The 144,179-nt window shown below is 44.4% G+C and overlaps 3 protein-coding genes and 1 non-coding gene across 11 annotated transcripts in view; 2 read left to right on the forward strand and 2 right to left on the reverse strand.

The window, feature by feature from the left end:
* The window catches only part of UBE2A (ubiquitin conjugating enzyme E2 A), an 11,674-nt gene extending 1,202 nt beyond the window's left edge, over positions 1-10,472 (forward strand). The window contains exons 4-6 of the mRNA XM_070784569.1: positions 7,734-7,823; positions 8,813-8,901; positions 9,193-10,472. Of these exons, the coding sequence (XP_070640670.1) occupies positions 7,734-7,823; positions 8,813-8,901; positions 9,193-9,321 (308 nt within the window). The 3' untranslated portion in view covers positions 9,322-10,472. The remainder of the gene's footprint in view (positions 1-7,733; positions 7,824-8,812; positions 8,902-9,192) is intronic.
* Positions 10,473-13,208: 2,736 nt separating this feature from the next.
* Positions 13,209-29,797, reverse strand: NKRF (NFKB repressing factor). 2 transcript variants are annotated; one of them, XM_070784567.1, is made up of 4 exons: positions 29,069-29,797; positions 27,515-27,613; positions 17,331-17,461; positions 13,209-16,286 (listed from the first exon to the last, which is right to left on the reverse strand). In XM_070784567.1, the coding sequence occupies exons 1-4, from the start codon at positions 29,332-29,334 to the stop codon at positions 14,329-14,331; spliced, it is 2,454 nt and encodes an 817-aa protein (XP_070640668.1). In that variant the 5' UTR covers positions 29,335-29,797; the 3' UTR covers positions 13,209-14,328. The 2 variants fall into 2 exon arrangements, with proteins under 2 accessions (XP_070640668.1, XP_070640669.1); XM_070784568.1 differs by lacking the exon at positions 27,515-27,613 and having other exon boundaries at positions 29,069-29,794.
* Positions 29,798-37,139: 7,342 nt separating this feature from the next.
* On the reverse strand, positions 37,140-110,929 carry SEPTIN6 (septin 6). 7 transcript variants are annotated; one of them, XM_070784211.1, is made up of 11 exons: positions 104,287-104,557; positions 94,065-94,179; positions 84,634-84,829; positions 66,916-67,102; positions 63,977-64,138; positions 54,998-55,094; positions 52,787-52,955; positions 49,499-49,631; positions 46,853-47,043; positions 44,607-44,651; positions 37,140-38,165 (listed from the first exon to the last, which is right to left on the reverse strand). In XM_070784211.1, the coding sequence occupies exons 1-10, from the start codon at positions 104,344-104,346 to the stop codon at positions 44,648-44,650; spliced, it is 1,314 nt and encodes a 437-aa protein (XP_070640312.1). In that variant the 5' UTR covers positions 104,347-104,557; the 3' UTR covers positions 37,140-38,165; positions 44,607-44,647. The 7 variants fall into 7 exon arrangements, with proteins under 7 accessions (XP_070640312.1, XP_070640310.1, XP_070640313.1 ...); XM_070784212.1 differs by lacking the exon at positions 37,140-38,165 and adding an exon at positions 38,360-40,203; XM_070784210.1 differs by lacking the exon at positions 37,140-38,165 and adding an exon at positions 38,360-41,425 and having other exon boundaries at positions 104,287-104,548.
* A 5,781-nt stretch (positions 110,930-116,710) lies between these two features.
* Positions 116,711-116,837, forward strand: LOC139181807 (small nucleolar RNA SNORA40). Its single transcript, XR_011565546.1, has one exon. It is a non-coding gene; the product is annotated as a small nucleolar RNA SNORA40 (small nucleolar RNA).
* Positions 116,838-144,179: the final 27,342 nt, after the last annotated feature.

Below are 144,179 nucleotides of genomic sequence, written 5' to 3' on the forward strand. Positions count from 1 at the left end.
GTTCAGAATTCTGTCCCAAGGGTGGGAACTGTGTTCAGCAGGTGCTTCATGTGTGTTGTTGGATGTTGAATGGATGCAGGCATCCCTTGCACACAACTGTCTGGTTTCTACAATCTGACATTGAGTGCTTTTCAGCCTCGCTGCTTTAAGATGGTCTTTAATGGCACCTTCAATAGCCAGTTTATTGTTTCTTATTTTTAAATGAGTTTTCAGCATGTGCTTTTATCAAGACTTTATGATCGGTCATCTCAAGGCAGTTTCACAATCGAGGGGAGCGTTAATGTACTCTCTTACCAGTGTCCAACCTACTTCAAGATACTACACATACTTATAGGTACATGATTTTTAGGTTTAGGTTTGACTTTTAAAAACACACTAAGTTGCTTTTTAAGGACTTTTTAAAGCTTCTTGTTTTGATATAGATTTGTGTGGAGTTGTAATTAATAATACAGAGAGACCTTGTGTACCCTTCACCTGTTCCCCCCTCTCCCTTGGTAACATCTTGAATGACTATGCACAACCAGGAAATTGACATTGATATAGTTTTATGTGCACTCAATTGTGTGTGTATGTGTGTGTGTAGTTAATTGCTTTTGAAAGCTTAATGCATTTAAAAAGATGATTAAAAGTATTTGAACTACTGATTGACATCTTTAATATTTGAGGTATTTTTAAACAGAAAAGGGCCTTTCTGTTATTTATTTTCTTCTCAATGCCTTATATTCCTTTGGTCATATAGCATTTGAGGGAGATCTGTACACATATGCACACACATATGCATACACCTCCATTTGAAGGTGGCAACAGAAGCATTTCTACAAACTACTCAGTACAAGCAAAGTTGTCAAGTCAGATTGCCTTTGGATGTTACCAACCACAGCATGTTGTGAGGTAAATGAATACAAAGCAATTCTAGGATTTGTCTCAAACACTCAGATTTCCCTAGCAGATTGGAAACAGTAACCTAGATACTTTGTTTCTTCTCTGCCTTCACCTCCTGGGTAAATATCACTGTTCTTCAGTGCTTTGATAAAAAGAAGTGACAGCAAGGGAGTGTGATCCTGAAGGCATACTACTTTGGTGCTCGAGGTAAATCATTTGAACTGATCCTGATCCATACAAAAGCTAGCTAGGCTTAGTTTTCCTCCATTAGATTGGTTGCTGGTTCTTCATACTTAAGCTTTATGTGCAGATTAGCTGTGTATTTGCTTTAGCTCCAGCAGCTTTATTTTCATTGGCTTCCTTTCTCCTCCTGATTTTATTCAGACTGCTTTATGCTGGGCACAACTTTATTAATAGTACATCGCTTTGCTAGGGGTTGGCAACGTAAATATTTCAAGGGTGCTTCTCTCGCTTTAAGTGGTATGAATTGGAAAAGTACTTATGGAATCCATTATCTACCTGGACCTTCCCCCTTGACATTACTGGTTCTATTTTTGATGATGTGTCTCTCCAACCTGACATTACTGAAAGGAATTACTCAGGCTGAATGACAGTACCCTTTACTGATTCATTCTTTTGAGCAGTCTGCTATCCATGAATGCTTCCTCAGGTGTCTCGAACACTAACCAAGGTTACAAGAATTTTTTTGACCATTTAAAAATACCTCTTATTTACACCTAGGAAATTTACTGGAAAGGCCCAATTAGGAACAAGTGGCATAGTTGATTTTGCTGTTGCCAATGTATGATATAAATCAACAGCTTCAGAACTACTTTTGCTGATTCCTCGTAACCATCTGGAGCAGACGTTTCCAGAACAGTAGCTGCTGCTGCTGCTGCTGTCACTTCAGTCGTGTCCGACTCTGTGCAACCCCATAGACGGCAGCCCACCAGGCTCCCCCATCCCTGGGATTCTCCAGGCAAGAGTACCAGAGTGGGGTGCCATTGCCTTCTCCGTCCATAACAGCTAGGTCCTAGTTAAAGAGCTGAACTTTTAAAAATAGGAACTCTTCAAGGTATTTCGATTTAACTTCACACAATTGAAGTAAGAGAGCTATGTTCCCAAGAGCTTACACTACCAAACAAAACACTGGGGGTAAATGCATCCTCATAAAATATCTTAGCATGTATGCTGAATATGAAGGTTAAGAAACAATGTATTCTCCAGCACATCATCTGAAAATTGTTAATAGAAACAGTAAGATACTAGTATTTGATTTTTACAGTGGATGTATTCTTAAGAATTTGGTGTCCTTTTTTAAATGAATCACTTAAAAGTCCACAAGGGGTGTTCTTAAGGTACATAAATCCTGTAATGAAGGTTGGTTATTATCTTAAAAGTCAGACTTTTTCAATCATCAAAAAAATTTAAGTATATGTACTTTGCTTCCTCCTCAGGGGTCACAAACTGGTGGCTAAATGGCAGAAAACACCTACAGAGGTGCTTTCTTTGGCCAGTACAATATTTTCAAAAGTTGAATTTGTGACTGTTTTTAGGCAGAACATACACTAACCAAATCACTCCCTATTGCTATACACCAGCCATTTAACACATTTATATAATTGTCCAGGTCCCTAGGTATAGATGGATTAATTCCTACTTTCCTTACAATGTTGTGGCCTCCTCAGGAAGATAAAAAATCAGTACAGATTGTGTACAACAATGGTGAGGCTCAAGTTTTCAATTATTTTAAAGCCTAGCCTTCTAAATATTCAGAGGATAAGCTTAGGCTCAATTGCATAACATTAATTCTAGGATTTTAAATATCCTTAATGTTCGTTTTGGATCTCATTGCATTGAAAGTTGTACTGAAGAGGTTCTCATTGTTTAATGCAGCTAAAAGTATGAAGAAAGAAAGAAAGAAAAAGTAGCTCAGTTGTGTCCGACTCTTTGCAACCCCGTGGACTGTAGCCCACCAGGCTCCTCCATCCATGGGATTCTCCAGGCAGGAATCCTGGAGTGGGTTGCCATTTCCTTCTCCAGGGGATCTTCCCGACCCAGGGATCGAACCCTGGTCTCCCGCGTTGCAGGCAGATGCTTTAACCTCTGAGCCACCAGGGAAGCCCTAAGAGTATGAAACATCCCTTTAAATGTGTACTTTGAGTAAGATGTGGGTAAGTCCTACTAATTTATATTAATATTGACATAAACAGGTGGTTTCATTTCTCAAGACATTAAGTAAGCTGTTCTAAAAGACTTGATTAACTTCTTTGGTAGCTAGCTAACCACCTTGTTGAACTTTTCAGCAAGCAGTAGGCAGAAAGCTCAAGTCAAGGGTTTTGTGAACCACCAGCATATGTTCTCTACTTGCATTTCACTGTGCATGTTTGATGTAGGTCAGAAAGAAAGTACTATCTAGTATTTGAATTCATTAATTGTATTTTTCTTACTGATAATGGTTTGGATTTTGGGGTTTTGCCTCCTGGGTCTAGAGATGTGAAACTGTAGAATTATTGTAACTAAAGTATTTATGAGGCACTTGTTTTATATCACTATGCATCTTTTTCTCTTTTAAACCTCATAACAATGTTACGTAGTGGGTATTATTATTAACCCATTTTACAGATGAGGAACTTGAGGTATAGTCAAGTTAAGCACGGAGAAGGCAGTGGGCACCCCACTCCAGTACTCTTGCCTGGAAAATCCCATGGATGGAGGAGCCTGGTGGGCTGCAGTCCATGGGGTCGCAAAGAGTTGGACACGACTGAGCAACTTCACTTTCACTTTTCACTTTCATACATTGGAGAAGGAAATGGCAACCCACTCCAGTGTTCTTGCCTGGAGAATCCCAGGGGCGTCGGAGCCTGGTGGGCTGATGTCTTTGGGGTCGCACAGAGTTGAACACGACTGAAGCAACTTAGTAGCAGAAGCAGCAAGTTAAGCAGCTTCCCCCAAGGTTTCATAACGAGCAAGTAGCAAAGCAAGGATTTGAACCCAGATCTGACTGCAAAGCTTCTGCTTTGCCCCACTTTTTGACAGCAGAGCCTGGTGGGCTGCTGTCTTTGGGGTCGCACAGAGTTGAACACGGCTGAAGCAACTTAGTAGCAGAAGTAGCAAGTTAAGCAGCTTCCCCCAAGGTTTCATAATGAGCAAGTAGCAAAGCAAGGATTTGAACCCAGATCTGACTGCAAAGCTTCTGCTTTGCCCCACTGTTTATACTTATGCTTGCCTTCTGTGTGGCTTTACCACCTTTAAGAACCATATTTAATGATCGTTTTAATTTAAAGTACCTGGGAGCTCTGCATACTATTAAATCTGCCCAATTTTAGAGCAATTTCTTGATGATAAATCTCTAAGCTATAATTTAAGTGTATATCAACACTGAGCCAAATGTGTTTATACTTGAGATACATAAGGAAGCTCAAAGTTTTGAACTAACTCTCATTCCCACTTTTTCTTGCATATTATAATATTCAGTTCAGTTCAGTTGCTCAGTCGTGTCCGATTCTTTGTGACCCCATGAATCGCAGTACACCAGGCCTCCCTGTCTATCACCAACTCCCGGAGTTAACTCAGACTCACGTGCATCAAGTCGGTGATGCCATCCAGCCATCTCACCCTCTGTCGTCCCCTTCTCCTCCTGCCCCCAATCCCTCCTAGCATCAGAGTCTTTTCCAATGAGTCAACTCTTCACATGAGGTGGCCAGAGTACTGGAGTTTCAGCTTTAGCATCATTCCTTCCAAAGAACACCCAGGGCTGATCTCCTTCAGAATGACTGGTTGGATTTCCTTGCAGTCCAAGGGACTCTCAAGAGTCTTCTCCAACACCACAGTTCAAAAGCATCAATTCTTCGGAGCTCAGCTCTCTTCACAGTCCAACTCTCACATCCATACATGACCAATGGAAAAACCATAGCCTTGACTAGACAGACCTTTGTTGGCAAAGTAATGTCTCTGCTTTTCAATATGCTATCTAGATTGGTCATAACTTTTCTTCCAAGGAGTAAGCGTCTTTTAATTTCATGGCTGCAGTCACCATCTGCAAATGATTTTGGAGCCCCCCAAAATAAAGTCTGATACCATTTCCACTGTTTCCCCATCTATTTCCCATGAATTGATGGGACCAGATGCCATGATCTTAGTTTTCTGAATATTGAGCTTTAAGCCAGCTTTTTCATGCTCCACTTTCACTTTCATCATGAGGCTTTTTAGTTCCTCTTCACTTTCTGCCATAAGGGTGGTGTCATCTGCATATCTGAGGTGATTGATATTTCTCCCGGCAATCTTGATTCCAGCTTGTGCTTCTTCCAGCCCAGCATTTCTCATGATGTACTCTGCATATAAGTTAAATAAGCAGGGTGACACTATACAGCCTTGATGTACTCCTTTTCCTATTTGGAACCAGTCTGTTTTTCCATGTCCAGTTCTAACTGTTGCTTCCTGACCTGCATATAGATTTCTCAAGAGGCAGGTCAGGTGGTCTGGTATTCCCATCTCTTGAAGAATTTTCCACAGTTTATTGTGATCCACACAGTCAAAGGCTTTGGCATAGTCAATAAAGCAGAAGTAGATGTTTTTATGGAACTCTCTTGCTTTTTCCATGATCTAGCAGATGTTGGCAATTTGATCTCCGGTTCCTCTACCTTTTCTAAAACCAGCTTGAACATCTGGAAGTTCACGGTTCACGTATTGCTTAAGCCTGGCTTGTTGAGCATTACTTTACTAGCATGTGAGATAAGTGCAATTGTGTGGTAGTTTGAGCATTCTTTGGCATTGTCTTTCTTTGGGATTGGAATGAAAACTGACCTTTTCCAGTACTGTGGCCACTGCTGAGTTTTCCAAATTTGCTGGCATATTGAGTGCAGCACTTTCACAGCATCATCTTTCAGGATTTGAAATAGCTCAACTGGAATTCCATCACTTCCACTAGCTTTGTTCGTAGTGATGCTTTCTAAGGCCCACTTGACTTCACATTCCAGGATGTCTGGCTCTAGGTGAGTGATCACACCATCATGATTATATTAGTAGGACTGAAAAAGAAGAACTATGCTTTCTCCCTCAAAAATAGGAAGAGTTATGGCCAGGTGGTGATAAAGGTGAGGTGTGTTCTGATGGACTGTAGCATGTTTATCCATTTCAAAATACTATACCGTTTGTCCTTAGTTATAATTCATAGTATCTTTAGATCTGACTTTAAATTTTAGGGAGTAAAAATAGTTTGAAGAATACGTCTCCATATGTTGCATTTTACATTATTCTGAAACTTTGGGACGCATGTTCATACCAAGGGCACCTTTGTTAGCAAATTGTACTGTCAGTTTGCTGGTAGAAAACACATTTTGGTATTGTTATATGTAACATCTAGGAGTAAAATGATTGTGATCTTTTTTCTTAAGTGGAAAGGCAGAATGGAAGCAAGGAAGAAATAAATTGCTAACTCTGAAGGAACCAGTAACAGATTATAATCTTATCTGAAGTGTGGTCTATTGTATTAGAATAAGTAATGTATTAAATGGACCAGAGTAATATAGTGGAACATGTATCACCTTATACCAGATAGTAACTGATTCCTTAAGATTACTTGAAGAAATTTCAGTCAGGAAAAAACAGTTGCCCAGTTGTTTTCTTGAATTTATTAAAACCAACTAAAAATAACATCTTGAAGGAAATAATCTCCCCAAAATCACAACTTCCAACAATTCTTTTTTTTTTTTTTTTGGCTGTGCCTCATGGCATGTGAAACGGCAACCCACTCCAGTGTTCTTTGCCTGGAGAATCCCAGGGACAGGGGAGCCTGGTGGGCTGCCATCTATGGGGTCGCACAGAGTCGGACACAACTGAAGCGACTTAGCAGCAGCATGTGGGATCTTAGTTCCCCAGCCAGGGAATGAACCCACATCCCCTGCTCCCCTGCAGTGGAAGCATGGAGTCTTACCCACTGGACCGCCAGGGAAGTCCCACAACAATTCTTGAATTAGATCCAGCTTGTCCATTTCTTATAAGTTTCTAACCTAGTATGTTTTAGGGCCTCCCGCGACCTTAGTTGACACATATTCAAGAAAAATAATTTGTTTCAGTGGTAGCGTAAACAAACATCATTAGAAAGAAATTTACTGGAGACATGAATGCAATCTAATGTGATTTTTAAATTATTTCTGCCATTAATTCCCTCCATTAGTGTGAATTATTGAGTTGGTTTTATAGTTAAGTACCTTGTGAGTCATACTTAAGGGTTTTTAAGAGAGACTGTGAAGTTTTTTCTGGCTTACATTCAATTATGTTTTCATCATAGAGTTGCTATTACATGAAAAGGAGCCAGGGAACACTTTTATACTTTTTCCCTGCTGTTTTAAAAATAATTAGATTGTTGATTTGTATTTCTAGCATTGGTTTTTGAACCTTTGTGCTCATTCTTTCTAGTCCATTTAAAAATCACTGGAGAGTTTAAGATGACAGCTGATGAAAATTGGACTTTATTAAGGTCTTTCAGTCTTCTAAAGGAGGAAGGCCAAACTTTGGCTGTAGTTGCTTGTCATTTTAAGGATGTCTTCAAAATGTACAGGGGCTAAAGTTATCCCGCAGGCAGTAGTTTTGAGTTTAAGATAGCTGTATTTAAGTTTGGGGGAGAATAATGGAAAAACAAAAAATGAATCACTTTTGAGTGGTGGTTCTCACACTGTTCATTTTTAGGGCAGTTCCTAGAGCTGTACCTCTTACCTGGTCTCTTTCCTACTCTGTATCTTTGTATTATTTCATATAATACTTGAAAAACAAGTCATGTAGCATTAAAAGCAAAGTACTACTGAACAAAATGATAAATGTCTTCTTAACCCTTGCTCTTCTAATTACAGGAACCTTTAAGCTTACAATAGAATTCACTGAGGAATATCCAAATAAGCCACCAACGGTTAGATTTGTCTCTAAGATGTTCCATCCAAATGGCAAGTATCACTTTTTAATAGAGTATTCTAAACTGCTGTACTGTTTATTCCACATTTCCTATTTATTTGTCTGTAGTACATGAGTATTTGTGTAGGAATCTTGCTGTTTTCTGAAAGCTGGTCTTGCTCATGGTGGCCTATTGCTGTCTTGGTTTAGGTCCTAGAATGAAGCCAGGAAGGGACACTGCATTTGTTTGGAATCTGAGAGCCTTCTGGTTTTGATGATTTTATAATTTACTTAATAAACAAAAATAAAGGTGTCCTTGAGGTTTCCTTTTAATGTAAGGCCAGATTTGGGTAGTTTTGTGTTGTAATTATATTCACTAGCATTTAAAACAACCGTTCTCAGCTTTGGTTGCATATCAGAATTAGCATGGAACATTTAAAAGCTATGGATGCCCTGGCCTCACTCCAGACCTGCTGAATATCAGATTCTGGTTGAGGTTCAGGTATACAGTGTATTAGAAAGTACCACAGGTGAGTCTAACCTAGTACTTCACTTTTCTCCCTTCCTAGTAGCAAGCCTAGAACAACTTGCCTTTTATTCAGGTTAATATTTCCAGGGCATCAGATATTTTTATCTTCATGCCAAAACGAAACTTTGTGAACTCTGAGCTATCTTTTGTTATTTCAGAGAAGAGGTAGTGTTTAGAAATTTGGTGGAATGAATTTCCCATACATCTGTGGATGACTAGGAACCCTGTTTAAAAAATATGTGTGGTTTCCTGGGTAACAGGACAGTCTTTTCAGAATAACAAGCACTAAGTATCTTCCAGTTTTACACAAATTATATTTGACATTCTCTGATCATCCCAGTTGTTTCACTAGTAGTGATTATGACACTTCTTTTAGGAATATAATTGAGAAGCAGCTTAGGAATCTTTTTAAACCTCCAAAGCAAAGTATTCTTGACTCTATTTGTCTTGACTATGATGTTAAAACCTTAATGGTTTTATTATGTTTAACATAACCTACTTCTATGCTTTTAGTCTATGCAGATGGTAGCATATGTCTGGACATACTTCAGAACCGTTGGAGTCCAACCTATGATGTGTCTTCCATTTTAACATCCATACAGGTGAATTTTCCTTAATGTGACTATCCTTTGATACATTTATATTAGCAATTGTTTTTTGAAAGTCATAAGTAAAAAGTAGGTCATTAAGACCTAAGCCACCAGAAAACATATTTGCCTAGCTATAGCAGACTAATGTAACTGAAGATTATTATGCTGAGAGCAAATTTAGCTGCTACCTAGGATAATTCAAGTGATTATATCTAGGCTTGTTACAAATTGTCTCTATAGTCTCTACTGGATGAACCCAGTAGAGGAACTGAGGAACTGACTTGTTACAAATTGTCTCTATAGTCTCTACTGGATGAACCCAATCCCAATAGTCCAGCAAATAGCCAGGCTGCTCAGCTGTACCAGGAGAACAAGCGGGAGTATGAAAAACGTGTTTCTGCGATAGTAGAACAGAGCTGGCGTGACTGTTGACCTGGGTGGAAGAAAAGCAGCAGCAGTCATAAGGAAAATATGTATTGATGTGTCTGTTCTTCAGTGTCATTACATTTACTTTATTAAAAGCAAAATAGCTGTTGTGCTGTTTCCATTGTCCTTTGCCAAGCTTTTCCTATCCCTTCTACCTTCTCCTTAAACATCAGAGAACACCCTCTATGAGATCAAATGTACTGTACCTGGGTTACGTGCAAAAATTACTAATGCTTACTTTCCCTTCTCTTGTATCTTATTTCCAGTTTTAGGGCAGTTTTGTGTTATTCTACTTTACACTAAGCTTTTAAAATTGTTTTACAAGTGGTGCTTATGCATAGCTTGATGACCGGAATGTTTTTAACAAAATGATTGCTGAAGCCTTCACCCTGGCTGGTCCTTCACTTGTGTTAGATTTAGAAATGAATTTTTGGAATATGGCATGTAGAAAACAGGGAAACAAATCCTTGTAAACATCCACTTTGAAAGAGCAGTGGAAGCTTAAAAGGCTATGATACTAAGATTTAATCAATATGAACTATTTTTTACTGTAGGAAGGAGAATTTAAAAGACTTGGCCAAAGGAGTGCCACAATTATGATAACTCACACATTCTCTCCTTGCAAGATACTCACTGGACACACCCAAAGTAAGTTTCAGAATACTGCAGTCTTCTGGATTTTCACTTTTTAAAGAGGTGTGGGAGCAGAGGAATGGAAACAATCATTAGTTTTTAATTAAGCTAGGAAGGTTGGAGAAACTTTAATCTTTTTAAAGGAGCTGTTCTGCCCTATGTAAACAAATTTATAATCCCACATTGTTTTTCTTTTAATTAACCCAAGGAAGGGAACATATCTGTGGCAAACTATTTTCCACTCAAATCCTCAGTTAATGCTGCATGCTTTAGTTTCTTCTTCCCTTTCAGTATTATAAGAACATTAAAATCAATGTTTGCAGTCTTTTCTTTGAATATTTATACTTTTAGACAGACAGTACCCTTACGTAGCAGTGTGGGACAAGGCTTGTAAATGTTTGGTCTGATGCTCCATTGACACCTTTTGTGCATTTATCACTCTTTTAAATCTAACTTTGCATAAGTAACCCATGTAAAAAATGTACATTTTTCAAAACTTGTAAATAAAAATAACCTTAAAATTTTGTAGTCAACGTATAATTACGTTTTAGCTGAGTATGAATACAGATCCTGGGAGAGGGAAAAGAGAAGATATTGCTGGAGAGGACCTTTATTCTTTTCAGTCTTAAGTATTTCATGCTTTTTAAAACATTCTAACAGAATGTAAAACTATTCAGAGTTGTTTCAGCATATATTATAGGCAGTTAAGGGAGTGAAACTGCTACGTGGGGAGAATTAACCTGGAGATTTACCATCATCCTAAGAGACCAAGGTCTAACATTGATCCTGACATTCCACCTCTTAAAAAAAGCCTTAGCTTAAAAAAAAAACTACTATAAAATGGTATTTTAAGTCTCAAGTAAAGTTTGGGAATACAGGTATCATCAGTGTTAACCTTGTTTAAACAAAAACTTTCTTCTGAGGAGCAACCTAGTTCATTTTATAGAGACGAGGACAATGACTGGAAATTCACTTCTTCACTTGGTGGGAGGTGGTGATAAATGAAATCTAAGTCCTTCTGGTGTATTTAAAGGAGCTTCAACATGAGGGAGCTCATCCTGCACTGAACACACCAACTGGTTCGATTCACCTGGGAACAACATCCTTAGTAAGTTCATTTCTGCTTCTTAGTAGAATGACATTAAATCAGTCTTTATTTGGCAGAGTAGTTTTACATAAATTTCTTCATCCTACTGTGGCTGGGTTGTTTTTTTTTTTGGGCTGTGCCACATGGCTTATGGGAGCTTAGATCCGTAACCAGGGACTGATCATGGGCCATGGCAGTGAAAGTGCCCAAGTCTTAATCGCTGGACCACCAGGGAATTCCTGTGGTTGGGTATCTTGAACATTGACACTGTTACTCATACTTGAAAAAATTAAGGTGAGATTAGGAATATGCATGTTTATTTTTTTTTCTTTCGTATACCTCCTGAGAAACACTATTCCAGTATCTTTCATGGGATAATCCTTTTAAAATCTTACAACAGCATCAACAAACTGACTTCCCCAAAGCATCATATCCATGGTCAAAAGCACCACAAATCATTCAAAATTTAATACAGATTTGCCTTTTTTCTTTACAGTTTTTTTTAAACAAATGCCACAGGCTAACAACACCATACACTAATTTATAACAATCATAAATTTAAAACATATATGTGAGGTCCCCTTTCAAATGGCAGATTGAACTTGAATCTTCAATTCTGCACCTGCATGTATGGCAAAGGGGGTATGATGAAGAGCTAGAGTTGTAATTAAGAGTCCCTTATTTAGAACCCATCTCCAGCTTCAAGAGTTACTCATAGCACAGTGAATAATGTACTGTATACTACTTTTAAAAGAATCCCAACAATGCATGAAATTTCCATTCATTTTGTAATCAAAGGGGAGGGAAAAAAATCTAAAAAGTAGATCTGTGAGCCTTAATGCTATAAATATATATGTAACTGAAAACAGAGTTAGTTCCTCAGTATAATTTATTCAAACAAAACTTAGAGCTGCTCATGTACCTGTGCAGGTTTTATAGCAAGGTTACAGTACTGGGTTAAAAATGCCTGCTGTCTCATGTCTCAAAGAAAGGGAAAATATAAGAACCAACAAAAAGGGGACACAATAGAACAGCAAGGTTGTCAGCAGCTCATTCTTGCCAACCCCATTTCTCAACATATTCTCAAGCAGAGTTAGATGATTTAAATTTCATTTATCACCACCCCTCCCACCAAGTTAAGAAGTGAATTTCCAGTTAGATGAATTTCCACATTAATACCAAGGCTGATCCTAAGAAGTTAGGAAATCTGGACCCTCAAACTGAGAACCAAATATATACTTGGCCCCATTGTTTCAGAGCTTAACTAACTACACTGATATTCTATTCGTTTTAACTTATACAAATAAACCAGATTTATATAACATTACCCTACTCCTCTGGGCCCTGAATCATTTTGGGAAGAGGAAAGAAACGTAAAGCGAGGAGTTTTTACACTCAATCTCCAAAGCCACCCTTACCCAAGAGAGGTGAAGGTGGGCTTTTCTAATACACTAATTGAACCATAGCTTCTCAAAGTTGGCATGAGACTAGGAGGTAAAAAACATAATCCTAAAAAATCTATGAACATTTTAGGTTAGTTCCCTTTGCCACTGTTAAAAGATTAAGGGCCAAAATAAAACGCACACCTCATTCCTCATCCTACTAACATGAAAGGCCAGACACTGTAGGACAAAAGTTGGTGGAAAGCAAACATCATACACTGTGTTATCATTGTAGGTGACTGAAAGCCATAGAGATCCAGGCATAAAAGAAAATCCCCTTCTATTTTTAACATATTGATTTAAGTACAGTGGACAGCTTCTTAATGCAAAATATACCTAAGAAGGGAAAGGAAGTTGTTCATTGTGGGCCAATGTCAAGTTTGGTGCTAAATGTTTTAAGTCACTGTAAGCACCCTAACTGTTCTAAATATGAAGTCACTGGAGGTGTTTATCAATATTCACCTCTGAATATTAATAGTTGATTTACCTGAGATACAAAAAACAAAATCATGTAAAAGGAAACAGCCTAAGGTTTGGCTGCAGCCAGCATGTTGGTCCCCGGGGAAAACACGATGGGTCGCTGACTGGCTGTTCCTATCTGCTAAGGCATCATGTTCATCCACATGTGTTCTAGTGTTGAAATGTTTTGTGCAAACACCACTTCTCTTCTCCAAAGACTCAAAGTGTTGCTACCAGGCTGCTTCCCAGAAATGAGCACACCACCACATTGATCAACTTTGCCTCCTTTTTATTCAGGAAGCATACGCTAATTCTTTTTATACATTTTTTTTACATTCCAGAAATAAGCGAAAATAGCAGTTTTAAATATGTTACAAAGTTGGCTTTGGGGGCTAAATAAGCTTTTCGAGAGAGAACCAGCCAACTGACCTTTTCATCAAAGCACCAATGTATCTTCAGTCTTTCACCAAGCTCTGCTACAGCTGTGGCCACCCTGGATGTGTTATACATCCAAGCCACATGAAAGCTGTAACGGAGAGTTGCTTTGAGTCTCTCTGCAAGGCACCAAGAACAGACAGTTCCAGCTTCCTTTCTTCAGACTGAATCAAAATTTTGGAAACTTTTCAATTGCTCTCTCAAGTAGTGCTCTCTCAGCGTGAAGACTAGAATTTGTTAAAACCCCTATCACAAGATACAGTAAATCACTTCCAATATTCTGGAAAACACATGGAAGAGTTATAAATAAATGGACACTAAAATTACTTTAAGAAAGTTTTACATCATTTAGTTGGTAAGGACATTTACACATACAGCACAATTTACTGTTAAACATTCTATAACTGGCTTCACATAAAGATGAAAATAGATAATACAAAATGATCTGACATTTTCAGTTAAGTTGGAATTAAGACTCTAGGCAACCCACTCCAGTACTCTTGCCTGGGAAATCCCATGGACGGAGGAGCCTGGTGGGCTGCCGTCTATGGGGTCTCACAGAGTCGGACACGACTGACGCGACTTAGCAGTTTTATTGTAGTCAACATCAATTTTACATATTGTTGCAGATTGCTGTGCTATGCCCTTTAAAATGGGAATTTCTTTCTTGGAGTGAAATTCCATTTGGATATGTGTTCTTGCTTTGTACAAACCACTAAAATCTGAGGGACACAGCAATATCAAAGACATAAACAGTAACTGCACAATATTATCTGCTGGATTAAGCTAATACAAGTGGACAGTATTCTTCAAATTGCAATATCTAATAAAGCACTATATGAAATGAACAAGGTGAAACATCGTAAGAATGAATATACTCTGCAACCAGTACATGTAGCATCACTTCTTTAATTCACAAATCTGCCTCAGGCATCTGCACAATAAATTAGCAAGATCTCAATTTGCTTGAGGCATCACCAGCTCATAATGCCCTACTTGGCCTTCCTGTTTGAGCTGGTCAAGTAAGTCCTCCTTCCGTCTTTTTCTTCCTACCACCAGGTACCTGTCGTGGCCCACCCCATGAGACTTACTCTTAAGACCATACTTCTGGGCGATCTGATGTATTTGCTTCCTCTCATCATTAGTCAGCTCTGTAGAGAAAGTTAAATCCGTGTGGCTCTCGGAGCGGGCATAGTTTCTGATGATCTGTTCAATATCTCTCTTGGCAATTTTATTTACCCTCTCTACATCAAGGCCAAGCCCTTCCCGCTTATGCTGCTCTTTGACGGAGATTGGCTCCCGAATGCCCTCGCCAGATTTACCTAAACCACCACCTGTCCAACCCATCTTTCTCAGCAGCTGATTCCCAATGTTATCTTCTTTGATTTGTTGTTTATAAGCCTCCTCTGCTGAGCGGCCCTGAATTTCATTTCTGGAAATCACATCTTCAATAGCTCCTTTCTTCAAGTTGTTAATAACAGTCGGTTGGGTCTTTTTGAGGGTTTTCACAGCTTCCCCCGCAGCTTCATATTTGACAGTTTTCTTCACTCCAACTGCTTCTGCAATTACTTCACTCTCGAGAATCACCTTGCATTTCCATCGGAGGCCTGTCATTCTTTCATAGACGTATTCAACTGTCATTCGGTTAAACTGAGCTGTGTCATTCAGTGTGCACACAGGATTGGAAGAATTCTCATAAACTACAAGATCCTTTATGTCTTTCTTCTTTCCAGATCCCCTGGGTGAAGAGCCTGCTTGGCATTGTGAACTTTTGACAGATGGATAAGTGGGCTGTGTTTTTTGAAGGATTTTCAAAGCCTCATCAGCAGCTGCATGTTTACTTGTTTTTTTGGTTCCATAACCTTCAGCTAAGCAGTGATCTTGCAAAAACACTCGACAACGCCATGTACGATTTGGCATCATCTCATATTTGTATTCAACAGACATTTTGTTGTATGAGGCAGAATTGTTAAGGATACCAATTGCATCGTTTGCATTTTCTGTAAGGATAAAATTGGTCCAGTGTTTGGCGGAAGCATTAAAAATCGGCTGCCCAGAAGCATCTTTAGCCAGCACCACCAGCTCTTCTGGTGGTTTCAGAGCTGGAGGAAAGTCATATGAAGGCATGCCAATCTGACACACCACAAGGTCCTCTCCAAATGTGTGCTTGAATTTCCGTCGGATAACCCTAACTTCAATACGTTTCTGCAAGAGTTTTACAGCTAGCTCAGTAGCTCGATCCCTGGACCCATTCTTGCTGCCAGCATAGCCTGTAGTTAAGTAGATGTTCTGGCATCTAACTTCACAGGCATAACCATCTGTTAGAAGTTTTTTATTTTTGGGGATGTCAGCAGGAGGGATTTCTTTTAAAGGAGCGTATATATATTCAGGATTTGTCTTACATGCCTGAATACAACGAGTTAACATATAGGTGTAATTAATTTTATCAGATCCAGAAGTCATCTCTGGATTAGAAAGGTTCTTCCAGATAGTTGCTGTTAATTTTTCAATAAAATACTGCTTCTCAGCTACCACTGACTCAGGAAATGTCTGTGATGGTGAAGGCTCAGGAGGTGACTGAGAGTCTGCCTGCTGTGATGTGCTGCTGGGGGCAGGGTTCCCACTGTCAAAATACATGTTGGCTGTGACAGGCTTGTCTTTTGTGAAAATAAATCCTGATGAATCACAATACTGAGAGTTCCCATCTTGTATACTGAAAGAGTCTTGAGTATAATCTTGGTAGATGTCTCTTGGCATGTTAGCAAAATGTGTTTGTTCATTTCTCTCTTTTGCTTGAGGGCCATAAGGATCTTCCTGTCTTTCGTCTTTTGAACTACTAGCTACAAAATGTACAGGCTCAAAACGAGGTCTCACATGGAATTTGGAACCGGCTTGCTTTTTAGGAGGATTTTGACCTATAGAATGAGTGAAATTTACAATTCATTAAAAAGGGATATTTCAAAAGAACCAAGCAGGAAAACAGTACCAACCACTTTTTTTTGCAAGCTGAACTGCTGGTAAAAGTTATGTCCCATCACAAAAACTTCAGCTCATTTAGGTGAAGGGACTCAAATATCAATGTAAGATTCCAGCATAAGGAGAGATGCTCCCTGTCCTTCCACGTGTAAGGGAGGAGACTTGACAGAAAATATGCCATTGACTCAACTATGCAGGTCACCACCATGCACGACGGGTAGATGCTTCTGCATCTAATGAGTTAAAGCACAGGTGAAGTGTACTGAGTAAGAGGATGTTCCACTATGATCTCATACCACCTGTGCTGAAAAGCTCCTTCTTAAGGACTGCAAATGGAACAGATGGCTCTAATGCAACAGAGATGATGACCAGAGGCGTTTACAAAGCCTCTCTTTTGTACCAGAAGTGACCGACTCTGTGATGGTGCTTTACATAGTTGCGACTAAAAAAAAAATCAAATAAAAAATATTTGTCAAAAGATCCCAAAGATTTTCAACTTCAAAATTTTAGTTCTGACTTATTCTGCACAAAAAGATGTTTGCTATATTTTATTTCTAGAACAAACTTTAGCTGGAAACTAATGATTTATAGAGGATATCAAATTTAAAGCTATGGAAGAACTCTGCTGAGGCTATACCAGACACTAGAGCTTTCTCCCTATAACACTGTTTAGTAGAAAATTGGTCTACCACAGACCCATCCAGGAGGATTTAGTTACTTAGGTGCTTAAGGGAGGTTCCATGGCATGGAAGCATTACCCTTCAAGGACAGCATTATAGCATGAATTCAGTATTCTTAGCTTTCAGTTCTATTTAGCATCCTCAAAAAAAAAAAAAAAATGTACAAACTGAAAGTTAAAACTTTTACAGTGTGTAAGATCTGATGTTACCAATGTTATTTAAAATCATATACCACACTCATATCATTAAAAAAGAAGCTACACTGTTTCTTCAAATCCCACCTTCCGGAAACAGTATACTCACCATCACATGTTGACAGGTGACGTTTTTGACCTTTGGAGGCCTTGGATAGCATCAGATCATATGAAGGCATCTCCCCAATATCAATACCTTCAGCCATTTGGAGAATTTTTTCCATCAAGCGTGGGCTGTACCTATTTAAACGAATATAATCTACAGTTAAAACAGCAAGAATGCAGTTTTTTAAAAAGCTTCTAGATGACCCATCTTATAATTGCTCCCACAGGACTTTACTAACAGAGTGTCTTGGCTATAAAACTGAAGAATCTGCCCTAAAATAGTTATGTATCAAATGAGCAATTATGTTACTGTCATTAGAAGACACACAAACACAAACATTAAGAAATTTAGGTGAAGACCATATCTTTAATTTGAATTAAAAGTATCCATATAAACTCATAATTTATTTTTCTCTACATATATACATATATGATGTATATCGTGTATACATATATGATAACAATAATGTAAAAGTACTAAGAATGTTAATAAGAGATGGATTGTTAACATCCAGATTGTGGTTTCTATCATTTCCCACCAAATGGAATCAGAGTCCTGAAAGAAGTGGCTGGATCCAAGTCTGGGCCAAGAAATGTAGAATCTGGGAGATATTTTCATGCCTGGAAACAAGGATGCTGTCAAAGACCTCAGGGGTTGTTGTCAAATAGACTCAGAAGTGAGCCAACTTGAATATCAAGAATAACCACAGTGGATTGAAACACATCAAACACGTTAAAAATCCATTAGTTCACAGTAATACTTACAAATTCATTATTGGTCACCTTTGGAGAATGGTGGGGAATCAAGTCATTATTCCCAAAACAAGCAACATTAAAAGAAGAAAGCAAGCATTTATCCAGCATTTCCCTGTACAAATTGTACCTCAGAGAAAACTAAAGAGTCGATGAAGAAAATCTCCTTTACAGAAGCATTCCAGCTAATAAACGAAGGAATGATAGATTCCTACCATTTTGCAACCCATAATGCAACAATAAATGATCATCAATGGCTGCTAAGTTTAACAAGGAGAGATAAGAACACCTTCCTAAATGAACAATGCAAAGAAATAGAGGAAAACAATAAGATGGGAGAGACAGAGATCTCTTCAAGAAAATTAAAGATACTAAGGGAACATTTCGGAGAAGGCAATGGCACCCCACTCCAGTGTTCTTGCCTGGAGAATCCCAGGGACAGGGGAGCCTGGTGGGCTGCCGTCTATGGGGTCGCACAGAGTCGGACACGACTGAAGCGACTTAGCAGCAGCAGCAGCAGCAGCAAGGGAACATTTCACGCAAAGATGGGCTCAATAAAGGACAGAAATGTTATGGACCTAACAGAAGCAGAAGATATTAAGAAGAGGTGGCAAGAATACACAGAAGAACTATACAGAAAAGATCTTAATGACCCAGATAACCACAATGGTGTGATCACTCACTTAGAGCCAGACATCCTGGAGTGAAAAGTCAAGTGGGCCTCAGGAAGCATCACTATGAACAAAGCTAGTGGAGGTGATGGAATTCCAGTTGAGCTACTTCAAATCCTGAAAGATGATGCTGTGAAAGTGCCGCACTCAATATGCCAGCAAATTTGGAAAACTCAGCAGTGGCCACAGGACTGGAAAAGGTCAGTTTTCATTCCAATCCCAAAGAAAGGCAATGCCAAAGAATGCTCAAACTACTGCACAATTGCACTCATCTCACACGCTAGTAAAGTAATGCTCAAAATTCTCCAAGCTAGTCTTCAACAGTATGAGAACTTCCAGATGTTCAAGCTGGATTTAGAAAAGGCAGAGGAACCAGAGATCAAATTGCCAACATCCATTGGATCACAGAAAAAGAATTCCAGAAAAACATCTACTTCTGCTTCATTGACTATGCTAAAACCTTTGACTGTGTGGATCACAACACACTGTGGAAAATTCTTAAAGTGATGGGGATACCAGACCACCTTACCTGCCTCCTGCAAAACCTGTACACAGGTCAAAAAGCAACAATGGATTGGTTCAAAATTGGTAAAGGACTAGGTCAAAGCTGTATACTGTCACCCTGCTTATTTATCTTATATGCCAAGTACATCATGTGAAATGCCAGGCTGGATGAAGCATGAGGTGGAATCAAGATTACTGGGAGAAATATCAATAACCTCAGATACGCAGATGACACCACCCTTATGGCAGAAAGTGAAGAAGAACTAAAGAGCCTCTTGATGAAGGTAAAAGAGGAGAGTGAAAAAGCTGGCTTAAAACTCAACATTCAAAAAATGAAGATCATGGCATCCAATCCCATCACTTCATGGCAAAGATGGGGAAACAGTGACAGATTTTATTTTCTTGGGCTCCAAAATCACTGCAGATGGTAACTGCAGCCATGAAATTAAAAGATGCTTGCTCCTTGGAAGAAAAGCTATGACCAACATAGACAGCATATTAAAAAGCAGAGACATTACTTTGCCAACAAAGTCTGTCTAGTCAAAGCTATGGTTTTGCCAGTAGTCATGTATGGATGTGAGAGCTGGACCATAAAGAAGGCTGAGCACCAAAGAATTGATGCTTTTGAACTGTGGTGTTGGAAAAGACTCTTGAGAGGCCCTTGGACTAAAAGGAGATCCAACCAGTCAATCCTAAAGGAAATCAGTCCTGAATATTCATTGGAAGGACTGATGCTGAAGCTGAAACTCCAATACTTTGGCCACCTGATGTGAAGAACTGACTCACTGGAAAAGACTCTGATGCTGGGAAAGACTGAAGGCAGGAGGAAAAGGGGACAACAGAGGATGAGATGGTTGGATGGCATCACTGACTCAATGGACATGAGTTTGAACAAGCTCCAGGAGATGCTGAAGGACAGAGAAGCCTGGCATGCTGCAGTTAATGGGGTCACGAAGAGTCAGACACAACTGAGCAAGTGAACAACAGTAAAAGCTTATCAGGTGAAAGTTGATGGGGAAGAACCTAGAAATAGACCCACACAGACATGCTCAATTGTTGATAAAACTAAAAGCAATCCAATGGTGGCAGGACAGTCTTTTTGTCAAATGGTGCTGGACAAAGTAGGCATCCAACCTAAACACACCACCTCAACCTAAACCTCACATCATATACAAGAGTTAACTCAAAATGCATCATAAACTTAAATGTGAAACTACAAAGTTTTTACAAAAAATACAGAAGAAAATTTTCAAGATCTCCAGCTAGGCAAAGAATTCTTATACTTAACACCAAAAGTATGATCCATAAAAGAAAAAGTTAATAAAATGGACTTCATGAAAATTAAAAAATTTTGCTCTCAAAAGATCCTGTGAAGAGGATGAAAAGACAAGCTACAGAGAGCAAGAAAATATTTACAAACCATATACTTGACAAAAGACTGCTCTGCTGCTGCTGCTAAGTCGCTTCAGTCATGTCTGACTCTGTGCGACCCCATAGACGGTAGCCCACCAGGCTTCCAGTCCCTGGGATTCTCCAGGCAAGAACACTGGAGTGGGTTGCCATTTCCTTCTCCAATGCATGAAAGTGAAAAGTGAAAGTGAAGTCGCTCAGTCATGTCCGACTCTTAGCGACCCCATGGACTGCAGCCTACCAGGCTCCTCCGTCCATGGGATTTTCTAGGCAAAAGTACTGGAGTGGGGTGCCATTGCCTTCTCCGGACAAAAGACTAGTATCTAGTATAAAGACCTCAAGACCTCTCAAGTCCAACAGTAAAATATATACACATATATTATGTGTATATATGTGTATATAGTATACACAGATATAAATGAACAAAAGATATGAATAGAACATTTCACCAGAGAGGATATACAGATTGCAAATAAGCAGATAAAAAGAAATGTTCAACATCATCAGCCACCAAGGAAATGCAACTTAAACCACAATGAGATATTATTCCATATCTATCAGAGTGGCTAAAGTGAAAAATGATGACAACACTAAATGCTGACAAGGATGCAGAAAACCTGGATCACTTGTATACTACTTGTGGGAATATAAAATGATATGGCCACTCTGGAACACAACTTGGAAGTTTTTTATAAAATTAAACATGCAATCACCTCATGACCTTGCAACTGCACTTTTGGGCATTTATCTCAGAGAAATAAAAGTGTACATTCACACAAAAAAACCGTACACAAATGTTCATAACAGCTTTATTTGTAACAGCCCCAAACTACAACCAGCCCAGATGTCTTTACCACACACCATGGAACACTGCTCAGCAAAAAAATGAATAAACTATTGATACACGCAGTATTGGGTATGAGTGGGAGGGAAATGGATGTGGTTATAAAAGGGCAATGTAAGGGATCCTTGTGGTACTGGAACTGTTCAATATCTTGATTATGGTTGTGGACATGCAAACCTACATCTGTGATAAACTGTATAGAATCACACACACAAGTATTAGTAAAACTGGAGGAATCTGTGTAGACTGCAGACTGTAACAATGTCATTATCCTGATTATGATATATTAACTTTGCAAAATGTTGTCATTGCGGGAATTGGGTAAAGAGCACAGGGCATTATATTATTTCCTACAATTACAGGTGAATCAATAATTATGTCAATAAAAATTTCAATTGAAAAAAGTTGGTGGAGAACTTTATAATCTTAATCTAACTAAAAATGGGACAACCAGACATGTGTCCCCGATGTGATATGACAGGGCAAAGATCTACAAAGTGTTCTTGACCACCAAATAATTGCACGCAAACCTAATCAAGCCCCTAACTCCTAGAAACATGTTAAGCACCACCACAATAATACAGTCAGTCAAATCCATGATGAAGGAAACACTATGTGACAGTCCATTTCTACATCCAATAAACAGCATAAAAATAAAAGGAGAGGGAATGGTTATAGGTTAAAGGTGACAGATCAATCAGATATGTGTGGACCTTGTTTGGACCGTGGGTCAAACAAACCATTCTGAGACAAATGGAGAAAATATTATTGGATCATTTTGAGAAATTATTAATTTTTCTGAGTATGAATAATGGTATTATGATTCTGTTTTTTTAAATTATCTGGTACAGATACACACTAAAATATTTGCAAGAGAAATGATGTCAAGGTTTTCTTTAATATATTCTGCCTTGCACAAAATACTGGGGGCAAGACGAAATGAGAAGGGTAGCATGACAGACTGTTGATAATTGCTGAAGTTGAATGATGCATGCATGAGTGTCCACTGAACTCTTCTACTTTTTGTGTTTGATTTTCCTTAATAAAAAGCTTTAAAACATACAATACAATATTGTAACGTAATTAGACTCCAATTAAAATAAATAAATTTATATTAAAAAAATAAAAAGGACTCCTTATGAAGTACATTTGCCCTTGACAGAATATCAATTTCCTGCAGAGAAACAAAACTATGGGCTCAGTGAAGTTTTGGTTATCATGGGATCTACTCACTCTTCTCACCTTCGGAGCCTTTCTAAGCCTAAGACCAAAAAAGACTTCTGGTGGTGTGTGAGAAGAAAGTTCTTCTTTGGGCAGGGGCAGGGGGCATGCTGTGCAGCTTAGTTCCCCAACCAGGGACCACTGGACCACTAGGAAATTCCCCAAGAAAGCTGTGAAAATGAGAAACGAGCACACCTCTACATGAGTAGGCTCTGAACTTGAAAGAGGATAACATTTTCCATTTTCAACACAACAGGTCCTGCACCCATCAGACGGCTTTCCTTGCAAAGCAGAGAAGTGACATGGTGGCCATCTCTGACAGATGACCTGGAAGCTAGCCCAGATGTAACCCACATTTCCCACTGATAACTGCTGCTGCTAACACCAGCATTTAAATGCCGTGATTTATTTTTATTTACTCTTATCTAAACATCAAAATGAGAAGGCAATGGCACCCCACTCCAGTACTCTTGCCTGGAAAATCCTACAGACGGAGGAGCCTGGTAGGCTGCAGTCCATGGGGTCGCTAAGAGTCGGACACGACTGAGCCACTTCACTTTCACTTTTCACTTTCATGCACTGGAGGAGGAAATGGCAACCCACTCCAGTGTTCTTGCCTGGAGAATCCCAGGGACGGGGGAGCCTGGTGGGCTGACGTCTATGGGGTCGCATAGAGTCAGACACGACTGAAGCGACTTAGCAGCAGCAGCAAACATCAAAAAGCATAGCCTAAAATGTCATACATTACATATATCACTTTCATTAAGATTTGGGAGTGGGGACTTCTCTGGTGGTATAGAAGATAAGATCCTCCTGCCAATGCAGGGAACACAGGTTCGAATCCCTAGCCGGGGAGTTCCTACATGCCATGGAACAACTAAGCCAGTGCACCACAACTACTGAGCCCACATGCTGCAACTCCAGAAGCCTGCGTGCCCTAGAGCCCGTGCTCTGCAACAAGAGAAGCCACCACAATGAGAAGCCCACACACCACAACTACAGAGTAGCCCCTGCTGGGCGCAGCTAGAGTAAGCCAGCACACAGCAGCAAAGACCCAGTGCGGCCAAAAGAAAATAATTTAAAAAAGATTTGTGAGCACAATTTCTAAGGTATGAGATGAAAACAAAAGATGATGAAAATGAGATGAAGTCTACAAATCTTAAACTGGTACTGCCAATTTTGCTACCAAAACTGGTACTACAACCAAACCACTCACCTTGAATTCCAGTTAAAATTCTCCAAACCTTATAGACTGATTCCAAACATGGTATCCAAGTGTAATGGCATGTATGCCATTCAGTGTGCAGGAATGATGCATTTGGGGCCCACTCCATTCACATTCACTTTTTCTCTCCGGTTTCTTCCAGCATTAGTAATGATTATACCTACTTACTGTTCCCTATTCATTACATCTGCCACAAAATTTAACATCACCCATAGGCTATAAAAGTAAGCCAGAAGGAAAAACACCAATACAGTATACTAACGCATATATATGGAATTTAGAAAGATGCTAACAATAACCCTGTGTACGAGACAGCAAAAGAGACACTGATGTACAGAACAGTCTTATGGACTCTGTGGGAGAGGGAGAGGGTGGGAAGATTTGGGAGAATGGCATTGAAACATGTAAAATATCATGTAAGAAACGAGTCGCCAGTCCAGGTTTGATGCACGATACTGGATGCTTGGGGCTAGTGCACTGGGACGACCCAGAGGGATGGTATGGGGAGGGAGGAGGGAGGAGGGTTCAGGATGGGGAACACATGTATACCTGTGGGGGATTCATTTTGATATTTGGCAAAACTAATACAATTATGTAAAGTTTAAAAATAAAATAAAATTTTAAAAAAAAATAATAAAATAAACCTTTGTGTTGGTTGCCAATACAGTCATCTTCTCAGCCCTTTATTAGGAAGTCATAATACTGAAGAATCCGAACTAGCTGGAACAATAATGGAACAGACTGTGTAGTACCTGCTGCTGCTGCTGCTGCTGCTAAGTCACGTCAGTTGTGTCCGACTCTGTGCGACCCCATAGACGGCAGCCCACCAGGCTCCCCCGTCCCTGGGATTCTCCAGGCAAGAACACTGGAGTGGGTTGCCATTTCCTTCTCCAATGCATGAAAGTGAAAAGTTAAAGTGAAGTCGCTTAGTCGTGTCCGACCCTCAGCAACCCCATGGACTGCAGCCTTCCAGGCTCCTCCGTCCATGGGATTTTCCAGGCAAGAGGACTGGAGTGGGGTGCCGTTGCCTTCTCCAGTGTAGTGCCTAACACTTGACTATTCAAAGAACAAATACTAATCTTTACATTAATCTTTAATTAATCTTTACTATGAAGACCACTAGGATTTCAGTCTTATTTCTAAAAATTCTCCAAAGAGTACCTACCCAGGGATAAAGTGGTTCCACAAATCTGAAATAAGCCAAGGCAGTAAATAAAGCTTTCATGACTCAGTTTTCCATAGTGCATTTTTTTAGTGGATTTAAAAAGTAACACTTTTACTCCAGAAATTTTAGAGAATCCATCAAGAAAACACCTACAAACCCAACCACTGATAATTTCATTAACATTTTGGGGTTTATTTTTTATTCCTTTTTCTATGCTTCCCATACCACCTTCTCCCCAGCCCTGCAAAAAAAAAAATTCACTATCAGATCATCTATGTTGATTTGTAATCTGCTGGGATTCTTTTTTGATGTTTTTCTTAATTTATTATGTCATAAGCTTTTTCTCCATGTCATTAGCACATGACTTTTAATGGCTATACAGTATTTTATCTCATGGAAGGATCATGATGTAAAGTACCATTAAGGCAAGTCCAACAAAGTAATTTTAAGATGTATGCATACTATGCATTTACAACCCATTTGGTTGTAAATGCTTAAAAAAGAAAACCAAAAAGCCCCAGCTGGTCTTTAAGGTTTTCCAAGGTAGTTTATCATGTATCAAGCTTTTTGGAAATCACAACTGTGCCACCATACCTACCATACAAAAAGATGATTTCTAATGGACAAAGACATCTGACTTCATGAATCTTACATTCTTGAAAAAAGACACGTGCTTATAGGTGTATACTTATGATATACAATGGCACCTGAAATTTATTAAATATTCAGGAATAGATGCTTTCTTTCAAATTAAAAAAATTATCAAACTGCTCTACTAGGTCCAAATTTAAAAGGTGAGGTTTGAAAACTAAGCAAAGGTTAGGATTTCCAAATATAAAATTATTTATGCAAACCTATTCAAAAGACTCCTACATAGTGAATAACATACAACTAAGATTACTGATACAGCTTTTAAAAGCTCCCACTCATATTTCATCAGCTGGTGATTGATGCACTCTACCTACTATGTGCAAAGTTAGTTTCACAACATGAGCCCAGTCAGCATCTTCCTTCCAAACGTCAGTCTCACATCAACAGGAAGAGACAAATAATCAAGGTGGCAAACTGGATTCATTTTAGGATATATTTTCTCTATTGATTAATATCTCACCAAAAGTCAATAGATCAGGATTCTGTTTCTTTTTTTTGGATTCTGTTTCCAATACTACTGATGAAGAATGATTGGAAAGCTGAATGCCCCACTTAACCAAACATTCTGCTTTATTAAAGATACACGCACTATCAAAAATTTTAAGTAAAAATTGCACAGGTCCCTTGGAATTCATATGAACAATTATGTCTGTGCTGTACATGAAGTTGATAAGACTGCACTAAATTTTCATTAGCCACAAGATATATGTTAGAAATGGCCTACAGAAAAAAAAAAAAAAAAACCTTGACACGTTGTTTATTTTTATGAAACAGAGAAGAAAAGTTGAAGAGAAATAATTTCAGCTGTTTGGGCTTCCTGATTGCCTGCTGCTGCTGCTGCTAAGTCGCTTCAGTCGTGTCCGACTCTGTGCGACCCCATAGATGGCAGCCCACCAGGCTCCCCCATCCCTGGGATTCTCCAGGCAAGAATACTGGAGTGGGTTGCCATTTCCTTCTCCAATGCATGAAAGTAAAAAGTCAAAGTGAAGTCGCTCTGTCGTGTCTGACCCTTAGAGACCCCATGGACTGCAGCCTACCAGGCTCCTCTGTCCATGGGATTTTGTAGACTGAGGGAAAAAAATGATCAAAAAGCAGATTAGAAAACATTGTTTTATTTATCCTGTAAGACAACGGTTCTCATAGTGTAGTCCCTGGATGAGCATCATCCATTACCTGGGAAGTTGTTAGAAACACAAATTCTAGGGTCCCACCTCATACCCACTGAATCAGAAACCCTGGCAGTAGAGCCCAGCAATCTGTGTTTTAAGAAGCCTAAGATTCTGATGCTGCTTAAGTCTGAGAAACATGTTACAGATGGTCAAGAAGATATTAAAACTTGTTCTCTGAGAATCGCCACTATCACCAAAAGGGATTGAAACATGATTTGCTCCCCTGCTCATGTGAGCTCCTCCTGGCTTGGTCTTATGATCAAGGATTTTTCAAAGCTATCCCTGACCTAGGAGTTCTTTCAGTCCCAGCTAAATTAGAACACACAAAGTCCTGCGAGTGGGAAACAAAATGCAAAGAGTTCTCTTCTGGCTACTGTTTATAATCTGTTCTAAAAGTCAGGGGATGGGCCTTCAAAGACAAATTAATGATTTCAGTTTAGAGTGGGCTGTGTCACCATGCATTCTGCAGTCCCCCTGGGAGAAAAGATGAGTCTTCTGTCACAGAAAAATAGACCAGAAAAGAGAGCTCTGCCAACACCGACGTTAACAAGTACTGGAATACAGATTTTACTCACCTGAAGATGACAGCTGACATAAAGCCTGCCTCAAGTGGAAGATTACACTTGGTTCCTAGTTTCCATGATTCTTTATTGCCCCTTCCCTTTCTCCTATATCTAAGTTAACAGATAGAATGTAAACATTACTCTTCAGTTAAACTATTGGTTAACATTATAGCAATTCTTTAAGTTTTTTTCTTAAAGGATTCAGATTTCCCATGGCTTCTGTGATATTAAGGACATCTATGATTATGGGATAAAGGTACCATTCCAATTGCCAGAACAATATTGTTAAGTGCAGGTCAGTTAGATTTATCTGACTTGATTAATTACTGAGGCTTCCCCAGTCACAACCAGTTCCTCCAGTGAAATAGTCATTATCTCTGGAGGCAGAAAAGTACACTAATCTAGAGAAGACAGAAAAAATATTTTTGTGTTATGGAAGCAAAACAAGTATCACACTGGATGCTATCTATGTTCAATAATTAAGCATTAACCACAGACAATCTTATTTATCTGTATGTTACAATCATTCCTGGAACTGAACTGGTTGAATTTGATCTGATCATTTTTCATAATTTCTCATCCTTCCTAAAAAATTTGCCCTGAAGCAAGTGTCAAAAAAAAAACAAAACCCTATCAGTCTATCAAAGGAATGATTAGTCTAGTATAGGGCCGATTTGAAGGTTCTGAAGGACAGTGGCCAAGTAGTCTGTTTAAAAAAAAAAAATGCGTTGGAACCATACTGCAGTCTCCATTGAATGCAAAGAGCTTTCAAAGAGGCCTGTTCAGAACAGGCACTAGGTTCTAAGAAAGGGGAGCGGGGCGGGGGCGGGGTGGGGAGGTGGCGACAAACACACACCTAAAACCTTACTCAGAGGCCAAATGTTAATCCCACTGATCACATTTAAGGTGAAATGAGGGCAATCCGCTTTTACAGTAGATATAACCATTTCTTTGTTTGCGTCCAGACACATTATGCGCAAATCTACAAGCAAGGCGGACCCTGCGGCTGAGACCTCATACAAACCGCCTCCCCAGGAGAAGACAGCAAAACCCAGCTAGGGGGCTGCTATTTAATCTAACGGGAATGGAAAGAGAGAACGCTCAGGAGACTAGGATTAGAACCGCAGAGCCCCTCTCTTCTCCCCCCATAGACCCCGGAACCCCGACTGTCGAATATTCTCTGCGGATACCGCATCCCTGGAAGGTCCTACGCAGGTCCGAGGTTCTGCTATTCGTCATTTCCCACGCCCTCCAATACACCATCACAATGACCACCTCTCGGCAATCCTCTCCCAGGCGCTATTTCATCTCCATCCCTGGTCCTGGACAGCCTCTCCCGCGATCCCCGCACCTTTCTAGCTGTTATGTCATCTGCAGCCACCTCGCTCAGCCAACCGCCCCCGTCCCCGCCCGCCCGCCCTGGGCCAACAGTGGAGTCCTCGAGCACCTCCAAATCTCCAGTCTCTAAGCACTCATCCATACTCGCCCCCTCCTTCCCTATCCCGACCCTCTTCACCGATCCCCACCCCACCCGGGTCCCCAGCCCGACCCTCACACCTTACTCACCTGCAGCCCAAGAAAACGTGGTTGGTCCAGGCAGCGGAGAGCGCGAGGAGCTGGTCTAGGGCAGCCCCGGGATAACTGTGCAGGTGCCGACAGATGAAGCTGCGCCGCAGAGCCCACTGCCAGTCACTTTCGTGGCTATAGCGCCACTGCTCCAGCACTGGCTCGGGCGGGGGCGGCGGGAGGGGCGGCGGCGGCGGCGGCGGGAGGGGGGGTAGCGGCGGCGGCGACAGGAAGTCGCCCCCCAACAGCAGACGTCCGCCAGCCATCTTCTCCGCCCCCAAGCAGGGACCCCAGGGATGAAGCCGACTCCTGATCAGGAGCAAGCGGGAACTGGAGGTTGGTGGGAGGGACCGGGTGAGCAGGGGCGCGCCGGGGGCACGAAGACCAACTCTCAGGGGACTGGAGTGTGTACGTGAGGGGCGACCGTTAAAAAGGGGAAGGCGACCACAAGCTCCTGTCCCGGCAACCCGGGTACACGCCCGCTGCACTCCTGCAACTCGTGGAGGAGCACGAGGGCACCCGGCACAGTCACTCGCGCGCCGGGGAGACCAAGCCAGGCCCAGCGCTCCGCACCTCCGGCGACCCTCAGATTCACGCACTGCGCTGGGAAAGAAAAAAAAAGACACCTGCACGCTCTGCTCCCCCTTCTCTGAGTTCTAGTCTACCTACCCGCGTGCCGCCCTGAGGTTGTGAGGCCAGTACGCGTGCGCTGCGGCTGTTCCCTAACTTCAAAATCCCGTCGCTGAGTCTCGCGCGACCTACGTTTTTTTCCCTTCTTATGACGACTAGGGGTCTTTGACGTACTGTGGTCGCAAGCGTGGGGCGGGGCTCCGGGAAGGGGATTTTTTGAAAGATTTTTCTGAGGTTTGGGAACATGGTTCCGTTAACTCCTTAGAAGGCTCTCTCAGGTGACTGTTGGCAGCAATAGGTCGCCTTACGCTTTCCCCTGGGTTTCTGACAGTGGGAGGGACTTGGGTTTGAAATGGATAACACACTTTTTTTCTTCTTAATGTAAGCTCTCCGAGGCGCTCTTTCTTCAGAGGATAGCTTGAAAAGCTATCTGTGCGTCGTACACCATTAGCTTTGTTTGATTGTGAAGTAATAGTAAAAACAAAATACTTAAGAAAAAATCATCCAAACCCACTTATCCATACTCCATCCCAGTTGCTGACAAATACAAGCATCGTGTTCACACAGTTCTGATCACGGTTTCAAATAATCCTATATTAAGTGTATCAATTTAAAACGTGCAGAATATTACAAAATACAAAAGGGGCCCCCAAACTAAAAGCTGCACAGCACCAAATGGCTCACTCTGTAGGCAAACGTTTTCACTAGACCCGCGGTCTGCTCCAGCCCCTCAATCACTGTCTGCCCGTCTGTGCTATGGAAGTAGTTAATGAGTGTCAGCGGGAATTTATATATCTATTTTATATAAGGTTGGGATTGGTATCTTTCATGTAAACAATTTTATGTATTTATTAATTTGGCTGCACTGGGTCTTCCTTGGGGCATCCAGGCTATGTCTAGTTGTGGTATCTTAGTTCGAGGGCTAGGAATCAAACCGGGCTTCGCTGCATTGGAATGCAGATTCTTAACCACTGGACCACCAGGAAAGCCCCCGGTCGGTAGGAATTTACACAGCACTTACTGTGTGCTCAGTATAGTCAATACAAAGGAAAAAGAAACTGGATTTTCTCTGTTGTCCTGGAACTAATTATTGGGTTGGTGGGGAGAAATAGTCCTGCCTAGAACTCACTGTTCCATAGCAGGAGGACTGTTGGATGAAGTGACTTTTATCCGTTGTCCCCTTTTAACTGTTTTCAGATCAGATCACATCAGATCAGTCGCTCAGTCGTGTCCGACTCTTTGCGACCCCATGAATCACAGCACGCCAGGCCTCCCTGTCTATCACCAACTCCCGGAGTTCACTGAGACTCACATCCATCCAGTCGGTGATGCCATCCAACCATCTCATCCTCTGTCCTCCCCTTCTCCTCTTGCCCGCAATCCCTCCCAGCATCAGAGTCTTTTCCAATGAGTCAACTCTTCCCATGAGGTGGCCAAAGTACTGGAGTTTCAGCTTTAGCATCATTTCTTCCAAAGAAATCCCAGGGCTGATCTTCAGAATGGACTGGTTGGATCTCCTTGCAGTCCAAGGGACTCTCAAGAGTCTTCTCCAACACCACAGTTCAAAAGCATCAATTCTTTGGCCCTCAGTCTTCTTCACAGTCCAACTCTCACATCCATACATGACCAATGGAAAAACCATAGCCTTGACTAGACAAACCTTTGTTGGCAAAGTAATGTCTCTGCTTTTGAATATGCTATCTAGGTTGGTCATAACTTTCCTTCCAAGGAGTAAGCGTCTTTTCATTTCATGGCCGCAGTCACCATCTGCAGTGATTTTGGAGCCCCCCAAAATAAAGTCTGACACTGTTTCCACTGTTTCCCCATCTATTTCCCATGAAGTGATGGGACCAGATGCCATGATCTTCGTTTTCTGAATGTTGAGCTTTAAGCCAACTTTTTCACTCTCCACTTTCACTTTCATCAAGAGGCTTTTTAGTTCCTCTTCACTTTCTGCCATAAGGGTGGTGTCATCTGCATATCTGAGGTGATTGATATTTCTCCCGGCAATCTTGATTCCAGCTTGTGTTTCTTCCAGTCCAGCGTTTCTCATGATGTACTCTGCATATAAGTTAAATAAGCAGGGTGACAATATACAGCCTTGATGTACTCCTTTTCGTATTTGGAACCAGTCTGTTGTTCCATGTCCAGTTCTAACTGCTGCTTCCTGACCTCTTGAGAAATTTAACTGTTTTAGGATGTATTTATCATTATGTGACATATTTATATGTAGGGCTGTTTTGGACTGACAAGAGCAGAAGATCACAGCATTTTTCACTTTAATAATGATTTATTTTCATGCCTGTCTCTCCCATTCCACAGGGAGTGCTGTCTTTGACTCTGTGGTAGGTACTCATGTTTATTGAAGTAATGACAGTCTTTGAACCAGAAATCAAAGAAAGTGATACTAGAAAGGAAGCTTTGAGATCATAAATTCAAATAATTATTGTATGAGTGAGAAAAATAAGGCCAGAGAGGTAGAGTGATAACTGAAGTCTGTAGAGGCGGGTTCTGGCAAAGCTGAGATCAGAATCTAGGTCACCTGACTTCTCATCCAGTGCTCCCCACTCATTTGCCATTATATTGCCCTGTGTTTTTTTTTTTAAATTCTTCACAGTATGTACCATCTTTTGAACTTCAAAAAAATTTTTGACTCCTCCTCACCCCCTGTGACAGTGCCATGAGAGCAAGGAACTCATCTGTCTTGCTTTTAGCAACTACATTTGGCTCTTGTAGGAACTCCATAGATATTTGTTGAATTAAATGAATGACTGAATGAATGAAGGCTCTTCCTGTTGTCTCAAACTTGTGAAACTCATTTTCTTAGGGCCTACATTTTAAGCTGGTTTTAAGTTAGATTAATTTCCGCCTAAGCTGCCAACTTTCATTAGAATCAGCATTGCAATCAATACACATCTTTCCTAGAAAAGGAGTTGAGAAAAGAAAAATGCCTTCCTCTCAGATTGGATGAAAATTCTTCCATCATACAGGAACAAATAATTCCAACCTGGCTTTTGCATTTGGATTACAGAGTGAAAGGTGATAAAATTGATATTAGAGGCCATTTGCTCTGGAACAGCCATAGCTGGAGTGCATTTATAAATCTTGCTATGGAATAAGCAGTTTCATCTCTAGCAAGCAAAACAAAAATTCCCATGATTCTCCAGGACCTTCTTTCTTTGGTAATCCTTCTGATCAAAAAATCCTTCAGCCAGCCTAGCTCAGTCCATTCCCTTCTCACACATCCCAGATGTTTTCTCACTGAGCAGGAATTGAAACCCCTAAGCAGAAGTAAATTATCTGAATAATGGTTGAAGAGAAATGCAGGAGGGAAGTCTGATAATGGCAACCACTGCCATCCTAAAACATCCAGAAACCTCATGTAATCACCTGTCCTCCTCCCCTCCATCATCTTTCTCTGCTCTAACACAGGCTCCCGCCATGTTTTTACATGAAATATAAACACACACACACTCATACACACATAGTCTGTCAGCTCTGAGCTTCCTTCCCTTCCCTTTCCTGTGGGGGAGCCAGTGAGTGAAGAAAAGAGGGAAACCTGGAACCTGGCTCAGCACCAGCCTCATAAATTATCCCAGAAATCAGATCACCAAAATTTCTTGACCAGAGTATTCCGCACTGCAATATCCTCTTGAGGAATGGCCACTAATGGACTAAAAGCAATAGCTAGGAGCTGGCCAAAGCCTGGTAATTTGAGCACCCAAATTATTAAGGACAGTAATGAGCCATTGAAAAAATAGGAAGCCATAAGTCTACAGTGAGACCAAGTAGATAAATAAGGAGGGAAAGGGGAGGGCCTTTGCTTACGATAGCATACCATGTGCTGACTGGTAAATATGAAGGGAATGCTGGAGTCAGAAAATCATCATTGGTTCAGGTAAGAATTACCAGTAGATGCTAAATCTAGGGGGAATTTTTTGATGAGGAAGATTTTGCATGGGCTTACAGTTTTCTCCTCACAGATTGTTTATTAGTAGCAAAGAAGAGGAAAAACAATAATTATATAGTGGAGAAATTGGGCAACACCTTGACCCAAAATGACAACAACCTTTTTTAAAAAATGGCACTTCAAAAATATCAGTATCATGAAAGACAAAAAAAGGCTGTTTCAGATGAAAGGACACTAAAGTAACAGGACACAGTGCATGATTCTCGAGCCAATCTTATATGGCAGGAAAAATTGGTATAAAGTATACTATTCAATGGGCTTCCCAGGTGGCTCAGTGGGTAAAGAATCCATCTGCAATGTAGGAGTCACAGGATCCTCGGTTCCATCCCTGGGTAGGGAAGATCCCCTGAAGGAGGGCATGGCAACCCACTTCAGCATTCTTGCCTGGAGAATCTCATGGACAAAGAAGCCTGGCAAGTTACAGTCCACAAGGTCACAGAGTTGGACACAACTGAAGTGACTGAGCACACACACATACTATTCAATAGGTTAAAGTAGTATAACAAGGTTAAATTTACTGAAGTTGGTAACTGTGGCTATGTAAGAGAGTATCCTTATTGCTAGGAAATACCCATTGAAATATTTAGGAGTAAAGGCCAGAATACCTGTAAATTATCTTCAAATGGTTCAGAAAAAATGTTATGTATCTTTCTCTATCTATTTGGTTCCAGGGGAGGGGGAAGGGGGCACCTCAATGTAAATGACAAAGCAAATGGGGCAAAATATTATCAGTTGGTACATCTGGGTCAAGAGCATGAGTGTACTTTGCACTATTATTATTTAATCTCAAAAGTAAATTGTTTCAAAAGTGCAATAGCTCCCTAAATTGGTGAAGAATCGTCATCTAGTTACCTCTTAATCGCTCTTTATTGTGTGTCCGGCACTTTCCTGGGCCCGCTGGGGAGCTGTAAATGATGTTTCTACTCTAAGGAAGCTTAACATCTCTTGAAGAATGAAGTCTCTCAAATGAGAAGCAGAGAAGATTAAACAATTTCAGCCAGGAGGTTTTTGAAAAGGAAGAAGAGATCAAAACAGGTGGATGGGGTCAAGAAAGTCTTCAAGGAGAAGATAGGCCTGAAGCTCAGTGGCAGGATTTTTTAACTTTTAATTTTGTATTGAAGTATAGCCGATTAACAGTGTTGTGATAGTTTCAGATGAACATCAAGGGGACTCAGCTGAGTGGGGGCTTTTCAAACACAAAAGGACACTGCTTAACTTCAGTTGCTTACAAATGGAGCCCAGGTTGCTTAGCCATTTTGAAGGTATTAGAAGCCTGGTTCTGTCCCTAGAAGCATTTGGCCTTCTCACTGCTCAGTAAGTCCCTAGGAACTGGCTCTCAGCACCCCAGCAGACCCTTGCCCCCATCTATGCTCTAGCAAAATGATATACAAATTTTAGTTAACCAAGCCCATTTCCCCACCAACTTGCATTAAAATATCAGCCATTTGTCTTCATTTCTGATTTCTTTTGACCAGCCAGTCACTTCTAAGACCTTTAGGCTTTGTGATGCATTCATCTATGCATGCTCAGTTGTGTCTGACTCTGTGACTCCATGGACTGTAGCCCACCAGTCTTCTCCATCCATGGAATTTTCAAGGCAAGAATACTAGAATGGCTTGCCATCTCCTACTCCAAGGGATCTTCCCAATCCAGAGATCGAACCTGTGTCTCCTGCTTTGGCAGGCAGATTCTTTACCACTAGCGCCACCTGTGATGTGTTAAACAAGCACCAAAATGCATTAGAAGTGGGGTCGACAAACGGTGGCCCACAGGCCAAATCCAGTCACATTCCCTGTGTTTATATGACCCTCCCATGGACGGAGGAGCCTGGTAGGCTGCAGTCCACGGGGTCTCGAAGAGTCGGACATGACTGAGCAACTTCACTTTCACTTTTCACTTCATGTATTGCAGAAGGAAATGGCAACCCACTCCAGTGTTCTTGCCTGGAGAATCCCAGGGACCGGGGAGCCTGGTGGGCTGCCGTCTATGGGGTCGCACAGAGTCGGACATGACTGAAGCGACGCAGCAGCAGCAGCAGCATGCTAAGAATGGTCTTTAAATTTTAAATGGTTGGAAGAAATATAAATAATAATAAGTCAGGACATGTGAAAATGAAACCCACACATGAATTTCAAATTTCAGTGTCCATAAATGCAGTTTTATTAGTGCACAGTCACGTTCATCCTTCTATGTATTATCAATGGCTGGTTTTGGTCTGTACTGAGCAGTAAAATAGTTTCTGACACCATGTGGCCTGTGAAGCCTAAAATATTTGCCTGCTGGCCCTTTACAGGAAAAGTTTGCTGACCCGTGGCCCAGAGCAATGGTTCTTAATTTGGGGCAATTTTGCCCTCCAGGGGACGTTTGGCATTATCTGGAGACAGTTTTGTCAGAACTGGGGATGGGGTAGTATAGTGTGCTACTGACATCTAGTGGGTAGGGATGCTACAATGCACACGTCGGCCTCCACAACAAAGAATTATCTGGTCTCAAAAGACAATAGTGCTGAGGGTGAGAAACCATGGATTGGAAGAACCTAAGATACTTCTAGTAAAGGGGAAACTCCATCCTTAATAGGAATTTCCTTTAGTGAACACCCACCTCCTTAGTTTACAGTAGCTCACAAAACCGTTGCAATCATTGCTGCAAGGGAGTTGTTGATATTCTTTACAGGGAGGTTTTGACCACAACTTGCCCCCAAACACACACAGCTAGCAAGTCTGTCTGGCTCCAGAACCGGTATTTTTCCACACCTCCAGGATGCCGGGGGCTGTGACATCATGGGCGAGTGTTGTCCCGCTCAGCTGCTCTCTAGTGTGCGAGTTGCACAGTGCAGGCCAGCGTCATTTTCCCTGGTACCCCTTCCCTTCAGAGGTCTCCAAGGGCTTGGTGTGGAGAGGGTACCAACCACCTTCCGGTCTCCAACATCTGGCTATTTGGGAAATGAAGGCGAGGAAAGGAAATTCCACGTCGATTGCGGCCAGAATTATGAAAACTGACCACTGTCCCTCTTGCCCACTTGAATACTGGGAGGGACAAGGAAGCTTCCCTCTCTAGTAGACCCTATTTATAGAAGGCTTTTGGAGTCATGCCCATGAATTTTCAGGATGTTCACATCACAGTAATAATAAGAGAAGCCATGCAGCACAGTCCTTTTCCTTCTGGAATTAAAACTCAACCGACTCTTATTCTTATTCTATAGGATCTGGCACTCCACTTTCTCCATCTATTATCCTAGATGAGCTCAACGAATCAGTGAAATCCATGCTAATGAAGAAAAAGTAAAGGACTCCCCCCACCCCCCCCCGCAAGCCCAGATGGGGGGTGTGGTCACAGTAGCCCACCCAGGAAGGTTGCAAACGGACTGATGGTGCCTCCCTGAGCCCCTCAAATCACCCCCTTGAAAGGAAGCCACCCACTCCTCCTAAGGCAAACTCCTCCTAAGGCATCACCTAATAATCACACAGCCACTGAGCATTTCTTTGAATTTTATTGAAAATTGACATGGACATTATAAAGGTATCAAGCTAAACAGTGCTGGTTTTGGGATGTTTTTCCTGGTGAATGAAAGCCCCAGAGGGGCAGTGACTGGTCACATCTCTGAGCAAAAAGAACAAAGGAGAAGAAAGGAAGAATGAACACAGATTTTGGAAAACATGCAAAGAGGCTCTCTCAAGAGACACGGGACAGTGGAATGGCAATGGTCATAGGGCTATATGGGGATGAGCACACTCACATGGTATTTCGATCCAAGTTAAACCAATGAATTCTGGGCAGATTTATCAACATCAAAGCTCTCCCTCCAGGTCCCACATTGAGCAGAAACCTCTCTCAAAACCCCAACTGGCCTTGGAATGCTGAATGGAGTAATTTTGTTCTCACTAAGCTTAAACTCCCCCATCTCTCCTTTCCTTTCTCCACCTGAATGTTAGTAGATCGACTTGCCCCACTTGCTGAGGGGATCTGCAGAAGGTCTGTGAATGCTGAAGAAGATATGAATGTTGCTTGACTTCCTCATCCATATTCAGAAATGTTTAATAGTGGCTGTAGACAATCAACCCATTGAACCAGAGAAATGGTGTTTAAAAGGAAAAACAGAAAACTCAAATGAAAAACTTGTGAACAGTACTTCCACACCCACAGCTGAGGTCTCCTGCCTCAGTCACTTACACTTGGGTGAGTTGTCCTGCAGTTGTCTCTCTGAGGTTACATTGGGTCCATTCTGCAGCTCGGACGGATCTTTTCCTGCCTTGTTAGGTTAGGACAAGACACTTGCAGTTAAAATACCATGTAAGTTGGAAGAGAGCTTCTTGCCTGGACACATGAACACTTGTTGAGAGAGAGTGTGTGTGTGTGTACGCGTGTGAGCACACAATTTGGAGGGAGAGGGAATTGGTTGGTTTCTGGTTTGAGACAATATGGAAACCCTAACTCTTCTATAATGGTAGTCTTCTCCTTTAGACTTAGTGCAGCTGCTGAAGACAAGATTAAAAAAAGCTGGAGAGGGAAAGAGAAAGAAAACATGAAATTAGCCAAAGAAAAAAGACATTCAAAGTAAGACAGGGTCAGGGAGGTGGGCAGTGTGAAGTAGCACAGATTATACATGGAGAAGACAGGTGAGAAATGGGGTCATGATGGGCCATCACCACTGGAAAATCTGCTGAGAAGGTTTTAAGAACACCACACACCAGTTTCAAGCTTCTTGTTTTAATAATAAAAAAAAAAAGCGCATATTGACAGCCACATGTGAATGCCAAATGATTAAAACAAACAAACAAAAAAAAAACATAAACTAAACCAAAAGTGATCTATCCTGCATCTAGGAAAAGCAAACTTCTTGGCTTAAGAGAAATGAGGCGTGTGTGTGTGTGTACATGTGGGGATTTTTCAGGAAAACCATTTCAGTCTAGGGTAAGGGTGGGGCGGGACAGAGACCATTTCTAATGACTGGTTTTGTTTCGCCAGAAGTAAACAGAGTATTAGGGTAATTTTTTTAATAGTAACAATTATACCCAGTAAAAAATCTTTTCACTGAAGAAGGAAAAAAATCTTTCTGTTTACAGTGAGACAAGATACCCGATAAAATAAGCATTTTAATTATTTTACATAGCCTTGGTTGACTTTATAAAGGTCTCATGTTCACGCACAAGTTAGATTTTTGTTTACCAAACTTCCTTGATGACAAGGGTCATCTCTGTCACCTGTTACACTTCCGCACTCACAAGCCTCATTCCAGACTCCCAGGAAAGCTGAGCAGCTAACAGGTGTCCATGACTCTTATTGTCAGCAGAAGCACTCAGTTCAGCAGTGGGACTAGAGTCCTCTGCTTTGCCCATCCCTGCCCACCCCATCCTCGAATATTTTTCTATGGGATAAAAACCTCAAAGGCGCTCTAATGCTAACTATTCATTTTCTCCTGAACATCAAAAGACTTGTCTCTAGGAATGAACATGAACAGATTGAATCCATTTGTGAAAAGTATCGGGTCTCAGAAGACACTGAATTTAGCCTGACTTTTGCCATGAAACAGCCCTGGGACCTCTGGCAAAGTCCCTTCATTTCTCTGCACCTCAGTTTCCTCTTACAAAAAGTGCATCCTACCTGTCTTCTGGTCCCAAATATCTCCTTTCATACAAAATTCCTGCCCAGTCTCTGAAGGTCTCTCAAAGGCTGGGTGGCTCTAATACCTTTTGAAGTTTTCAGAACCACTCAAACCTCAAGTAGTTAATCTGTAAATAAATGTAAATGAGGGGACCTCTTATTTGTGATGCAAATAATTACTGGGGGGGGGCGAGGAATGGAGACCGTTAGTTGTTTAAGTTTGGGATTCTTGGGAAGCAGCTGTGAAACTGGTCAAATAAGGCTGCAAATAAGAAGCCTTTCCCATGGAGACTTGACAGCCTTAACTTAGCATCTCCCTGAGCCAAGCTGAGGATCCAAGCTTTTTTTTTTTTTTTTTGGCTTTTAAATCTCCAAGCATAGGGTCTCCTAAAATGCTCCACTGTGTGACTTGGATTTTCTCAAGAAACTAGCTTCTGTTTTGGCAGCATCACCTTCATTCATACTTGCTTCTGGCCACTCACCAATCAGTGACTCACCAAACAATACATCTCAAAACTGCCCTCTTGCTTTGCCAACAAGAAAAGATAAAGTGTGTGCATTCGTTTGCTTTCCGTTGTTTCTACTTTTTGCTTCCTGTTATTATCTATTATTGAAAAGAGAACACCCCCTCCCCATTCTCAATACTTCAAAAAGGTCTGAAAATTTGGCATAGCCTTGTTCGATTGTGTGTTTTCAAAGCAAGTGACCAAAAAATAAAAAAGAAGGTCATGGTCAATGCCAGTGGGACTGTGAGGCAGAAATAGAAAGAAGAGGTGGGGCTTGAAGTGGAAGAACATGGCAGGGGCCGGGGACCCGGCTGCCTGGCACCCCAAAGGAAAACTGTCAGTTACAATAGGAACCTTGGCTTAAAAGGCTAAGTGGAGTCCAGTCCAGCTGTAGCGGGGAATACTATTCAGTACACAGCCATGGATTACTGCAAAGGAAGGGTAGAGAAACGGCGTGTTAGCCACGGATCATTGCCAGTCACCGCCAGCTCTCCCTTTCTCACTGGTCTAACACCAAAGTCCAGTGTGCCTCGTGGCCCTGACAAGAGAGGGCTCTCAACTTCAAAGGGGTTCCCAAAGCCACTATCAGAGAGGCCCCATTATACAAATCCGGGCTAGAAGTTTTCAAATATCAAATCCTTAGAGGCAAAGTTAGGGACCTTCCAAGGTACAACATCTCTTTTCTCTTCTCCAACTGACAGTCTCACCTCCTCTTCTTATTAGGAGACACATGCAAAATACAGATTGAAACTCATCATCATCAAATTCACCAAATAAATAGACTGGAAGATTCCTCAAAGCCAAAGTAAAAACACTGATTCTTGAACCACTCAGTCTGGCAGTTTACGACACAGGATGCTTACACCTGCTACTGACCCTGCCTTGTTGGGATGGTGTGGCATCCTCAGGGAAATTACAGAGGAGATGCAAGACACCTCATAACAATTCCGTAAGACACTACGCTGGTACTAATATTCAGGTTTATTCTCCCTCCTGCATCTGTAGGGTACTCAGAATTACAGAGAGGGACATTTACGCTATTTTCTTCAGCAGTTGTGTTGTCTGGGAAGGGCTGGGTGCAAATAAACTCATTCCAGGTTCTTAACAGAGTTTGAGTGCAGTCACTTTTGAGTGAATCAAAACTGGAAAGGGCTGGGCTGACCGAAGGATCTCCTTCTGGAACCCTCTGAGGAGAGGCTGTGGTTCCTGTCAGGGGCTTAGTGGTGGTTGGGGAAGCCAAGTGACTGCGGACTAAGGCGGAAAGCCCTGCTGACTGGTGCTCACCCAGCCAGGCTGGATGCAAATACCTCGGGGGAACAAACAGCATTCGGAATTGGAACAGGGAAGCCGGTGGTGCCGTGGAGCAGGCAGAGCCCCTGCACGTGTTACAGTCAAAGATGGGGCAGGGAGTGGCCGGCGGGGGGCGCTGGGAGGGGCACTGGGATGCAGGATGCAGCTTTAAACCACGTGACTGCTGGCTTCTTGCCCAGAGGCCAGACTCAGTCCTCAGACTCTCGGGCTTCTATAAACCTTGGCAGGAAGAAAGGGGAGGGCACGGGTTGTGTGCCCCACAGACGTGTTAAGGGGGAATTAGAGAAAGGGAGGCCCAGCTCTGTTGCGCAGGAAAAGGGCGTCTACAGGAAACCCAAACTGAAAATGAAAAGAGAAGTTGGGTTAATGAATGGATGGATTAATGTAAAAAACAAAACAAAGGTTAGAATTGTCATGATGACTGATGGATAAATTAGAATATAGCTATGTTAGATGGTCTTAAGGTCTTACTGCATTGGCTTCTGGGAACATGCTTTCTCTCTCATTCACCCCCACACACCTCTGAGTGGCGACTGTCATGGTATCGGCTAGTAAAATAATCAAGAGCCACAAGAATCCTTTTTCTCTCTTCTTAATGACTAGGTCCTGACTAGTGCGCCCGACCCTGACACCTTGTACAGGAACACCTTCAGCAAATCTCCAAGTGGCTCAGGCCACAGCACAGAGTGCCAGGCTCTCAACCAGTGATGGCCTCACCCCACAGCGAATGCCGAGGGGGTAGAGGTTTCACCTTTGAAGAGCCCCGGTCCACTAACTGGTCCCCCGGGGCAAGATCTGTCTGAGAAGTATCTGGGGGTGGTGACTGGCCTCTGCACCAGGGTCTAACCACAGTCACCTGGAAACCTGAACAATGGAAATCCATTACTGGTTTGTGTTCACTCTGCACTTTGAACTTTCTCCCGTTCAAACTTCACCCTTGTGACATAAATGGGGACAATTTCCTCATTTGACTTATGAGGATGCTGAGAACCACTGCGAGGCCAACTGACTTGCCCAAGGTCACAAAGAATCACAACCTACAGGAGCAGAGCCCAGATCCCTGGGTTGCTTGATTGTGACTCTCCTTCACACCACAGTGTCCCTGAGAACTCCTTGCCTGTGGACCCAAGCCCCTTGTTTTATTTTTTTTTACCTGAACACATTTCTCTCATTAAAGATATTGGGGAGGGATAGTTAAAAGCATAAGCTGAGTCTATCTGTACAGTCGCTTCCTCAGAGTGAATACAAACACACACACACACATGCATGAGGATGGCAGTTTATACCAAAACTAGTTTTGCGTTCTCATTCCAGTTCTGCCAATAACTCCCTGTGTCAGCCTTGGTAAGTCCCTTAACCCCATGCCTCCATTTGTTCATCTTGTGAACTGAAGATCAGCACCTTCCTCCTCTGCCTCACAGGACTGTCATAATGTGAAAATAAGATAGCGTGAGGAAAAACACTTTGAATAGTATTAAAAGGTCCTATGAAAGCTCAGCTCTCTTGTTCTTCCTTGTCTACTTCCCAGGGGAAAAGAAACCTATAGAACACTGCAAGGGCTTATGTCCTGGGCAGCCTGGGAAGGCTGAAATATTTTGCTAGGCGAACTGCCCATACATCATACTCTGTCCCCCTGCCAGAGTACCTACAACTGTGTGTGGGTCACAGAGGAAGTGTTTTGTTACAACTCCAGATGGCTACAGACGGCAATCTCTATTTGGTTTGGAACTGCTCTTGTGGTCTGCTGGGGAGAAGCATGCCAGAAAAAGCCAACCTGCTTAGGGTCGGGGTTGGCTGTTCCCACTGTTTGCCAACTGACTCTTGCTCGTTAAGTGTGGCTTTAATTATAGTTTTGAAAAAATTCCTTTTAGTAATGGCCACTACCAATGATTTACTCGGGGAAAGCCGAACCAAACTGTGTCAAACCACGTTAATCTGGGTTTCATGAACTGAGAGCTAACTGAGCAGGATGCATCTTTCCTATTTTCCTCCTTGAAAATAGGGGAACCGAGGACATACACGTGAACCGAGCATCAGCCACTCTGCTGGGCACTAGGACTGCGGCCATGGACATACACTCCAGAACTGTGTCTTCCTAGGTTTCATTCAAGTCAATGCACAGGGCTCCAAGTCTTGCCTTTAAGCCAGACAAGAAATCATTTCATTGTTCTTTTAGGGTTGTTTCCTTTGGCCCAATTTCATAGGCCTTATGTTTCAGAAGCCTCTATGGACTTCCTCTTCGGGATTTGCTTCAAAGTAGGATGTTTTGCCAGCTGCCCAAAGTCCCCGGTGCAGTAGCTGCAGCAATTATTTTGGTGACTAACAGCAGGTTCTCCATTTAAATCATAAACTCCATGGTGAGTGTGAACTCTTCTCAATATTGTATATTCCCCGATCCAAACAAACCAAATGTAAAAGGCATTTATGAGACAACCAGGGTATTCTGAACCCTGGCTAGAAATTTTATGTGAATGAATTGTTAAATTTGGAGGTGTGATAATGGTGGCATTGTGGTTATTTTTTTCAAGAGTCATTAGCTCTTGGAGATCCATGCTGAAGTAGTGACAGATGAAATGAGATGCGTTTTGCTTTACAATAATCCAGCCAATTTGGGGGCAATAAATGAGACAGGACTGGCTTATGTTGACAGTTGTTTGGGGGCTGGGGGTTGGGTACATGGGGCTCCATTGTATTATCCTCTCTTCTTCTGTTCCTGTTTGAAAGTTTCTATGGCAAAGTTTTAAATGGCAATACGCCTAATTATGTTAGATTGAAAATATTTGTGTTCCTCTCCACTCACTACCTAAGTTTAGTAAAATAGATGGAAGCTTAATCACTGCTGTCATCAACCTATAAACTATGCAATGCCAGGGGCTGCTTTATTTACTCCTGTTGACATAACACCTCGCCCTCAGGAATGCATCTTACCTGCTTAGCTCCTTATCAGAGGTGTTCATGAAGTTGGTACTTGTAGATAAGAGTATAAGGAATTCTCTCTAATATCTAACTCTTCCCTTTCTTCCCCTTTTATTATGGTTTTGGGAGATTACATAGCCAAATGAAATTAGAAAATTTGAACCCCTCAGATAAGAAACAGCCACCAGAGGGAAACAGAGAAACAAGTTTCCATTGACTTGAAACCTTCCCAAACCTGGGGCTCAAAGCTGACTGTGACATTGCAGGACAGGGCTTGTGAATCCAACAGTTCCCCTCATCACTACAGTTTAGTTCATTTTGAAAGTAATAATGAAGTCTCCTTAAGAAAAAAAAGTGGCTAAAATGGAAACCTCAAATACCTATCACAGGTTCCACCTAGGCTAGGTAGAAAAGTCGGAAAACACCCCACTTTTAATCAGGAAGGCAAATATTGCACATGTACACTTGGAATCAAACTAGACTATTTCTTAATATTATAAGTCACAAGAGAAACCTGGCTAGAACAATGAGGCAGCTTCTTTGATATTAGGTATGTGTGTTCTAGAAGCCACTGCCAGTTCTATTTAGAGTTAATAAAGCTTACCAGGGCCCTGGGTATCATGCAGCATGCAGCAAACAGCAGAGTTAACTGTAAAACAGTAAGAGCTGATGAAGATGGAGTGAGCTTGGGGAGAAATCAAATATTATGAATTGATGCAAATAATGAAGAGTTAGAGGTCAAAGGAGATTAGGAGGAGTGGGGAGGGGAAGGTGGGAGGGTGGGCTGGTAGGGATCCCCTGAAACAACAGTACTCTTTCTTAACTTCTTTAAGGGCAGCCAAAGAAAATTCTCAGTAGGTGACTCTATTAGATCCAACCACCGTCTCTCCAGAAGAAATGCTTCTACCCCCACTTTCGCCCTTCACCCACCCCCGCCCCCATCATCACCATGGGACCAGAGTGACACTGGGCTAAAGACAGGTCTTCCGGAGGTTAGGCAACTGTTCAGGGAATTACGTAAGAAGCCCAGACCAGCAGACACATATATCTGAAAGTATAGAAGACAGTAGGCTGTTTTGTCAGGCTCTCTTGTTAATAGGATGTGCCTGGTGTGAGTGAGGTTTTCACTCATCTCAAAACTGGAAACGGGTGCCATCACCAGCTCCAAATATTCCTAGAAGACTGGAGAGACATGTCTCCTTATGTGGAGTCTTCGGCTAGGGGTTGGGGTGGTGGTCAGTCAATTGGAGGCAACTAGGAGAAAGCCTGGTCTGGGAAGAACTTCCACCGAACAGCTCAATGGGGACTATTTATATAGTTGAGTGTCAGTGGGGTCCCAACAAATGAATCTCCTAATTCCAGCCAGCAGGCTGTGAAACTGCCCCAGGGATCCTGTTAACAAACACCTTGGGACTGTGAAGGCAGCAGGTTAGAGCTGGAAGACTAATTTAGACTTTTCTGATCTTAAAAATAGGAATCCATTCCTGCTGCTACAACTAACACACCATTACAGGTCAGTTAATATAGAGTGTGTCCAAAGAGGCTTTGTTCAGGGTAGTTGAATTTTATCATGTAATACCAAAAAAAAAAAAAAAAAGAGATCATCAGTGACTGTGACATACAGTGTTGTGACTCCGTGACAAAAATCTCTGAACAAATTGGTGAAAATGCCCAAATGACACTTTTGAAAAAAGAATGATCAGATGGCAAAACTTAGTGCCTTCAAAGTTAAGATATTTTACTGTTGCATTTTATTCTTGGTGAAATGTGGTACTGTTTTATTCCTAAGTGATGAGCCAGGGGACAGAAGAAAGGAAGATGTTTCCTCCTTCTGGCCAGTAACTAGCAATGGAGTCCAGCAAAAAGTGGCTAAGAACAGAAGGCACTGATGATGGCCATGTTGTAGAGCCTCAGACCACTTTAGTTTGGCTCCTCCGGTCACACTGCCCAAACAGCTAGAGTGCAAGGGACCACTACATGTTTTCCTGCTGTTGTACAAGTCCCGTCGGAAATGTTTTTCTCTTCTCTGGTTCTGGGATGAGGAATAGGTAACCCCAGCAAGCGAGGCCAGGGCTTGGGTCAGCATTCTTGACCCAATGGTAACCAGGAGCCCATACGTCCTGTGTCGCCAAACCCCAGGGGAGACAGACGGACGGTGCAGTCGTTCCCCAGTGGAGGGTGGGCCTGCAGAGGATATTAGCATCTGAGGATTCAAGTTCCCAGCCAAGTTCCCAGCACCCCAGGCTGGGGACAACTAAGCACCCAAGAGGGAGGGACAGGAAAGGGTGAGAAATCAGGACCGGGCTGCAGCCTTCAGTGGCAGTGCTTAAACTCTGTTAGGCACAGCCCTTAGAACTGAGGGGGGTGAGGGGGGCTCCAGGGCTGAACCACCTCAGGCATAGGATGAGCAAGCTGGCCTGGGAGTCCTTCCAGCTCCCACCTCCCAGAGGGAGAGGAGGCCCAGAGGCTTCTGCTATCCTCTCTCTGCCCTTCTTTTTGTTCATCTCTTTCTTATAACTTTGCAGGTTCTCATCGCTTCCGCCTTTCTTCTTTCTACTTTCTCACTTGCCTTTTGCTTTTCCTCCCTTTTCCCTCCCTCTCCTCCTGCCTTGAGTTGGCAGGACTTTACCAAGTGGGCGGAGCAGAGGGGCTGGTCCTCTGAGGCCACATACAGCCCTCGCCTCCTCTCAGCTCCCCAGATGTAGGGAATCTGTGGGGCCTGTGGGGACACCGAGACCAGGTCCAGGGGCCCAAAGGAGCCTATCAGCCCACAGCTGGCCTCTATCACCGGCCTGAGGGGATGAACAGGAGCAGAAAGAGGCCCTCACCCCAGAGCAGCCTGCCACTTACTTTTTCTTTTCTTTGTCTCTTTTCAGAGTCTGTGAGCCTCCAGCCTGGGAGCCCTGGGACTGAAGCAGCTCAGCCGCCGTCTTCCTCTGTTTGAAAGCGTTCACTTCGTCATCCAGGGATTTCTTCTTATCCTCCAGCTTCTTCTTCTCGTCCTGGTGTAGTTTCTTCAGACGGTCAAACTTCTCATGCAGCTGGCAGGGAAGCACAGGGGGTTTGGGGAGAGCAGAGCTCAGCTGAGCAGAGTGCGGGTCGGGCGGGGGGAGGTGGGGGGATGGAGTGGGGGTGGGGTGGGGATGGGTGGGCTCGTGACCATGAAGGACCCTGGGATCCAAGGAGACATTTCTGCCAGGGACAGCTATAATGTCACCAAAGGGCATCATGTTCTGAATGGTTCTCTTCTGCCATTTTATCTCCACATTTCTGCTCCTGAATATGGTCAGGGAACCATGCATTCTGTCTAATCAAGCATTTTATTTAAAGGAGTGCCCATAGTTACTACATATGAAAAATAATAACATCAGTTATAATGTAGAACATGTATTGAGTGCTTATTGTAGGCCAGATACTGGCTTTTCTAAGCATTGTATATGTATTAACTCATTTAATCATCACAACAACCCTATGAGGCAGGTTCTGTTATTATCTGCATTTTATGAGGAAACAGAAGGTATGAGAAGTTAAGGAATTTGCCCAAGGTCAACGCATTCTTTAGATGATCATATAATGAGATCTCTCAATAGGAAAGGGGCCTGTGCCTTTTCTTAGCCTCTCCAACCAGGGAGGCTCATTGGAGATTGCAGAGAAAACTTCGACAGTGCTGAAGCTGGTCAAAGAAAACACTTGTCCGTGGATGTGGAAGGAAAGGAAAGAACTTTAGAAAATGAAATGAATGTGGAAACCTCAGCTTTGATCAAGGGGAGGCTCAACTAGACCTGATTAGAGTCAGAAACCCAAAGGAGAAGAGCAACAATGTTCTAGCATGTTACCGTGATAAGTGGACCAGGGGAATTAAGAGTGTGTGTGCATGCGTGCTCAGTCGTGTCTGACTCTTTACACCCCCATGCACTGTGGCCCGTCTTCTGTCCTTGGGATTTTTTTAGGCAAGAATAATGGAGTGGAGTGCAGGTTGGATCCCTGGGTCAGGAAGATCCCCTGGAGTAGGAAATGATAATCACTCCAATATGCTTGCCTGGAGAATCCCATGGACAGAGGAGCCTGGTGGGCTACAGTCCATGGGGTCACAAAAGAGTTGGACACAACTGAGTGGCTGAGCACACACACACTGGGGGTGAAGGTGACTAACAAACTGGAATGTGATAACTATACTGAGTAGTAAGAGCAGCTCAAGCATCATTTCAGTATCTTTTGAGGATTCAGGAAGGAATGGAGGGTTCTACAGCCCTCACAGCACACCGTGGAGGAGGCTGGGTGTCCTATAGGTATCTGGGCCTGTCACCAAGTAAGGGGTGGTGGATGACAGACTTGTTGGGTCAGCCAGCTTCTGCTAGTCACTCAGGGTAGGCTGCTGGTAGAAGCTCTGCTGATCAGTGGTGTCCACCTGGCTTTTGCTTACTGGCCTTTCATTCATTCAAAGGATCACCTTCCCTCTCTTCCTAAAAGTACGGGGTGATATTTTTCTTTTGAAAAGTGAAACTGAAATGAAGTCAATACTCTTGCCATGGGCTTTGGCAATAACACTGGAGAGTCTTGGCAGATTAAAAGAGGAAGAGACTTGGGAAGTAATTAAGTGCTCCTTTCTTTATGGGTTTCAAGGCCTAGAGAGCTGAAGCAGTTGCTGACATGACCAAAACTGTGGCTGAGGCCAATTAATCTGGCAGCAGTAGGGGAATCAGTAGTGGGACCTTGGAGGCAAGGCAATGGTGCGAGGGCTAACTGCAGTCTATTAGTCATGGCTTAAGTAAAGTCCAGATAGACCATCAAGCCTTAGTTAAAAACTCACTAGAGCTGCACAGATGTTCTTTAGCAGTAGCATAAAGTGGAACGGAATACTCAAGTGGGTGGGGAAACACACCAGCTGTCACTGGCTTAAGATTCAACACGGTACCCAGGACTCCCTGGGACCATCTTTCCCCATGGCCATCAGAGCAGGCAGGATGGGGCAGGACCGCCAAGAAAGTGATCGACTGTCCCGTCTGAGCTATGAACTCCCAGAAAGGGGGGCACAAAAATCAGCCTCCCCTGACCTTGAGGGGCAATGTCAGGTCCCGAGTGTTGAGTGGCACTGCCCAATAGAACTTTCTGCGGTGATGGAAATGTTCAATATCTCATAGCCCCGAGTTGCATGAAGACTGAACATTTAAAATATGGTGAATGCAAATGATAAATAGAGTTTTAAACTTTATTTAATTTCAGTTCATTTAAATAGCTACTATATGGGACAGTGGGGGTCTAGAGAATTAAATAACAAAGAGTGAGAAAATATCCTGGCCTTGGGGACTGAGGGATGGAAAAGACACAGATCTCACAGCCTCTCTGTGCCGACCAAGGCAGGGCGACAGATGCTGTGTCCCATTCCTGCCTGAGGCCCCAAGGTTCCCCCAGCTGCTCTCTTGGGGCAGAAATCCTTGTCTTGCCTAAGTTCAGCCTCCTTTTCCTTCCCACCTAGCATGCCAACCCACATTTTACCTCTTTCTCTGCCTCTTTAAGTTCAGCTTCTTTCTCTTTGACTCTCTGCACAAACATCTGTCTCATCTCCTCTTCTTTTTTCTGGAGCTCCCCTAGGAACTCGTTCCTTTTGGCCTCGTATGTCTCCTGTAAACTGCGAACACGGTCAGGTTAATTCCCCTGCCTTGTTCAATGAAAAACAGCCCCAATGATCCTCCCTGCGTTCCCCCACCCTCCTTTCCTCAGTTCTTGGAGACGTGCAAAAGCAGAAGCACAGAGCTGTGGGCACCTGGCTTTGAACTTGGAGTGACTTGGAACACCTGCTTCTATACCCTGATTCTACAGATAAGGCCCAGAGAAGTGAGGTGAGTCGCTCAAGATCACACAGCAAGTTAGAGGCAGAGCTGGGACCGGACGCTGGGTTTCCTCTCATAATCTAGGTCCTTCCATCTGCACTATGCTGCCAGGTCCTGGCTCTGAAACTGACTACATTAATGAATGAGTTCAACAAACACTTGATGAAATTCTACCACATGCTGGACACAGCATTAAGTGATACTATGCTAGTCACTCAATACCTGGAGCCAATAGCCACTGTGCCTGCCATCAAGGAACTCACAGTCAGTGGGAGATGCCTAGGTTATGTCTCCCTGCCCACACCCACTCCCCGGCTGGATTTAGTTTTATAGAAATAGGAGTTAGCCTGGTAAAGAAGAAGAGGGTGGGTGCTCTGAAGAGGGTACCCTGTGGAAAGGAACATGTGGAGAAGGAATGGCATATACCTGGGGTGTCAGGCATGGCCCCATGTGGCTGGAGTAGTGGAAGATAAGGTTCCTGAGAGTGGCAGGAGAGAGCAGGCGTTGGCTGCCATGTTAAGACTTGGGCGTTTTAAGCAGGGCTGACTTGATCCAATTTGAAAATGGGAAAGGCCACTCTGGGCATTGCATGAAGGACAGACTTTCCAACAATCAAAGTAAGAAATGATGGGATCTTGGGACCTCCCTGGTGGTCCAGTGGTTAAGAATCTGCCTTCCAATGCAGGGACATGGGTTCAATCCCTGGTTGGGGAACTAAGATCCCACATGCCTTGGGACAACTAAGTTCATAGGCAGCAACTACTAAGGCTGCGTTTTCTAGAGCCTGTGCATCACAACCAGAGAGGAGGCCTTGAGACACAGTGAAGATCCTGCATGCTACAATGAAGACCCGATGCAGTGAAAGAAGGAAAGAAGGGCTCTTAATGTGAAGGCTGGAAGGGAAAGGGAGACCAGTGAGGGAAGCAGAACTCCAAGGACTCGGGAGGAGTCAAAGATGATTCAGGTGAATGGAGAATGAGTATGTTTAAGAGGGAAGAGATGAATTAAATTTGAGACAGCTTGAGTTTCAGGTACATCCTCTACGGACGGCCAAGTGAAAATATCCAGTAAGCAGTGGGATCACTGGGTTTGAGCTCAAAAGTAACATTTTAACTTGGGAGTGATCTATTTCTTTAGGACTGTGAGAGCAGAAAGAACCAGCCACAAAGAGAAAAGAGAGTGAGAGTAGCAGAAGCCTTCAGAAAGAACACAAAAAGGAAGAAGTTGAATGAAACAAATCTGCCAAAGAGGCTGAGAAAAAGTAAAACAGTGTGAGAGAGGACTCTAACCAGACAGACCAATGCTAGAAAAGCCAACCACAGAGAGAATTTCAGGAAGGAGGCAGTGGGAAGGAATATCAAGCGCTGTGTTGAGATTTTTAACAAAAAGATGGGGGACTTCCCTGGTGGTCCAGTGGTTAAGACTTTGCTTTCCAATGCAGGGGGTGTGGGTCTGATCCCTGATCAGGGAGGTAAAATCCCACATGCCTCACAGCCAAAAACCAAAACATAAAATAGAAATAATATTGTAACAAATTCAATAAAGACTTTAAAAATGGTCCACATTCAAAAAATTCTTAAAAAAAAAAAAAGAAGATGGGGCTCAGAGATCACACTGGAATATGTGACTGCTGACCTAGAGGCCTCTGTACTCAGTGGCGTGGTGGAACAGAAGCCAGTAAATACAGAACCATTCTCTCTCCTTCCCATTGCAGCCAAACTCCTTGACAGGGCAGAGGCTGGTGACAAGGAGCAGAGTGAGGGAGAGGTTTTTAGGATAAGAATGTCTGCCCACAAGATGGAAAGGAGCCAGCAGAGAAAGCAGGCAGAAGGCAAAGATGTGAGAAACAGAGGTAGTCAGGATGGAGCTGAGGAGGAGAGGAGGGGGCTAGAGGACACCTCTTCCTCCACAGATGCATATTAAAGCAGTCTGAAGGGTAGAAGGGAGAAAGCTAATGGAACACCCATCAGAGAGACCAACACGTTTTCCTTCAACTCCAGGGGCTCCAGCGATCCCTGTCCATGAAGGGCAGTGAACTTACCCCTCCGGAACCAGACATCCCCAAAGGAATGGCTATTCTATGCCTCCAGGCTGGCTTTCCGCTGTGAACAGGTTTTGTGGGATCTGAGAGGCCATTTGCAGGCCTTCTTATCCCACAAGCAAGCCCTTTACTTGTTTATCAAGGCTTGACATTTCCTGAAATGTTCCAGTACAGGGCACTACATGTGACATGGTAATTTACAACGTGAGGCTTACATCACATATTATGCATACAGATCAGACACTTATTCACATAGCTCCCAACAGCATAGTTATTTGAAAGCATTTGAAGCAATGCTTTCAAAAACTTTCCTCTTTTCTGAAAGCATCTTAGATTCTGATTTGAGGTGTCAACGATTATTCACATCTGGTGGTCAAAACAAACCTTGCACTTGAACACAAACGCTAAAGGGCAGTAACGAAGAGCTGGAAGTTCATCAACACGTGTGTGGTGACTGCTGCCTGGTCCCACCTGGTTTTGATCATGAGGAGGGGGTTAAAGAACAGACTGGAAACCTGACAGAGCAGCAGGAGCCCAGTGAAGAATGTGGGTCAGCAGGCAAGCACAAACTGCCATGTTGAGGCACAAGGCCCAGGCTCAGGGCTCACAGCTACTATGCAAATGCCTGTGGCAGCGAGATCATTGGCCTTGCCCATCCCCTGGCCTCCTCCCCACCCCCATTCTTATAAGCACGGCAGCAGGGCTTACCAAGCCCACCATGCCACAGCATCCCCTGGCAGGTGTGCCAGGGCAGAGAAGGGACAGGCAAATGGAGCTGGTGAGTGACTTAGCCTTCCAGCGCTAGGTCTGGGATCCTGTGTCTCGCCTCCCCTGTGAATTCTCCGGGGCAAGGCCTCCCCACTGCCCCCGGGTGGGCTGAGTTGAGCTGGGCAGGGCTGGTGGGAGAGGTACCTGAAGGGTTTGCTGTCAGGGTCGGTGTCCTTGAAGCCCATCTCCTCCAGCTTACAGCGGCGGTACAGCTCATAGTGCCGGCTGTGGGTCTGCTCTCGGAGATCCTCCATGTTGACTCGGATCAGCATCTCCCGCAGCTTCACAAAGTCACAGTGGGCTTCATTTTCAACTGCATGGCAGGGGTTGAGGTATTGAAAGCCCATTGAAAGGAAGGTCAGAAGAAGCAGAAATGGACAAAACGAGAGGTGAAATGTCTAACGGTGACATCACCTTTTAACCTGTGTATATAGAGCTCGAGATGTTGCCTTCTAGTTGGCTTTTGTACTAAAAAGGCAGATGAAAAATTATAAGAATGACAGTAATGGAAAACAGCAATACCATAAAAGTATCTAAGAAGACATCTGGTAGACATTTAGATTCAACTCAAATTTACCCATCAGACACTCACAGGAATGTTTGCTTCACACGACTTTTAGGACAATGGCAAATGGACATTCAGCCATCTGTCTGATAAATACTTGCAGAATCTTTGTTCCCAGGATAGTATGAGGCACTGGGAATTCAAACACATGGGGTCTTGCCCATAGGAGCTTCCAGTTTAATGGAAGAACAGATGCAAACACACAAATGTAACACAATGCAAATCACAGGATCCCAGAAAAGGGAGTCCTGAGAACTTCAGGGAGCATGAAGACTTTACTAAAGAGGGGACAGACCCCTAGGATGACTCGTGAAGGAAGACTAGGAATTCAGCAGGCAGATAAGGGACTCATCCTTGCAGGGTCTCACTGAGGTTAGGCAATGTTACAGCTAGAAGTCGCAGGGTTAGGATTCCAATCCAGGTCATCTAAAGGAGAGGCAAAACCTATGACCAGGTATCAAAATCCACAGAATAAGAGTGTAGAACTAGGACATGGCTAGATGGTTGTGACAAGGAGGGATGTGAGCCATGAGTGTGGCCCATTTGGATGGTAGATGCTTCAAAACAGGTGTTTTCAAAAGGTGAATAATGGCCTGATGGCAGCAATGGTGACCAGGACAGAGTGTCTCTGGGCGCGGTTCCACCTTGCTGGAATGGGGGTGTCTGGCCTGACCACATTGGGACAGTGGCATCTGAGATGAACAGGCACAGTTACCCCAGATTCTGTTTCACAGGTCTGGGAGAAGGTCGTGGGGGCCGGTGTCTGGACACGGGATGAGTTTATGGTAAACCAACCACCCTCTCACGTATAGCAACCCTGACTAGTACCAAGGGTACCTTACTGCAGACTGCAAAAGGAATTGTCTCAAGCCTATAGGCAATAGTTTGTTTTTAAATTGCAAAGTAATCATACAAACAAAAGAGTGCTTGAAATGTACAGTTTAAAGGATCAAAAATAAAAAGGACACCACTGGATCTATGGCCCAGGTGAAACATTACCAACTCCCTAGACATCCTTTCCTTTTTTTTTGGTAAACTTTGGCCACACTGCAGGATCTTGGTTTGATCTTAGATTGGACCTGCATCCCCTGCTTTGGAAGGCGGGGTCTTAACCCCTGGACCACCAGGGAAATTCCCCTTTGTGTCCCTTCCTGATCACATTCATGCCTCTCCTTCCCTGCCACAAGACTTAACCACCATCCTGACTTGGGGGTTTATCCTTCCTTCGTTTCTCTTTATAGTTATACCATTTACGCATGAATTCCTAAAGTTCAGTTTTGTCTTACTTTTGGATTCCATATAAATGGAATCATACAGCTTATATCTGTCTATGATTTACTTAGCTCAATGTGCTGTTTGTGAGATGCATTGCTGTAGATGTACAGTCCATCCATCTTCACTGTTGTATAATATTGCATTATTTGAACATTCTGCAACTCACCCAATCTATTTTTAATGGCTCTGGGTTGTTTCTACCTATTTGCTATCATGAACAACACTGTTGTGGACATTCTTGTACGTCTTGTACACTCAAGTGGTACACCTGCTTTCTCACACTCTCTGTCCTACCTTACTGCAAGTATATTTATTTTTGTTTTAGGAATGCTTTCTCCATTGGAGACAGAGAGCTTGCTCAGTGCAGAGAATCCAGGTATGAAGCCAAAGTTTGCCTGCTGGTGACCCCTAGAGATGCCTGAGGCCCAAGATGAATGAGTAGAAACTGGGGACAAGCAAAGGGACAGATAGAAGGGGACTGCTGAGTGTAGCCCCTCTCCGGGAGATTCACTCACCTTGCACAGTGCCCCAGGGGTACTGCCGAGCTTTCATCATCTTGTTACCTATCTTTAGTTCTTCTGTGCTGCCAATGACAGCAAATGGCAGGTGGGCCTGCAACAGGAGGCAGACAAAAGCTGAGAATTCTGGGTAAAGGCACTGAGTGACCCCAGTCCCGCTGCTGCTCATCGCGAGGGCCTCGGCACCCCCGCCGCAGTGTCCCTCACTGCCGCCACCATCAGGAGGCATTTCATAAGCTCCCAGGCTGTGTAGGGAGAAGAGGCCTACTCCAAGCTTTGCATGTTCAGAAATTCACAATAGAAGGTAACCAGGATATGGCCGAGTGCGTAGGGAACAAAGACAGAAAATAAGCAGAATAATAAGCAGATACACAGATTAGCCAGCTATTCAGTCTTCATGGTTGCTGAGGCGAAGCGCCTTCGGAAGGCAGGTGAGTGGGACACAGAGGGCTATGTGTGGAGAGAGAGTAAAGGAGAATGGAGGGGGCTGGAACCACTGCTCCCTTTCCCCAGAGTATGAGAGCCCAAAGAATAGACACGCACGGAAACCACACTGCTGACTGAGGTGGACGCACCTGGTCTCATACTATCCTGGAGCAAGAGCTTGTCCTGAACTCTCGAGCCTAGAAGTCAAGTCCCCACGTGCCCATCACTGAGCTGAGTTCTGTTTTAGGGGCTTTAAAGGGAAACAAAGGGAGTAGAAAATTCACTCCCTTACCCTCTGGGAGCTTACGATCTGGTTAGCGAAGACTGAATTCCATACCTGAAATCACAGAAGACAGAATATGCCCAAGGGCTCAAGTGTACAGTCTGGCACCCTGCACACAGTAGGTGCTTAATAAATACTCCTTGAATAGCCATGGGAATAGCAGGGGAAAGAAAAGTACAAATGGGGTGTATAGCTTGGTGCTTGAGATAGAGAGGGATAATAAGGCACAAGGCCCAGCTGATGAGGCTGCTTTCATGCATCAGAGAAGAGGCAGGCGCCCCCAGTCATACTGTGAGGCCTGGGACACGCTCACAATGCTCCATTCCACGTGAAGTGCTGAGTCACCACTGGCCAAATGGAACCACTGATTAAATACTGTTTACAAGCCAGGTAGAGCTTTACTCAGAAGGGCTTTACAGAGAAGCAAAAAGTCCACTGAAACAAGCTTTCTTAGCCTGCTTGGACAAACAGGCCTTGATCTCAGATATTTTGACCCACTTGATAGTCAACAAAAGAGTCTGAAATGCAGTACTTAGATGCAATCTCAAAAACAACAGAATGATCTCTGTTCGTTTCCAAGGCAAACCATTCAATATCACAGTAATCCAAGTCTATGCCCCAACCAGTAACGCTGAAGAAGCTGAAGTGGAATGGTTCTATTCTATGAAGACCTACAAGACCTTCTAGAACTAACACCCCCAAAAGATGTCCTTTTCATTATAGGGGACTGGAATGCAAAAAGTAGGAAGTCAAGAAACACCTGGAGTAACAGGCAAATTTGGCCTTGGAGTATGGAATGAAGCAGGGCAAAGGCTCATAGAGTTCTGCCAAGAGAACACACTGGTCATAGTGAACACCCTCTTCCAAAAACATAAGAGAAGACCCTACACATGGACATCACCAGATAGTCAATGCAAAAATCAGATTGATTATATTCTTTGCAGCCAAAGGTGGAGAAGCTCTACACAGTCAGCAAAAACAAGACTGGGAGCTGACTGTGGCTCAGATCATGACCTCCTTATTGCCAAATTCAGACTTAAATTGAAGAAAGAAGGGAAAACCACTAGACCATTCAAGTATGACCTAAATCAAATCCCTTATGACTATACAGTAGAAGTGAGAAATAGATTTAAGGGACTAGATCTGATAGACAGGGTGCCTGATGAACTATGGACGGAGGTTGGTGACACTGTACAGGAGACAGGGAGCAAGACCATCCCCAAGAAAAAGAAATGCAAAAATTGCTGTGAAAAGCAGAGAAGCAAAAAGCGAAGGAGAAAAGGAAAGATATATCCATTTGAATGCAGAGTTCCAAAGAATAGCAAGGAGAGATAAGAAAGCCTTCCTCAGTGATCAATGCAAAGAAATAGAGGAAAACAATAGAATGGGAAAGACTAGAGATCTCTTCAAGAAATTAGATACACCAAGGGAACATTTCATGCAAAGATGGGCTCAATAAAGGACACAAATGGTATCGACCTAACAGAAGCAGAAGATATTAAGAAGAGGTGGCAAGAATACACAGAAGAACTGTACAAAAAAGAGCTTCACGACCCAGATAATCACAATGGTGTGATCACTCACACTCACCTAGAGCCAGACATCCTGGAATGTGAAGTCAAGTGGGCCTTAGGAAGCATCACCACAAACAAAGCTAGTGGAGGTGATGGAATTCCAGTCGAGCTACTTCAAATCCTGAAAGATGATGCTGTGAAAGTGCTGCACTCAATATGCCAGCAAATTTGGAAAACTCAGCAGTGGCCACAGGACTGGAAAGGGTCAGTTTTCATTCTGATCTCAAAGAAAGGCAATGCCAAAGAATGCCCAAACTACCGCACAATTGCACTCATCTCATACACTAGTAAAGTAATGCTCAAAATTCTCCAAGCCAGGTTTCAACAATACGTGAACCGTGAACTTCCAGACGTTCAAGCTCGTTTTAGAAAAGGCAGAGGAACCAAAGATCAAATTGCCAATATCTGCTGGATTGTCAAAAAAGCAAGAGAGTTCCAGAAAAACATCTATTTCTGCTTTACTGCCTATGCCAAAGCCTTTGACTGTGTGGATCACAATAAACTGGAAAATTCTGAAAGAGATGGGAATACCAGAACACCCAACTTGCCTCTTGAGAAACCTGTATGCAGGCCAGGAAGCAACAATTAGAACTGGACATGAAACAACAGACTGGTTCCAAATAGGAAAAGGAGTACGTCAAAGCTGTATATTGTCACCCTGCTTATTTAACTTATATGCAGAGTACATCATGAGAAACGCTGGGCTGGAGGAAGCACAAGCTGGAATCAAGATTGCCAGGAGAAATATCAATAACCTCAGATATGCAGATGACACCACCCTTATGGCAGAAAGTGAAGAACTAAAGAGCCTCTTGATGAAAGTGAATGAGGAGAGTGAAAAAGTTGGCTTAAAGCTCAACATTCAGAAAACTAAGATCATGGCATCTGGTCCCATCACTTCATGGCAAATAGACTGGGAAATAGTGGCTGACTTTATTTTTTTGGTCTCCAAAATCACTGCAGATGGTGAAATTAAAAGATGCTTACTCCATGGTAGGAAAATTATGACCAACCCAGACAGCACATTAAAAAGCAGAGACATTACTTTGTCCACAAAGGTCCATCTAGTCAAGGCTATGGTTTTTCCAATGGTCATGTATGGATGTGAGAGTTGGACTATAAAGAAAGCTGAGTGCTGAAGAATTGATGCTTTTGAACTGTGGTGTTGGAGAAGACTCTTGAGAGTCCCTTGGACTGCAAGGGGTTCCAACCAGTCCTAAAGGAGATCAGTCCTGGGTGTTCATTGGAAGGACTGATGTTGAAGCTGAAACTCCAATACTTTGGGCCACCTGATGTGAAGAGCTGACTCATTTGAAAAGACCCTGATGCTGGGAAAGACTGAGGGCAGAGGAGAAGGGGATGACAAAGGATGAGATGATTGGATGGCATCACCGACTCAATGGACATGAGTTTGGGTAAACTCCGGGAGTTGGTGATGGACAGGGAGGCCTGGCGTGCTGCGGTTCATGGGGTCACAAAGAGTCGGACATGACTGAGCAACTGAACTCAACTGAACTGAACTGACGTCCTGCTGTGTGCCAAGCATTAAGAAGAATACAACATTGAAAAAGCTCAGAGCCTAGCCCGGCAGAGCTAGGAGTGGAATACATGTCTCTTTGATTTCAAAGCCCACCCCTGCTGGTCTGCCACTCCCTTTGGGGGTTCGAGCAGCAGATCAGGGGAGCACTCTAAATCCAGGGGTTTAGAGTGAACAGGTGAACTGGCCAGGCAAGGCCAAATTGTAAGAGGCAGTTTAAATCTGACCTCACAGTCAATACTTCCTTTCTGTTCTCCTCTAGCCCTGAACGCCAAGAATGTTCTTCAGAGTGGAAGAACACAGGTGTCAACTGGGAGCTCAGCTCCAGCACATCTGCTAAACCACTCCCCCAACCCCGCTGAGGTGCTGGGCCTTCACCCACTCTCAGTTGCTCTCCGATGATTATCTCGGGTCTTGCCACATCCCACTGCTATGACTGTCTGCAAATAAGGGACAGAGGAAAGAGGGAAAGACAAGGCTATGGATACGCAGAGTGGGCAAGGGGTGGAGGTGGGAAATGTTTTGTCAGTTCTAATAGGGCCATGGAGGGAGGCGTGAAATCCTGGAAACCCTGCCTAAAGGCCGAAGCATCTCTGATCTCAGCCAGCCAGCTTTCAAGGTCAGAAGGGGCGGGGGTTCAATTGGGCACAATTCATCCCCCCTCAGAGACCCAAGACATGCTGGCAGCCTCCAATTAACCCGCAAACACTTTCCAGGAAAAGGCTGCCCCACCTGCAGAAACCTCAAAGCTTCAGTCACTCGAAGGGGCAGCCATGACAGAGGGCTAGACCAGGGGACTGGTGGTGGAGCATTCCCACACATCCTGGGCTCTCAGCTGAAAGTGATGCAGGAGGAGGGTATGTGAAGTGGGAAGTACTTCTCTGGGCTTAAGAGCGAAAGAAGAAAAAAAAAAATCCAGAAGAGAATAAAGGCATTAAAAAAAAAATGTCAGTATTCCCTTGGGTGTGTTATTTTTATCTCCAAAAGACATTTTCAGTTAGCATGACAGGGTCACTTGCTTCCCCCTCCTCTTTAAACTGCCGTCACTTTATCCCTCCCTGCTCTGAAACACACAGTCCCCGCCATGGCAGCTTCAGAGGGCTCCGAGACCTCCCCTGGCACACTCATTTCCAACTGGCATCAAAGTCTGTTCTGATAAGTTTCTGCAAGGATCTCGTTTCCGAGTGCTCCCAGGCAGATTTCATTTGATTCTACAACAGCCTTCCAGGGCAGTTATTATAAGCCCCACTCGTGATTTGGAAAACTGGCGTACAGACAATTGAAAGGACTTGCCCAGGTTCCTACTTCCCATGCCCAAATCTTCCCAAGGAGCAGTGAGGACACCACGCTATAGCTGCCAGCCTTTGCCACCACCCAGGGCGGCAGGTCAGTTCAGCTTTAACCATGAAGGGCAGGAAATCGTGGGGTTGGCTCTGGCCGCCTTGCTGCTGCTCTTGAGAGCCTGGTGGCTCTGACAACTAGAATAGAGTCAAGCAGAGCAGGGAGAAGGTAAACCCTCCAGTCCCCACCCCCTACCCCCCTGGGGCTGGCACTTTGTAGGTGTGGGCCCTGGGAGGAGACTTGAAAGACAGCACTGCTGCTGAAACATGGATGGGTTCCTATGGGGATTCCATGTAATTCTCACTCACCCGAGACCTCAGATGCCCCTGTCTCAGAAACTCCAACAAGGAATAGTCCCAAGCCTCCTCTTGGGAGTCTGTTCCCACACTCACTATCTTTTTTTTTAGAGTGAAAGAAGGCTTATCCAGGGAGGAAATACATTCCGTAGACAGAGTGGGGGCTATCTTGGAAGGCAAGAGAGGCCCAGGGTTATGGGGTTGTAGACAAAGTGATAGGTAAGAAGTGGATTTATTCAGAGAGAGACACACTCCACAAAGTGTGGGCCATCGCAGAGGATGAGTGCCCAGGCTCACTATCTTTATGGCCTCATATGTCCCTTAAATTCCTCTTGGTCCATTTAAAAGTGTTTGATGAGTCAACCAGCCTGAACTATTCTATTCTGTTTCTAAGACACCCATTCTATTAGGGAGGTTAGATGACCATCCCCCTTAGCCCAGTGAAACACATTGTCAGGACCACTGATTCCTCATCTGATAAGATCTAGAGTGGGCATAGCTTCCTCCCAGGAGGACAGTATTTCCTAGTTGTGGGGCTAGTTACACTGGCCTTCATTCTAGCCTCCTACTGACCACCGAGCAAGAGAACTGTCGTTTACCATCTGAGCCATCAGGAAGCCCGAGAGCATTGACTGATCCTCCCAAGTTCACCCTTGGTGGTGACTCACACACAAATATTACCAACTGTGGAAATGGCACTGCTGCCTCGGGGTGGGGGGAGACAGGCTTGTACCTATGGGTCTCCCTGTGACCCTTCTGGCCACCCATATGCTCTCACTGGGCCCAAATGCCTTTGTGGGGGCCAAATCCAAGAGCTCACAGGCAGCCAGCTGACTGAGCCAAGTCGAGTAACTGGGCCTATGCCCTGCTCCCTGGCCGTGGTTTGAACCATTCAAAGAACATTAAATTTGAACAACATAGCAAATTTTGGGCTTCCCGGGTGGTGCTAGTGGTAAAGAACTTGCCTGCCAATGCAGGAGACATAAGAGATGTGGGTTCAATTCCTGGGTTGGAAAGATCCCCTGGTGGAGGGTATGGCAACCCATTCCAGTATTCTTGCCAGGAAAATCCTATGGACAGAGGAGCCTGGCAGGCTACAGTCCAAAGGGTTGCAAAGAGTCGGACACAACTGAAGCGACTTACCACAGCACACCAGAGCAAATTTTAGCACTGAAGTCTGCCACCTTGAGAGCTATCAGAGTATAGGTGGAAAGTGGCATACAGCAAGACCTCTCCCCCTCTCTTTTGAGCACTCTGAGTTGAAATAAGTGTTTTCAGAGCCACCCAGGAGCCAAGAGGGAGGCTAGACCTCTTGACTCTCATTTCCTGCCGTGAAAATCCCGAGTGGGGAACTAAGGGATGACTGAGCAGTCTTCTCCACTTGAGCAAGAGGCTTCTTCCATCCTTCCAATCCAGTTCCCATGACAATTGGCTAGGGTGGCTGAGACTGTGGGGCTGGGGTCAAATCCAGAATTGAGAGGCCAGCATCCATTTCTCCTACCACCCAAACCTGGCTCTCTGATGATGCTGCTTCACAGGCTACAACTTGTCTGGAAGGCCCAGTGTGACACAGTTGCTCCAGGGATAGTCAGGCTAAGCAATTCTCTGTACGTATTTCATAGCACCTACTCCCCCCGCCTTCCCCCATCACAACAAATGTAATACACAGTTTTCACATGCATGCCCCCTCCCTTGCACATGCCCAGTTCAGGCATGCTAGCTGTAAGCCACCCCTGTCTTGAGCTATCTGTCACATACAAAAAAGCCTGGGGGAACGCAAGAGAATGAGTGCTGAGGGATGTTGCAGGGATAACCCCGGATCCACTCAAATAAGGTTTTTCAAAGTGAAGCATTGGCACACTGGGACTATTTATTGTAAAAAAAAAAAAAAAAAGACCCCAAATCCCTTCACAGGTGAAGCAGCGTAGTTGAAGACTACTGCTTCATAGCACGGGAAGTTTCCCACCTTGAGGCCAAGGCTGCCCGGGCTTCAAGCAAGGGCCCAGAGGTAAGCTGAAAGCAGAGCCCAAAATGATGGTCACTCCTGACCCACCACATAGTCAGAGGTTGTTCTGTGTGACACCCTGAGATTGCTGAGGACTCTTCAACCGTATCCATATCCATCCTCAGCCAAGCAAACCACCAGCCTGAAAGCTGCCTAGTGACTCAGGGAATACATGTTCGGAAGGGATCCATGGGGCCCGATGTTCTGAGGTGAGTAAGAGTTTCCAGACCTCAGTGTGGTGACACCAGATGACGCTTCTCTCTAGGCTCCAGTTTTCTGGAGATAAGGTGCCCCTTCGGGTTTTCTTATCCTAGCAGAACCTAATTTTCATCAAAATGTCCTGGCAGCTGGAGACGATATGCAGTAACCTTATTTTTTTTTTATTTAGTTTTTCAGTATTCAGGCCCAGTCAGAGAGGCCACAACTCCAACTCCCACGATCCACACAGTTCTATCCTCCGGCCAGGTTTGTCAAAGATAACCAAGGGCCTCTCATCACAAACGTATCTCTGGTGCGCTGATGGGCAAAAAGGCAGGCAAGACAGTGATTTGCTGCCCCACTAGGTTAATTTGTTGGCTGATTCACAGGAGGTGGTAGCTTATGCGTAATGATGACTTAGGGGGTGGTGGCAGCAGGAAAGTTTTCTAAAAATGGCTTTTATTATAAGGCTTTCCTGCATTTGGCTATATTCAGGCATTATGTCATTAGGAAAAAACTGATGACTCTCAATAGAGAAAAAGAAATCTGTTCCAAAGCAGAGGCTTTCTGCAAGCTATTAGCTGTCTCCTTGAAATCACAACATTGAAGATTTCACAGCAACAGCATCAACACATTGTAAAGAAGCATGAGGAGCCATTTGACTCCCTGCCTCCTTCATTACTCATTCCTCTAGGAGGGGAAATGGGGGAGTGAGAGGAAACATGGCAAGTGGTTGGTTGTTTTTTTCATTTTTTCCCTTCGACTCATTCACACTTAATAAAGCAAAACATAATCATGAAGTTTAAAAATAACATTTCTCTAGTCACCAGAAAAATTGGAGACTACATATCATTTTTCCTCCCGGGGGCAGAGGGCTTGATTATCTGAGTACAGATTATCCTCGAGTCTCCAAAGCCAGCCAACTTTCTCACACTTGCCTTCTTTTGCTGCATCAACTGTCAAGACATTTTTCTGGTCTGAGACAAAGACTGTTTGCCTTTCTGGCAGTCCCACAGGGGCTGCCTGGCCTAGATGAGACAGGCGTCAAAGAGGAGGGTAGGAGAGGTCAGAATCCCCTGGTCGAACCGATTCCTGGGGTCAACCATTCCCTCCTTCAGTCTCTGGCTATTTATCTCTACATGTCTGAGGAGGGAGGAGCTGTTTGCCTCTAAATTCTTTCTCACAAATACCTGAGACTCAGATAATCGAGTTGATTACACTAAGATGGATGGTGAGGTCTGACTGCTATTTGGCAAAATAATAATCCTAAAGAGCAAATGGCCAGAAAATTGAAGCCCTGTGTGAAGCCCACTCACGTTCATGGTTCCGTTGATCTCTGCCACGGACTCATCATCTGTAGGGAACTGGTAGATCTGGACTCCGTTGTTGACAAGCTCGCTGGTGATTTTGATTTTGAACTTGGTTAGCTCACTCTTAGAAATGGCATCTGATTTGGCAATGATGGGGATGATGTTCACCTAGAGAAGGGAAGAGCAAAGGGGCATCATTACTGGAAATCTGCAGCTCAGAGTAGGTGACCTAGGACTTCTACCAGCTGCCAGAGGGAGCAGTTCAACCCAATAGCCCAGGCCTGGCCACCTCCATAGCCAAACAGCAGTATAATAAATGACAATGAGTGCTTTCTGTTTGCCGGGCACTGAACAATAAGTGCTTTACATAGATTAACACAATTAACCCTGGCAGAAAACCCTCCCAGAAGGTATTAGTACCACTATTTTACCAAGGACAAACTGAGGCAGAGAGAGGTGAAGTAGCTTGTCCAAGGCCACAGAGCACACACATACTGGAACTGGGATTCAGATCCAAGTTGAACCTCATTTTTCAGTCTGTAGTCTTAACCTACCAGCTCAGATCCAAATCGATGAGCTGCATGATATCTTAATACCAAGGTCATTGCTTTGGTGATTTTGAAGCAGAAGGATGACAATTGGGAATCTGAGGTGGACAGGGGGGGAAGAGGCCACTCCTTTCCAATAGTCAACTGTCCCAACCCATCTTGTGGGGGCTAGCCCTAAGCCAGGTGAAAGAGACCCATGTGGGAAGTGAGGCAGGGCAGGGCTCCATGAAGATGCATATACGGCCCTCTTTCTGGAGCCAACACTAAGGAACCAGCCCACTGACGTGAAGACCACCCTCTGTTACTGATTTGATCTGTGCTGTGCTTAGTTGATCAGTTGTGTACAACTCTTTGTGACCCTATGGACTGTAGCCTGCCAGGCTCCTCTGCCCATGTGGCTTCTCCAGGGAAGAATACTAGAGTGGGTTGCCATGCCCTCCTCCAGGGGATCTTCCCAACCCAGGGATTAAACCCAGGTCTCCAGCATTGCAGGAGGATTCTTTACTGTCTGAGCCACCAGGGAAGTCCAAGAATACTGGAATGGATAACCTATTCCTTTTCCAGAGGATCTTTCTGACCTAGGAATCGAACTGGGGTCTCTTGCATTGCAGGAGGATTCTTTACCAGCTGAGCTATCAGGGGAGCCCAATTTGATCTGAGACTTAGCCAAAAAGAGCCTCACTGTCAGAGTCGCCTGATTAATTTCTGTGTAAAGAAAGCAGAAGCAGATGCCTAATTTTGTACAGATGTAGGAGGAAGGCCTGATGCTGCCCTGAAGTTCAATCTACCTGAACCTTAATCCTTGAAATTCCTCCGAGAATGGACAAGGCTTTTACTGCTGGAAGGTCAAGCAACTGGAAAGGGATGTGCCTGAGTGAGACAGAGCAGAGCCAAGCTCAAGTTCACACAACAAACACAGCTGGTCCTGCCAGCACACTCCAATGGGCTGGTGTGGATGGTGCTTGGGCCCTGAAAACAGCTCAAGACTTGAAATTTTCCCCTTCTTTGCTCTTTGCCTTTGGAGAGCCTCTCCAGGCTGACGCCGCAGCTTTAGGAGTTGGTCAAAGAAAGACTGGACCTTGGCGGCACCTCCCTTCAGGTCTTTGGGGCATGGAGGTTGAAGCCCTTGGCGAGGTAATGCAGCAGGCAGTCAATTCTTGTCTCTTTTCACCACTTCCCCCATCAGCATGCTGTAAACATAGGCTGAACTTTGCCTACCTAACAGCCCACCTAGCAGGCTGCCTACCACATGGCTCCGTGCTGCCTCATTCAAGACATGCAGGGCATGGTGACGTTTCCTGAGCAGCACGTTACTCGTGGGCGGAGAACTCATTGCTGTGAAAAATGACAAATTGCTCCTCTTTTGATGACAGCTGAAACTGAGTGATTATAGTGAAGGTGATACTAAACAACCACATTTAAAGATTTCTTTTTTTTTTTTTTTTTTTGTAAAATAAATTCCCTGGAGTTAGAGAGAGCTTGGTCTGCATCCCAGATCCATTACAAGTTGTCTTGAGCAAGCTATTTGACTGTGCCTCGGTTTCCTCATGTGTAAAATGTGAATAATAATAATACTTACCACACAGGATTATTGGATGAATGAAATGAAAACAATGCATATAAAGGACTCATCACAGTGCCAGGTACATATGAGATGTTAAGGGAGGAAATGGACTAGTAATGAGACTTTTTAAAGAATCCCATGGTCAATTATCTTGCACAACTAATAATCCTTTAACATGAAGAATCATTGTCTAATTTATATCTGATGTGGGACTTGCATTTTTCCGTTTATCTTAAAGCGGGATGTGCCTGAATCCCACAGCCATCTTCCTTGGGTGTGGAGGCAATGTAACCTGGCACCACAGAGCCGAGTTCAAATCTAGGCTTTGCCAGGAGCTGGCTCTATGACAATGGGTGTCTCCAAACCTCTTAGAGCCTCAGTTTTCTCTTCTATAAAATAAGAGTAATGATGGTGTTTGCTTTACTGGGTTGTTGTGAGGATTCAATGAGACACTCCACAAGGCACTTTGACAGTGGTGACATATAATAAAGGTTTAACAAATGTTAGCTGCTATGATAAAATTATTATTGATAATAAGAATAATAACTTTTGAAGTCAGCCATCTGTCCTGCATCCACCTTTATTCCCAAGAGGGATCAGGGCAGAAAACAGCTCAGTGCACACTCATGCCCAGTGCTGGGAAAACATCACAAAGCATACGACTCAGGCGCTGGAGCAATTAACACCATCTTTATGGAGGGACAGGGAGTGAAGCGGAGGATGCCAATGCCACAGAACCTCTGCCGGACTCTGGCATCAGTGTGGCACAGGAGACCACCAGGAGGGGTCCAGCAGGCCCCACCTCCCACCCACCCTCGCCCCTGCCTCCTTACCTTACTGTCCAGCTTCTTCATTGTCACTAGGTCCAGAGACTTCAAGGAATGACCCGTGGGGGCGATGAAGTACAAGCAGGCGTGGATGCGAGAGTCATGGTAGGTGTGCAGTACCCTGCGGATCTTCAGCTCCTCCTGCAGGTAGGCCTCAAACTGGGCATCGATGAATTCCACGATGGGCTTGTAGCTACAGGGGAGAGTGGGGAAATGGCCAGACCCCTTCAGACACCTGGATTTTGTTAGGTTTCAAAGCTCTTTTTGAAGTGCAAAATACCCTCGGTAATCTGACTCCTCCCACCTGACTGGATTTCAGTGGGCCTCTACTCCCGTCAGACTAGCCACCTATTTCATCCCCACATGAGCCAACTGTGTGTTCATCAGTGTGCTTTCTCTCTGGAATGAGCACTTCTCTCTTCTCATCCCAATCTTGCCCTCCCAGGCCTCAGGACTCGGATGAATGCCCATCTCCTCCAAAATTCCCCAGTGATGCCAGAAAGCCCTTCTGGGCCTCGCGAGTGTGACAAAGAATTATGCTATTGGATGGTTTACTGATGCTTCACAAGGATTAGTGTCCCCTCAAACAGACTGTGTCCTTGTGAAGGGCAGGGACAGTGAAGGGCCCTTCTCTGCCTCATGGGGCCCAGATGCAGTGTGGAGCCCCCTGGCAGCATCTGTGGATGAGCGGATGGTACCCCAGGCTGGGCTCATGTCTTTGCTTCCTCTGTCTCCCCTGCATCAGCTAATACTCGAGCTGGGTACCCAGGGGTGGTCGGGATGTCTCCTTGACCCACTGCTGGGGAATCTTCCAGAATGCACTGGGTTCTTCTCAATCTTTCTGGGTTTGAGGCTCCCCTAAAATATTTTTCTGTTCTCATTTCCTCTAAGGTCATGATTTTTTTTTTCTGTGGCCACAGGTCATGCGGGGTCTTAGTTCCCTCACCAGGGACTGAAGCCTCGCCCCCTGCATTAAACTGCAGAGTCTTAACCACTGGACCGCCAGGGAAGTCCCTAAGGTTGTAACTTTGAAAATTTGAAACTTTGAAAATTTGGTAGAGTCTTACACACACAACCTCAACACGTGTGCACACCTCCCCACCCCCAAGCTCACTGAGTTCCCAGGCACAGAGCTCCTGTGTGGCTCCAAGTCTTGCTAAAGAGTCTTAGCCAAGAGTCAGTCCTCTGTTCCTCTCTGTCCTGGGAAGCTTCTTTCTTCTCTATGGCCCCTACAGCCTCTTTCTGCTCTAACTAGGTCAGCTTAGCCTCCGCCCTGCCTCTGTTCTCATCTCCCTGTCTGTCCGCTGCCTCTCCATCCGGGGCTTCCTCCCTTCAAGCAAGAAGAAGTTTGCTATCTGGCCCAGGGCAGTGGTCCCTAACCATTTTGGCATCAGGGACCGGTTTCATGGAAGACAGTTTTTCCAAGAATGGGGCTGGAGAAGCAGGGGGGCAGGGATGGTTTCAGGATGATTCAAGCGCATTACATTGATTGTACATTTTATTTCTATTAATATTATTATTACATCAGCTCCACCCCAGATCATCTGGCATTAGAATCTGGGAGGTTGGGGACCCCTGCCAGATGGGGAGTCTGCAGACACCACTGCGGGAAGGGAATGTGATGGAAGGAGGAGCTGGGCTCAGCCAGTGCCTCTCAGCTGCAGCAGCCGCCTACCTGAGCCTTTTTGAAAGATTCCCCTAGTAGAGAAGAGAAAAGAGGTTTTTAAAAAAGAAATCACAGAATTCTAGATTCTGAGAGCTACATACAGAGAGAGCCAGGTGCACGGTACCTCTGGAGCTCCAGAGAAAAATCTAAAAATATAGTCCTTTCTTTCTTCCTTTGATCCCTGTGAGCCAAACACTATTCTGAAGGGTAATATCATCAAAGGATCACTTGGTTGCAGGGATCCTTAGAAGGTTCCTGAAGAATTAGTGGGGTTGGGGGGGAATACATCTCTTAGGTTTGTTTAATTAATTTTTGGGTGACTGGCTCATTTGAATGATCTAAAGACAGCACGCCTATATTTTTTCCTCCATTATATAACTTTTTTACTTTATTTTTTGCTCTACAGAAGGGACCCAAGGAGGACACAAAGCAATGCATTTTTAGCTTTTTACCCCCTGCATCTCTAGTGACACACTGGGTCTTTCTGCTAACGCCTCTGGCCCTTAGGGTCTCTGAAGAGAGGCATCGTCAGAGCAGCCAATCCACCCACAGGATCTGGTTCAGTCTAATCCTAAATGGATGACTCATCTTTGTCTTATTCTTTTTTACCCTTTTTCTGACATTTTGATTTTTTAATTTAGTTTTATTGAGACCTAAGTGACATATAGCACTGTATAAGTTTAAGGTATACAGCATAATGATTTGATTTACATACATCATGAAGTGGTTATCACAATAACTCTAGTAAACATCTATCGTCTCACATATGTACAAAATTACAGAAATACAAACAAAATTCCCATTTTGATGAGAATTCAGGATTTACTCTCTTAACTTTCATATATAACATACAGCCATGTTAATTACATTGATCATGCTATAAATTACATCCTTTGTATTTATTTACCTTAGAACTAGAGTCTTATTCATCTTTTTATCCTCAGTGTCCCACATGGTATCTGGAATATAGTAAGGGTCCCACTCCTGCTCCCAATGGCTCATCTGCCCTCAATGGCCATCTCTCCCATCCCACTCGGGCATGCTCACTGGACTCCAGTCCCTGGTAAACAAAATCTCTTACTCCCATAAGCAACCGTGTCACAAAAATGCTTCCTTCTAAAAAAAAAAAAAAAAAAACTGCTTCCTTCTGAGGGACACCTGGCTCCCCTTCAAAGATTTTGCTTCCTTCATATCCTTATCAACTGGAAATCTCTACATCCCTCATATCCCAAGGCAGCTTTTTTCCAGCCCATTTTCCCTGGCTTACTATGATCTGCTAGAAAACCCAGCTCCAATATATTCTATCCCTCTTTCTCACAACTGTTTATCTTTTACTTTTCAGGGTAGAAATTCCTTTTTATCTTTTGGCCATGCCACATGGCATGTGGGATCTTATTCCCTGACTAGGGATCAAACCCATGCTCCCTGCAATGGAAGCTGGGAGTCTTAACCACTGGACCACCAGGGAAGTCCCTTCAGGGTACCTTAGCCTGGGGTCCACAAACCTTGAAAGGTCTATGGATAGAATCCATAGGATCCGTGAACCTCGACAGGAAAAAACACATCTTTTTGTCTAAGCTGTAACTGAAGTTTAGAGTTTCTTCAGGTACAAAAGTAGGTAATGGAAAGGAAACCATAAACAAGACGAAAAGACAAACCCTCAGAACAGGAGAAAATAATTGCAAACAACCCAATCAAAAAACGGGCAGATGACCTAAACAGACATTTCTCCAAAGAAGACATACAAATGGCCAATAAACACATGAAAAAATGCTTAATACCGCTCATTGTTAGAGACATGCAAATCAAAACTATAATGAGTTATCACCTCAAACCAGTCAGAATCATCAAGAAATCTACAAACAATAAATGCTGGAGAGGATGTGGAGAGAAGGGAACCTTCTTGCACAGTTGGTGGCCATGTAAATTGATATAGCCATTATGGAGAACAGTATGGAGATTTCTTAACAAAGAAATGGAACTGTCATATGGCCCAGCACTCCCACTACTGGGCATATACCCTGAGAAAACCATAATTCAAAAGACACGTGTACCCCAGTGTTCATTGCAGGACTATTTATGGTAGCTAGGATATGGAAGCAACCTAGATGTCCAGAGACAGATGAGTGGATAAAGAAGCTGTGATACATATATACACAATAGAATATTACTCAGCCATGAAAAGGAACAAACTTGAGTCAGTTCTACTGAGGTGGATGAACCTAGAGCCTGTTATACAGAGTGAAGTAATTCAGAAAAAGAAAAACAAATGTCATATATTAATGCATATGTATGGGATCTAGAAAAAATGGCACTGACGAACCTATTTGCAGGGCTGGAATACAGACACAGACACAGAGAATGGGCTTGTGGACACAGCAGGGGAAGGGGAGGGTGGGACAAATTCAAAGAGTAGCATTGAAACATATATATTACCATGTGTAACACAGATAACTAGTGGGAAGTGGCTGTATGATGCAGGGAGTTCATTCCAGAGCTCTGTGACAACCTAGAGGGGTAGGAGCGGGTGAGGGTGGGAGGGAGGCTCAAGAGGGAGGGGACATATGTATACTTATGGCTGATTCATGCTGCTATATGGTAGAAACCAATACAACATTGTAAATCAATTATCTTCCAATTAAAAATTTTTTAAAAAACCACACTGAGATATCACTTCATACCTACTAGTATGGCTACTATCAAGAAGACAAGAGAAAAAACAAAAGAAGACAATTTTTGTCCATTGATCCGTTGTTCAATATTTGGATTGTTTCCATGTCTTGGCTGTTGTGAATGGTGCTACAATGGACACAGGAGTGCAGATATCTCTGAATATCCTGTTTTCATTTCTTTTGCAATATGTGCTCAGAGGCAGGACTGATGGATCATATGGTAGTTCTATTTTTTATTTTTAAAATTGTTTCCCATGATGGCTGAGCCACCAGCGGTGCACAGATATTCCTTTTTCTTTACCTTTGCTAACACTTGATTTCTCTTTTTGGAAACAATATAAGGTGTCTATCCACAGATGAATGGATAAAAAAGATGTGTCCAGTAAAGTAATTATACTCCAATAAAAAAATAAAAGTCATTCCAGCAAAAAACAAAGTAGGTAACAGTCTACAGTAACTTCAGCAGTGCCTGTGATTTCATAACCAATAGAAATTACCAATATTTTTCGTTTCCTATTACAATTGTTGCAAATATCTCAAAATAGCATTTATAATCATGACCTCTAAATTATAATAGTTATTAGACCTGCATATAGCTATTGTTATTTCAGAGATTAGTAGAGAAGGACACAGATTACTTTATCACAATTTTAAAGTATTTTGGTAACTGTATTTTTTTGGTGGGCTTCCCTAGTAGCTCAGCTGGTAAAGAATCCACCTGCAATGCAGGAGACCCTGGTTTGATTCCTGGGTCAGGAAGATGCCCTGGAGAAGGGATAGGCAACCCATTCCAGTATTCTTCAGCTTCCCTGGTGGCTCAGCTGGTAAAGAATCCGCCTGCAATGCGGGAGACCTGGGTTTGATCCCTGGGTTGGGAAGATCCCTTGGATAAGGGATAGGCTACCCACTCCAGTATTCTGGACTGGAGAATTCCATGGACTGTAGAGTTGATATATTTTAGGCAAGTTATTCTGAGCCCAGAAGCCTCACTGGTTTAAGGGGCCAATAGCACAAAGAAGCCCAGTCTAGACACTATTTCTTCTTCATTTCAGATGGTGATATGTATTATGAAGACAATAAAATAGGACAATGGGATGAAAAGTGACTGAGAGCTCAGCTACTTTACATACAGTGATCAGGGAAGGCTTCTCTGAGGATGTGGTGCTTGAGCTTCAAGGATGCAAATGACAGTCATAAGAGAAAATGGGAGAAGAGCATTCCAAGCAGAAGGAAAAACAAATGCAATGGTCTTGAGGCAGAAACAAGCTTGACAAATCTGAGCAAGAGAATTAGGGAATGAGGAAGAGCAATATACTGTTCACAATTGCCAAAGGTGGAAACAACTCAAAAGTCCATCAACTGATAAAATGTGGAATATCATACAATGGAATATTACTCAGCCATGAGTAATATTACTTTTCAGCCACGAAAAGGAAGAAAATTCAGATACATGCTGCCACATGGATGAACCTTGAAAACATTATGCTAAGTGAAAGAAGCTAATCACAAAAGGACAAATAGTATATGATTTCACTTCTCTGAAGTACTGCTGCTGCTGTTACTCGCTCAGTAGAGTCCAACTCCCTGCGACCCCATGGACCGCAGCCTGCCAGGCTCCTTTGACTATTCTACGAGGTACTAGAATAGTCAAATTCACAGAGACAGGAAAGAGAATAATAACTGGGAGCTGAGAGGAAAGGGTAATGGGAAGTTATTGTTTAATGGGTTTCCTTTGAGGATGATGAAAATGTTAGGGAACTAAACAGAGGTAGTGATTGCACAACACTGTGAATTTATTAGATGCCACTAAATTTGTTCACTTTAAAATACTTAATTTTATGTTATGTGACTTTCACTTCAAGAAATACAAAAATAATAAGAGATGAAGCAAGTGAGGTAATGGAGACAGATCACATAAGGTCTTGTGGGTAAGGTTATAGTAAGGGTTTTTTGTTTTGTTTTGTTTTGTTTTGTTTTTACTGTGAATAGGGTCTTCTGTTCCATACTGCTTTCTAATTGGTTGTTGTCAGATAAGAAGTCTATGACTTTCTGCATATTTATTTTGAAATTAGCTACCTTGTCTTTAAGTTGATTATATTGGATTTTGTAAATAAAGATATTACAGAAAAGTAAGAGTTTTATCTTTCAATTGTTTTCTTTCTTGCTAATGTTAGCCGTCCCTTATTGAAATACTGTCCTTTGGCTTCACTGCTACCATTAGCTCCTACCTCTATAAGAACTCTTCTTTCTCACTCGCCTTAGCTTCAATTCTTGGCCTGTCTCTGAGGTTCCATCCTGGACCATCTTTTGTGGTCATTCTGCACATCACAGGCACATTAGCCCTGGGTGCTCCTGTTCACTGTCATGGCCTCAGTTACCACTGGCTCCTATCACACTTCATAGACACCCAGAAGTCACCCCAGTCTCCCTCTCCCACATGCCAGCCCTCTGTGTAAACACAGCTATCAGAAGCTCCCCTGCTGGAAACCCAGAAGACCTGGTCACAGACATCATACTCAAACAGTACCATGTCAGGCATCAGAGCCAAGATATCACATGGTCAGGTCTCCTGGAACAGCGCTCAGAGTGACAACACCTCACTTACTCCATCCTTCCAATCACCTCTTTCCTCTATGCTCATCACTATTCTGCTCTCTCCTTGTGGACTCACTATCCCTCCAAACTATGTCCACTGTGCCCTCTGAAACTCCTGAACCATGGTGAACAAAACTGCCACTCAGAGTGTGGTCCCCAAACTGGCAGCACTAGCATCACTGGCAGGCTTGTTAGAAATGGAGACTCTCCAGTCTCCAACCCAGACCCACAGGATCAGAATCTGTATCTTATTAAGAGCCACAGTGGCTCATATGCTACTTTAAAGTCTGAGAAGTAGCATATGCCACCTTCCTCTTCATAGCACCTGCCTATCTCTTCATGCTACTGGAAACCTAATTCTCTCCTGAGGATCCCACTGCCTAGCAGCCCCCTCCTGTGTAGGCTCCTCATTCTCCCACAACCTGTGTACGCTGGGCTCAGTGCAGTGGGCATCCAGGCAGACCCTGAGCACTTCTAGACCATTACTCCTCTGCCTCTGTGTAAAACAACACTCTCCATTTGAGACCTGTTTCATCCTCTTCCGGAGGTGCCTGACCCAGTCTTTCTTCCTGTTCCGGGTGACTGCAATGTGCTTGTGGACAAGCCATCAGCCTTCAGCCTCTTTCTTCCTTGATGGCCTCAACTTCCCCCACCTCCAGACCCTTCTACTTCAGCCACCTTCACACCAGACCATTCGCCAGGCCAGCCTCACCCAAGATAGCCTCTAACACTCCGCTCTCTAACCATTGCCACACATCTTTCCAACTCTCCTATGTCTCTATGCGCCTAAACTTGATCTTTCACCTCATAGAATCCTCTGGTACCTTGGTCTCTTCATTATCTTACAGGCTATCAGCCGCTCATGGCCTCATCTTCTTGTTGGCCTGGTCTGACCCCCTAATCAATGGCCCCAAACACTCTTTTATCAACTCCTCTCCCATTGCACCCTCCTTGCCTGGCTGAACTGCTGGACTGGATATATTTCAGTATCTTCCCTCTGCTCGTAGACCACTGCCGCTGAATTTGACTAGACGCAATCACAAAACGTGGGGTCTTGGCGCCCAAATTCCTGGCCTCCAACCTCACATACGCCTTTAAAACAATATGACATCCCTTTGCTTGGGCTCAATTGGCTCCTTCCCACTGCTTTCACTGACCAGGCCAAACTGTCCCCACTTTCCTCAAGCTCCGAAACTTATCTGTGACCCTTCCCTCTCACAGGACCGTGTCACCTGCCACTTTATCAGCACAATCCGGGTCACCAGGCTCATACTACCCCAACCTGCCTCACTCCCTCGCCTTCTCTGTGTCCTCTAGCCTCTGAGGACAAAGCATCCCTCATCCTGTTCAAGGTCCATCAGCCCCTGTGCACTTGATCTCATTCCTTTCAGGCTCTTTTGAGAACCTGCTATCTATCAGCTCCTCACCTCCTACTGATCACTCCCCCTCCCTGAAACCTATGAACAGGCTTATGTCTTCCCTCGTCTCAAAAAAAAAAAAAAAAAAAAAAAAGATCTTCCCTCAGCCAGTCCTCCTCAACCACACATTTCTCTCCAACTACGGCCCTGTGTCTTCTCTTTCCTTACCAGTCAAGTCTCTCTTTTGCACCTACTACAGGGCCTGACATATAACAGGCGCCCCATAAATATTTAGTGCATGGATAGAGATGTTTTTTGAAAGGACAATCTACTCATTTATTTATTTTTACTTCCTCTTCATTCCTCAACACATTGTAGACTGGTTTCCACCCTCACCAGCATCCGAGTTAACACACTCAGTGGATACTTTGGGGATTTTTGTTGTTGTTTGAAGTATAGTTGATTTATGTTGTGTTCGTTTCAGGTGTACAGCAAAATGAATCAGTTATGTGTATATATGTGTGCATGCGTGCTAAGTCACTTCAGTTGTGTCTGACTCTTTGCAACCCTATGGACTGTAGCCCGTCAGGCTCCTCTGTCCATGGGATTCTCCAGGTAAGAATACTGGAGTGGGTTGCCATTTCCTTCCCCAGAGGATCTTCCCTACCCAGGGATTGAACCCGCGTCTCCTGCGCTTCCTGCATTGACAGGCAGGTTCTTTACCATTTAGCACCACCTGGGAAGCCATATATAGATATATCTATAGATACAGATACCCTGATGCTGGGAGCGATTGCGGGCAGGAGGAGAAGGGGACGACAGAGGATGAGATGGCTGGATGGCATCACCGACTCGATGGACATGAGTTTGAGTAAACTCCAGGAGTTGGTGATGGACAGGGAGGCCTGGCATGCTGCGATTCATGGGGTTGCAAAGAGTTGGACACGACTGAGCGACTGAACTGACTGACTGACTGAGAGATACAGATATATCTTCTTTTTAAGATCGTTTCCATTACAGGTTATAACAAGATATTGAATATGGTTTCCTGTGCTATACAGTAGGTCCTTGTTTATTTTATATAGTGTATATCTGTTAATCCCAAACTCCTAATTTATCCTTCTTTGATGACCATAAATTTGTTTTATATGTCTGTGAGTTGCATATTTTTAGCCTTTTAAATTTTATTTTATTTATTTATTTTGGCTGTGCAGGGTATTCATTGCTGTGTGGGCTCTTTTCTAGTTGTGCAGAACCGAGGGCTACTCTCTGGTTGCGGTGCTTGGGCTTTCTCATTGTGGTGGCTTCCCTTGTTGCAGAGCACAGGCTCAGCAGTTGTGGTGCACGGGCTTACTTGCCCCAAGGCATGCGAGATCTTCCCTGATCAGGGATCGAATGGTGTCTCCTCCATTGGCAGGCAGATTCTTTACCACTGAGTTACCAGGGAAGCCCCTACTTTACGTTTTAAATCATGAAAAGTTAAGAGGTGTTTATTTTCCGCATCAATGTATATATTGATTCATCATTCATTCAACAAATGTGTACTGAATACCCACTATAAGACAGCTGGCTACCTTGTACTCAACTTGCAAAACTTGAAAACTTAGCCCAGTCATTCCTGATCACCTCCTCTCCCCTTTCTGCATCCTTCAAACTATATACTCCCACCACCAGGCTTGACTGCCTGTTCCCACAGTTCTTCTCCACACATCTCTGTTACTGTACTTACCATATTATGTAGAATTTGTGCACGTATATTTGCCTCTTCTACTAAACTGTGAGTTCCTTAATTACAGATTATGCCTTATTTCTTAGTATTCCTGGCCCTTCACACTGTACCTGGCACACAGTGGTGGTTTAGTCGCTAAGTCATGTCCAACTATTGCAATCCCACGGACTGTAGCCCACCAGGCTCTTCTGTCCATGGGATTCTCCAAGCAAAAATACGGGAATGAGTTGCCATCTCCTTCTCCAGGCATACAGTAGTCATTCAGAATTTTATAACCTGAACTAGGTCCCCCATGTCAACTGGTTACTATGTCTTATGGATTCTTTCTCTTACATCAGCCTCTTCCTATCTATCCTTGAAGTTTCTGCTCCTGTTCAAGCCCTTTTCATCTCTTCCATCCTCATAAAACTTACCCATGACCTCCCTGCCTCCCTCTGGATTCTGCTTTATCTTTTTCCCAGCTCAGAAAAGCTTTTTAAAGGAGCAGTCTACACCCACTATATCTGCTTCCTTTGAAATTTTTTCAATTTTTAAAAAAATTTATTCATAATCATGCAAGCAATACGTGTACTTAATCTACTATTCTCAGAGGTAACTACTATTTTTAGTTTGATTATTCATACAGACTTTTTTCTATGTCTCTATAAACAGAGAGCGGAGAAGGCAATGGCACCCCACTCCAGTACTCTTGCCTGGAAAATCCCATGGATGGAGGAGCCTGGTAGGCTGCAGTCCATGGGGTCGCTGGGAGTCGGACACGACTGAGCGACTTCACTTTCACTTTTCACTCTCATGCTTTGGAGAAGGAAATGGCAACCCACTCCAGTGTTCTTGCCTGGAGAATCCCAGGGACGGGGGAGCCTGGTGGGCTGCAGTCTATGGGGTTGCACAGAGTTGGACACGACTGAAGCAACTTAGCAGCAGCAGCAGCAGCATAAACAGAAAGAGGGGCAGGGAGGAAAGGAGAAGGGGAGAAAGGGAGAAATGTTTGTTTTATTGGGAAGGGGTAGATTTATACAAATGGCATCATGATCTGTGTATCATTCTTCAACTTCTTGTTTTCACTTAGCGACCTGTTTATGTGAGTATGTATAGATTTAACTCGTTCTTTTACATGGCCAAGTACAGGTCCATGGTATGGCGGTTGGTATGGCGGTACTATAGCTCATTTCGTTGCCCTCTTGGTGGAAATTTAAACTGCTTAAATTTTTTTCTCATTCCATAACCAATGATACAGTGAACATCCTTTCTGTGGGCCTTTTACAAACATGTGCAATCATTTCTCTAGGCCATATATGTAAAGATGGACCTGCTGTATCATAAGATACTCACATTTCTTTTTTTTTTTTTTTCATTTTTTATTTTGTTTGGAAACGAGAGTTCTTTTAGAGTGAAATGTTTTGATGGTTAAAGAGTAATTCATTTTGAGACTCAAAAACTTGATATCTACTGAATTTAAATTTTTTTTTTCCTGTTCTGGGTCTTCGTTGCTGCATGGGCTTTTCTGTAGTTGTGGAGAGAGGGGGTTACCCTCTAGTTGGGCTTCTCATTGCCGTGGCTTCTCTTGTTGCGGAGCGCAGGCTCTAGGGCATGTGGGCTTCAGTTGCAGCTCTCAGGCTCTAGAGCACAGGCTCAATAGTTGTGGCACACAGGCTTTGGTGCTCTGCGGCATGTGGGATCTTCCCGACCCAGGGATCAAACCTGTGTCTCCTGCATTGGCAGGCAGATTCTTTACCACTGAGCCACCAGGGAAGCCCTGATATCTATTGATATTGATGGTTGTATTAGTCAGGGCTCTCCAGAGAAACAAAATCGATAGGATGTATATTTATAAATAGAGAGAAATTTATTTTAAGGACTTAGCTTATCACATTTAAAATTTTAATAGATACTGTCAAATTTACCCTTTACAAAATCTGTATCAATTTACACTCCCAGCAAGATGAATGAAATTAGCTGGTATTAATGGATGTTGTATTTTTATGTTTCATTTTTGCAAATCTGATAGATGAAAAAAATACTTCATTGTTTCATTTCACATTTCCCTGATCACTGAAGAAGCTGAATGACCATCATTTTATATATTGATGGTCCACTTACATTTCCCCTTCTGTCAACTACTTGTTTCTCACTGAATTGCAGAAGCTCTTTTTACATTTTAGAAAAACACTTTGTCTGCTTTATGAAAAAGTGAAAGAGAAAGTCACTCAGTCATGTTCGACTCTTTGCAATGCCATGGACTATAGCCTGCCAGGCTCCTCTGACCATGGAATTCTCCAGGGCAGAATAGCGGAGTAAGTAGCTGTTCCCTTCTCCAGGGGCTCTTCCCAACCCAGGGATCGATGTCTGCTATATAGGTTCCAAGTATTTTCTCCCCATGTGTAGTTTGGTTTTGCTTTTGCTTATAATATCTTTCAATAGACTATTGACTGAAAAAATGCACAACCTAAAAGCTGAGAATTATGTTTTATTTGGTGAATAAAACTGAGGACTTAAGCCTAGAAGACACCTTCTCAGCTCTAAGGGACTGCTCCGAAGAGGTAACAGAAGAGACAGATATCCAGCGGGTTTTGCAACAAAATCCAGATAGTCAGACCATCAAAAGACTACTGCTAGTTAAAGAAAACCAGACATCTCAAGTTAATGAGTGCAGTGCTTTTCTATGTATGGGAAGAGGCAAGAGTCTGGCGGGGCTCACTGAAATCATGCCTTTGATAGGCATCTTAACTGTCCAGGGCCAGTATTCTGCTTTTCTCCATCCATCCTGAGTCCGCCCGGAATGCACTGTTGTGGGTGGCCTCAGTGGACGCTGCCCTGATGCAACATCCTTTGTTTATTGATAAGGCAGGTGACAATTTTCATCCACAAGACAAAGGTTTTGTTTTGCTTAATTTTTAACGAATTTAAATCTGTCAGTCTTCTCTGACTTCTGGACTTTGCATCACAACTAGAAAGGCCTTCTCTACCCTCCAAAGTTACAAAAATATTCTATGTTTTTGCCTCGTATTTTTAGAAATTGTTTTTAATCCAACTGGAATCTATTTTGGGGACTGGTACTTGTGTGGGAGGGTCTCGTCTTATTTTTTCCTGATGGATGACCTATTTCCCCAGCACATTTTCTTGAATAGTCCATTCTTTTCCTTGCTAATGACAAATGCTAAATTCTCACAGAAACAGGAATTTGATCTTGGACTCATTTTTCTGTTCAATTGCTCTTTCTGCTAGTCTGATGCCTGTACTTCCTTATCTCCCATTCACTCATGGCAAACTAGTTTCACCCACAATACCCCTGGAATTGTTATTCTTAAGTGTATTTATTAATGACCTCCATTCATGTTGCCAAACCTAATGAATATTTTTCCTTTTTTTTTTTTTTTTGGCCACACCAAACGGTTATGTGGGATCTTTAGTTCCCCAACCAAGGATGGAACTTGTTGCCTCTGCAGTGGAAGCTCAGCATCTTAACCAGTGGACCACCAGGGAAGTCCCAATATTTTTCAGCTTTTATCTTCCTGGACACTATTTATCATATCCTCCCATATGCTACATGATACAACTCTCCCTTGATTCTTCTACCAATAAAAGTCATGATCATAATAATATCTTCTGTTCATTAGTTACCCTGTGCTGTTTAAGCATTTCTTACACTGTTTAAGCATTTCTTACATGTGGAGTATGCCTCACCCATCACCCTCTAGGTAGATATTAGTATTATCATCATCTCCTCTTTACAGAAAACTGAGGCATAAAGAATTTAAGTGCCAGACTTCCCTGGTGGTCCAGTGGTTAAGAACCTATCTGCCAGTGCAGGAGACATGGGTTTGATCCCTGGTCCAGGAAGATTCCATATGCCTGTAAGCTGCCAACTACTGAGCCTGTGCTCTGAAGCCCGTGCTCTGCAACAAGAGAAGCCACCGCGACTAGAGAGTAGACCCCACTCACTGCAACTAGAGAAAGCCTGAGCTCAGCAGAGCCAGCACTGCCAAAAATACTTACAAAAAAGAATGTGTGCCGAGTTGTCGTGTGAGCCCTGACAGTTGTAACTTGCATTTTTTTGTAACTCAAGTGCCTGATTTAAGCTTTGATTTCAGAGGCATCCACTTCAATAAGACATTACTTCAAGGACGGCTATCTCGAATAAACACATTGCCAGCCACAGAAAGATAAGGAACGAGCCTTCCCCACCCCCTCACCCCTCCACCCCAGGCTTCTTTGTTTTAAAGATCTTGGTGAATTTCTATAATTGACCATTTGAGCCACTTGTTTTCTCTCTCACGTTTTAAATTCACCAATAAAGAGCAAGCCTGCAAAACTACAGGCCACCCAACCTCACCCACCCTTGATCCCAGGGAAATCAGAACCCCTGGCCCAGGTCCTCTCTCTCTCTCTCTATCATTGACCCTCGACCTTGCTGTGTGGCCCCAGGTATGCCTTCTCCTTTCCAGGACCTGTGAGTAATAAACTCCTTTTCCCCTTCAAGTTCCCTGATGGTTATTACTGAGGGTATCTTGCAATCATAAGAACCACAACACTGGTTATGGATAGATAGGCTGAGACCTGAACAAAACACATCCCGTGCAACATCCCTGAATTAATAGGTAGCAGGATGGGGCCAAACCCAGCTCTGTCAGAGCCTAAAGCCTAGGTTCCTAAGCACACCCCTTTTTCCAGCCTGTGCTCTGTCTCCCCCTCCAGTTCCTTTTGCTCCAGCGTCTTTCAAGTGGTAGCCTTCCCATTTCCATTTCCCGTGGATATATATTTAGGAGTGCTATTGCTGGCTTTTATGACAAGCTTGTGTTTAACTTCTGAAGAGACTCCCACACTCTTTTCCGAAGTGTCTGTACCATTTACCTTCCTGCCAGCAGTGTCATGAGGGTTCTGATTTCTCCACATCCTCACCAATACTTGTTGTTTTCTATTTTTTGGTTATAGCCATTCTAGTGGGTGTGAAGTGATAACTCGTTGTGGCTTTGATTTGCATTTCTTGAATGGCTAATGATGTTGAGCATCTTTTGATGTTTTTATGAATCATGCATGTATATCCTTTGGTGAAATGTGTATTCAGAACTTTTGCTCACTTGTTTAATTGGGTTGTTGTCTTATTTTGGAAAAGCAAGCTTTCTTAAAATACTCTGGTTACAAGTCCTTTATAAGACATATGATTTGCAAATGTTTTCTCCCTGTCTGTGACATGTCTTCTCAATTCCTTAATACTGTGAATCTTTTTAATATTAATGAAGTCCAGTTTATGGTTCTTTTTCTTAAAAAATAGTGGCTTTCCCCAGGCTCTAGCCTTAGTCCCTGCTCTTCTCAGTTTACCTCCGCATCCTGGTAAAGCAGGGCTTTCTGATGCTCTATTTTAGTGCAGCTGCACTGACCTATCTATCCCTTCGTGGCCTTGTCAGAATGGAGAGGAACTCACTCTACTCCTGTTCCCCAGCCCATTTCCCAGAGGCGTCTCATTTCTACATTCGAGTTTGTGTTATTCGATATAAGCATGTATCATATTTATAATTAAGAAAAACAGTAAGCATACTAAAAATATAAAAGAAGCAGATTAGCCTCTAAGGGGTTCTATCAGTTCAGCCCTCCCAAACCATCATTATCCAGACATTTTCCAATGTTTGGTGTGTCAAATATATGTTACTGAGAACCATAAGATATTTAATTGAGAAGATGCCGAGCAATCTGCAGCTGAGATTAATCACTCATATTGTGACCCAAATATCCCCTTTCCCCCAGGGTTTAATTTATTCTCCCCCAAACAAGATTAGCACAATAAGCAAGCCTATAAAAAGCAGAGGTGTCCTTCATCTAGAATTGCAAATGGAAAACAGAATTCAGTTCAAATCTTAAGGAGCTAAATATATCTATTCATTATAAGGAAATGAGTCCGGCTGTTGTTATTTTAAGGGAAAGACAGAAAAATTTGGGATACAAATTTGCTAAGAAGCAAGGGGATTCTCAAAGGATGAGCAGACACTTTGCTCAAAATGATGAATGACCTTTTCTGTGAAGAGCATGTGGGATTACATGTGATTTTTAGTTAAATGCAGATGGTGTCTGACCCCTTCCCACCTCAACCCAGCCCTCATCCTGTCCTCATCTGAGCCTCGTTCCAGACCTCCCTGGCACACCATTTTCAACCACCCACAGTCTCTCCTCCCACCTCTTTGCTTATTCCAGCTCAGTCTCTTTCAAGGATGTCTTTTCCTCCATCTGCTGACTTAACATCCCCAGGCTTTTGTTTTTAGCCCAGTGTTCACCTCGCTCAACTCCAATCCCTGGATGATCTTACATATTTATCCGGCTGGAACACAGTCCCTCTACCTTGATAACCCAAGTCTTTTGCCAGCACAGACCCTTTCCTCACCTCGAAACCCTGCACATTCAGCTGCCAACCAATGAAGGGCACCTCCTCTCCCAACAGGCCATGGGCATCTCAAGCTCAGTGTCCAAAACAGAGCTGGTTCTTTTTAAACCTGGTTCAATTTGAGTTCCTCTTTCTGAATGCCAACACCATCTGTCCACTCTCCAAAGCCAGAAATCTCAGCCTTATTCTAGGTTCTTCTTTTGCCTTCCCGACCTCACACCAAGCCTCTCTACCAAGTCCTCTTGAGTTTACCTACCCAACAGTTACCCCAACTGTCTCTTCTTCCCTGTTTCACCGCCGGCCTCCATCAAATTGGTCCAACAGTCTCCTAGTTGGTCTTCCTGCTCTCCAGCCCATGTCCATACTATCCCAAAGCCCCTTCTTCAAAGGCCAATCCAACCACATCATTCTACTTTATAGAGCTTTTCAGTGGCCCCATATCCACATATTCTATTAACCCCTCCATGATCCGGCCCCTTCTTACCTCTTCAGGCTCATCTCCCCTTACTTTTCCCCCAGTTCATGCCAAGCACCAGCCCAGGGACAGAGTGGCTATCACGGGGACCTAAGCTTATATGATTTGAAGGGCCCTCCAAGAAAGAGCAAACAACACAATGACTAGAAATTAGTTCCAGGGCTTTGGAGGGTCGTGGGCAAGTGGCGGTCCTGAAACAACCTTCCCTAGCTTCACCCCTGGTCTAGCCAAACAGAACAAGTGCAGTCCCCTAGAGTATGCCATGGTCTTCCACAGCCCTTGCCTTCATACAAGCTGTTGTCCCTCCCTGGAATGTCCTTTCCAAACTTCCCTTGTCTGTCCAGCAAAATCATTCACCCTTCAAAGGCCAGGTCAGGCACACCTCCTCTGTGCAGGCCTCCCTGAACACCCCTCTCCCCACCCCCTTCCCCACCCCACACCCTGCCCTGAGTGGAGCTGACTGTTCTCTCCTTCCCATTCTCATTTAACATTGTACCCTGTCCTTTACAGAGGAGGTCATGCTCAAAGGAACTTGTTGATTTAAGACCAAGCTTCCCTGTGACTGCCTCGAGGTCAGAGACAAGGTCATTCTTCTTTAGATTGTTAGAGCATGGCAGTACCTGGCACAAGGTAGGAACTCAATAAATGTTTGCTGAATGAAGGAGAAAGACATTCTCCTTTCGGCAGAGCATGTGGAGTAGAGCACTGAAATAGACAGCAACCCCGGCGGAAGGCGGCGCTAGTGAGCTCTCTGCTGACAGCCTGCGTCATTTGACAGGAGGTTTGGCAAGAACCTAGTGGTGAACTCCTCCCCGTGGGCTTCCCACCCGCCTCTCCACTCCACTGCCTCCCTTACCTGTCCTCCTTGTTGATCTGGTCCCCGAAGCCCACCGTGCTAACAATTGTCAGCTTTAGCCCCACGTTGCTCTCTTGAAGGTCATAGGTATTGGACCGGAGCTGGACACCTGGCTGTGTGTGGGTGGCTGGCTCCCCCTCGAACTTGGTGTTGAACAGGGTGTCCATGAGGGTGGACTTGCCCAAACCTGTCTCTCCTGAAAAATGAAAGAATGAATGGTGATGCATTCACGCATATTTTGGTTGTATATTCACTGACATGGGAGACTATACACAGTAAGACACTAAGTGAAGAGCACCTAGAACTAGATGGACTAGGTGATCTCAGTTAAGTGAATAGGAGTCTAAGGAACTGCAGCAACGTATTAGCGGTAGTCATCTCAGGATAGTGAAATGGGGGTAATTTTCCTTTTAGTCTTCATGTTTTTGTACTATTTGAAAATTGAGCATGCATTGTTTTTACACTCAGAAAAAGAAACCGTGTTAAAAGGCGGTGAAGGAGAGGCAGAATCATGCCTAGGAAAAGACTGGAAGGGCATACAGTGTACTCTTACCAAATAGTCATGCCTGGGTGGTGGGGTTGTGTGTGGTTTTCACTTCCTTCTTTATGCTTTTCTCTATTGTCCCAGTTTTCTACAAGGAACTTGTATAGCTTTGATAAGAAAAATTTAAGGGCTATCTTCAAGTTTAAAAGAAGGGACAGAAGTCCCTCCTCAAATAAATATTTTCTCCTCTCAGCACCACCCCGCCATTCCCTGCCAGACCCAGACAGCAGGGGATGGACATCCCAGTGGGGAGACCATTTTTAGCTAATGGGGAGGGAATTCAGCAGGCCACAAATTATCCTTCCCTTCAGATTTCAAACAAGCCAGTCATTTGTTTGTTTAACTAACAGGCTTCAGGATACTAATAAATTCAACCACTGGAATTTCAAAGTCTTGGCTTTCACACTAGGGAGTGGGGGCAGGGCTGTGGGGACTGGTGAAGGTTCTTGGAGGTTATTCCTGAGAGCCAAGAGCCGCAACGGATGTTAAGCCACTGCCAGGAGCCAAGGACTGCGCTTTGGAGACCTGGGCTGCCCCGCTACCATCACCCCTCTGCTCCCCTTCCCTGCTCCCATCCCTTGAGATGTAAGAATTGACAGGTCTTCCTGATGGGGAGCAGTGGCGGGGGTGGGGTGGGAATGGGTTTGCCCTGGGCAAATCCTGGCCTGACACATCCCTCTTTGTGACCCACAGCACTGTCTCCAGGGCAGTCCAGGGCTGGAGTTATAGCTGCTCAACCGATAACCCATAAATGGTCCATCTCTCCTCCACCCTCTGGGTGTGTCTAGCTTTGCATCTTGCAAACCTCTTTCATCCCGAATAATGAGCTATGAATACAGGAGGTGCTTTTAAAAATATTTGTCTCTCACAGACAGGGAATAGACTTATGGACATGGTGGGGGGTGGGGGTGGGTAGTGGCAGAAAGGAGAGGGTAGGCTGAATGCAGAGTAGCATGGAAACATATATACCAATATATGTAAAATAGGTGGCCAGTGGGAATTCGCTGTATAACTCAGGGAACTCAAACCAGGGCTCTGTGATAACCTAGAGGGGTGGGATGGGGTGGGAGGTGGGAGAGAGGCTCAAGAGGGAGGGGACATATGTATACCTATGGCCAATCCATACTGATGTAGGGCAGAAACTAACACAACATTGTAATTATCCTTCAATTAAAAACTAATAAATTAAGAAAAAAAATCTGTCTCTGCTGAGCGCTCTCTTTGTGGAGAGATTGGTGAGACAGAGAGGGAAAACAAGGAGAACATTCAACTCAGCCTGGCTACCCGGCCCCCCAGCCCGATTTCATAGCCAGGTCTGACTAATGCGGTTGAGTGCCGGGGTGCAGGGAAATGTTCCTCACACAGATCACATTTCCAGCCAGGATCTGCTATACCTATTAGCAGCAAACACTCTCTCAAAAGAGGCCCTTTCTTTCCGTCCCTAAGAGCACCAGAAGTATTTGCGTCCCCAGAAAAATTTGGCGAGGTGAGGGGCCTCTGCCATGGGAGGTGGAAGACTTAGCGGAGCAATGGCACACAACATCCGCCTCCCCGCCCTAAGTGGGGCGCAGCTCCACTGTAAAGAGGCCAGCACCTCTGAGCTGGGAAACCAGGGTGGCTCCTCCCCCTAACTCACCTTCCCTCGGGCACTGAGGCTCAAGCTACATTTTAGCCCCTCTTTGTTCATGCGTAATAAATCGTCCCTCTACATCCCCACTTTCAGACCCTTTCTCCTGTTCCGTGAGCTCTCTGCTGAATGGCCTGAGACGTGGTAGGCCCTGTCTCCCCAGCACCCAGAGCTGGCCCCTGACTCCCTGATCCTAAGACTTCTCTGAGAGCAGGGCATGGGCAGCTTCTAGGACTCCCTGGAGTGCCCAGCAGAGGCTCACACAGAGCCCTCAGGAGCAGTAAGCAGAGGGAGGGGCCCACCCTGTTTGTGCAGCTGGAGAAAGGGAGGCTGGGCGGGCTGGGCAGGGCAGGGCAACAGGGAAAATGACCATCCGGATCCCTGCCAGGGCAAAAGGGCTGTGGAAAGTAGACACTCAATGATGAGTGTCTGGAAGAAAAGACCCAGCGGGTGTCTAGGGAATTGTGATGAATTGCAACACGAGAAGAGGGCAGAAAATCAAGAACTGGTCCCATTGCTCTCAGTGCTCCCACCCAGGTTGCCATCAATGTGGAAACTGGTGGGGGCGAGGAACTCTCTCCCTCTCCATGGCTGGCACAGACCCAGCCTAAGCCTGGGATGCTGTCCTGGGCTGAGCATTGAGGATGGGAGGGGAGCCTAACTCACATCAGGTCAGCAGATTCCACGCCCCTGCAGAAAGGTGGGGACTTGGCCGTTACATTCCAGCAGGAAACCTGAGGAGTCCCCAGGGATCAATTTCTCTCTCCTCCTCCCTCCTCAAGAGTGGACAGCAGGCTTTCTTAACCCTTTTTAAGTCATCTCCACCAGTAGAGAGGATTTCCTCTCAATTGGCTTAATGTAGATAGGAACCTGGAAACACTAGATTTTTTTTTCAAGATTTCATTTTAAAACATGGAATATGAAATCTGCTTTTTCAAACTATATTCCTTGGGATAGTCTGGTGTTGACCTCTCTACCCTGAGTTCAACACCACTGTGACAACGAAAAGCTTAACCCTTTTCCTCATCTGCAATTAATGTTTGCATCCTCTGGTACCTTGTGCAATTCAGTTGTTGCAAGTGATTAAATGCAGAGTCCCAGGCGGGTTATCACTAAATGACTGTGTCACCTAAACTGAGCCCTTCCCCCTTTTCTGGATTCCAGTCTCTTTTTCCATAAAACAAGCAGGTTCAAGTAGTAATAATAAAAGTTATTGCTTCGGGAGCACCTACTTATGTGGACACCACTGAAAATAAATACCTTACATATATTTTCCTCTGTATTCCCCCAAATAAGCCTGTGCATTCAGTTTCAGTCCAGTAGCTCAGTCGTGGCCGACTCTTTGTGACCCCATGGACTGCAGCACACCAGGCTTCTCTGTCCATCACCCACTTCCGGAGCTTGCTCAAACTCATGTCCATTGAGTCAGTGATGCCATCCAACCACCTCATCCTCTGTCATCCCCTTCTCCTGCCTTCAATCTTTCCCAGCATCAGGGTCTTTTCCAATGAGTCGGTTCTTTGCATCAGGTGGCCAAAGTATTGGAGCTTCAGCTTCAGCATCAGTCCTTCCAATGAATATTCAGGACTGATTGCCTTTAGGATTGACTGGTTGGATCTCCTTGCCGTCCATGGGACTCTCAAGAGTTTTCTCCAACACCACAGTTCAAAAGCATCCATTCTTCGGTGCTCAGCTTTCTTTATGGCCCAACTCTCACATCCATACATGACTACTGGAAGAACCATAGCTTTGGCTAGATAGACCTTTATTGGCAAAGTAATGTCTCTCTGCTTTTTAATAACTCTGTCTAGGTTGGTCATAGCTTTTCTTCCAAGGAGCAAGCGTCTTTTAATTTCATGGCTGCAATCACCATCTGTAGTGGTTTTGGAGCCCCCAAAATAAAGTCTGTCACTGTTTACATCGTTTCCCCATCTATTTGCCATGAAGTGATGGGACCGGATGTTATGATCTTAGTTTTCTGAGTGTTGAGTTTAGAGCCAGCTTTTTCACTCTCTCTTTGTTCACTTTCATCAAGAGGCTCTTTAGTTCTTCTTTGCTTTCTGCCATAAGGGTGGTGTCATCTGCATATCTGAGGCTGTTGATATTTCTCCTGGCAATCTTGATTCCAGCTTGTGCTTCATCCAGCCTGGCATTTCACATGATGTACTCTGCATATGTTAAATAAGCAGGGTGACAATATACAGCCTTGATGAACTCCTTTCCCAATTTTGAACCAACCGTTGATCCGTGTCTGGTTTTAACTGTTGCTTCTTGACTTTCATACAGATTTCTCAGGAAGCAGGTCAGGTGGTCTGGTATTCCCATCTCTTTAAGAATTTTCACAGTTTGTTGTGATCCACACAGTCAATGGCTTTGGCATAGTCAATGAAGCAGAAGTAGGTGCTTTTCTGGAACTCTTGCTGCTTTTCCTATGATCCAGCAGATGTTGGCAATTTGATCTTTGGTTCCTCTGCCTTTTCTAAATCCAGCTTGAGCATCTGTCAGTTCTCAGTTCATGTACTGTTGAAGCCTGGCTTGGAGAATTTTGAGCATTACTTTGCTAGCGTGTGAGTTGAGTGCAATTGTGCGGTAGTTTGAGCATTCTTTGGCAGTGCCTTTCTTAGGGATTGAAATGAAAAGTGATCTTTTCCAGTCCGGTGGCCACTGCTGAGTTTTCCAAATTTGCTGGCATATTGAGTGCAGCACTTTCACAGCATCATTTTCTAGGATGTGAAATAGCTCAACTGGAATTCCATCACCTTCACTAGCTTTATTCATAGTGATGCTTCTTAAGGCCCATACTATTTGTCCTTAATTTACCCATGAGTTAACCAAATCACTTCCTATCTGCGTGCATCTGCCCCTGCTCTTCAGTCTCTCTGCACCTCACTTTCCTCATCTATAAAATGTGGAGGAAGAAACTGACCCAGGGTCACAAAAGTAGGATGTGACAATGCCCGCATTTGACTGCAGGCAGTCTGACACTGGAACCCATATATGCTCCAGTGTCCAATAGGTGCGATATGCTGGTTCACTCAGTCAGTCAACAAATCTTTAGAGCCTCTAATAGGAGCCAGGCACAGATTTAGTAGCTGGGGATAGAGCAATGAACAGGACAGCCACAATCTCTGTTGGCATGGAACTCAGTCGCATGGAGCTTGTCTCTTCTGGCTCCGAATGTTGGAAAAAGCCAAGAGAGATGTTTTTGAGTTCAACCAGGAGGTGTCCAAAAGGAAACTCTCCAGGAACTCCTGTTGGCCCAGGGAGCCTATGGACGGGGACAGGGTCCTGCCTGGCTCTGTGACCTTATCTCTAGGCCTTCCTCATCTTGCAGAGACCTGGCAAACAGTGGTGTGCTGGAGCCAGCTTGCCCGGTTTCCTGCAGCTCTTCCCAAGCCTGCATGCAGTGACGTCAAGTTGGCAGTTTAAAACCAGCTATGGTGCGACTTAGCAGCAGCAGCAGCATGGTGAGAATAATGACAGCTGGGAAACCAGCAGATGCTATAAAAGATGGCAATGTTTCTCCTGAGAGTGGACTGCTCGATGCTGACCAGCACACTATCACTGGCAGCCTTTCTTAGACAAGTGGACAGCTGCCTCTCCCAGAGACGGTGGGCTGAAACCATCAGCCCCTGACCTTGAGAGAATGCTAGTTGCCCTTCCCCTCCTTCTGCAGAACCTCAATCCTGCTTCTCTTGTATGTTTTCTTCCCCCCAAGTTCAACATAGCCCAGTTGAGCCTGGAATCCTGAGCAGCTTCAAAGTAAATATTATCATTATGATCCTTTGTGCTCTTCACAGGCATTCTCTGTTGCTGGCACATTCAGAGGGTTGAATCTCTTTGGAGTTCCTTCCCAGTCGAATGTTTGCACTGCTGACTCAAGTGGTTCCTCCAAGGCTTCCTGTACTATATCTAGAATCCTGGGATCCTAGTGATTTCTAAAGCTAAGGGACTAGTAGATTTTTTAGAGGGGGAGGGGAATCTCACCCCATTCAGTAATTATTGTATTTATTGTCAACTGTTGGAAAGGAGACATAATATGCTCACACCATGTGCCTGGCCCTCTAAAAATAATCGTAGATATTATTATCAGGGCCCTTGCATAAAGACTGTGCTCTTGATTCATAAAAATTCTCCCTCTCAATTCCATACTGGAGTGGGTAGCCATTCCCTTCTCCAGGGGAGCTTCCTGACCCAGGGATTGAACCCAGGTCTCCTGCAGGCAGATTCTTTACTGTCTGAGCCACCCACCAGGGAAGCATGTTTCCATCACACACATGTGCACATATGCGTGTAGGGTACTCACTCTGCTGCTGGCAGAGTAACTAGTAACTCCCCTTTTAGCCCTGCGGGTGCACCCCTTGCATGCACCTGCCCAGATTGGGTTAATTTCAGATCAGAGCCTAGCACCAGATAAACACTGCTGTGATTAAAAAAAAAAAAAAAAGCTGGAGAAGGAAATGGCAACCTACTCCAGTATTCTTGCCTGGAGAATCCCAGGGACGGAGGAGCCTGGTTGGCTGCCATCTATGGGGTAGCACAGAGTTGGACACGGCTGAAGCAACTTAGCAGCAGTGATAAAAATATCCTAGGTCTCTGTTAATAACCGAGGCTGGGGTTAGCATAATTTTACATTTACTTAATATTTATTTAAAACGCCTGATCAGAAAAGAAAAGAAAATCCTTTGGGGAAACATACCCTATGCAAACAAAATGGTTTTCTAGCCATCATTAAGGGAGTAAAACTGACCGTTATGCACAGGCAGTAGGCATGAAAGTATGGTCACTGAAGGTTCTGTGAGAGATACAATCACCTTCAGCGGCCAAGCCATGGACCCTTCGCCAAGTCAGCAACAGCACCCCGCCCCATGGCCAGGCTGAGATGGCAGCCGAAGAGCCACTGTAAGCCACTCGTGACTTAGGGCCAAAATGTGGGTTCTCAGAGCAAGGACAGGCTTGGGAGCCCAGCCAGAGATGGGGATGTATGAGTTGCAGGCTTTTGTGGAGCAGGGATGGGGAATGAAATTAACCCAATCTGGGCAGGTGCATGCAAGGGGTGCACCTGCAGGGCTAAAAGGGGAGTTACAAGGGCAGCCATTTCCTGAAACTTCATCAGTAGGGAGAGGAAGAGAAGGGGTGACTCCTTGGGTGTAAGGGTCTCCTTTCTCCCCTTCTCCTCTTGGAGGGTCTGTCCCCGGCAGTTGAGCAATTCTATCCCCGCAGGTGCACAGTGAAGCAGTTACAGTTGTAACTGCCTGGGTGAGTGGGGGTTTACTATTTCTCCCACCCACTTTGCCTGGAGCTTGGCTGCTTCTTTCTCTGGGCCCTAGGAGAGCCTGTGTTCTGAATGGCCAATTACCCCACACTTAGGCTCTCCCAAAGCTGTACCAGCCACCCAACTGCAATTGGTTTGAGAGGTTGACATGGGTGGGCCTTCACTTTTCATCCCCTAGACTTCAGCACAGGTCATCCGGAGCTCTGGGAGGAATGCCAAGGGACTCCATCATGTTTGTGCAGAAGTTTTTCAGTAATCAAATATTATGTGAAATAAGTTGGCCATCAGCCAAAGATGGGAAAGATGTGGCAGTGCTAATATTGGATGTGATGGCATTTGATCTTGATGTTGATCACCACAGCTGCTGTTTGTTTTGTATCCCTCTCCTAATAGAACTTCATCATAACCATGGGTTGACTTTTGGCATTTGAAGAATTAACAGCTTAGATGTGGATTTTCAGGCCCCTGATAAGTCATCTGTGAAGCATGTATTTTCATCTCATAGACTTCAGAGCTGGACAGTGGGAGTGAGTCTTGTCGCTACTGAGTGAGCCTAGCTGACCACCTGTCCCCCAGATGTAGAAGTGGCCTTGTTTTTTCTGCTTGTCTTTGAGGGTGCAGTTATTCTCCTCCACAAAATGATCTGAGGAGTGCCAGGGATGGAGACAAAAAAATAAAAGAGTCCCATAAAAAGGAATGTCCTTAGTTAGAAAACATCATTTTAGACTACATTAGAGTAAAATATGCAATTCAGTTGTGGTTCAGACCCTCAACATGAATGAACTCCCTATAAGTTCTATACGAAAATAAGAAAAGGCAACTAGCAAGTGTTTGAGTGTTCTAATTGGCATGAAAACTGCCATTATTATGGTATTTATACAGTCATTAAGGTTTGAGGTACGTCACTGAAAATATGCAGGTATGCCTTACTGTACTGTATAGTGAAAATTATATGGTGTGATCATGTTTGTAAATCTGGGATTATTTAAGGTCTCAGCCAAGAGTTGGACAGGACTGAGCACAGCACGGCAGCAAGGTCTAAAGAGAGATTCTTAAAGAATTTCAGGGAACTGCTATTCCTCAGATGTGTTTGGTTGGAGCGTGACAGTTTCCAAAACGCTTCTGGGTTCTCAAGAGGTGTTGCAGGAAGCGGTTACAGAAGCAGTGGGAGGAACAAAGGGTCAGGCAGACCTGGGTCCTTGTCATGGCTCCACCACTTATCCTGTGTGGACTCAGGTAAGTCCCTTATCCTCTGGAGTTTCTTGGTCTTCATCTGTTCCTTGAGGCTATGAATACCATTTGCTCTGTTCACTTCCCAGAGTCCTAGTAAGGACCCAAATTGCTAACATGGGAAAGTGTTTGAGAAGTATAGTGAGTGGTTCCTGCAGGGATAATTCGTTCATTCATTTCATGTACATCATTGAACTCTCTTTGTGCTGTGATTAGCACAGCAGAGGTGACTAAGACATGGTTCCCACACTTGAGACTAAAGATCCAGGCACACATACACTTAAAGGGAATAAAAGAACTTGTCACACAGCTGTGTGGTCCCTGTGCTTAGGCTCAAACTGTACCAAGCACAGCACGGCTGCAGAGGAAACAGACAGACCCAACCCACTGCCCACAGCTGGGAAGCAGGCATCTTTCCACAGCCGTTACCTCCCTCCCAGTTCTGCCCTGGCTCTTATTCTCTACAGTCAGAACAAACCTGACAAGAGCTGGTCAGCTCCCTCACAGAATTTCCAGTGGGTGTCACACAGCTCAGCTCCCCCCACCCCCAAGGGATGGCCCCACATTCTGGTCTGGGCAGAGAAAAAAGTGTAATTACAGCCAGCTGCTCACAAAACAAGCAGAGGGATAACAGAAGAGGGGGAAAAATACTCTTGCAAATAGACACACTACGGAACCTAATTACCTGCCAAGCCACATCCAGCCATTAAGGATCCATATTCTGTAATAGAATTTCCTGCTATGGAAATACTCACCCACGCACAGGATGTTGAAGCAGAAGCCCTGGCTGACTGACTTATTCACCAGCTGGTCAGGCAAGCTGTCAAACCCCACATGTCCAGCCAGGGGGACCGTTCGGCAACCTTCACCCTAATTTGGAAACGGAAGAAAATGAGGACGTGCTTACAAGCAACCTGGGTCACACTTTTCCCATCCCAGTGCCCTCTGTGCTAGGAAGGAACACACACTCGGGGAGTCAGGCTCATCTCCCCTTAGTAGTTCCTGATCCAAAGCAAAATGACCCATTAGCTTACAAATCATGGATTCTTGGGTTCCAGCATCCTTGAGGCTCCATAATGAAAGTCAATACAGTTCACACGCAGCCAACTACAGAGAGAGCTTGTACGGCGTGGGGGGGTGGGGTCAGAGGATGAGAACACTGGGGCCGGAGGGTCCCATTCTTGGGTTAACTCTGTTGGAGACGATATTATGTTACAGGTGATTGGGAGACTCAATATGCTAACACACATGTAACGAGCTTAGAACAAAGCCTGAAACACATATAAGTGTTCAGCAAACATGACAAAGAAACATCACAAAAGCAATTTCTGGGACTTCCCTGGTGGTCCACCATTAAAGAACCCACCTTCCAATGTAGTCATTGCTCCGTGGACAGGGAACTAAGATTCCACATGCCAAGGGGCAACTAAGCACAAGGACCACAACTGGGCAACGAAGACCCAGGGCAGCCAAAAAAAGTTAATCAAAATTTAAAAAGCAATTACTCCTCTCTCTAGGGCACTTTTGGGGATCTAACCAAGGTGGCACAACATACAGCTTAAAAATCAGGCAGGTCTGAGTGGGAGTCCCACATTCTCCACCTCCTGCCCTCAGACAAATTTACTGAACTTCTCGAAATCTCCGCATGTGTAAAACCAGACAGTAGTAGTTACTACCTCGTAGGACTGGTGTGAGGACTGGATAGGATAATGCTCTTCAAGCCCTGAGCATGGGGCACAGAGTGTGATAAACACTCCAGCAACTGTAGCTGCAGCTCTTACTGCACTGTGACGTTCTCCTTCCCCTCAGACCCTCAAACAATAGGCAATGCCATGGAACACTTTGTGATAGTCCAGACACACAGCTGCCCTCAGCCTGCCCCAGGTTCCCTGGTCTCCATCGGGGTCAGGTAAGCCATTCCCAGCCCTGGAAAGCAGGGGGCCTTCGCTCTGCCTGCAGGTCCCAAGGGTTCTCATTGTTAGCAGTTCTACAAAACAGGGAGAACCTCACACTGAGGAAGGCTTCCAAGGAGCCGGGGGCAGGACCGAAGGGGTCTGCTTGGACTCAAGAAGCCGGCTAAGTGCCGGCGGCCCCAAGGGAGGGGTGCAGAGAGGAAAGGGGAAGCGGGGGACAGCTGAGCTAGACAGGAGGGGTGGGCTACAAAGGGAGTCAGACTTTCTGTTTGGTGGAGTCCACCGAGATTTCTGTACCCAGAAAGGTGCCAAGAGCAATCCAAAATGGACACAGGAGGTGCCAGGAGTCCTGTCCCAGCATCACCAGCTGTGCTAGCAGGCACCTCTCAGGCTGGACGGGCCCTGCTTTTCGACTCAGACCATTAGGCTAAACTTTTGCACTGAGACAGACAGACTGCTTTGGCAGGGGAGCCCTTCAGCAGCTGGCATTGTCACCACTGGCTCCCAGACAGCCCTCCTCCCAGCATGGGATCTAACTCTCCTCGGTGTCACCAGGTCATTGAAGAGCTAGGACGAGTGCCCGTGCCTGCCATCTGGCAAGATGGTTACCCTCATACATCCCACCCCACACACTCCCAGCAGAGTATTCCCAACAGACAACCATATGCCATCACTTGGTCCTGGCTGGTAGATTCTGGACCCCAGAGGGGTACCTGAAGACAGCTGAGTTTCATGAGTGGCCCGCATCACTCAGGGCTTGTTCTACATCTGCCCCTCTTTGCCTTCCCTCACCCCTTTCTCCTTCTTTTTATCAAAACAATCAAAGAGAGATATAAGTTTCCCACCATTCACTCTTGGTCCTCAAGGCTGCAGGAGAGACAGAAACCTAAGAGCCCATCTGCTTTCTTGATGGAGCCTCCTACTTAGCAGATCAGAAATTGGGACGGACTCAGAGTCAAGGTTTCCTGAGCCTATTTTATCGCCCCTGGCTGCCTCTTCCTGTCTCCAAATTCGGCACCATGAAACTTCCAACTGCTCCAAGACCTCTGGTCCAAGTGCCAAAAGGTGAGGAAAGGAAATTTTCAAACTGAAGATAGTGAAGGGCAGTGGGGAGGACTCTATATCTTATTCTTGAAGATTTAGTTCATTGCCAAAACCTCACCAAACACCCCTCAAATGGCCATAGTTATCTCCCACCTAGCCCAGTGCTATGAGTGCCCGAAAGAGTTGAAGAAAACATGGCCTTTATTCCCCAGGCAATGGGGTTTCAAAGGGGCATTTTGAGTGTTTTGAGCAGGAAGGACCATGACACAAGTGGTGTTTTCAAAACATCATTCGAGCTGCAGGGCACTTGATCAGTGGGAGGAGAGAGAGGGCAGGGGCAGGAAGACATATTAGGGGTGACTCCAATAACGCTGAACTGGCAGAGTGACAAGCAGGCGCTGTGACAATAAATGCTGGCTGAAATGAACTGATCTGACTTGGGACTCAAGAGAGAGGAACAAATTTGAGAGCCATCCTAAAGGAAGAATGAGACTCAATGAGTGTTGGGGCAGAGAGTAAAGGAACAATCAAAGCTGTCAGGCTGCAAGGTCCTAGGCTTGGGAGCTTGGATTGATGGCACCAAGGGCAGAAAGAGGGAAGCCAGGAAAGGGTGTGTTAGTGGAAAAGTCGAAGATTCTCATTTTAAACAGCTATTATTTTTAAATTACATTTATCAGATTTTTATAAGAGTAATCAATGTTCACTGTAGAAATTTTAAAACATATGGAAAATTATAAAGAAGAAAATAAAAATCACTCATAATATCACTCTTCAGAGATAATCACCACTAATATTTATGTGTGTTTCCCTATAGTCTATATACTTCTTTCTCTATCTCCTCTTTATTTTTTATTTTTTTACAAAATGGGATAAATCTGTATATACATTCCTTTTCATCACCTGGCTTGAAAACCTGACACTTAATATAGTATGGATGTTCTCTTGAGTAATTAAGTATATTCTAAAACAATACTTTTTTGGCCATGTAACATTCCATTGTAGGAATTTACCACATTTTCTCAACCCATCTCCCACTGCTAGACCTTTAGCCTGTTTCCAAGTCTGCAACCATTTTAAGTAACAATTCATGTTCTTACACGTTTGCATAGTCTCTGATTATTTCCTTAAGCTAAATTCCTAGAATTAAACCCTGCTGGGTCCTAGGGCACACACATTGGAAAGACTTCGGTACACATTGAGAAATCATTCAACAGAGAATATTACAAATGTCTATTTTCAACACCAGTGTGTGAGCATGTCTGTTTACACATACTTAGACTAGCACTGAGCTTCTGAAACTTTTTAACCATCATGAATTTTGTCACTGGAAAATGGCATCATGTCACTTAATTTGCATTTTATTAGTGAGAGTGAATATTTTTTTATTGTTCAACTGTGTACGCAATTGTGTCTATGTATATGTGAGTTGCCTATCCGTGTCTTTGCCCATTTTGTTAAAATGGGTGCTTGTCTTTCTCTTCTGGATTTGTAAAAGCATTTTCTATATTAAAGAAAATGAGATAGTTTTGATTTTATGGTGACATATCCATCTCGAAGAAGTCCAGTATGTACTTAACAATATGGAATTGCATGCTCAGGGAGAATTCAGGACTGAGACAAATTTAGGAGTAAGAAGTATGAAACTGGATGTGTTCTTCAAGAGACAGTACAGGGAGAAAAGAACTAAACATTGAATATAAGAAATGCCCACAAGTAAGGAATGGGAAGATGAAGAGAATTCTCCCAAGAGGGAGGGAAATGATCAGGAAAGTAAGAGATGACCCAATTAGTTTTCTATCACCATAGGCCAAGGTTTAAGTCAGGAATTATTACAAAGAAATAACCATTGGTCTGGATTTGGTGAAGGCCACTGGTAACTTTTAGAATCCTTTTTTTTCCCTGTCTTTTTATCTGGTGTCCAGTACTAGGAACTAGGGAACGTGGGATCTAAATAATGTGTCTTTCTTGCTAACCAAGATTTAAGCAGTAAATTGCATGTCTCAGTCCTTGTAGCTGATAAAGCTTCAAAAATGAATTTGTAAATGCAGTTCCTGCTTTAGGAAATCCTGTCTGGCGAGCACCATTCACTCCTGCTTTGATGAATCTTAGAAGATGTCAAGGTCACCGTTATGAATATCAGTCCCCATTGTTCAGAGGTAAATACATAGAGGTGAAAAGGACAGGATTTGGGCTGAGTGGACACTGACCCTATGACAGCCCCCGGAAGTTTCTCCACCCCCCCTTCCTCTCTAAACCTCTGGTAGTTTATCTTTCCTATTTCTCCTTAAGGTGGCCTGATTAACTGAGGGCCTGATTACTTTGACTGCAGTTCATTGAATGTCCCTGGATTACAAAGTGCACAACAAGAGATGGAACTGGCAACCTGGCCCAGCACATCTGTCACTAAACTCTTACCATCTTGAGTATCAGGCGGTGCCACGTCTGAGGCTTTAAACTGAGATGCTAGAAAGGACACAGACACCAAAATGTTCAATGGCTCATTTCCCATGACCCCGCAACCTTCCCTGAGAATCTACTCTACAGAAACTCACATACCTATACAAAGATCCATGTACATACAAGACAAGGAACTTCATTACAGTATTATTTATAATGCTGAAAACCTAGGGGAAAAAAAACCTAAATAGCCGACAATGGGAAAATAGTTAACTAAATTATGATAAGTGCACATTCTGGAATATTCTGCAGCCATTAAGAAGCATGCAGTAGGTCTAGAAATAGAATTACAGATCTAGAAAATAAACTTTTGGTTACCAGGGAATAAGGAGGGGCAGAGATAAATGGGGAGATTGGGATTGACATACACACTACTACATATATTAATAAAATAGGTAACTAACGAGGACCTACTGTATAGCATAGGGAACGCCACTCGATACTCTGCCATGACCTATATGAGAAATAAATCTAGAAGAGTAGGTATATGTCTAACGGAGTCACTTTGCTGTACACCTGAAATTAATACAACGTTGTAAATTAATTATGGTGGTGGTGGTTTAGTCACTAAGTCTTGTCCAACTCTTGATACCCCCTGGACCGGAGCCTGCCAGACTCCCCTGTCTGTGGAATTCTCTAGGCAAGAATACCAGAGCGGGTTGCCATTTCCTTCTCCAGGGAATCCTCCCTATCCAGGGATTGAACCCACATCTCCTGCATTGGCAGGCATCGCAGGTGGATTCTTTACTGCCGAGCCACGAGGGGGGCCCAAAGGTCAAGAAATCAACCGTACTCCAGTACATAAAAAAGAATGCAGTTGGTCTATAGGTACTGATGGGAATATCCGAGACATATTATAGTAGAAAAATAGAAGCTGTGGAACAATAAGCACAGTATTCATGTGTCGATACATGCAAAAATCCTTACATGTGTGTACTGACACATACATGTATGTGAGTGCAGAGAAAAGCAACCAAAAAGACACCTCTTAAAAACCCAGAACTCAAGCTACCTCAGGAAAGCGGACCGGAACTAGGGGCTTACTCAGGGGCGGTAGTCAGTGTGCTTCTGCGTTGCTTGATTCTTTTACAGCATGAATGTATTCACACATTACCTGTGTAATTTAAAAACATCTTTAATACATGAAAAGAGAGATCTCACTCAGCTTTGCAGCAGGGGTAATTAGGATGCAGAATCTGAGAGGAGCTGAAAGGAAGGCAAAAATGAAAGTGTGCTCCTGAGAATTGCGGGAGCCCCACTCCCCTCCCCAATTGCATTTCCTGTTTTCGCCTCATCTGCAGGCACCTGCGGTTTTGAAATACGTTATACCACATTTCATATCACAGGCAGAAACACCGCTCTCTTTCTCTTCCCCCTCCTCCCCTGAGAACACGCCAATTTCGTGTTTTAATTGAATATTCGAAGGATCACGTTATGAAGGACAAGTGAAGGCGGTTCCAGCTGTGCATCAGTTTCCCCTTGCTGTGATTCTGAAAATAAAGAGTCCCAAAGCACCCAAATGGACCACTCCTGTCCCCTCCTTCAACCTTTGTGGCATAGGAAAAGGAGCGTCCATCTGTCTCCATTTCAAACTGGGGTGGAAAAAAAACCTGGGGCGGCCAAGTTAGTACCTGTCATTCTGAAGGATAAGACCAAAACAAAAAGTTTGGAACTCATGGCTGATAACCGGGCTTGCCCTTGACTTTCTTCCTCTGGCCTTGGCATGGAGATGCTAGGAAAGGACAGAAACACGGAAATCGGATTCTCTCTGGCAGCCTCATGTATCACTTCGTGGTGGGCCTGATTTCTCACACCTTCCCTTTCTCTACATCCATCCCCAGCTCTGAATATTGACCTCTGAGAGACCCTGAAAATCTTCAGGATGTTCAAACTCAATGAATAGTTCAGTGATGCATGATGGACTATTAAGCGGATGGTAAAAAAACATATTCATAGTCAAGGCTATGGTTTTTCTAGTGGTCATGTATGGATATGAGAGTTGGACTGTGAAGAAAGCTGAGCACCGAAGAATTGATGCTTTTGAACTGTGGTGTTGGAGAAGACTCTTGAGAGTCCCTTGGACTGCAAGGAGATCCAACCAGTCCATTCTGAAGGAGATCAGTCCTGGGTGTTCTTTGGAAGGAATGATGCTAAAGCTGAAACTCCAGTACTTTGGCCACCTCATGTGAAGAGTTGACTCATTGGAAAAGACTCTGATGCTGGGTGGGATTGGGGGCAGGATGATAAGGGGACGACAGAGGATGAGATGGCTGAATGGTATCACCGACTCGATGAACGTGAGTTTGAGTGAACTCTGGGAGTTGGTGATGGACAGGGAGGCCTGGTGTGCTGCAATTCATGGAGTCACAAAGAGTCGGACACGACTGAGCAACTGAACTGAACTGAAAAAACATATTCTAAGAATATTTAATAGCATAGGAACATGATCACCAAATACTGTTAGGTGAAAAAAACAAAACCTTGTATATACAGGATCATCCCAATCATGGGGAAAATAAGTATATATGCATTTTTAAAAGCTTGGAAGAATATATACCAAAATTGTGACAATGGTCGCTTTGGGGTTGGAGGGGCTGTAAGAGTTGGTGCTTTCCTCTGTTTTCCAAACTTTCTACAGTAGGCATATTTTAATTTTATACTCAGAATTAAAATGTTATTTTTTAAAAGCACCTATGATGATATTTTCCTAGGCAGGAAAGTAGCCTCAGATAGTTTAACAAAATCTTTAGTTACAATGAAAAAGTTGCTTTCTGTACAAGTAATCAGACAATTCAGTTGGTGCTTTCCTGTTTTCCAAACTTTGTACAGTAGGCATATTTTAATTTTATAATCAGAATTAAAATTTTATTTTTTAAAAGCACCTATTATGATATTTTCCTAGGCAGGAAAGTAGCCTCAGTTTAGCAAAATCTTTTTTTTGTTGTTGTTTATCAAAATATTTAGTTACAATGAAAAAGTTGCTTTATGTACAGATAATCAGACAGTTCAGTTAAGTATTCAGCTTTCAGGCTGTTTTATTGTATATAAAATATTTATTTTACCAATAATACAATAAAACCTCATTATTTTCCTTATTATAACATAGGTGCATGCATACTAAGGTGTTTCAGTTGTGTCCAACTCTGCGACTCTATGGACCGTAGCTCCACAGGTTCCTCTCTCCATGGGGATTCTCCAGGCAAGAACACAGGAGTGGGTTGCCATGGCCTCCTCCAGGGGATTTTCCCGACAGGTTCTTTACAACTAGCACCATGTGGGAAGCCCCATTATATATATGTATATATATATAAAACATTATTGTATAGTATATTGTTGTTATTATATAGTATATTGTTGTTGTTTAGTCGCTAAGTCGTGTGTGACTCTTTGCGACCCTATGGACTGTAGCCAGCCAAGCTCCTCTGTCCATGGGGTCTTCCAGGCAAGAGTACTGGTGTTGGTTGCCTTTTCCTTCTCCAGGAAATCTTCCCAACCCAAGGATCAAACCCATGTTTCCTGCATCGGCAGGCGGATTCTTCAGTGCTGAGCTATCAGGAAAGCCCCGTTATGCCTTATTATTATAAAGTATAATGGGGACTTCCCTGTGGTCCAGTGGTTCAGTATCTGCCTCCCAATGCAGGGGACATGAGTTCAATCCCTGCTCTGGGAAGATCCCACATGCTGCGGAGCAACTAAGCCAGTGTGCCACAACTACTGAGCCCAAGCAGCCTCTTGTGCTCTGCAACAAGAGAAGCCACCGCAACGAGAAGTCACCACAGCTAGAGTAACTGCTCGCCGCAACTAGAGAAAACCCACAAAGCACAAAGTTGGTGAGGCCAACAACAACAACAACAACAAGATTCATGTGAAGCAAAGTCAAATCGCATAACCTGCTGAAGCAGTCAGGTGGATGCTAGCCCTATTTGCTGCCTCCAGTGTTGTCAAGTGCGTGCATGCCAAGTCGCTTCAGTCGTGTCCGACTCTGCATGACCCTATGGACTGTGGCCTGCCAGGCTCCTCTGTCCATGGCAGGTGGGTTCTTTACCTCTAGCAAGTGACATAAGAGATGCAGGTTCGATCCCTGGGTCAGGAAGATTCCCTGGAGGAGGGCATGGCAACCCACTCCAGTATTCTTACTTGGAGAATCCCATAGACAGAGAAGCCTGGCAGGCTACAGTCCATAGGGTCGCAAAGAGTTGGATACAACTGATAGAGATAATCATGACCTGCATTATCAGCCATAAGAGCGCAAAAGCACTGATAAGTTCCCAGAGATTAAAAACAAAAACAAAAGCAAAAAACTCCAGTATGCCTAACACATGAAAATCAGGATTTCCCTGGCTCTGATTAAGCTGGGCTGAGGAAACTGACAATAATAATAATGCCCTAACTGGAAGAGAGAAATTTGGGGGCCTTTTGGACGAGACATAAAGCCTGCAAAAGCCAGCATCACACCCTGGGGGCCCCAGTGCCTTTCGGTGGGGGAGTAACTTAGGGGATCCTGGGGAAGCACACAGGAAACTATGCCCCCCATGGAGACAGAAGGCCCACCTGCAGCAAATCCAACTCTGGGTTTAATACACTGGATCAGCTCCGGAGTGGCTTTTCCTCCTGTAAAAGGATTCACAGCAGGACTCTATTAAATAGCTAGCTCTCCTAGTGCATTTAAAAGGGGATTCAATAGACAAAAATTCAGCTGTCATGTACCTTTATAGGAAGACAATAGCCATATAGACCTACACGGATAGACAGACAATATCTGAAGGGTCGTTGCTTTCCATTCCAGTTCCAGGGACCCTGCTGAGCTAAAAACCACTGGCTTGCTTTCTCTACAACAGTCTTTCCACCCAGCTCAAGGAGTCAAAGCAGGGAAAAGGTGGACTTAAATTCTGCCATCTCACTTGGAAGCAAAAGCAGTCAAGGACCTGAAAGAAATTAGGCCAGAGGACTAGGAAACACAGGAACCCTATGCTGTTAGAGCTGGAAACGGCCTTAAAGAGCACTTCATCCAACCGGCTCATTTCACAAAAGGGGAAAGAGACTCGGAGGGAGGAAGTGACGTGTCCCCAGTCACACAGTGATTTCGAGGCAGAGAACGGTGAGGGGACCCTGACAAGCAGACAGGCACTCTCAAATGGAAAGGCTGACTCAAGTGGCACAGAGATTTCTTTCTGCTGTAGAATTCCAAGACACGGGGCTTGGGGCTGATGCTAGTCAGGAGGAGAAGGGTGGTGGAACAGGCTCACGAAGGCTGGTGCCCCTCTTCTGCCTCTTCTCTCCCACCTCCAGCTCCCAGTTCCCTCTCTTCTGACTACGGCCTGAGCCTCAGTTTGGCCTCTAAGAGCTCCAGGGCTACTGAAGCCAACCGGCCAGATTCTAGGTAAAAGATCTCCTCCACCTCAGGCCAGGGGTGACCCCTGCCCAGGGTGGGTCAACTTTCCCACAAAAGCCAGACAGCTTCGCTTCCAATCAGGCCATTTAAACAGAGTCTCCTAGGTGTTCTGGCCATTGTTATCTCCAATCTGTTAAAAAGAGAAGAAAAAAAAAAAAAAGGTTTACTCACAGGCCTCTGGATGAATGCCCAACTGTCCTCTGGGGAGCCTGAATTTGCCTCTGCCTCCATCTGGTCTCATTTAAAGGGGATCTGAAAAAACCCAGTTCCTGCCTCAGCGCCAGTGCTCAGAGCTGGGGCCTCTGCTGCAAAAGGAAACCGAACACGACCTCACACCTCATCAAGGCCGTGAAAGCAAGGCTCGGCCCCTGCTACTCCAGCGCTTTCCTTGGGGATCAGAGAAGGCCCTGGCCAGAGAAACCTGAGCCCTGGGCCCTGTCCCTGAGAAGGCCCGCAAATCTTTCCCGCAGTCCCCTTTATGTGAGTGGAAGGAATGACCCGACTCTGAGGCCAGTGGCGAGCATGCTGCGTAATTCAGCAGATGGCTGCCTCTAATGAGAAGACACTGCAGAAGCGCGAACGTTATTTCTCCCCCTCCCAAGCATGTGGCCTCCTTCCTCTGTGCAGGCAGCAGAGAAAACCCACGGTTTCAAATCCCAGCAGCAGAAGCCTCCTCCTGCCAAACCAAGGAGGAAGGGTCTGTGTTTCTAATTCATCCTGCGCCCCCCCCTCCAGTTGTTACTTAAAATAATCCATCATTACATGGCTGGTGGCTCCAAGATTTTTATTTAAAGCAATATGGGAAAGAAGAAAGAAAGCAAGCCCACACATAGCCATGACTGTGCTATCTGGGGTTTAAGCCGAGAATCTCTTTTTAACATCAGAGCATCTCCCAAGCACCCAAGTATAGTCTTTCTTGACCTCTATGGTTAAGTGTGCTGGGGGGAGGGGGAGATTCAGTGAACAAAGGGGGAAGAGGGGACATGTCAGGATTTTTATTTCTTGGAATCACGATGACAAGGCCAGGGTTTTTTAAAAACTGAATTTGTATCATCTGGTAGATGTTTCATTGCTTCATCCACTGACCAGCAATAACACTTTGGACTAAGTCGTTTGGTCTCCCTGAACCCATAAAATGAAAAGAACAATAATACTCGTCCAAGAAGCTGTTGGGGAAAATGAAATCATACAGATGGAAGCATTTTGAGATCATTGAAAGACACATGTTACACTGATCCACGGTATTCTTTTTCTTTCTTTTCTCGCTGGTTCTTTCTCAAATGTGGTTTTAATGTACACGCGACTGAAAAGCGGTCCTCAGTTGTTCATACTAATATGAAACCACGGCTCTGATAATCCAGAAACCGAGGAAAGTCCAGAAATCAGTCCCATTTAGTTCTGGAATACCTTTTCCCAGGGGACTTAGATTCCTAATTAGTTTTGCTCAGGCTAATGCTATGGGTTCTCTCCCTTACAGCACACAAAGGGAGGGGCCGTGCTGGGTAACAAAGCCAGCAATTAATAGAAAATTTACAGCAGAGACTCTACAAAGTAAATGCTGTGCACAAGACTGCAGATCAAAATCTCATTATACTATACAGACAAATTGCTCAGTTGTAATGCAGTTTTGTAATAAGAACGCCACTGACACTCACATTTCCGGGTTTTAGGATATGAAGAGGGCTTATTCTGGCCTCTCATCTGGAAGCTCTGAGAGGGCTGTCGTGTGGGCCTTGCCCACCACTATATTCCCAGCACCTGGCACAGAGCCTGGCAGTCAGTGCCCAATAAACACATGCAGAAGGAATGAATGAAAAAAAAGTGTGTGAATTAACAAAGGAAATGTTCCCAGCCTGGGAGCAGAAGTGAGTTCTCCCCCATCTTCACACCTATCCTTCTGGTGGTTAAAGTCCTCAGCAAGCCTTTCCTGTCACCCACCACCACCGACCCCCCAACCCCGGCCAGGGCTGGATCAGGTCCCCTTGTAATGAATTATCCTAGCAGGCAGTAGCTCACCACAGGGATAATCATAGTTAATCGTGTCTGCCTCCACTACTAGATTGTAAACTCCCCGAGGGTAGGGGCCATGTGGCATTTGCGAGGAGGAGGACGGACATTCACATTGCCCTACAACTTTTAACTTTGCAAAGTCTCAAGCACACAGAAAAGTTGGAAAATAGTACCATGATCATCCACAGACCCTCGACTTAGATTCATGAAATTTTACTATTTGGGGCCACGCAAGTTTTCTTCAGTGCTGTACTTGCATATGCTGTATTTGCAGAGATATGGGTGAATGTTACAGTTTTCCTCTCCCTGCTTGGGGTAGAATATGACTTTTAGTTGGAGGTGGTAGAGATGGCTGAGGCAGGGCACTGCAATGGGCATCAAGGTTAAGTGTCATTTGATAGCAAGACCAGAGTGCAGCCACCTGTAGGAGGTACCCTGGCAGCATTAGGCCCGGCAAGCTCTTTCTTAGGGAGAAAGACCATTATCTGGCCGCCACTGAAGGAAAGTATCGTTGTCCACATCCTGGGATTGGTTCTTATCAGAATCAGTAAGCCCTACTTCCTATGGGCCAGCACTTATAGGCTGGACCCTAAAAAGCAACATTGAAAGAAACAACTCAGTGCAAGAGCCAGCAGCTGTGGCCTCTGGTGCCTTCCTAGTTACCCTGGACAAGACATGGAACCTCGCAGTGTGTGTGTGTGTTTGTGTGTATATACATATCAGTTCAATTCAGTCACTCAGTTGTGTCCGTCTCTTGTGACGCAGTGTGTGTGTGTGTGTGTGTGTGTGTAAACATACCAGTTTGGTTTAGTCGCTTAGTCATGTCTGACTCTGCGACCCCATGGACTGCAGCACGACAGGCTTCCCTGTCCATCACCAACTCCTGGAGCTTGCTCAGACTCATATCCATCAAGTTGGTGATGCCATCCAACCATCTCATCCTCTGTCATCCCTTTCTCCTGCCTTCAGTCTTTCCCAGCATCACGGTCTCTTCCAATGTGTCAGTTCTTCACATCAGGTGGCTAAAATATTGGAGTTTCAGCTTCAGCATCAATCCTTTCAATGAATATTCAGGACTGATCTCCTGTAGGATGGACTGGTTGGATCTCCTTGCTGTCTAAGGGACTCTCAAGAGTCTTCTCCAACACCACAGTTCAAAAGCATCAATTCTTCAGGGCTCGGCTTTCTTTATGGTCCAACTCGCACATTCATACATGACTACTGGAAAACCCACAGCTTTGACTAGATGGACTAAAGTCAATAAAGACTTTAAGAAAATGGTCTACATAAAAATAAAAATAAACCCTTAAAATATATTTGTGTGTATATAGTCTAGTGGTTTTCCCAACTTTATTCAGACTTATATTGAAGAAAGTACGGAAAACCACTAGACCATATATAAACATATTTTTAAGGGTTTTTTATGTAAACTGTTTTCTTAAAGTCTTTACTGACTTTGTTACAATATTGCTTCTGGGTTTTTCTTTTTTATGTTTTGGTTTTTTGGCCGAGAGGCAGGCAGGATCTTAGCTCCCCAATCAGGGGTCAAACCCACATCCCCTGCATCGGAAGACAAAGTGTTACCCACTGGACCACCAGGGAAGTCCCATTAGAGTATACATTAATAGTAGCCCAAGCCACATCACAGGCAGGGGCTGGAGATGGGAACATCCCAGGAATCTTCTGTAGTTCTCGAATTATTTCCCCATGTACACAATTAGTCTCTCCAACTAGACTAGAATAAGTGTAAAAGCCAGGAAGTACGTCTATTACTTTTTTTAGTATCCTTGACCAGGGCTAGCCATAGTGCTGGACACTTATTAGTCAATCAAATAAACCCTGTGGACACCATAAACAAACAGTTTTGTCACAAAGAATCTTTACGGTGTTCATTCAAATAGGGTGGGGTTGTGTTATGGACACAAAAGCTGAGCTTTCAAGTTGCATGTGTGCACAAATAAGGGTCCTACCCAGGAACTCTAAGGTCTGTTTTTGTCACTAATGATGTTATCCTACAAGCCAGAGTGACCCTCAACTGACTCCGGAGAGGCCAGCCCATCCCTCACACACACCAGAGCGCTACTTGCATGGCACTGTATCTCAGAGCTCATTAAAAAGAACTCCTAGGCTAGGCACACTTAGGTTTATACTCTAGTCTTCTTTTCCCAAACCCCAAATATGCCTTTGCTGAAAGAAACAATCAGCAACCAGACGTCCAAGGTCTCCCAAGTTAATTGCATCTTCCCCTGGTGAATTACAACTTCTTACAGACACAAAGGCAAGCAGAGAGACAAATGACACAGAAACAAGAGCTTCACTGACTGGGGGAGGAGGGGGGCCTGGAGAGTGACGTCAGTTTTCCCAGCAACCCATTTATCACGATAACAAGGTCTCAAGGGCTCTGGCTGCTCTTTCAGCTTCAGGATCTGGCATACAATTTTGTTCTTCGTTGTAGAGTAAGGCAAGGCCACCCAGAGCAAACTGGAACCAAGCAGAGCAATCCAAGTGGCCCTAAACCAACCCCCTCCATTTTTAGAACAAAGGGGATCTTTGGGTAGCCCCAGGTGAAACACAACCTTCTGGAAGGTTCCCCTTTGCTACATCTGCCCTGCAACCCTGATTCAGGCTAGAGGGACTGGTGAGAGAGTATGGGCAGGTCAGTGCAAATTCATTAGCGGACAAGAAAAATCATTAGCGTCCTTCTTGGTCACTAAGGATGGAGCAAGTGTAATCTAGGGGACTAAATCTCCTTAAGGCATGCCATCGCTAAAATAGAGGAGCAGAAAGGCACTGAGGGAGCCCTCAAAACACTAATGCAATACATGTTAGAGTGCCAATCTTGGGGAGAAAAGAATTCTCTCAAACGCCATTATCACAGAGCATGGTCTCCCAAGGACTCCTAGTCCTTCCACACCCTGAATGCCTAAAGAACTCCAGGCTGGGGTCTTGCAGGGCAGTAGGGGAGGATCCAAAGAAATCACCTTGCCCTTCCCAACAGGAACAAGACGGTGGAATAAACTTAGCCGTATCCTGTAGAAAAAAATACTACCAGATTCTGGATGCAGATTTTGAAAACAAATCAATTTCAATTACACCAAATACCTAGAGGCTATATATATTTTTTTGCACTAGAATTGCATTGCATGGACTATTTCCCTAAATAAGTATGACCCTGTGTGTGTGTGTGTTTCAGAAATTTTCATCAAGTAGTACGGATGTTTACTGTCATGGAATCTGACCTAGCTCTACTTCAGTATCCTTCCTCACTTCAGGGTACTGGTAACTGTGGGCTTCTTAGAAATCCCAGACACTCAGGGAGGAATAGAAAGGCCAGGTTGTTCCCTCAAGTGGAAACATTCCCCTCCCTTTGCAACGAAACTTCTGGTCTAAAAAAACAAACATGGAGCCTCAGGTCACTTCAGTATAATTTCTCTGCACATCCCAGGCTAGAAAACTTCAGTTCGTTAAACGAAGATTTTTTTTTTTCCAGAGTCGGCTGCCAACAAAAAGAGAGACAGCATCGCTTTTGCAAGCGTCACACTTATTTTCCTGAGTCCCATGACAAGAAGGCAGCGCCACAGGTTTTGGCACACACGCCCAGTCACACCGAACTCGCACCGGAGACAGATCCCACCACCCCCAGGGTCCCGCAAAACCCGGGTCAGGTGTCAGAAACGCGCCAAAATACGCAGCCAGCCAGCACCTACAGGCCAGCGGACTGCAGCCCACACAGACGCACAAATGAGACCCAGAGGCACACAGCACAAGCAGACTGGGAGAGAAGCGTCCGGACCCAGAGACACGCACCAGGGAGCTGAGTACACTCCCAGAAACAGGCGGACGCATCAAGGGTCACAGACAAGCCGGACACCGGCGTGGTCCGCCCGGGGAGGCACGAGTGCGCGCGCACGCACTCACACGCACAGTGATACACACACACACACACACACACACGCAGTCACATATGTGATGCATATGGAAAAACCCTACCCCAGCCAGTCACCTCCCCGCCCCCCTCACCACTCGCCGCCTCCTGCCCCAGGCTCACCCCAGCCCCACGCCCCTCTGGCTGAGGAAGCCCGGGTCCCGGCGCGTGGCGGGGTGCTGGGGCGCGGCCCGGCCCCCCGAGGGAGCGAGGCCAGGGTGCCGGGGACCCGAAGGGCCCGGCGGCTCCTGCGGCCATTCATTCGGCAACGCCCCAGCGGCGGGGCCGCAGCTGCAGCGAGGGCGGCGGCGGCGCCGGCTGCAGCTCTTGGGCAATGCAAGTTCAGCCGCCGGCCTGCAGCCTGGACCAGTCCCCCCGCCTCCCCCACCCGCCCGCCACCACGGTTCTCGGGGACGGAAGGCTGGGGGACTGAGTCGCTGACCCTAGGAGCAGAAGTCCTGCCGCGCCCGGTCTCCTGGATGGTGCCCACTGCCCCTCCTTGCGGCGGTGGTGACGGCGGCCAGGTCTCCTCGGCTCTTCCGAGGCCCCCGGCCCCGAGGCTGGCACCCAAGCCCCGCACTCACCACCTGGCGAGCTATATCGGTCGCTGCCATCGTTCCTGCGTCCGCCAGGGCTGCCACGGGCGCCGCCGCAACGGGAGCTAGAGCACAGGAAACAGCGGAGCTCCTCCGACAAAGAGAAAGTGTTACACTTTGGGCGCAACCAAGTCCGGCGGGGGGAGGTGCAAGGGAGGGGCCCCTTCGCTGCTGCTCCAACCCCGACCTCTCCTCTATCGCCCACCCCCTCGGAAGTGGGGTGCGGCGTGGGGGTGGATTTAACGCGCCGCTTCCCTCTCCTGCGAGCAGGGTTCCAGCTCTCCCTGCAACCTCAGTTGTAGGCCTGTGCGAAGGGAGGCGGGGGCTCCCCTCGGTGACCCAGTCCTTTGCCCGCCCCCCCGCCACTGGGCTCTGTGGTACGTCCCGACCTCCGCTGAATTGTCACACCCCCCTGCTCTCGCCTTACATCCCTGAGTCCCCAGACCCCTGAGGCTGGAAGGGAGCCCCCGCCCCTACCCCCCGGCGCGCACCGCTCGGCGGCTGACCCCTGCGGTCCTTCTCTTCCTCCTCCCTGCATCCCGGACCCCCTTTTTCTCCCCACCGAAATCTCAGGGTGCTTGGAGGGGAGCGGCCGCCGCTGGAGTCTCGCTGCTCCACCACACCTCCCCCACCCCGGCCCTGGAGGGCTGCTGAGGCCGGTGGGGGACCCGGAGGGAGAGAGCTGTGGCAGGTGCCGCTTCCCAGCAGAGCTTAGAAAGGGGGCGGTTGGGGGAAGCCGCACTGCGGGCCCCGCAACTGAGATGTGACATGCGGTGTCCGAGGCCAGGGGTCCTGACACGAAACGCCCCTTCTGCCCTGGGGTTTCCACGCCTCGGGTGCTGTGGGCTGTCATTTCCGAGCTCACCACCGTTGGGTCCCGCGCCTCCTCTCCCCACCGAGCCCTAGGCGATCGGCTTGTGAGCCGAGGCTCGGACGACTTACTCCCCTATAGAGCCTGGACCGCTGGCAACTCTCAGAGGAGGGGCCGGGGGCTGAAATCCCAGCTCCGTGGAGCGGAATTTCGCCGAGGGACGCGGAGCAGCCTCCGGGGGCTCTGTCCCGCCCCCTGATTTCCCCTTAACCTTGGGTCAACCCGAGGCTAGGCGGCCGCAGTGAGCAGAGGGAGACCCTCCGAAGGCAGAGGCTCTGCCCGCCTGCTTTCCTTTCCCTCTCGGCCCTCCGTCGCCGCGGGTCCCCTCCCTTCCCCTCAGCACTTCTCCCTCTCTTCGGCCTGACGCCCCGCAATCCTTCTCCTGGCCGTGGACCCTGCTAGATCCCTGGCGTGTCCGAGGCCGGAGCGGGCGGGATCATCCACTCCACTCCTTAAAAGGGCAGGCGCCCTGGTCTCTGAGAGGGACTCGGATCCTCGGGTGGAACCCGGGACCGCGGGGGGAGACAGATCCCTGGGGGGAAGCCCGGCCGGAGAGGGGGCCGGGATGCGGCGTGGGAGCTGGCCCAAGGCGGGAGCGCCTGAGGTGGAGAGGAAGGAGGGAGGAAAAAAGAAAAACGGGAAGCACTGAGAGGGAGAAGGGACCCGACCCGGAGGCCCGCGCGTGGGGAAAAGGGCAGGCAGAGAAACTGGGGTGGCTATAGGAGGCGCTCCCATGGCCCTTGATTCCACCTGCCGGGACAGTGCGTGTCACACGGTCTCCGGAAGCTCTTCACCTGCGTGTGAACGTTGAGAACAACGACTCCGCAAAATGCATCCCCAGAGCCTACTTCGGGGCCTGGCATCCACCAAGCGCCCAATTAAGCATTTCCTGAACCGGCGGACAGAGGGTTTGGACTGGGGCGGGTACAGGAGAAGGAAGAGACACAATCCGGAGGTGGCTCTGTAGGGACAGAAAAGCAAGGCTCTGGAGGTGCCCATTGTGCGGGAGACCCAGGAGGGGCCGAAAGAGAAGAGCCTGGCACAATCAGGGAACAGAACTAGGAAGCTCTGTGGACGGACAGCGCTGGCCGGAAGGGCAGATGGTGGTGGCAGAGAACCGGGGCGACTATCGTCACCGAGGCCCGTCAGGGCGCTGGGGCAGGGCCTGGGCGAGGCGCCAGGCCCTGTATTCGGGTGGCCGACACGTGCAGGACCAGGCTGGTATTTGCGGAACCGTCGTAAGGCTGGGCCGGGACCGGATGGGGGCGGGGAGCAGTGGGGGCGGGCGGCTCTCAGACCCGGTGTCTGGCGGGCAGACAGGTCTGCACTGCAAAGGCTGGGGCGTGGAGAGGCTGGAGGTCATTAACTCTGACCTGGATCTGCGGTTTGGTGGGTGGCGGGAGCCGAGCTGTACATTTGGAAAGCGGAGCTGAGAGCTGATACCCGCAGCGTCGGCGAGCAAGCGGAGTGCCCGGCGGAGCTGGACTGGCCGACTGCGGGGCTCCCTGGGAACCCTGCTGCCCACTTCCAACATCACCCCGCTCCCGCCTAAGCGCTCCTCGCCCACCAGAGCTCGAGGCATTTCCACCCGGCGCAGGCGCTACAGAAGCGCCGAAACCTTGGTGCCCCGCCCATATGCCCCCCCCCTCGACTGCCCTCCTGTCCCTAGGAACCCTCCCAACCTCGCGGAGGCCTCCGCCTCCAAAACAATGGCCCTCGCAGACTGGAACCAAGTGTGTAACTCAAGTCTCCCTCAACCCTCTGGTCTCTGAAACACCTGCCACCTGCGGCTGCAAGCGCCTCAGGCTTCCGGGTTTCCGCGGGGTGCGGTGGGTGTTGATGTGTGAGTAGGTGTGCATTTGTCTGTCAGTGTGCATCCGCTGTGTCTGTGTGTCAAGGTGTGTCAATGTGTGTGTGTGTACAGGCATGTATTTACTGTTTTTTTATCTGCTACCGTGTGTGTGTTTCAGTGAGTGCGTCTTTATCGATGTGTGTGTCAGTGTGTACTTCTGCTGTGTATTGGTATGTTTGAAAAGGTGTGCATGCCAGTGCTGCGTGTGTGTCTGTCAGTCTGTGCATGTCAATGTGAGGGTCAGTATGGGTGTGCGTATGTGTAGAGACGCTCTAGCTTACTACATTCTGGGCTTTACATTCCTTGCCTGACTCCATGCAGGGGGCCCATAACTGAATGCTATGGATTACCATCCTTATTTCAACGAAGAAGTGGGGGGAAGGGAAGGAGAACAAAGAAATTCGGAAATTCCCTGAGTTCTATCTCCCAGTCTTTGGTCCTGGGTCACTAGCCCAGACACAGGGCGGACACAAAGGGCTGAGGCAGGAGGGCTCACTAGTGGTCAGTCACTTCCTTGCATGTCTGTCCCTGTTGAGGTCTCGTGGACCCTCGGGACCCATGAACCTGTCTTCATGTCCAATGTATCCTCGCAGGGTCCCTTGGGCCCTGCACAGTTATCTGGCAGGTGTTCAATCAATGTTTGTTGAGTGAATGGATAAACGGAAGCATGTAAATGTGGTGTTTTCAGTGTTTCCACTGTCTTTAAGGAAGCTGGAGCAAGCAGCAACTTCCGCAGGCCAGCAGGTGACTGTCATTAACTTGCTAATGTTGTTTGTGGAACCAGACTCCCCATGGAGGGGAAATGGCCATCCCTGCTAGATAGGAGGGGGCCCTAATTAAAGCCAAGCTTTAGAAAGGTCACCCTGATGGCTGGGGAAGGGGGTGCTCAGACTGGATGGGGGAAGGGGTCAGGGATGTGGGGAGAGAGGGAGAAGAGGGCAGTGGAATGGAACTAAGAGCTCAGGAAAGGGCTTTGTCCTGAAACTGGCTTTGCGGAAGAAGAAAGGAGAGTCACGTTGCTCTAAAGTGGAGACGCCGATAATCATCTGAAAAATAAAATCAGAAAGTTGGAGAAAGAGGACAAGGTGAAGCAGAGGGAAAATGACCTGAGATTAACCAAATCAGACAATGCTGATAGAATCAGAAACTCAGTGAAGGGGCTAAGTCGGGAGGAAATAAGTATTCCTTTGTGCATCATTACCTCCTGCCTCTGGTTTGACATCAGTTTATTCCAGTAGTTCTCAAAAGGTGATTTTTGTCTAACAGTCTCTGTGTCACCTGGGAAGTTAGAAATGCAAACTCTCAGGCCCCAGCCTAGACAGACCTACCAAATCAACCTCGAGCACTGAGACCCAGTAACCTGTGTTTGAACAAGTCCTCCAAGGAATTCTCATTTATGCTAAAGTTTGAGAACCACTGGTTTATCTGAAATCTAGCCATGGATGGGACACAGGAGTGAGTAAAGTTTGGCAGGATATTGAGGGAAAATTCTGAAGCCTGGGCTGTCATACTAATGGCAGATCCTGGTGGATTACTCCAGTGGGCAGCATGAGAAGACAGTGCCTAGGCTGGAAAAGGAGTGCCATAAAACATGGAGAGGGAACCCCTGTAGGCAGCTGGAAGTTTCTAAAGATAAGCTTTGCTTCCTTTGAAATTTTACTCTTCATTTCACGAATACAACCTAAGCCCCCACTGCACGTCAGCCACTGTGCTCAGTGCCGGAGGACTCAAGAAAAATGGATGACAAGAACCTCTGTTGTGACCTGAGGTAGCCCCCTGGCCAGTTGCCAGCTCCACAAACAACCAGTAATGGGATAAGCGATCCAGTCAGGCAGGGGCAAGATCTTGGGAAGGTAGACCCCCAGAGAGGTGAGGGAAGGCAACTCAGAGACCCATTTGGGAACTTTCCTGGTGGTCCAGTGGTTAGCGCTTCACACTTCCACTGCAAGAGACGTGGGTTCACTCCCTGGTCTGCTGGGAGAACTAAGATCACACAAGCCACGCAGCATGGCCAAAAATAAAAAAAAAAAAGACCCATTTGGATTGAATCCTGAAGAAAGAGTAGTAGCTTATCTAGCCATCAAGGGGTAGGGTGAACAGTAGCAGAACACCATGTATAAATCACAGGAAAAGAAGGCAAGAACATTTAGGGAATTCCAACTCTTGGCCAGAGGGAATGGTAGAGGAGAGGACAGCAGTTGTAAATGAGGCTGAGAGAAGCTGGCGTCAGAGCTTGAAGGGGCATGTTGGTCATGCCAAAGAGCTCAGCCTTTATGCCCCAGTGTCTGGAGTCTCAAGCTGTGCTCTCTAGGGCCAACACCTGCTCCATTCTGAAGCCAAGTGAGACGGATGCTCACAGTGAAAAAAATCAATTAATGGGTAGAAACTTTTCTATTTTAACTTTTTTTAACCATAAAGTTTTCTTCAGTCTTTGACAGATGCTCCCTCTTATCTGTGAGCAGGCAACAGAATGAATGAACATGTAGCAAAAGAATATTAAACAGACAGTCCCAGGACTGATCATGCTTAATTCAACAGTTTATTTCTTTTTTCATGGACATCTGTGCTTGTGGCTATGATTTTGTATCGCACTCACATTATGTAGATGTATTTTCTGCTAGCAGAAGTGTTCTTTTGAAAAGTGTTTGATTTCATATGGTGCCATGGAATATATCAATTATTTCCTGGCATTCTAGAAAGAATACCACAACTTCCAGCTGCCATGCCACCTGAACCAGCTGGAGAAACTGTCCCTTAGATGGTGAGGAGCCACCGAAGGGTTTAGAGGAGGGGAGCAGAATGAATGCATTTGCAATTTTGAAATTTCACTCTTGTTCCAGCTTGGGGAGGAGACTGGAGCAGAGAGTGATGAAAGCAGTTAAGACGCAGGAATTAACACACGGTTGTAGCAGTTCAGGCAAGAAACGATGGTGATAGTGACATGGGATTGGAGTGGAAGGGAGGGAACAGGGCACGCTTTAAAAAGGGCATCCATTATAAGGGCCTTGTGCACCACGTTAAAGATGCTAAGGTTTCATCCTCTAGAGAATAAGAGTCTTTGAAGAGTTTCTTGATGAATGGCTGCAGCAGAATCACCTGTCCTTCTTCTTATAGAAACAGAGGCCAAGAGGCCACCTCAGACCTGCCAAATCAGAACCTTTGTTTGGGAGGAGTATGGGTGTGTAAGAAGCTCTCCAGGCGGTTGTGAGGTGAATTACCACTGGAGAACCACTGCATGATGGTTAGTGAGTGGCGGTATAGCAGTCAGATCTAGGTTTACACAGTGCACTCAAGACACCACGAGAAGAACTGATTGAATGAAGGCAAGAACAGAGACAGATAGCATTTGTGTTTGTTTTTGTTTAATTTGTGGACAAAGACTTACAGACAAGTGTGAAAGTAAATCCTCTTTTGCAACACGCAACTCATTGTTCAGTATGAGTTTTGATACAGATAAGAAGGAACATGATCCGTAAAATGGGTGTGTATTGGTGAGCATAAAGATTGCTTCCAGGGCTGTAGAGTTAAATAAGCTTTTAAATTACCAGATGTATTGATCCTAGTACTCAGTTTTAATGTTGACATAAAACAAAGATGGGCTTCTTTTTTTAGGCTTTTATCTTCGGAATACAGTGTCTGGATTTTCCAAAGGTATTGGCATATCCCAATGATCTCTGTCAAGTTTTAGGGTGTGATAACTTAGGAATTAATATGATTTGAACTTGATAAGTTTTTAGAGAACTAGACAGATCCCCGGAGAAGGCAATGGCACCCCACTCCAGTACACTTGCCTGGAAAATCCCATGGATGGAGGAGCCTGGTGGGCTGCAGTCCATGGGGTCGCTAGGAGTCGGACACGACTGAGCAACTTCACTTTCTCTTTTCACTTTCATGCATTGGAGAAGGAAATGGCAACGCACTCCAGTGTTCTTGCCTGGAGAATCCCAGGGACGGGGGAGCCTGGTGGGCTGCCGTCTATGGGGTCGCACAGAGTCGGACACAACTGAAGTGACTTAGCATAGCATATCATAGACATATCCCATCTCCTGACCCTAAACAGGATCCTATAGTAAACTGCTTGAGGAAATTGGATCTTGAAGATTACAGGTGGCAAACTTTGAAGTGCACTCTGTTGAAGATCAAAAAGGCCCAACTAAAACAACTATGGCAAGCATCACAGCTGTGGATTGAGCAGAACTTTTTGAAAGGGCTACGTTGAAGATGACAGCTTGGGAGGAGCTATGGTGATTGCCAGTGGAAAGAATCAGGATGTGTGAGAATCCTTAAAAATTTATTGACTTAAATAACTTTGCCTATGTTATGAATAGAAAGAAACCTTTGTGCAGAAAAAAAAAAAAAAAAAGAACAGAGACAGGGAGAGCAGTCAGGAGGCTACTGCCATGGTCCTAGGCTGACTTTCCGCATTGGGCAAGAGCCAGAACTCAAGAGAAGGTTCGGCTCACCACCCCCATCAGGGATACTAGTTATCCTTAGAAACTTACCTGTACACACCGTTTTAGACAAATGGTACAATTTTGTATTTTCCCGAACAATTCTTGTTCGCCACAGTTAGTCCTCAGTGGTCTTCCCAGAGTCACAGAGTTTGCCTAAGATGTATAATCATGTAAAACGCATGATGTACCTACCAGGGCACTGCACTAGGCACTGGGAGAGGTAGAAAGAAACATGAGCTATGGCTTCTGTTCTGAGGGAAGTTCCTGTCTAACTGAGGAAACCAGATATATACGCACTAACAGTAAATGTGCTGCTGTACTTGTGTTTAGTCGCTCAGTTGTGCCTGACTCTCTGCAACCCCATGGACCGTAGCCTGCCAGGCTCCTCTGTCTATGGGATTCTCCAGGCAAGAATACTGGAGTGGGTTGCCATGCCCTCCTCCAGGGCATCTTCCCCACCTGGGGATTGAACCTAGGTCTCCCGCATTGCAGGCAGATTCTTCACTATCTGGGCTACCAGGGAATAGTGAATACCAAATATGTCATAAGGCAGTAACCAAGATGCAGCATAGACAATGAATACCAATGCTCTGTTTCTTTTCTTTTTTGTTTTTGTTTTTTTCATGCCTCACAGCTTGTGGGATCTCAGTTCCCCTACCAGGGATTGAACCCAGCCCTGGAAGTGAAGGCAGCGAGTCATAACCACTGGACAGCCAAGGAATTCCCCCAGTGCTCGATTTCTTAACCTAGCAATGGTCACATGGGTGTTTGCTTTATAAGTATTGATTTTTGCTTTGTCTTTCTGCTTTAGGAATGCTTCAAGATATGTGTTACATTTCATAAGATTAAAAAAAGATTTACTGCGCACCCTAGAGCCCAGGCTCCTCAACAAGAGAAGCCACTGCAATGAGAAGCTGGCGCACTGCAGCTAGAGAGTAGGCCCCACTCACTGCAACTAAAGAAAGTCAGAGCACAGCAATGAAGACCCAGCACAGTCAAAAGTAAATAAGTAAATTCATCAGTTAATTAATTTTTAAATAAGTTTAAAAAGACAATAAGTTCTGTGAGTTGAATGATATTCACCAACAGCCCCTAGACATGGTACAGAATCTAGAGAAACAAGGTGTCTACCCAGTGACCTTTCAGTCTTCCACAGATGAGCCACCAGCACTGCGAAAGGATTGAAATAAGCCACAGAAACAGAATCAAGATGGTAATGACACCTCAGTGAGATACGAGCTTCACCATCACCACCATTAGTCATTGGTTTCGGGAAGATCCCCTGGAGAAGGAAATGGCAGCCCACTCCAGTATTCTTGCCTGGAGAATCCCATGGATCGAGGAGCTTCGTGGGCTATAGTCCACAGGTCACAAAGGGTCGGACACGACTGAGCGACTTCACTTTCACTAAGGTGAAGTTTAATTTTTTTTAAATCATTCTGTCAATGCTTTGAAAACACTTTGGTTTAGTTTTGTATCCATACACAAGTGCATACACACACAGAGTATCTTATTCCAAAGAATATTTTATGGGTCAATAAACTGGGAATAGAACATCATTATCAAAAGAGAGGATTCAGATATGCTAAATCTAGTGGGTTGATATAATTGCTGTAATTAAGTTTTAAATAGGACTCTCAGCTTCCTGAAAGCCATAACAATGGGAGAAATACTGGTTGGCTTCATTTTGTGTGGGGTTTTTGTTTTTGTTTTTCTGGCCGTGCCAAGCAGCTTGTGGGATCTTAGTTCCCTGATCAGAGATTGAGCCTGCACCCTCCGTAGTGACAGAATGGAGTCCTAACCACTGGACCACCAGGAAATTGCTGTTTTATGTATTTTCTATACATAAGAATTATTAGCCTCACAAATATTAATAGAGTACCTGAAAAATGAAAGTGAAAGTGTTAGTTGCTCAGTTGTGTCTGACTCTTTGCGACCCCATGGACTGTAGCCCACCAGGCTCCTCTGTCCATGGAATTTTCCAGGCAAGAATACTGGATGGAGTGAGTAGCCACTCACTTCTCTAGGGGATCTTCCCAGCCCAGGTATCGAACCTGGGCCTCCTGCAGGGCAGGCAGATTCTTTACCATCTGAGCCACCAGAGTACCTACTATATGCCAAGTCTTAGACTAGGTGCCGGAGATCAATGATGAGTAAAAACAAACTGGGTCCTTGCCTTCATGGAGCTTATGGTCTAGTAGTGAGCACAGATAATAATCAAATAGTCATATGCATAAATGAAGAACTAAAACTGCAATAAGAGCAATTAAGGAGATATTTATTGTGCCCTGAGAACCTATAATGGCAGAGGTGGGGGGATGTAGATTTGACTCAGTCTAGCCTGTGAGTGTAGGGGGCTTCGTGGAGGAAGTGGTGTTTGAGTTGAGATCTATAGATTAAGTAGGAGTCAGCTAGGTGAAGGGAGAACTGAAGCTGAAAGAGGATTCCAGGCAAAGGGAAGAGCATGTGCCGAGGCTCCATTCAAGGGACAGAAAGGAAACTGGTGTGCCTGGAGTACAGACGGACTGGAGTGGAATGCAATGAGGCTGGAGACATGGGCATAGAGCCAAATCATTCAGGGCCCTTGGTCATTGTACAGAGCTGTTTGGAATTTTTTATGCTAAGCAATGGGAAGCCACTGAGGGATTTGAGACAGGAGTATGACATGATCAGACTCGTGTTTTGAAAAGTTCCCTGGCTTCAATGTGGAGAGCATGTTGAAGAGAAGAAAATGGAGGCAGAAAACCAGTTAAGGGAATTTCCTGGTGGTCCACAGCAGAGGCCACGGGTTCAATCCCCGGTCAAGGAACTAAGATCCTATGCCTCACAGCACAGCCCAAAATAAAGGAAGGAAGGAAGACAACCAGTTAGGGAGCTTTCCTGGTGACTCAGTGGTAAAGAACCCACCTGCCAATGCAGGAGACATGGGTTCAAGCTCTGGTCCAGGAAGATCCCACAAACCACACAGAAATTAAGCCCGTGCACCACTACAATTGAACCTGTGCTCCAGAGCCTGGGAGCCAGAACTAGTAAGCCCATGCACCCTAGAGCCCATGCTCCACAGTGGTAGAGGCCACCACAATGAGAAACCCGAGCACCGTGGCTAGAGAGTAGCCTCTGCACACTGCAACTGGAGAGGGGACCACACAGTGGCGAGGACCCAGCACAGCCAAATAAATTAATTTAATTAAAAAAGGAAACCAGTTAGAAGGCTCTTTTACTCATCCAGCTGAAAGATCATGGAGGCTTGTACTAGGGTGGTAGAAGTAAAGATGGAGAGAAGAAAGCTTATTGGCTAGCTATTTAGAAAATAAAGACAACCTAGACTTGGTAATGTGGGAGATGAAGAAGACAGGGATGCCAAAGTTGACTCTTATGTTTCTGGCTTGTATGGTGGTGCTTTTTATGGAGATGGGGAACACTGGAGAACCTCTGGTTTGAGGAAGAGAGAGACCATCTTTAGCTCCAGTTTGGAACTAGCTTGAGTTTGAGATGCTTTTGAAACACTGAAGGGGAAAATGTAAAGAAGGCAACTGGAGCTCCCATAAAAGGTCAGGCCTGGAGACAAAAATCAAGAAGTCACTGGTGTATAGGTAATGTGTAAAGCCATGGGAATAAATGAAATGACCTAGGGAGGGAGTAAAGAAGAGGACCCAAGACTAATCCCTGGAAAACACCAGCATTTCTAGATGGGAAATGAGAAGAACTTGAGAAGGGAACTGAAAAGGAGAAGCTAGAGAGGAAAACCAGTGTCCTGTGCCATCAAAGCCCAAAGACAAGAGAAGTTCAAGAAGGTAAATATCAACAGAATTCAATACTGCCATGAGGTCAAAGAAAGTAAGAGAAAACTGTTCATAGAATTTAGGGTTCATGGAGGTCATTGAGTTCAACAAGAGCTGTTTCAGGGGAGTGGTGGTGGCAAAAACTGGCTTGAGTATGTTGAAGGATGATTGGAAAATGACTAAATGAAGTCAGGAAATATAGTCAATTCTTTGGAGAAGTTTGACTGTGAAGAAAAACAGAGACAGAGTGGTAGCTGGAGGAAAATGTGGGGGCCGACATTTCCTTAAAGATGGCAGAAAAGGCTTGAGAATGTTTGAATGTTGTTGGAAAGGATCCAGATGAGAGAGAGTCACTGAATATACACAGTGATCAGCTGGTAAATGTTTAACAACTGGTTCTTTGAAGGGGGGAAAAAAAAACCCGGATATGTAGCATTTGCTAATTTCCATCGGAGAAGGCAATGGCACCCCACTTCGGTACTCTTGCCCAGAAAATCCCATGGATGGAGGAGCCTGGTAGGCTGAGGTCCATGGGGTTGCTAAGACTCGGACACGACTGAGCGACTTCACTTTCACTTTTCACTTTCATGCATTGGAGAAGGAAATGGCAACCCACTCCAGAATTCTCGCCAGGAGAATCCAAGGGACGGGGGAGCCTGGTGGGCTGCTGTCTATGGGGTCCCACAGAGTCAGACACGACTGAAGTGACTTAGCAACAGCAGCAGCAGCTGATTTCCATGGTATAAATATTCTTACAACAACTGATGTCAAACTGTCAATATGAAGTCTCAAGCCCTACCTGATGTGAAGAATTGACTCATTGGAAAAGACCTTGATGCTGGGAAAGATTGAAGGCAGGAGGAGAAGGGGACAACAGAGGATGGGATGGTTGGATGGCATCACTGACTCAATGGACATGAGTTTGAGCAAGCTCCAGGAGTTGGTGATGGACAGGGAAGCCTGGCATGATGCAGTCCATGGGGTCACAAAGCCTGCCAGTAGGCTTCAGCACACCACTAACAGCAGAAAGATTTATGTTCAGTTATCAGTTATATTTTTCCTTTTATGAAGTTCTCATACGTGTTCCTTGCCTACTTTTATATTGAAACACTTTTTTCTCCGTCTTTAGTCCTATAAGCTCTTTGTCATTAAGTTTATTTATAGTGGATTTTTGGGTAAAGAAGTTAAATTATTTGTATAGTCAGAATCTATCAGTATTTCCCTTTATGATTTTTCCCTTGTAGTTCTGTATTTTTTGTCTATTAGTAAATTGGCACTCTGCTTTATTTTTTGTGAAATTGGCTATCATGAATTAGCTTTCCTGAAGCTGAGGTGTTTTGTTATATTTCAAGTATTTTTTATGTAGACCATTTTCAAAGTCTCCATTGAATTTGTTACAATATTGCTTCTGTGTTACATTTTGGTTTTTGGCCACAAGATACTTAGGATTTTAGTTCCCCAACCAGGGATAAAATGTGCAGCCACTGCATTGGAAGGCAAAGTCTTAAGCACTGAACCACTGGGGAAGTCCCCAGCTGAGGTGTTTTAAACTGCAAAGGTGGTGAGCAGACTGTGGCTCTCAGTGACTTCACCAAGGTACTGCCATCTTGTGAGTTCTACTTGTGGTCAGGTAACACTCTAACCTCTTTTCAATTTATTGTTTTAAATACCATAATAATACCTATAAGGACATAGGCTTTCCAAGAGCCCGCCCGCTCTTTTAAAATTTCTGCTCCAATAATTTGAATCTGCCTTTCAATCACCTGCACAGATAGTCCTCCCTACCATGGCAAATGAGACATTCAGGGACCTTACAAAAGTAAGCTAGTGACAAGATTCTATCATCACCTGCCAAGAAGAACCTCAAAAGATAATCAGACCTTGTATTTTGCTCCTATTCAAAGTAATTAAGGTAAAATTGTAACCTTTGACTGTAGCATGTATTTTCCATACTGAATTGGTCAAGTATTAAATAACTTTATAAAGTAGGTTCATTCACCTGGGGGCATATTGACTTGCAGCTAATTCAGTCAGGCCCACTCATGGGGAACTCATGTTATTTAAAATCAGACATCCCATAGTGTCAATCTGCAGCTGAGGGGTCAAGTCAAGGATACAGCCAGAGTTTCAAGGGGTGGGTAACCCAGTGGAATGGATTCATTTATTCATTTATTCAGTAAAGGTTTACAGAGCACTGCTGAGCAGTGTACATAATGCTGGGGACATAGCAGTGTACAAGTGCTATTACAGAACTTACGAGAAAAAGACATACAGGCCATTATAACACAACGAAAGAAAACCACAGATGCTCTAAGAGCCTCAGGGGATGGGTACCCAATTCAGGTAATGAAGTAAGGCTTTCCAGAGATGGTGAGAACTAAGTTGAGGCCTGAATGGAAGTAGGAGATGGATGGGTGAAAAAGAGAAAGGCAATGGTCATCTCATTAGGCTGAGGTCTAAGAAGAAAACACTTAATGGGTGGAGAAATGCCAGATGGTAAACAAAGGTTCAGATGTGGGTTCCAGTGGTGTGAGTCTATCGTCTTGAGCTAGAGTCAAAAACTGAGGGTGAGCATGGATGTGTATATAGCAGGTGGGGGAGTTGGTTCCAGAATTGAAAACCTTTTGTTTTCCCTGCAGAGATGTGGGTTATGGGGACTTTGAAGAGCAAGTACTTTTTTTTCTTTTAACTTTTTATTTTGTATTGGGGTATAGCCGATTAACAATATTGTGATAGTTTCAGGTGCACAGCAAAGGGACTCAGCCATTCATATATGTGGATCCATTCTCCTTCAAAGAGCAAGTAGTTTTTAAAGTAAGCACACAATGAGGTCCTTCGTATAGCATAGGGAACTGTATTCAATATCTTGTGACAAACCATTGTAAAAAAAAAATATATATATATATGTATATACACACATATGCATATATATATGTATAACTGAGTCATTTGCTATACAGAAGAAATTCACACAACACTGTAAATAAACTATACTTCAATAAAAAAATTTTTAAATAAGCAAGGGGGACTTCCCTGGTGGTCCAGTGGTTAAGACTCTGTGCTTCCACTGCAGGCGGTGTGGGTTTGATCCCTAGTCAGGGAATGCCTCACTGTGTGGCCAAAAAATTATAAAAGGATAAACATTAAAAAAAAAAAAGTAAACAAGGTAAAAACAAGCATGCCTTGAGCACTGGTGGGATCTCAGCAGAAAGGACAAAAACCCTTTCTGGAAGCTTGCTTTTATATGGCGTGCCCGATACCCACTCCTTGGAGGGAGCCTATGCAACCTTTGCAGAGCAGGACTAGTACTGAGGTTCTACCAGGATTATGGCAGGTTATTGGTTAATGTCATGAATCCACTTTAGTGCTCTTGGTCTTCCCTGGTGGCTCAGCTGGTAAAGAATTGCCTGCAATCTGGGAGACCTGGGTTCAATCCCTGGGTTGGGAAGATCCCCTGGAGAAAGGAAAGGCTACCCACTCCAGTATTTTAGCCTGGATAATTCCATGGACTGTATAGTCCATGGGGTCGCAATGAGTCGGACACAACTGAGCAACTTTCACTTTCCATATTGTGAAACTTAGGGACTTGAACAGAGTGTTTTTTGACTTGTTAGCAAATAGTCCAAGCTGCTTCCTGCTTCCTGGAAGATTTGACTTCACCATAAATAGCTTCATGGCTCACCTCCAGAAGGCCTATGACCTTCCATTTTGGTGATCAGAGATCAACCTTCCTAATATAATATATACCAACCACCTCCCCTATTGGTTTCCAAAATAAATGCATCACTCCTCCATAAACAACAGAGAGAAAAAAGCTCTCTAAGCCCTTATCAGAAATGACAAGTTTAAATGATCTGCCATGTCATTCTGATCACAAATCTAGACAAGAAAACTGAAATTCGAGGATAGCTTGCTTGGGGTATGGCATCCACATTTTTTCCATTGTAAGTCACATAATAAAAGATACAGATATGTACAGGTTGCATACACTAATGGTAATAGTGAAATATGGCTTGTTGGCCGGTCAACAACACAGACTGTAGAAACAGTAATACAAAAGCATCCCCTCCAAGTTTCATCAACTGCATTCACTCAAAAGTGCACATTTGTAGGTCTGTTGTTTATCAGTGATAAATTTTGATTGATTCAATAATAAGAATAGAACACTGGCACTTAACAAAATTACCTGAAACAGTGGGTGCTAGTTTAGTCTAGGGCTGTCTCATGCTGACTCCAGAGACGCTCCCAATGGGGGTTTCCATTTCAGCAGTCTTAACAAAGAGAATATACTCTTCACTGCATTAGAAAGACCTCAACCTTGTTTAGAGCTTGGCCATTCAAACTGAGAGGTTGGGATAATGTTCACCTCAAAATTCTTGATGAATCCAGTTCACGATGTTGAACGTTGACACACATTAATAGTAGGTTTTCTGATTTAGTTGTAAGCAATGTGTAAATGAATAAATGACAACGTAATGTTGTTTGTGCTCCCAAGGCAGTCATAAAAATGTCTTTTAAAGTATATTTTGCTTGTGAAAATAAAGGACTGTCTGTGCTCACCAAAACCTGTGAAACAGATGGATTGTGTGGTGTGTGAATTAAAACTATTATGGGCTTCCCAGGTGGCACTCGTGGTAAAGAACCCTCTTGCCAATGCAGGAAACATAAGAGATAGGGGTTCGATCCCTGGGTCGGGAAGATCTCCTGGAGGAGGGCACAGCAACCCACTCCAGTATTCTTGCCTGAAGAATCCCATGGACAGAGGAGCCTGGCAGGCTACAGTCCATGGGGGTCTCAAAGAGTCCGACACGACTGAAGCAATTTAGCATGCATGCACACAAAACTATTATGCTGGCAGCTTCCCTGGTGTTCCAATGGTTAAGAATCCACCTTGCAGTGCAGGGGACATGGGTTTGATTCCTGGTCAGGGAACTAAGATCCCACATGCTGCGAGGCAGCTAAGTCCACAGGCTGCAACAAAAGATCTCACATGATGCAATGAAGATCCCGTGTGCCGCAACTAAGATTTGATGCAGCCAAATAAAGACACAAATAAATATTTTTTAAAGCTATTATATGGGCTTCTCTGATAGCTCAGTGGTAAAGAATCCGCCTGCAATGCAAGAGACATAAGAGACAGGGATTCAATCCCTGGGTTGGGAAGATACTTTGGAGAAGGGAATGACAACCCACTCCAGTACTCTTGCCTGGAGAATCTCATGGACAGAGGAGCCTGGTGGGCTACAGGCTATAGAGTGACAAAGAGTCAGGCATGACTGAAGCTACTTAGCAAGGACAAAGCTATTATACTAGAAAAAAAAAAAAAAAAACCTATCAACCTCTTCTGGCCATCCCATTACTGCTACTGCTGCTAAATCACTTCAGTCGTGTCCGACTCTGTGTCATCCCATAGACGGCAGCCCACCAGGCTCCCCCATCCCTGGGATTCTCCAGTCAAGAATTCTGGAGTGGGTTGCCATTTCCTTCTCCAATGCATGAAAGTGAAAAGTGAAAATGAAGTCACTCAGTCGTGTCCGACTCTTAGCGACCTCATGGACTGCAGCCTACCAGGCTCCTCTGTCCATGGGATTTTCCAGGCAAGAGTACTGGAGTGGGGTGCCATTGCCTTCTCCGGGCGATCCCATTACTGTGCTTTAAACTCTCCTGGGCACTCTGCACCCTACCAGGGATGCATGAAATACGGGACAATCAACCATTCCTGGCACCTGCCAAGCATGGCCCAGTCCTGGAGGCTGGCTCTGCCCCTGCTGTATTGCTCTGATCGTTCTGGCTTACAGATTCCTTACTCTCTGAGGTAAGAGACTGCCTCCTCTAGTCCCAGGCTTTTGGGATCCTGTGGTGTAAACTCTCCTCTGCATCCCTCCTCCTACATCCAGGGAATGGAACCATCACACAATTGTGACTTCATTTCCACCAAATCTATTACAGATTTCTTTACAATCTAGGAACGCATTGAACCCAAGACAGTTCAGCAGTGGGAAAAGAGAGGTTTCCAGTCCCCATCTGCCCATCCAGGTGTCCAGGTAGAGTCTGCATTTCCTTGAACAAATCAACAGAGCTTTTGTTTGTCCCCTGAAGTTTCAAGTTCAATGTGCTCCGATGTCTTGTCATATCCATAAGGAAATATAATCTTGTGAATCACTGGAGGTCTAACAAATTGGATTTGGGGCCTCTGATTCCAAAAAGTCCTTGATTGGAGATGGCAGCTCAGTAAATCTCCATACCTGGGATCAATCTCTTCTAAATAGCTCCTAAAGCACTCATGATTAAAGATGTGAGCACAGAGGAAATTCATAGTCTTTATTGCTTACTCCATCATATCATGTGGTGAACCAGACTTGCAAAATTCATGGCATGAGGCATGCGGCAATGACAGCTGGGCCCACCAAATTTCTTTTGGATTGAATACATTGTTGAAATCTTATTTGCTTTTCAAAGCAGATGCTGTATGTATAACAAGTGAACTTTTCCATGTTTAGAACTTTTTAAAGTCCTTTTAAAAAAACTGGTTCGTCAAGGACCTACTGTGTAGCACAGGGAGCTGCTCAATGTTATGTGGCAGCCTGGATAGGAAGGGAGTTTGGGAGAGGATGGCTACATGCATGTGTATGGCTGAGTCCCTTCCCTGTTCTCCTGAAACTATCACAAAACTGTTAATTGGCCACATGCTTTGTGCTAGTTGTTCAGCTGTGTCCGACTGTTTGCGACCCCATGGACAGTAGCCCTCCAGACTTCTCTGTTCATGGAAGTTTCCAGGCAAGAATGCTGGAATGGGTTGCCATTTCCTTCTCCAGTAATAAAGTATACTCCGATATAAAAATCTTAAAAAAATTTAATAAAAAGCTGGCTGAGACCTAATTCATGTGGGCTGGCACTAAAAAAAAAGTGGACTCTGGAGTCAGACCCTTTAGGTTTAAGTATCAGTGTGCCTCTTGCCAGCTATGTGCGTTAGGCAAAATTTTTAACTTCTTTGTGCCTTAGTTTCCTTCCCTGTAAAATTCAGATAATAATAAGATGACCTGTGTTAGGGGGTTGTTATGAGGATAAAATATGTTGAAATTTGTAAAATGCTTAGAATAGTACTGGCACATAATGAGTGCTGTATTAGTTCTTAAGTAAATCAGATTCATTAATTTTGCTAAAACTCTCAGGCAGACACAAACACTTGCCCTTTCCCAGGCCATGTCACATACCTTGGATGAGGACATACAGTTCATTCATTCTCCTGTGTACTCTGAGTTCTCTTTTTCAGTCAAACTAGACCACTTGAAACCCATGTGTTCAGTCACCTTTGCAGGATCACCTTCCCTGAGCTTTACTTCTAATGCTATGCCTTCCACTTCTGATCACTGTAATAAAGAGACATGTAAAACTCTTTTCTGCTGGCTAGTAAAAACTATTGTTGAGACTTCCTTGGTGGTCCAGCGGTTAAGGCTCCATGCTTCCAATGCAGGGGGCATGGGTTTGATCCCTGGTTGGGGAAGCAAGATTCCACAGGCTGCGTGGCACCATCAAAAAATAAAAAACATTGTTGAGGACAATATCCAATATGGTACATATTTGCACCTCCAGCCCCAACTATCTCGCTCCAGCCTCGTGTATCCATCTGACATCAGCATTAGATATTTCAAAAGAAATAAACTCAACAAATTCAAGAACAAATACATCATCCCCTTCCTGCTCTTGATCCTCAACCAGATTTTCATCAGTGATCCACCTCTCAGAGAACAGAACCACCTTTTCTGATCAGATCAGAATCATAGGAGTCATCTTTCTTCCTCAACCCTCGTCTCAATCTTACAAAAACCAATCTATTTCACCTCCTAAATATCTCTCAATATTCAAAGCCCACATGTCTGTTTTTATACAGCTATGACTTATACAAACTCTTCTCTTGCCTCTTCATTTAATAGTGTCATAAACGCACTGGCTTGAGCATCAGTGGAGACTGGGCCCTCATTTGTTTATTCAATAAAATTTAACACTCCCCTCTTTGCTCAGGCTAATCTATGAGGGCTTCTGGAGAAAATAGAGATGACCTAGACCTGTTGGTGCCCTCAGGGAGCTTCCAGTCTGGTGAGGGAGACAGACATATTTGCAATTTTTTTCTAGAGGAGATGTGCCATGCAGTAAGCAGAGGTCAATACGCACAGGGTATTGAGAGACCATGGAAGAGTAACAAGTTAATCAGACGTGGGTTTGGAAAACTTTCCTAGGCCTTGAACCCTGAATAACGGTTCCCTGGGAAAGGAACAGTTGAGATTAGAGATAGTCTAGGCAACAACTGCAGTCATGAAATTAAAAGACACTTGCTCCTTGGAAGAAAAGCTATGACAAACCTAGACAGCATATTAAAAGCAGAGACATTACTTTGCCAACAAAGGTCCACCTAGTCAAAGCTATGGTTTTTCCAGTAGTTGTGTATGGATGCAAGGGTTGGACCATAAAGAAAGCTGAGTGTCGAAGAATTGATGCTTTTGAACTGTGGTGTTGGAGAAGACTTTTGAGAGTCCCTTGGACTGCAAGGAGATCCAACAAGTCAATTGTAAAGGAACTCAGTCCTGAATATTCATTGGAAGGGCTGATGCTGAAACTGAAACTTCAGTACTTTGACCACCTGATGCGAAGAACTGACTCATTGGGAAAGACCCTGATGCTGGGAAAGACTGAAGGTAGGAGGAGAAGGGGACAACAGAGGGTGAAATGGTTGGATGGCATCACTGACTCGATGGATATGAGTTTGAGCAAGCCCCGGGAGTTGGTGATGGACCAGGACTGGCATGCTGCAGTCCGTGGGGTTGCAAAGAATTGGACATGACTGAGCAACTGAACTGAGGCAATAATAATAGTGCATGCAAAGACCAGAAATAATAAATCCCATTGCCGGTTCAAGGAACTCTAAGGTATTCCTTGTGTCTGGAAGTCAGAATTTGAGAGGACTGAATTACCAGTAGCCAGATCATGCTTTGGGTGCCCTATTGAGGAGCTTCCTCTATCACGTGGTAACTGAGAGGCCAAGGTATTCATACAGAGGAGGGACAAAATCAGATCTGGATATATTTGAAAGATCTCTGTGCAAACCTAATCACAAACCTTCCAAATGGATAAAACAAATAGGGAAAAAATTTTCAAAAGAAATATAAGGCTTGAACAACACAGTAAACTAACTGGACCTAATGGATATGTATAGAACACTCCACCCAACAAGAGCAGAATGCACCTTCTTCCCAAGTGACCATGGAACATTTCACAGGATAAAGCCATATATTAGGCCATAACACAGGCCTCAGTACATTTTAAAGGCTCATAATCTTACAAAATATGTTCTTCGACCACAATGGAGTAACATTAGAAATAAATAACAGAAAAAAATTTGGGAAATTCACAAATATGTAGAAATTAAACAACACACTCATATATAACCACGGGTCAAAGAAGAAATAACAAGTGAAATTAGAAACTGCTTTGGGATGAATAAAAATGATGGCATAATATACCAAAATTTGTGGGATGAAGCTAAACTGGTACTTAGAGGAAAATATTAATAAAGTAATATTTGGTACCAAAACCAGATGAAGATATCATAAGAAGGAAATAATATCTCTTATGAATATAGATGTAAAAATCATCAACAAAATACTAGTAAGCCAAATGCGTCAACATTTTAAAAGGAAGAATCACTATAAACAAAGCTAATGGAGGTGATAGAATTCCAGTTGAGCTATTTCAAATCCTAAAAGATGATGCTGTGAAAGTGCTGCACTCAATATGCCAGAACATTTGGAAAACTCAGCAGTGGCCACAGGACTGGAAAGGTCAGTTTTCATTCCAATCCCAAAGAAAGGCAATACCAAAGAATGTTCAAACTACCACACAATTGCACTCATCTCACACGATAGCAAAGTAATGCTCAAAATTCTCCAAGCCAGGCTTCAACAGTACACGAACCATGAGATTCCAGATGTTCAAGCTGGATTTAGAAAAGGCAGAGGAACCAGAGATCAAATTGCCAACATCCGTTGGATCATTGAAAAAGCAAGAGCGTTCCAGAAAAATATCTGCTTTATTGACTATGCCAAAGCCTTTGACTGTGTGGATCACAACAAGCTGTGCAAAATTCTTCAAGAGATGGGAATACCAGACCACCTGACCTGCCTCCTGAGAAATCTGTATGCAGGTCAACAACAACAGTTAGAACTGGACATGGAGCAACAGACTGGTTTCAAATTGGAAAAGGAGTACATCAAGGCTGCATATTGTCATCCTGTTTATTTAATTTATATGCAGAGTACATCATGAGAAATGCCAGGCTGGATAAAGCACAAGATGGAATCAAGATTGCTGGCAGAAATATCAATAACCTCAGATATGCAGATGACACCACCCTTATACCAGAAAGCAAAGAAGAACTAAAGAGCCTCTTGATCAAAGTGAAAGAGGAGAGTGAAAAAGTTGGCTTAACATTCAGAAAATGAAGATCATGGCATCCAGTCCCATCATTTCATGGCAAATAGACAGGGAAACAATGGAAACAGTGAAATATTTTATTTTGGGGGGCTCCAAAATCACTGCAGATGGTGACTGCAGCCATGAAATTAAAAGATGCTTGCTCCTTGGAAGAAAAGCTGTGACCAACTTAAATAGCATATTAAAAAGCAGAGACGTTACTTTGCTAACAAAGGTCCGTCTAGTCAAAGCTATGGTTTTTCCAGTAGTCTATGTATGGATCTGAGAGTTGGACTATAAAGAAAGTGGAGCACCGAAGAATTGATGCGTTTGAACTTCGATGTTGGAGAAGACTCTTGAGAGTCCCTTGGACTGCAAGGAGAGGAGATCCTGAAGGAAATCAGTCCTGAATATTCATCGGAAGGATTGATGCTGAAGCTGAAACTCCAACACTTTGGCCACCTGATGCGAAGAACTGACTCATTGGAAAAGACCCTGATGCTGGGAAAGATTGAAGGCAGGAGAAGGGGACGACAGAAGATGAGATGGTTGGATGGCATCACCAACGCAATGGACATGAGTTTGAGTAGGCTTTGGCAGTTGGTGACAGATAGGGAAGCCTGGTGTGCTGCAGTCCATGGGATTGCAAAGAGTCAGACACTACTGAGCAACTGAACTGAACTGACTAGTGCATGGTGATGGACTTATTATGGTGATCATTTTACAATATAAACAAACATCAAATTATTATGTTGTATACCTGAACTAATACAATGTTATATGTCAGTTATACCTCAAAACAAAACAAAACAAAACAAAACAAAACAAAAAAACACTGAACCTCAGAAAAAAAAATTAAAAGAATAAGCAAAGGAGAGACTTCCCTGGTGATCCAGTGGCTAAGACTCAGCAATCCCAGTGCAGGAAGCTGGGATTCGATCCCTGGTCAGGGAACTAGATCCCACGTGTCACAACTGAGTTTGCATGCTGCAACTAAAGATCCTGTGTGCTGCAACATAGATCTGGTGTAGCCAAATAAGTAAGTAAATAAAAGTTAAAAAAAAAAAAAACAAGAAGAAGAAGCAAAGGATCTGAGTAGACATTTCTCCAAAGAAGATAGACAAGTTGTGGATAATTTTGTGAAAAGATGCTCAACATCACTAGCCTTCAGTGGACTGCACTTTGAATCCTGAGATAGACCTACTTCACACCTGCTAGGATGGTGTGCTACAATCAAAATGATGTATAATAACAAGTGTTGGGAAATAAGTGGAGACATTGAAATCCTCATTGACAGCTGGCAGTGATGTATAAGGGTGCAGCCACTTTGGAAAGCAGTCTGGCAGTTCCTCAAATGTTAAGCACAGAGTTACCATATGACCCAGCAATTCCATTCCTAGAAATAGACCCAAGAGAAATGAATACATACATAGACTCAAAAACCAGTACATGAATGTTCATAGCAGCATGAATCATAATAGCCCAAAAGTCAGAACGACCCAAATGTCCATCAGTCAATGAATATTGATGACTTAAATGTGGTATATCTAGACAATGGGACATTATCCTGCAATCAAAAGGAGTAAAGTACTGATACATGCTACAATTTGGATTAACTTTGAAAACATGATGCTAAGTGAGAGAAAGCAGTCACCAAAGATCATATATTGTATGATTCTAATTTTATCAAGTGTTCAGAAGAGGGAAATCTACAGAGACAGAGAGTATATTAGTATTGCCAAGAGCTGGGAAGGTTGGAAGGGAATGGGAATTGAGTGCTAATGGCTATGGGATTTCTGAGGTGGTGAAAATGTTCTAAAATTAGATAAGTGATGATGGTTACCCATATCTGTGAAACACTAAAAAGCCATCGAACTGTACCTTCTAAACAGGTAAATTGTATGGCATGTGAATTAGATCTCAATAAAGCTATTATTAAGAAAAATCTCTATGATGACAGGTGGAGGAAAGAAACTGGAGGTGAGACTGAGACCACGCAAGTGGTTGGTGCATGGTCTGGGCAGGAGAGGATGACTGAGTTGGAACAGGGTTTGTGGAATAGATGCAAGAGAGTCCATGTGGAGACAGGCAGGACTGGGTGATGATTCATTTTCAGCTTGATTCTTAGTTCTATACATAATATTTGTCCTGATACTACCAGTTTGTATCCGTGAGTTGCTCTCCATCCATAAAACTACCTGATGCTCCAAACCTCTCTCATCATCACTCGTCTCAACTACTGCCCTCTTGGATGGTCTTTGTGCATCCACTCGGGTTCCCTGCCAGTCTATTCTCTACACTGGAGCCACAGTGATCTTTCCATACTGCAAATCTATCATGTCATCCTTCTGCTTTAAACTCTCCAATGATTTCCCTTTGCACTTAGGATAAAGACCAAAATACTTAACTCCCTCAACCGCCCCAAATGTCCTAGTCCCTGCTTATCTCTCAGATCAGTCCTTTTGTGCTCCAAGTCTACTGGACTGCTTTCAAGTGCCTCACCGTGCTCCCTCCTACCACAGGGTCTTTGCACCTCTATGGCTGCTTCATTCCCTGCTTCACCCAGTGACTCAAACTCTCCCTTCAGCTACCAGTTATCACTTCCTCAGAGAAGTCTTCCCTGATGGCCAAGTTCAGTTCAGTTAGTCACTCAGTCATGTCTGACTCTTTGCGACCCCATAGACTGCAGCACACCAGGCTTCCCTGTCCATCACCAACTCCCAGAGCTTGCTCAAACTCATGTCCATCGAGTCGGTGATGCCATCCAGCCATCTCATCTTCTGTCATCCCCTTCTCCTCCTGCCTTCAATCTTTCCCAGCATCAGAATCTTTTCAAATGAGTTGGTTCTTCGCATCAGGTGGCCCAAATATTGGAGCTTCAGCTTCAGTCCTTCCAATGAATATTCAGGACTGATTTCCTTTAGGATGGACTAGTTTGATCTCCTTCCAGTCCAAGGGACTCTCAAGAGTCTTCTCCAACATCACAGTTCAAAAGCCTGATGGCCCAAGTGCCCTATTTTATGCTCTCAGAGCTCTTTGTACTTCTCCTCCATAACCCTTATCACAGTTGCAGTTTTTTTCTATTTATGGGATCATTTGATTAATGTCTATCTCTTTCATTAGCTTGTAAATGCCATAAGATCAACGTCTGTGGCTATTTTTGTTCACCATTGTATCTCTGGTGCCAAATACAGTGTTTGGCACATAGTAGGCCCTGAATTATATTTGTTAAATGAATAAGCCTCAGGAACAATTTAAAATGCTAATCAAGGCAACAATGAACTGCCCTACTGTGCCCATAGATTGGCAGTGGTTAAAAATACCCAGTGTGGAAATGAATAATCAACAAGGACCTCCTGTTTAGCACATGGAACTCTGCTCAATGTTATGTGGCTGCTTGGATAGGAGGAGAGTTTGAGGGAGAATGGCTACATGTATATGTATGGCTGAGTTCCTTTGCTGTCCACCTGAAACTAGCACAACACTGTTTGTTAATCAGCTATACCCCAATACAAAATTAAAAGGTTTTTAAAAATAAAGCTTAATTCTCCCTGGAAAAAGAATACCCAGTGTGGGTAAGGATTGAGGAAAATGAGCACTGTCATATTCTGGTTCTGGGTGTGTAGAATGCTATGTCCTTGATGGATGGCAATTGGATCTGCAAATGTTCACACTGTTGGACTCCACAATTCTATTCACGAAAGTTTTTTCCAGTAAAATGACCACTAGTGTGCATAATGGTATAAACAGGAGGATAGCTATTGAAGCGTTGTTTATAATAGTAGAAGGATGAAAAACAACCTAAATGTTCAACCACAGAATATTATTAGTTAAATAAATCACAGTGCATTCATACTGTGGAATACTATGCGGCTATTAAAAATGATCATGCAAATTGTGTGTATCAACATGATGAGAAATTCATGGTAGAATCTTTAGTAAAAATAAAGTTACTAAAAAGCATGATGGAAGTGAGAGTGTTAATAGCCTCAGTAGGGAGGCCAGAGGTCCCCAAGCAGGCAGAAGGAAATAAGCTGCAAGTGGCAGGCTTTTTTTGTTCTTGTCTCTTCTAATCCTGTGTTGTCATGGTGACACCTGGTTCCACCTGAACTTAACTTTATCTCAAATCTTAAGCTAACCACTGTGTTTTTCTTATGGAAATGTTTTTCTTAAACTATGTTCATGAACTATGTATTTGTTTGGAAATCTGCCTTTCTTCAAGATTCATGGCAATTGTTTTATGGCCTGGGATGACTCAGGTTGTGCCAATACTATCTCAAAATGCATGGTGTGGGTGAGGGGCCTGGTGCAACTCTCATTTTTGAGGCATTTCCTTTGTCTAATTAGCAGCTCTAATAGGTATATAACACCTTGCTAAAAACTAGCAAGGGGGCACTCTTTCTGCCCTCTTCTGATGTCTATGTCAGAAGCTTTCTCTCTCTCTTTTATACTTTAATAAAACTTTGGTACACAAAAAGCTCTGAGTGATCAAGCCTCGTCACTGGCCCCGGATCGAATTCCCTCCCCTGGAGGCCAAGAATCCTGGTGTCATTCATGGCTTGTAGCATGAACCTTTCAGAAGGATCCTAGATTTTTAAAATTTCATTAATATAGAATGTAGACATCTAAATTCATAGAGAACTGCAATGATAAACACGGAAGCTATTTATTCTAAGTTGCTTTCTGGGGTCTTTCCCATTTACCCTATGTAGTTCTAGATTATGTTAAAAACTTTTATAAAAATCTATTCATGTTGAATGAACCTATGGTTACCAGGGGGAAGGACTGGGGGGAAGAAGTTAAGGAGTTTGGATTGCCATGTACACACTGTTGTATCTAAAATGGATAACCAACAAGGACCTACTGTATAGCACATGGAACTCTGCTCAATATCATGTGCAGTCTGGATGGGAGGGGGGCTTGGGGGGCGAATGAACACATGTATATGTATGGCTGAGTCCCTTTGCTGTTCACCTGAAACTATCACAATATTGTTTGTTAATCTGCTATACCCCAGTACAAAATAAAGGTTTTTTTAAAAATGTACTCCCTGGCAACCCACTCCAGTATTCTTGCCTGGAGAATCCCATGGACAGAGGAGCCTGGTGGGCCACAGTCCATAGAGTCACAAAGACTCGGACATGACTGAAGCGGCTTAACATGTACATGTGCCCTTTTTTAAATCCCACAAATAAGTGATATCATATGATATTTGTCTTTCTCTATCTGAATCACTTCACTCAATGACAATAGCAATTGTATGACAATCTCTTGGCCCATCCTACATGAATCCATCAGTATCTTAAAAAGAAAACAAAAACAAAAGAATAAAGCAAAAGTTCCCTTTTATCAGGCATCTCCAAATCTAATCTCATCCCTAAAGCTAACCAGTGTTTGACATACATCCTTCTGAAGCGCTGACTCAGTATGTGTATCCATATGACCACTGAAAGGGAGTGAGCTCAGGGATATAGTGTCATGAAAAAATATTTTGATGTTGATGTTCAGTCATTAAGTTGTGTATCACTCAGTATCAGCTTCAGCATCAGTCCTATCAATGAATATTCTTCACACTATAGCATGTCAGGCAATCTGTACACCAGATCTAATTCCTTGAATTTATTCATCACCTCCACTGTATGGAGGATTTGATTTAGGTCATACCTGAATGGCCTAGTGGTTTTCCATACTTTCTTCAATTAAAGTATGGGCTAAGTAAGAGTTAGCCAGTCAGGGCAAAGTAAAGGCTAGGAGTCAGCCAGTCAAGGCAAAGGACAGGCTAGGAGACAGCCAATCAGGGCAAACTACAGGCTAGCATGCAGCATATCAGAGCAAAGTACAGCTTAGGAGTCAGTCAATCAGGGCAAAAGACAAGCATGGAGTCAGCCAATCAGGGCAAAGTACAGGCTAGAACTCAACCAGCATCAGGGCGTTATCCATAGAATCTGTTTTTAGCATTAGGAGAAGGCAATGGCAACCCACTCCTATACTCTTGCCTGGAAAATCCCATGGGTGGAGGAGCCTGGTAGGCTGCAGTCCATGGGGTCGCTAAGAGTCGGACACGACTGAGTGACTTCACTTTCACTTTTCACTTTCTTGCATTGGAGAAGGAAATGGCAACCCACTCCAGTGTTCTTGCCTGGAGAATCCCAGGGACGGGGGAGCCTGGTGGGCTGCCGTCTATGGGGTCGCACAGAGTCGGACACGACTGAAGCTACATAGCAGCAGCAGCAGCAGCAGACAAAGTACTGGAGCTTCAGCTTCAGCATCACTCCTTCCAATGAATATTCAGGGTTGATTTCCTTAAGATTGACTGCTTTGATCTCCTTGCAATCCAAAGGACTCTAATAAGACTTCTCCAGCAACACATTTCAAAAGCATCAATTCTTAGGTGCTCAGCCTTCTTTATGGTCCAACTCTCACATCCGGACTTGGCTCCTGGAAACACCGTAGCTTTGACTAGACGGACCTTTGTTTGCAAATGATGTCTCTGCTTTTGAATACGCTGTCGAGGTTTGTCATAGCTTTCCTTCCAAGGGGCAGGCGTCTTTTAATTTCATGGCTGCAGTCACCATCCCCAATGATTTTGGAGCTCAAGATAATAAAGTCAGTCACTGCTTTCACTTTTTCCCCCTTTATTTACCATGAAGTGATGGCGGTTGATGCCCTGATCTTAATTTTTTGAATGTTGAGATTTAGCCAGCTTTTTCACTCTCCTCCTTCAGCCACAACAAGAGGCTCTTTAGTTCCTCTTCATGTTCTGCCATTAGAGTGGTATTGTTGGCATATGTGAGGTTGTTTATATTTCTCCCAGCAATCTTGATTCCAGCTTGTGATTTCTCCAGCTGGGCATTTCACATGATGTTCTCTGCCTAAAAGTTAAATAAACAGGCTGGCAGTATACAGCCTTTTTGTACTCCTTTTCCAATTTTAAACCACTCCGTTGTTCCATGTAAGGTTCTAACAGCTGCTTCTTGAACCACATGCAGGTTTCTCAGGAGACAGGTAAGGTGATCTGGTATTCCCATCTCTTTAAGACTTTTCCACAGCTTGTTGTGATCCACATAGTCAAAGGATTTAGTGTAGTCAATGAAACAAAAGTAAATGTTTTTCTGTAATTCCCTTGCTTTCTTTAGGGTCCAATGAATATCAGCAATTGAATCTTTGATTCCTCTGCGTTTTCTAAATCCAGCTTGTATACGTGGAAGTTCTCAGTTCACGTACTGCTAAAGACTAGCTTGAAGGATCTTGAGCATAACTTTACTAGCATACAAAATGAGTGCAATTGTCCAGTAGCTTCAACATTCTTTGGCATTGCCCTTCTTTGGGATTGGAATGAAAACTGACCTTTTCCAGTCCTGTGGCCACTGCTACATTTATCAAAATTGCTGATATATTGAGTGCAGCACTTTAACTGCATTATCTTTTAGGATTTGAAATACCTCAGCTGGAATTCCATCAGCTCCACTAGCTTTGCTCGTAGTGATGCTTCCTAAGGGCCACTTGACTCCGCATTCCAGGATGTCTGGCTTTAGGTTGGTGATCACACTACCGTGGTTATCTGAGTCATTAAGATCTTCGTATAGTTTTTCTGTGTATTCTTGCCACCTCTTCTTAATCTCTTCTGCTTTTGTTAGGTCCATGCCATTTCTGTCCTTCCCTCTGCCCATCTTTGCATGAAACGTTCCTTTAGTATCTCTAATTTACTTGAAGAGATCTCTAGTCTTTCCCATTCTACTCTTTTCCTCTATTTCTTTGCATTGATCACTTAGGAAGGCTTTCTTATCTCTCCTTGCTATTGTTTGGAACTCTGCATTCAGATGGATATATCTTTCCTTTTCTCCTTTACCTTCTCTTTTCTCAGCTATTTGCAAGGCCTCCTCAGACAACCATTTTGCCTTTTTGCATTTCTTTTTCTTGGGGATGGTTTTGATCACAGCCTCCTATACAAAGTTATGAACCTCACTCCATAGTCCTTCAGGCACTCTATCGATCTAATCCTTCGAATCTATTTGAATTTGAATCTATTCAAAATCCTTTGAATCTTTGAATCTATACACTTCCACTATATAATCATAAGGGATTTGATTTAGGTCATATCTGAATGGTCTAGTGGTTTTCCCTACTTTCTTCAATTTAAGTCTGAATTTTGCAATAAGAGTTTATGAGCTGAGCCACAGCCGGCTTCTGGTCTTGTTTTTGCTGACTGTATAGAGCTTTTCCATCTTTGGCAGCAAAGAATATAATCAATGTGATTTCGGTATTGACCATCTGGTATGAGCTAGGTGTCAGCCTTTCTGGGCAAAGTACAGGCATGGAGTCAGCCAATCAAGGAAAAGTACCAGCTACGTTCAGTCAATTAGGGCAAAGTATAGGCTGGAGGCAGCCAATCAAGACACAATATAGGTTAGAATTCGGGTGTCCAGGCAAAATGCTGGCTAGCATTCAGCCATTCAGAGCAAAGTAGAGGCAAGTAGTCAGCCAATCAGAACAAAGTACAAAGTTGGACTCAGTCAAAGAGACCAAACTACTGGCTAAGATACAGCCAATTAGGACAATGAACAGTCTAGAAGTCAGCAAATCTGGGCCTAATACAAAGTTGGATTCTGCCAATCAAAGCAGAGTAGGAGCTAGGAGTCAGCCAATAGGGCAATGTACAGGCTAGGAGTCAATCAATCAGAGCAAACTTCTGGTTAAGAGCCAGCCAATCAGGGCAAAATACTGGCCTGGAGTCAGCCAATGAAGTCAGCATATTCTAGGAGTCTACCAATCAGTGTAAACTACTGGCTGAGTCAGACAGTCAAGGCAAGGTACAGGATCCGAGTCAGCCAACCAAGCAAAGTAGAGGTTTGGAGTCAGTCAGGACAAAGTATAGGCTAGGACTCAGCCAATCAAGGCAAAGTGCAGGGTAGCACTCAGTCAATCAGAGCAAAGTACAGTCTTGGTGTCAGCCATTCAGAGCAAAGGATTAACTAGGAGTCAACCAATCATAGCAAACTACTGGCTAAGAGCCAATAAGACAGGGCAAGGAACAGTCTAAAAATCAGCCAATCGGGGTCAAGTACAAGCTTGGAATCTGCCAATCAGATCAAAGTACTAGCTAAGAGTCAGACGTTAGCTTAATATAGACAAAACACATGCTATCACGCAGCCAATCAGAGCAAAGTACCAGCTTGGAGTCAGCGAGTCAGGCCAGAGGATAGGCTAGGTTAGGAGTCAGCCAATCAAGGCAAGAAACAGGCTAGCTCTCAGCCAATCAATGCAAAGTACAGCCTAGGAGTCACCCAATCAGAGCAAAGTAGAAGCTTGAAGTCACTAAATCAGGGCAAAGTATAAAATTGAAGTCAGACCATCAGGGCAAAGTACAGGCAAGGATTCAGCCAATCAGAGCAAAGTACAAGCTTGGAGTCAGCCAATCAGTGTAAAGCGTAGGCAAGGAGTCTGCCAATCAGAGCAAAGTACCACCTTGGCCAGTCAGGACAAAGAACAGGTTCAGTTCAGTTCAGTCGCTCAGTCATGTCCGACTCTTTGCGACCCCATGAATCGCAGCATGCCAGGCCTTCCTGTCCATCACCAACTCCCAGAGTTCACTCAGACTCATGTCCATCGAGTCAGTGATGCCATCCAGCCATCTCATCCTCTGTCGTCCCTTTCTCCTCCTGCCCCCAATCCATCCCAGCATCAGAGTCTTTTCCAATGAGTCAACTGTTCACATGAGGTGGCCAAAGAATAGGTTAGGTTTCAGTTAATCATGGCAAATACAGGCTAAGAGTCAATCAGGACAAAGTATTTCTTGGGCCTCAACCAATCAGATCAAACTACTGGCTAAGAGATAGACAGTCAGGGCAAGGTAGAAGCTAGTTGTCAGCCAATCAGGACAAAAAGTGGACTTACAGCAAGCCAATCAGGGCAAAGTATATGCTAAGAGTCAACCAATCAGAGCAAACTACTAGCTAAGGGCCAGCCAAACAATTCGAGGTACCATCTAGAAGTCATCCAATTAGGGCCAAGTATCAAGCTTGAAGCCTGCCAATCAGAGAAAAGTACAGGCTAAGAGTCAGTCAGTAGAGCAATGTATAGGCTAGGAGTCAAGCAATCAGAGCAAACTACTGGCTAAGAGACAGCCAATCAGGGCAAGGTACAGGCTAGGAGTTAACCATTCAGGTCAAAGTACTGGCTTAGAGTCAATCAAACAAGACAAAGTATAGGCTAGGAGTCAATCAGTCAGAGCAAACTGCATTAAGAGCCAGCCAATCTGTGCAGGGTACCATCTTGAAGTCATCAAATTAGGGCCAAGTATCAAGCTAGAAGCCTGCCAATCAGAAAAAAGTACAGGCTAAAAGCCAGCCAGTAGAGCATTCTACAGGCTAGGAGTCAAGCAATCGGAGCAAACTACTGGCTAAGAGACAGCAAATAAGGGCAAGGTACAGGCTAGGAGTTAACCATTCAGGGCAAAGTTCTGGCTTGGAGTCAATCAATCAAGATACAGTATAGGTTGGGAGTCAGTCAATGAAGACAAAGTATAGGCTAGGAGTCAATCAATCATAACAAACTACATTAAGAGCCAGCCAGTGAGGGCAAGCTACAGACTAGGAGCCAGCTAATCAGGGCACGAGATCAGCCCGAGTCAACCAATCCAGATTCTAGGAGTCAACCAATCAGAGTAAACTACTGGCTAAGAGCCAATCAAGGCAAGGTACAAACTCGGAGTCAGCCAAACAGGCAAAGTAGAGGCTTGGAGTCACACAATCAGGACAAAGTATAGGCTAGGACTCAGCCAGTCTAGGCAATATGCAGGGTAGCACTCAGTCAATCAGAGCAAAGTACAACCTTGGTGTCAGCCATTCAGTTTAAAGGATAAGCTAAGACTCAACCAATCAGAACAAACTACTGGCTAAGACCCAACCAAATAAGGCAAGGTACAGTCTAAAAGTCAGCCAATCAGGGTCAAGTACAAGCTTGGATTCTGCCAATCAGAAAAAGGTACTAGCTAGGAGCCAGCCAATACCACAATATACAGGCTAGGATCAACCAATCAGAGCAAAGAACTGGCTAAAGACAGCCAATCAGGACAAGGAACAACCAAGGAGTCAGCCATTCAGGGCAAATTACCGGCTTGGAGTCAGACAATCATCGCAAGAATAGGATAGGAGTAGATCAATCAGAGCAAACTACTAGCTATAAAATATCCAATCGGGGCAAGGAACAGGCTAGGAGTCGTTGAATCAAGGAAAAACACATGCAAGCACTCAGCCAATCAGTGCAAAGTACAACATAGGACTCACCCAATCAGAGAAAAGTAGAATCTTGAAGTTACCCTAGCAGGGCAAAGCACAATTTTGGAGTCAGACAATCAGGGCAAAGTACAAGCTTGGAGTCAGCCAATCAAGGTAAAGTGGAGACTAGGAGTCAGCCAAGCAGTGCAAGTATACGCTAGCACCTAGCCAATCAGAGAAAATTATAGGCTGCTGCTGCTGCTGCTGCTGCTGCTGCTGCTGCTGCTGCAAAGTCGTTTCAGTCTTGTCTGATTCTGTGCGACCCCATAGACAGCAGCCCACCAGGCTTCGCCGTCCCTGGGATTCTCCAGGCAAGAACACTGGAGTGGGTTGCCATTTCCTTCTACAATGCATGAAAGTGAAAAGTGAAAGTGAAGTAGCTCAGTCGTGCCCGACTCTTAGCGACCCCATGGACTGCAGCCTACCAGGCTCCTCCGTCCATGGGATTTTCCAGGCAAGAGTACTGGAGTGGGTCGCCAGTGCCTTCTCCGAAATTACTGGCTAGGGGACTGCTAATCAGGACAAAATACTGCTTGTTGTTGTTGCTCAGTGGCTAGGTCTGTCGGATATTTGCAATCCCATGGACTGCAGCAGGCCAGGCTTCCTTGTCCTTCACTATCTCCTGGATTTGCTCTAATTCCTGTCCATTGAGTAAGTGTTGCCATCTAATTGGCTCATCCACTTCCATTTCCATCTCCTTTTGCTTTCGGTGTTTCCCAGCATCAGGGCCTTTTCCACAAATTTGGCTCCTGGCGTCAGGTGGTCAAATTACTGGAGTTTCAACCTCAGCATCAGTCCTTCTAATGAAGATTCAGGGTTGATTTCCTTTAG

Source organism: Bos indicus, chromosome X, assembly GCF_029378745.1.
Source record: "Bos indicus isolate NIAB-ARS_2022 breed Sahiwal x Tharparkar chromosome X, NIAB-ARS_B.indTharparkar_mat_pri_1.0, whole genome shotgun sequence".
NCBI lineage: Eukaryota > Metazoa > Chordata > Mammalia > Artiodactyla > Bovidae > Bos > Bos indicus.

Excerpts from the sequence above, each read along its gene's own strand:
- SEPTIN6 (XM_070784207.1), bottom strand. The coding sequence starts at position 104,346 with ATGGAGGCAGAGGCAAATTCAGGCTCCCCAGAGGACAGTTGGGCATTC. Across the intron at positions 67,103-84,633 it reads CAGATCAACAAGGAGGACAG|CTACAAGCCCATCGTGGAAT; the intron begins GTAAGGGAGGCA and ends TCTCCCCTGTAG. Across the intron at positions 52,956-54,997 it reads CCCCTGGGGCACTGTGCAAG|TTGAAAATGAAGCCCACTGT; the intron begins GTGAGTGAATCT and ends CCTGCCATGCAG.
- NKRF (XM_070784567.1), bottom strand. The coding sequence starts at position 29,334 with ATGGCTGGCGGACGTCTGCTGTTGGGGGGCGACTTCCTGTCGCCGCCG. Across the intron at positions 17,462-27,514 it reads ATGTCAGCTGTCATCTTCAG|GTACAGCCCACGCTTGATGG; the intron begins GTGAGTAAAATC and ends TCGTTTAAATAG. Across the intron at positions 16,287-17,330 it reads TCACCTGTCAACATGTGATG|GTCAAAATCCTCCTAAAAAG; the intron begins GTGAGTATACTG and ends CTCATTCTATAG.